This window comes from Pinus tabuliformis, chromosome 5_2 (genome assembly GCF_031772625.1).
Source record: "Pinus tabuliformis cultivar Carrire ecotype Pingquan chromosome 5_2, CPIR1, whole genome shotgun sequence".
NCBI classification, from domain to species: Eukaryota; Viridiplantae; Streptophyta; class Pinopsida; order Pinales; family Pinaceae; genus Pinus; species Pinus tabuliformis.
In genome coordinates this window covers 853,130,474-853,274,652 of record NC_142306.1, presented here as the reverse complement: position 1 = coordinate 853,274,652, position 144,179 = coordinate 853,130,474, and the positions used below count along the sequence as shown (strand labels likewise).

Below are 144,179 nucleotides of genomic sequence, written 5' to 3'. Positions count from 1 at the left end.
TTTTTTTATTGACTAGGATGTCTTAGGTCTCCATTCCAAGTGGAATCACTCAAAAAGAACCCTATTAGCCCATGCTAAAAATTAGAAAAACATTACTAATCTAAAATTTAAAAATTTGAGAACTAGTGAGCTAGTAAATCTAAAAAATGCTTGACCTAATCAAGTGAAAATGCAGTGGGGTAATTTTTGTTATGACCTAGAATTTTTTTTGTGATCTAATGCAAGTGGAACCGACTTGATTGAAGCTCGTTAGCATGCTCTAATAAATAGTAGAAATTTACTGCTCTTTGCCACAAAGGAGTTCCATAAATCTAGATTTGGGAATAAGAAGACTAATCCAAGAAGCTCAATGATTACTATGAACTTCCAAAGCTTTTCCAAGGATGAAATAATGATTGTGATCCTACAAAATAACTTAGATAAGCCATTTAACTCAATCCTACAATAAAAAATCATTAGTACTAAATCCAGAAATGGAAATAAATAAAAAGAAGAGATGCATGTGAATAAGAAGTGAAAAGAAGGAAAGAAAATGATGCAAAAGGGCTCTGAGACTCCTGGGATGGCCAAGCCCAAGGAAACTCAGAGACCTATGGAGGAGAACAAGATTTATAACCTAAACATGGCACCAATCTTCATTATTTTCATCAATAGAATTACATCTCTACAAGAAAATGCAATGGAGCTGCAAAAATACAAGTTCTCTCCACAAGAACACTAATGAAAATCTCCCTAGAGGAAAATTTGACTTGGTAGTTATACAAAATGACTAGGAATCATTCTCCATGAATGGAGGAAGCTTTACCCACCAAAATCCCTTGATTAGTGGATTTGGTCCCCAATACTAGGAATTTGCATTAAATGGTGGGGAACACATTCCTATATTTTCTCAATCAATGGAGTTTCACAATCTGTGTCATAATTCCATAATATATTTTTGATTTATTATTTATTATTGATCCTCTTGTAGTAGGGAACAAGTATCTATATTATCTCCTCCTCCAAATCTTCATAATCTGCCCAATATTCTCATAATATTCCACAAAAATAAATAATAGTAGGCACAAATATCCAATTATTCATAAACTTTCCTAATGAATATATCAAAGTTAAAAATACATTATCTAATGTAGAAAGAGAGGTTTAATGTGATGAAGGATGGTCATAGGCCTTAAATTAATGTTTAATTTAGAGGTATGGGCCTTAATTTATGTCTAATTTAGAGGCCCATCACATTTGTCAAAACCATTTTCCAACAAGTAAGCATCTATTTTGCTATACCATGCACGCGGTGCTTGCTTTAGCCCATAAAGAGATTTCCTCAACCTATACGCCTTGTCTTCTTGGCCTTCTATGTCATAACTAGGTGGTTGCGCAGCATACACTTCCTCATTCAACACTCCATTCAAGAACGCTGATTTTATGTCCATTTGATACACTTTCCATTTATGTTGCACGATAATCACCACCACTGTATGCACTATCTCCATCCTTGCGACTGGTGCAAATGTCTCTGCATAATCTCTTCCATGTTGTTGCTTGTATCCTTTGACAACTAGCCTCAGTTTATGTCTTTCAATCTTCCCCTCAATATTGCTCTTAGTCTTATAGACCCACTTCACTCCAATGACTTATTTTCCTTGCGGAAGGTCCACTAACTCCCATGTGCCATTATTTTCTATTGCTTCTATTTCTTCCTCCATTGTTGTAACCCATTTTTCTTCTTTGACTACATCCTAAAAATGGATTGGGTCATCTACATGACAAAATAATGCAAATAAGTAATTTAGACCAGTGCTAACATCAACTTCATCTTGCTCATAAATCTCATTTAAATTTTTGAATTTTGGTCTTCTTATGCTTGCAGAAGATGGACTTGACATGTCACTTGGTGTTGTGCTTTGCGGCATTCTTGGAGAAGCACTTGCTTGAATGCGTGAAATTGTCCTATTATTTGTTGACGATGTTACTTATGCTTGAATAGGAGTAGAGGGAGTCATTGTTGAGGAATTGCTTGCTGTTGTCAATTCCTCTTTGTCCTGATGTCATATACATGCTTTCACATTGATTTTCTTCTCTAAACTTCCATCCCATGCTTCCTCTTCTACGAACTGCCCATCTTTGTTGATTATGACCTTCTTGGTTGATGGATTGCAGAGCTTGTATGACTTGGATTCATCAGTATATCCAACAAATATGCATTTCTCCCTCTTGTTGTCTAACTTCCTCCTCAACTCATATGGGACATGTGCATACGCCACACATCCAAAGACTCTCATGTGAGTGACTCTATGCTTTCTTCCACTCCATGCCTCTTTAGCAACCACATTCTTGACACTTTTTATTGGACACCTATTAATGATATACGCTGCAAAAGTGACAACTTCAGCCCAATAATAATTTGGTAAATTCTTTGCCTTCAACATACTCCTTGCCATTTCCATAATGGTCCTATTCTTCCTTGTCGTGACACCATTTTGCTGAGGTGTATACCTTATTGTAAATTGCGTGTGAATTCCATGCTCCTTGAAAAATCGAAGGAATTCATTTGAGATGTATTTTCCACCTCTATCAGTCCTCAAGACTTTGATGTAGTGTCCACATTGCTTCTCAATAAGAGCCTTGTATTGGCGAAAGCTCTCAAACACTTCAATTTTCTGTTTAGGAGATAGACCCATGTCTTCCTTATGTAGTCATCTATGAAGGGCAATAAATAATGGCTACCACCAATTGACGGTGTCTACATTGGTCCACATAAATCTGAATGGACAGTCTCCAAAGGTGCCTTTGATCTTATTGACTTTCCTACGGGAAATGTTTCTCTATGTTGTTTTCCCAAGATACATCTTTCACATAGGCTGCCCTATTTTTCTATGAGTTGCAACCCCTTCACCGTGCCTTTCCTATGCAACAAATTCAAACCTCCAAAGTTGAGATGACCAAATCTCAAATTCCATGACCAATTTTCATCTTTGACCTCTGCTTGAAATTTTACTTCTGTAATAGCTACATCTTTTGTTCCATCCTCTTGTGAGTTCATTGATAGTTGTGCTTGTGCATCTTCTTCCCTTGAATCTGATTTTATCTTTAGGGGAACATTCTATTGTTTTTCATCTAAACCTTTGCAATCAGTTGTCTGCTTGGAGGCTTATCCAAAATTGTGCACTCATCATTTTTGAAAAAGACATTGTAGCCCTTTTGCATGAGCTATCCAATGCTTATGAGGTTATGCTTCAAACCAATGACAAAGTAAACATCTGAGATGTACTTCTTCTCCCCCTTCTTTGTTAGGATATTAACTCTTCCTTTTCCCATGACAGAGACTTTGCTATGAATCCCTACTGTCACTTCATATTTCACATTTTCATCTAGATTGGAAAACATTTCTATATTCCCTGACATGTGGTTGTTTCACCTTGAATCTAGATACCATACATCACTTTGTTTTTCTTGTGCTACATTACAAGCTAAAAGCATGCTATAATGGTTTTGATTTTCCTTTGTGAAATTTACACTTGGTTTGTTACTAATGTCATATTGCTACTTTCTACATTCATTTTCATAAAGATCATACATCTTACAGTAATGACATTGAACCTGAGATTTATCATAGATATGACCTTGTGCTTGATTTTGGCTTAGGCCTTGACTTGGAATTTGATTGTTGCCCCTTCCACTTGAGATTTAAGGACTCCTTCTTCCACCTCTCTGTGGGCTTCTTCCTCTTCCTCTAGCATATGATCTTCCTCTACCTCTACCTGGAGAAAATGAAACGTGTGTCTTGAAGGCATGCTCCAATGAGGAGCTTATCGCTTTATTAAGTCTATGTTCATGAGAAATCAGTGATGCGTGTAGCTCATACACTGAAAATTGTGAGAGATTCGTTGTCTCTTCTATGGCCACAACAATGGCATCAAACCTTGTTGGAAAACTTCTCAAAACTTTCTCAACTATTCTCCTTTCCTCAAGTGTCTCACCATGAGACGTGTTTTGAGTAACCAGTCCAAATACATGTGTAAATTACGAGTCTACATTCTGAGACTCTTTCATACAAATTGTTTCAAAGTATCTTCTCAACATTTGTAGTTTTGTTGTCTTGACTTTTTCTATTCCTTGGTAGGTTGTCTAGAGGGTGTCCCATGCTTACTTGGACTTCTTTGTTGCTGCAATTCTTGAGAAAATACTTTCATGAACTGCTTGAAAAATGTAGAAGATGGATTTTGCATCCTTCTTCCTGTTTTCCCTCAACTAATCCCTTTCTGCTTGAGACAAGGCATTGTATGAAGCTGCATCTGTTGGTTCTTGAAAACCATTCTCCACCAAATCCTAAATGTCTTAAGAAGAAAACAAGGCCTTCATTGTAATAGCCCAATAATCATAATTTTTCCCATTAAATTGAGGTATCTGAGGATTACTCAAGCTTGTGCTTGATGTTGTCATTTCTCAGTGTAAAAAAAAAACATCTACCTGCTCGTAAATACACTTCGAAAATATGCCCTCAAAACAAATTTAAATTGCTAGTAAAACCACTTGTTTTTACACTAAGTTTAACTTGATCTGATACCATGTTAGAAATTTTATAGGGGGTAGAGGAGAGGAGTTTTCCTCAAAAATTAGTGGAGGCAAGAAAATCGCAACTAGACAGAGGCTTAAATAAAACACAAAAATTTAATCACGTCAAAATAGAGTAAAAAGAAAATGGTTGTGGTAAAGCTAGTCGTGAAAGTTTAAACCAAGTCGCAACAAAACATACTTTGGATTATATTTCAAAACATAGAAAAATACATTTGTATGGAGGCGATTGCTCCAAGTAAAACAAAAAAATCTTACTGTGATTTATGCTTCACTAGGGGTTGCGGAGTAACTCTTTGTAAAACTTTGTAAAGATTTGTTTTCATGCGTCCACCAATATTTTATCCACGATTTTCTCCTCTCTACTTTTTACACTTAAAAAAGACTTTTACATTCATATATCCAAACATACAACTTTGACTCATTAATTTATGACAGAGCAAATATTTAAGGCACTAGATGGGTGATTATACAAAATGAGGGATTTTTTGAACTTGCAGAGGTTGTGGACTGCAAGTAAGAGTTGTGCAGTGAATGTTTGAACATACATTTTACCAACTCTCTATAACTACAAGTAAGAGTTGTGCAGTGAATGTTTGAACATACATTTTACCAACTCTCTATTAAGTGCTTTAACTATCTGATGTGTTGCGGAATGGTTAGCGTTGTACTTCTACTCAGAACTTCAGTCCTTCACTCTGCAAACAAATCCACAAACTATAAAAATTCACTGAACAAGTATGGTGGTTGTCTGTGTGTTTAAAGTGGTGATTGGGATTAATTTTCCAACATTAACCAGAGCATTCTTCTGTTTCTGAGATCCCGATTAAAAATTGAATTTAACATGTAATCTTAAATCCATGAATTGCTTAGGCTTCAAAGAGAAACACACGAAGATTCATTTTGCACCATTAGCAAGTTGGAAAGGAAAGAAATTTTATAATGATTATGTAATGTGCTTATCAAATACATTTTTGGATCCGACAAAAATTCATTTTGCACTATTAAAAAGTTAGAAAGGAAAAAAACTTTTATAATGATTATGTAATATTTCTACTAATACATTTAATTTTTCAGTCTGAAAATAAAATAAAAAAAATCAACTTAAAATCCGAAGAACCAATGTCCTCACTCACCTAACCGTCGCGAGTCAAAATCCCTGAACAACCCCTGCTCTCCACTAAAAATGACGGCTACCCTCCACTAACCTGAATCATTTTGATTTGTCAAAAGTACTAACGACTTTTAGTCGATGCTTTGACAGAGCCTTATCTTGATGTCGCTAAAGCTCTCGACTGGGAGGGTTTACAATATATGCTTTGAATGAGCCTGCATAGTCTTTGAATGCGGTGTGCAGGAGCCCGTAGGATGGCATGTTCATCAATAGTAATTTCTTAGTTTTGCAAATGCATGGGTTTTGCAACCCGCGAATGAGTGAGATGGGAATTTAATGGATTGGTCACGCGATTCCACATGGTGTATGCACTTGTAATATGATGCTTAAAAATGACAAGACAGGTGGATTCGTTTAATTACGAAGTTTATGTTGTTTCTTAATTATGGGAGTTTAAGGAAGTTTTATAATTAGGAGAAATAGAGTTAATATATTGTATGTGTTATAAGGGAAAAATGTGAAATAAGAGAATTTATAGGTATTAGATGTATAGAAAGGAGTATTGATAAAAATATGGGTTATTTTGATAAAAAAACAAATTAATACAGTGATATGGAAAATATAAATTAATACGCTGAAAAGTTAAGAATAAATTAAAAATTTAACCCTAAAATATAAAAAATAATGAAATTTCCAAAGCTTTTAATATTTTAGTAAATATATTCTTTAGTTTTTTAATATTTTATTAAATATTTATGAGTGTAAATCCAATAATATTAAATATCTAAAATATAATTGTAAACTTATTAAAATTTTAATTAATATAATTTCAGTTTATTCTCATGACTTTTAAATAATAACATATTTACATATGTCTTTTTTTGTTAAATTTAATCAATTTAAAATTATTTTGCATAATTCTTTTTAACAAGTTTATTAAATTTGAAATTGTGTTGCCTCAAAATTTATTCATACAACCATAGATATTATTATTTATGCTATGTCTAGTTATAGTATGTCTCAAAGAAAACCAAAATCGTTGACAATGGATAATAGTTTCGATTCTTCAAAATATTAACAACAGTCACTATAAAGTTCATGAAAATTGACATAAACTAAACTACAAGAAGTAAAATGCAAACACAAGTGGCTAAACATAACATCAAGAATTAGATGAAGTAACCGGGGCCAGATCTTGAGTATTAGTTCCTATTTGTGATGGAGGTTTCATATCACATTGGAGATGGCATTCTATGTGAGAAAGTCAAGCATCCAAACTAGCAAGACATGAGTGTTGGTAACATTGAACACGTCATATTTCATTCAGGAAAGATATTATATCATTGTGGTCTTCATGTTTCTCTTTCAGGACCCTACCCAAGAGAATCTTCATCTACTAGTGGAGGGTAATGGAGTTCAAGTATTGACTTTGTTTTCTCCTAGCATGTATTGGTTAAGGAACCCAATTGGCTATTCCAACTTGAAATTTTGAGTCTAAGTAGACTTTTTGGTCATTAGTCATCAATGCTTCAAGTTGATAAATTTCCTCTTGAATTTTTGGAGGAGTGTAGGAGTGAAAAATGGTTGTTGTTGGGCTCATAGTCAACTTTGAGGACCTTTGCCACATGCCCTGGATGGTAGAACATCCTCTGTTGGGGCATGTTGCACTGGGTTGTTAGGTACCAAGATAACAAGATCACTCAAAAATCTTCGAAACTAGGGGGACTGTAAATTAGAAAACCAAATATAATTAAATCCCAGGGAGACACAAATTGCCAAGGAAGTCATTAACAAATTCTAGTGAAATTGAGAGATTAAGGGGAGGAAAATAAAGGAATTTGGTCAGGGTCCAACAACCACTGAGAGGCAAAAACACCAAAACCAATGCTCACCCCCACTATGCTTTGAGCATTACATACCAACAACCACTAAACATAAGCTAACCTAGTAAATAAGTTGTCAAAGCAAAGGGAATTAAACATAGAAAGAATTACCCAATATTGGTCAGCTCATCGATCATGAATGTGGATCGTCATGAGGGCGAGTTGATGGATGCCACTTCCCTCCCCTATAATGGTTGTCATTGTGATTTCTGCCAATGTCCTAGTGAATGACTCCACTGCAGTCCTTTGTCTTCTCCCTTCATTGTTGCTTATCATCCAACACATGCATTGGATACATATACCCATAAACTAAGCCTCTAGGAATTCTTGTGGAGGTCGAGCCATGGCCATGGAGATAAGTCATCCTCGACACCAAAGTGGGAACCCACAATTTCCACACAACCCTGAATCTTTACAACCATATATGAGCCCCACACTACATATTGTAGAATGGAATTGTCTTACCTATAGCAAGGGAATATCATAGACATAATAAAAGAACATAAAACCTAAGTCTCTCAACCCATAGTGCTCAAAAGAAGAGTAGTCTACCCTGATATTAAAATATGGTAATAGTTATTTACATATATGAATGCATAAAATGAGTTAGCCACACTACCCCTTCTTAAATGCGATAAAAACCAATAAGATAACAACCTTCCCTACTCCATTGTCCCTATTTTGAATACTGATGCAGGAGCATCCAGCTCCGAGGAGACGAATGGCAGTTGACTGACTCATGGAAGGAGAACAGAAACAGGACAAATATTACATGCTTAGGTGGACAGGTCATTAGGCTTGTTGTTGTCTCTTTTTAATTATTGTTTGCTTCAATTTTTTTTTTCCAGAAGGTCGTTAGAGACCATAGCATTATAATTGTAAGTTGTTTTAGCTTAGGAGATGAATAGAAGTTAGTTAACTTTTTATGAAAAGAAACTGGATGGCAGTTATAAAAATTCTGGTTGAACAGTTCAACCAAAAAAGGGAAGCAGTTATGCTCTCCATGTATTTAAAAACAGAGAAAAAAACAAAAGAGAGGAGACCCCTCCAGCACAAGAGGAACAGACAGCGAAACAAAACCTCTGTAATACAAATAATGAGATATATTATTTTTTCCAACGAAATAACCTACTGTTGATAATTTCACATGTATGTATAAAATTCTTTCTGTATGTTCTAAGAACGAGATTGGAACGAATAGCCATTAACTGTAACAGGAATCGAGATAACAAAAGGAGTTCTACAGACGCCCATCAAATCGAGACAACAAAAGAAGTTCTACAGACACCCATTTGAATCGAGACAACAAAAGGAGTGCTACAGACATACATTTCCAGCAAGCAAAAGTACAGAACCTTTCAGCTGTTGCAAAGACAATCAGGTACCAAGAAATACGAACTACTGTTTCATTTCCTTTATAAATTAACACAAGCACTGTATGCAGAAAGGGAGAATAACTTAACATGATTCACCACATAACTGTGGCTTGTTACAAAACAACACAAATTACAAACTTTCTGAGCATTGTCAAATACCAAACGCCTTCAGAAATGCGGCCATATAAATTGTTACATTAGAACAGGGACACAAGAGTCACGAAACGCCGGAAGAGGCATGGCCGACACATTACAACCATAACAGAGCTAGCACCTAAACTACCAAACCCTCCATAGCCTACAGTTACACTAAGGTCGGAGCAAACCCTACCAGTTTACGAGATTAGCCGGGTTCGAGTGGTAACCGAAGGTTGAATGTGGACAAACCCTCGACAGCCAGCCACCAAGACAACCTGCACACAAAACAGAGCAAGGTTAGAATGGAGTTTGGGCAAACCAGAGGTAAGTTGCTACAAAAAGAAATGGAAATGTGGAACGAAGGAAGCGCACAACACTTACAGACAACTTGACAAGGAGACCGGCAGAACCAAACCTGATAACCCCAGCTGAGACAAGGAACAAAAACCGTGAGAAGTTACAATAGGAGCAGGGATAGAGTAAAACAGAGAACCATAGGTTACCTTCGGAGGCGAGGACGAACACAGCCAACCGGGAGTGCTTAAGTTGCAGTCAATCTGTTGTTGGAAATAATACTGAGAGGGGGGGTGAATCAGTATTATTAGAAAAACTTTTTCATTTTATGCTCAAAAACATATACGCTACTTCTGTTAAGTGAAACAGCGTGTACACGCAACTTTGTCTAAAGCAACCAGCGTATAATAATAAAACTTATGATTTAGTAGCTTATCTTCAGTAAATGCATCAGGACATTATTAACCATGATAGTAAAACAGGTGCAGTATAACAGAACAGATCATCACACAGAAAGCACACACATGAACACCATGATATAAGGTGGAAACCCAATGTGGGTGAAAACCACCTGCTGCAAGTCATCTCTATCTTTCTTTAATATGAAACTTCAGTTTACAATCTTTTGTACTGGTGCAGCCTTATACCAGTACGCAGGCTACAACCTGCAGAAGGCTACAACCTTCTCTCATTCTCCAAACTTCCTTGGAAGGGAGCTCCAACCCCCTTTGCTCTTGTACTAGCTAAGATACTAGTACGTAGGTGCCGGCCTACAATCTTCTCTCTTTCAGGTACCACCTTTCATACATTTTCAGACTGGATACTCCTGAAGCACAACATTACAATCTGAAGACCACAATTCATTCAACTTTCATAACAGATCATCGAAGCACAAAACAACCAATACTAGCATCATCAGCTTTGAATCATTGAACCACTGAAACCCTGTCAAACCCAGTCACCAGAACACAGAGCAGACTACAGAACTCTGCAATAACAGTCAGACCCAGCTGCAACTCAAAAAATCAAGCTTCAAAAGATACACGCTACTTCAATGAGAGAAACCCGCGTATACACGCCCTTTTACCGAAGACAATCTGCGTATAGATCTAAAAATAAATTCTCTTAACTTGCAGCTGTACCAGACATCAGTTAGACCCAGAACATAACATTGCGTCAGTATGCAGATCTAGAAATACGCATAATCAACCATATCATAATAGTGCATTTCAAACTATTAGATCCCGATCTGTCCTTAGATCTTGTCTTCCATCAACCGGTGTGACTTCTCCTTAGCATAGATCAAGCAACCCAGAACCTGCATACCAGATCTCTTTCTTTATCAGATCTTCAAGACTTTTCAGATACCCTTGCCTAATGATTTCCTTCTCCTTATATAGCCTTAGGCCTTGTTCAATACCAAGAGCCAAAACCATAGAAATCCAATACCATCAACTTCAAAACTAGGGATCAACACGTTCGCCGAGACGCCAAGGTCCAAAACCATGGGCACAACTTCCAAGGAATAACCGCCATGGACCAAAGATAAGTTTTCCACATACACGCGCTTTTACTGAAGCCAACCAGCGTGTACACGCGACATGGTACATAGCGAACCAGCATGTATAGATTTTTCTTCATATTTGTAGACTGATCATCAATTCCTTGCTGCTATCCTTTTGCACTATGATTTGTTATCAGTGTGATTTGCCATCAAGGACAATGCTTGTCTCATAATGCCAACAATCTCCCCCTTTGGACTTGATGGCAATAACACCAAATCACTCTCGCCCTTTGTCATCAAGGGCAAGGGGCTGTGCTCCCCCTGAGTACATGCTGATATCTTTGCTTGGCTGTGCTGAAACATGCTCCCCCTGTAGGCAAGATCTGCAAAAGATGTTCTTCAAAAGAACCAAGACTTATACACCATAAGGGACCTTCCTATCACCAAAAGACTCAATACATGCATCCATATTCTCAATCAAGAGGGGATACATCAGAAACAACCAATTATATTACATCATTCATCCCAGGCATAGTGGGGAAACCAACATAGGCCGTTACATGACCTTGACATCACAAAAATATCACAAAAATACATGACATAGAGACAACAAATCTAGACCAAGACTTATGAAAGTCACAAGCAGCATCTGATAAACATCTTTTAGATCAGCAACCAAGATATCCTTCTGAGCTCCTTCTCCTGAAACCAACACAGTTGTGTACTAGAACCAAAACCACCTAAATGCCAATAATGCTTTATGAAACTTTAAGCTGCTCCCCCTGAACCTGTGCCTGAAGCCTTCTGGCATACCCATCTCAGACCTTCTCCAACCAGAGTCTGCCCTTGCTGTTTAGAACTCCATATACGCAACTTCTACTGCATAAAACAGCGTATGCACGCGGATATGCTTTCTGCAACACGCGTACGCCATACACGCGACTTTCCCAGCATAGATCTGCGTATATACGCGGATATCCCTTACGTAACATGCGTATACCAATTTTTCTGTAGAACAGACAAGCTTCAACAGCAGGATGAAGCATCAACTACTCCCAGCTTATGTCTGAGATATTCAAAAGTTTCCCTGGGCAGTGGCTTTGTGAGAATATCAACAACTTGTTCCTTAGAAGGAACATACTCCAACTTGACCTTCTGCTCAAGCACTTGTTCCCGAAGAAAATGGTACTTGATTGGTATGTGCTTGGTCTTTGACTGCATGACTGGATTCTTCGAAATGCTGATTGCACTTGTATTATCACATAAGATAGAGGCTGGTGAAGTGCAAGTGATTTGAAAATCTTGCAAGGTCTGCATCATCCAAAGAAGTTGTGTGCAACAAGATGCCGCAGCCACATATTCTGCTTCAGCTGTAGATAAGGCAATCGAACTTTGTTTCTTGCTGAACCAAGATACTAATCTGCCCATAAAGAATGCACCACCACTTGTGCTTTTCCTGTCATCCACGCTTCCAGCCCAATCTGCATCTGTATAAGCATGAAGTGTGAGATCTGTATCTCTAGGATACCATAAGCCATAATTTTGTGTCCCTTGAAGATATTTAAAAATTCTCTTCACTGCCTGAAGATGAGTCTCCTTTGGATTTGCCTGAAATCTTCCAACCATTCCGACTGCATGCATGATGTCTGGTCGGGTACCTGTCAAATAAAGCAAACTCCCAACCATGGATCTATAAGTTGGTTGATGAACTGCTGCTGATTCATCATTTGCACTGAGGCTGCATCCTATAACCATGGGTGTACATACAGGTTTTGAATCTTCCATGCCATACTTCTTCAAGATCTGCTTGAGGTACTTGGTTTGAGACAAGAAGATACCTCCTTCATTTTGTTGGATTTGCAATCCAAGAAAGTATGTCAATTCTCCAAGAAGTGACATTTCAAATTCTTTCTGCATAACCAAGGCAAAGTTTTGACTCATAGTCTCTTCATTGCTGCCAAAAAAAATATCATCAACATAAACAACAAGTATTAGCAATTTGTTATTTTCAACTTTTATATAGAGATTGCTATCTGCTGATCCTTTTGAAAAGCCTTGTTGGTGAAGATATTTGTCCAACCGATAGTACCAAGCCCTTGGAGCTTGTTTGAGACCATAGAGAGCCTTTTTCAATCTGCACACAAGGTTTGGATCATTCCCAAGAATGAAACCATCTGGCTGCTCAATATAAACTTCTTCTTCTAAGTCTCCATTCAGAAAGGCTGATTTCACGTCCATTTGAAATACCTTGAAATTTTGAAAACTTGAGAGAGCAAGGAACATTCAGATGGCCTCAAGTCTTGCAACAGGAGCAAAAGTCTCTTCAAAATCTATCCCTTCTTGCTGCGCATACCCTTTACAAACAAGTCTGGCCTTGTTTCTAATTACTTCTCCATTTTCATTCAATTTATTCTTGAAGACCCATTTTGTCCCTATGACATTCTTATCTTTTGGTCTAGGAACCAGTTCCCAAGTGTTGTTCTTTTCTATCTGCTCAAGTTCTTCATCCATTGCTTTGACCCAACATTCATCTTTGCATGCTTCTTTCACATTTTGTGGTTCAGTGGAAGATAGTAACGCCAAATAGCTTGAAGCTTCTGCAATTCTTCTTCTTGTTTGTACTCCTGCTTCTTTCTGCCCCACAATCTGAGATTCTGGATGATTCTTTTGAACATATCTGGATGGAGTCTTCTCTTCTATTCTTGTCTGCTCCTCTGGTTCTTCTTGAGGTTCTTCCTCTTCTTGAGGTTCTTCTTCTTCATCATTCTGCCTTTGAGGATAGTCTTCATCTTCTTCAATGTCTTCACGATGAATTTGCCTAGGAATGTATCCCTTCTCATCAACCACTACATCAATGCTATCCACAATTCTCCCAAGTCTTTTATTGTAGCATTTGTATGCTTTGCTATATGGAGAATAACGAAGAAGAATACCTTCATCTGCTCTTGGTTCAAGTTTTCCAAGTTGCTCATCAGTATTCTTAATATAACATTTGCTCCCAAAGATTTTGAAGTGCTTCACCGAAGGAGTCTCACCACTCCAGAGCTCATGAGGTGTTTGAGTGCTGTTTACTCAGACATTTGTTTTGTTAAGAATAATAACAGCAGCATGTGCAGCTTCACCCCAGAAGGTTGCGGGAGTACCTGATTCATCAAGCATAGCACGAGCCATTTGTTGGATTGTTCTGTTCATTCTTTCCACAACCCCATTTTGCTGAGGAGTTCTAGCTGTAGAGAATTCTCTTCTTATCCCATGTTCTTCACAGAAATCAAAAAATTCGTTTGAGGTAAACTCCCCACCTCTGTCAGATCTGAGGCACTTAATTTTGTGTCCTGATTCATTTTCAACCAAGGCTTTGAAGGATTTGAATTTTTCGAATGCTTCATCTTTGTGCTTCATAAGCCCTAACCAAACAAATCTGGAGAAATCGTCAATGAATAATATCAAATATTCTTCTCCTCGTGGTGTCCTTTTTCTAAATGGACCACAAACATCTGTATGGACTAGCTCAAGAGGCATGCTAGCTCATCCTTCCTTCTCAGGAAAGTTAGTTCTGGTTTGCTTTCCAAACTGACAAGATTTGCATATGGTGTTGTCTGGAATTTTGATATCTGGAAGACCACGAACTGCCTGATATTTGCATGCTTTCCTTATTTGTGAAAAGCTTAGATGTCCCAACCTCCGATGCCATAGCCAATGTTCATCATCCTTGCTCAAGTAGCATTGTTGTCTTTCCTCAAAGATATATAGATTATTTGGAGTCCTTCTTCCCTTGAGCACTGTTTCACCTGTATCAAGATCGCGAACACAACATCCATTTGATCTAAATATTACCTCTGTTCCTTGGTCACACATCTGACTGACACTCAGAAGATTATGCTTCAATCCATCAACATATAAAACATTTCCTGCTTTGACCTTCTCTTTCAATGGAGCAACACCTTTTCCTTTTATGGCTGCAGAGATATCGTTTCCAAAAGAAACTTTCTTCCCCTTTTCTAATGCGGTATATGACTCAAGCTTTTCTTTGTCCCCTGTCATATGCTTCGAACAACCGCTGTCAATGTACCATGTACTTTCTTGACCTTCTGCATAAAAGGCTATCCCACATCTTTTTGGTTGCGGTTACTTTATTCTCCATGTTCTGACATTTGAAGTTTGTTCCTTCTGAGTTGTCTTCCGGAACCTGCTCCTGCATTCAGAGTCTTCATGACCAAAGTTATTACAAATAGAGCATTCAACTTCATTTTCAAGAACCGAAAAGTTGTTATAAGTTCTTTTCATGGTTTCAGTCATTCTCCCTTGCTTTTGAGCTTCTCTAGTCATGATTGTCTTGTAGGCAACACATTGAGCTGCTTTGTGACCGAAGTTATGGCAAGAAAAGCATTGGCCATTAAAGAAACTTCTGCGATAATCAGATCTATCATCCAACCGATTGTAGCTTCTATTCACATTCATTCTTGGAGCAAATTGGGAAGATTTTACCTGTGGCTGATTGTAGCTTCTGTTTGTCCTTAAGATGGATTGCCCCTGATAGTTTCTGTTTGCAATTCGTCCCTGCTTTACCTGATGGTCTTCATTGTGCTTTTGCTCATTTCTTCTTGCTGCATCAAGATAACTTTTAGAGGTAGAGGCTTGAGATGTTTCTCCATTATATCCCAGACCTGTCTTGATCAGAGGAGATCGCTGCACATTGATAATCTCATCCAAGGTTTCAGATCCTTTAACAAATTTGAGATTAATAGCTTTTGTTTTCTCAATCTCTTTTCTAAGACCAACAATTTCACCTTCTAATTTTTCAAGATGTCTTTCCTTTTCATCAATTTGAAATTGTAGCGTATCAATGATCATATTCTTCTCTTCTATACATCTCTTAAGTCTAGTAATTTCTTCATGAAAATAATCCACATCTATAGCATCCATATATTCATCATCTTCAAATGCCATTAACAATTTATATTCATTACCTCGTCCATCTTCATCACTGTTTGATAGACCATCACTATCTTCATGAGTGTAGTAGCTTTTCTTATTTGCACTTTGTTTCTTGTTCCATCTAGCAGATTCCTTTCCTTTATCCTTATAAGGACATTTTGCAGCATAATGACCTACTCTTCCACAAGCAAACCATTTAAAATGCAACTTACCTCTGAACCTTCAAGAACCCCTTTGAAGATTTCTGACAAAGTTTGATTCTTCTTCTTCTTCTGGGACGTGGCTTGCTTCATAATAATCTCCTTTCCCTGATGCCTTGAAAGCAGCTTCTCTTCTGTCTGATGGACCTCCCTTTCTCATTTCATAAGCAGTTAGAATTCCATGTAGCTGAGACATAGTAAGAATTCGTAGATTTTCTTTTTCTTCTATTGCAGATACTTTAGATTCAAACTTGGGGGACAATGATCTTAGAACCTTTTCAACCACAATAGCCTCTTTTATTTCTTCACCCAAATTTTTCATACAATTAACAACTTCATCTACCCGAAGAAAATAGTTAGCCACACTTTCATCATTATACATCTTGAGAGTCTCATACTGAATCCTGAGAGTTTTGAAGTTTGGCACGCCTTACCTGTTCATCTCCTTCATAGCTCGTGACAATTTTGTCCCATATCTCTTTTGCGGATTTATAGTGCATTACCTTCATGAATTCCGATTGAGATATACATCCTAATAGGGTACTGACTGCTTTTGCATTTGTTTCATACTTCTTTTTCTCGTCTGCATCTGTAGGAGTAGCTGAAGGAAAAGCATAGCCTGTCTCTACGATGTCCCAAACTTTTGTGCCAAGAGATTGAAGATAGGCAGTAACTCTTACCTTCCAATAATTGAAGTTTGTCCCATCAAAAACTGGTGGCCTGATTGATGCTTCTCTCTCGTAGTTGCTCATGATGAACGATCTACCTTCAAGCGATCAAGCTTCTCTGAAGGACCTGCTCTGATACCAATTGTTGGAAATAATACTGAGAGGGGGGGTGAATCAGTATTATCAGAAAAACTTTTTCATTTTATGCTCAGAAACATATACGCTACTTCTGTTAAGTGAAACAGCGTGTACACGCAACTTTGTCTAAAGCAACCAGCGTATAATAATAAAACTTATGATTTAGTAGCTTATCTTCAGTAAATGCATCAGGACATTATTAACCATGATAGTAAAACAGGTGCAGTATAACAGAACAGATCATCACACAGAAAGCACACACATGAACACCATGATATAAGGTGGAAACCCAATGTGGGTGAAAACCACCTGCTGCAAGTCGTCTCTATCTTTCTTTAATATGAAACTTCAGTTTACAATCTTTTGTACTGGTGCAGCCTTATACCAGTACGCAGGCTACAACCTGCAGAAGGCTACAACCTTCTCTCGTTCTCCAAACTTCCTTGGAAGGGAGCTCCAACCCCCTTTGCTCTTGTACTAGCTAAGATACTAGTACGTAGGTGCCGGCCTACAATCTTCTCTCTTTCAGGTACCACATTTCATACATTTTCAGACTGGATACTCCTGAAGCACAACATTACAATCTGAAGACCACAATTCATTCAACTTTCATAACAGATCATTGCAGCTCAAAACAACCAATACTAGCATCATCAACTTTGAATCACTGAACCACTGAAACCCTGTCAAACTCAGTCACCAGAACACAGAGCAGACTACAGAACTCTGCAATAACAGTCAGACCCAGCTGCAACTCAAAAATCAAGCTTCAAAAGATACACGCTACTTCAATGAGAGAAACCCGCGTATACACGCTCTTTTACCGAAGACAACCTGCGTATAGATCTAAAAATAAATTCTCTTAACTTGCAGCTGTACCAGACATCAGTTAGACCCAGAACATAACATTGCGTCAGTATGCAGATCTAGAAATACGCATAATCAACCATATCATAATAGTGCATTTCAAACTATTAGATCCCGATCTGTCCTTAGATCTTGTCTTCCATCAACCGGTGTGACTTCTCCTTAGCATAGATCAAGCAACCCAGAACCTGCATACCAGATCTCTTTCTTTATCAGATCCTCAAGACTTTTCAGATACCCTTGCCTAATGATTTCCTTCTCCTTATATAGCCTTAGGCCTTGTTCAATACCAAGAGCCAAAACCATAGAAATCCAATACCATCAACTTCAAAACTAGGGATCAACACGTCCGCCGAGACGCCAAGGTCCAAAACCATGGGCACAACTTCCAAGGAATAACCGCCATGGACCAAAGATAAGTTTTCCACATACACGCGCTTTTACTGAATCCAACCAGCGTGTACACGCGACATGGTACATAGCGAACCAGCGTGTATAGATTTTTCTTCATACTTGTAGACTGATCATCAATTCCTTGCTGCTATCCTTTTGCACTATGATTTGTTATCAGTGTGATTTGCCATCAAGGACAATGCTTGTCTCATAATGCCAACAATCTCCCCCTTTGGACTTGATGGCAGTAACACCAAATCACTCTCCCCCTTTGTCATCAAGGGCAAAGGGCTGTGCTCCCCCTGAGTACATGCTGATATCTTTGCTTGGCTGTGCTGAAACATGCTCCCCCTGTAGGCAAGATCTGCAAAAGATGTTCTTCAAAAGAACCAAGTCTTATACACCATAAGGGACCTTCCTATCACCAAAAGACTCAATACATGCATCCATATTCTCAATCAAGAGGGGATACATCAGAAACAACCAATTATATTACATCATTCATCCCAGGCATAGTGGGGAAACCAACATAGGCCGTTACATGACCTTGACATCACAAAAATATCACAAAAATACATGACATAGAGACAAAAAATCTAGACCAAGACTTATGAAAGTCACAAGCAGCATCTGATAAACATCTTTTAGATCAGCAACCAAGATATCCTTCTGAGCTCCTTCTCCTGAAACCAACACAGTTGTGTACTAGAACCAAAACCATCTAAATGCCAACAATGCTTTATGAAACTTTACGCTGCTCCCCCTGAACCTGTGCCTGAAGCCTTCTGGCATACCCATCTCAGACCTTCTCCAACCAGAGTCTGCCCTTGCTGTTCAGAACTCCATATACGCGACTTCTCCTGCATAAAACAGTGTATGCACGTGGATATGCTTTCTGCAACACGCGTACGCCATACACGCGACTTTCCCAGCATAGATCTGCGTATATACGCGGATATCCCTTACGTAACATGCGTATACCAATTTTTCTGTAGAACAGACAAGCTTCAACAGCAGGATGAAGCATCAACTACTCCCAGCTTATGTCTGAGATATTCAAAAGTTTCCCTGGGCAGTGGCTTTGTGAGAATATCAGCAACTTGTTCCTTAGAAGGAACATACTCCAACTTGACCTTCTGCTCAAGCACTTGTTCCCAAAGAAAATGGTACTTGATTGGTATGTGCTTGGTCTTTGAGTGCATGACTGGATTCTTCGAAATGCTGATTGCACTTGTATTATCACATAAGATAGAGACTGGTGAAGTGCAAGTGATTTGAAAATCTTGCAAGGTCTGCATCATCCAAAGAAGTTGTGTGCAACAAGATGCCGCAGCCACATATTCTGCTTCAGCTGTAGATAAGGCAATCGAACTTTGTTTCTTGCTGAACCAAGATACTAATCTGGAGCCCATAAAGAATGCACCACCACTTGTGTTTTTCCTGTCATCCACGCTTCCGGCCCAATCTGCATCTGTATAAGCATGAAGTGTGAGATCTGTATCTCTAGGATACCATAAGCCATAATTTTGTGTCCCTTGAAGATATTTAAAAATTCTCTTCACTGCCTGAAGATGAGTCTCCTTTGGATTTTCCTGAAATCTTCCAACCATTCCGACTGCATGCATGATGTCTGGTCGGGTACCTGTCAAATAAAGCAAACTCCCAACCATGGATCTATAAGTTGGTTGATGAACTGCTGCTGATTCATCATTTGCACTGAGGCTGCATCCTATAACCATGGGTGTACATACAGGTTTTGAATCTTCCATGCCATACTTCTTCAAGATCTGCTTGAGGTACTTGGTTTGAGACAAGAAGATACCTCCTTCATTTTGTTGGATTTGCAATCCAAGAAAGTATGTCAATTCTCCAAGAAGTGACATTTCAAATTCTTTCTGCATAACCAAGGCAAAGTTTTGACTCATAGTCTCTTCATTGCTGCCAAAAATAATATCATCAACATAAACAACAAGTATTAGCAATTTGTTATTTTCAACTTTTATATAGAGATTGCTATCTGCTGATCCTTTTGAAAAGCCTTGTTGGTGAAGATATTTGTCCAACCGATAGTACCAAGCCCTTGGAGCTTGTTTGAGACCATAGAGAGCCTTTTTCAATCTGCATACAAGGTTTGGATCATTCCCAAGAATGAAACCATCTAGCTGCTCAATATAAACTTCTTCTTCTAAGTCTCCATTCAGAAAGGCTGATTTCACGTCCATTTGAAATACCTTGAAATTTTGAAAACTTGAGAGAGCAAGGAACATTCAGATGGCCTCAAGTCTTGCAACAGGAGCAAAAGTCTCTTCAAAATCTATCCCTTCTTGTTGCACATACCCTTTACAAACAAGTCTGGCCTTGTTTCTAATTACTTCTCCATTTTCATTCAATTTATTCTTGAAGACCCATTTTGTCCCTATGACATTCTTATCTTTTGGTCTAGGAACCAGTTCCCAAGTGTTGTTCTTTTCTATCTGCTCAAGTTCTTCATCCATTGCTTTGACCCAACATTCATCTTTGCATGCTTCTTTCACATTTTGTGGTTCAGTGGAAGATAGTAACTCCAAATAGCTTGAAGCTTCTGCAATTCTTCTTCTTGTTTGTACTCCTGCTTCTTTCTGCCCCACAATCTAAGATTCTGGATGATTCTTTTGAACATATCTGGATGGAGTCTTCTCTTCTATTCTTGTCTGCTCCTCTGGTTCTTCTTGAGGTTCTTCTTCTTCATCATTCTGCCTTTGAGGATAGTCTTCATCTTCTTCAATGTCTTCACGATGAATTTGCCTAGGAATGTATCCCTTCTCATCAACCACTACATCAATGCTATCCACAATTCTCCCAAGTCTTTTATTGTAGCATTTGTATGCTTTGCTATATGGAGAATAACGAAGAAGAATACCTCCCTCTGCTCTTGGTTCAAGTTTTCCAAGTTGCTCATCAGTATTCTTAATATAACATTTGCTCCCAAAGATTTTGAAGTGCTTCACCGAAGGAGTCTCACCACTCCATAGCTCATGAGGTGTTTGAGTGCTGTTTACTCGGACATTTGTTTTGTTAAGACTAATAACAACAGCATGTGCAGCTTCACCCTAGAAGGTTGCGGGAGTACCTGATTCATCAAGCATAGCACGAGCCATTTGTTGGATTGTTCTGTTCATTCTTTCCACAACCCCATTTTGCTGAGGAGTTCTAGCTGTAGAGAATTCTCTTCTTATCCCATGTTCTTCACAGAAATCAAAAAATTCGTTTGAGGTAAACTCCCCACCTCTGTCAGATCTGAGGCACTTAATTTTGTGTCCTGATTCATTTTCAACCAAGGCTTTGAAGGATTTGAATTTTTCGAATGCTTCATCTTTGTGCTTCATAAGCCCTAACCAAACAAATCTGGAGAAATCGTAAATGAATAATATCAAATATTCTTCTCCTCGTGGTGTCCTTTTTCTAAATGGACCAAAAACATCTGTATGGACTAGCTCAAGAGGCATGCTAGCTCATCCTTCCTTCTCAGGAAAGTTAGTTCTGGTTTGCTTTCCAAACTGACAAGATTTGCATATGGTGTTGTCTGGAATTTTGATATCTGGAAGACCACAAAATGCCTGATATTTGCATGCTTTCCTTATTTGTGAAAAGATTAGATGTCCCAACCTCCGATGCCATAGCCAATGTTCATCATCCTTGCTCAAGTAGCATTGTTGTCTTTCCTCAAAGATATATAGATTATTTGGAGTCCTTCTTCCCTTGAGCACTGTTTCACCTGTATCAAGATCGCGAACACAACATCCATTTGATCTAAATATTACCTCTGTTCCTTGGTCGCACATCTGACTGACACTCATAAGATTATGCTTCAATCCATCAACATATAAAACATTTCCTGCTTTGACCTTCTCTTTCAATGGAGCAACACCTTTTCCTTTTATGGCTGCAGAGATATCGTTTCCAAAAGAAACTTTCTTCCCCTTTTCTAATGCGGTATATGACTCAAGCTTTTCTTTGTCCCCTGTCATATGCTTCGAACAACCGCTGTCAATGTACCATGTACTTTCTTGACCTTCTGCATAAAAGGCTATCCCACATCTTTCTGGTTGCGGTTCCTTTATTCTCCATGTTCTGACATTTGAAGTTTGTTCCTTCTGAGTTGTCTTCCGGAACCTGCTCCTGCATTCAGAGTCTTCATGACCAAAGTTATTACAAATAGAGCATTCAACTTCATTTTCAAGAACCGAAAAGTTGTTATAAGTTCTTTTCATGGTTTCAGTCATTCTCCCTTGCTTTTGAGCTTCTCTAGTCATGATTGTCTTGTAGGCAACACATTGAGCTGCTTTGTGAACGAAGTTATGGCAAGAAAAGCATTGGTCATTAAAGAAACTTCTGCGATAATCAGATCTATCATCCAACCGATTGTAGCTTCTATTCACATTCATTCTTGGAGAAAATTGGGAAGATTTTACCTGTGGCTGATTGTAGCTTCTGTTTGTCCTTAAGATGGATTGCCCCTGATAGTTTCTGTTTGCAATTCGTCCCTGCTTTACCTGATGGTCTTTAATGTGCTTTTGCTCATTTCTTCTTGCTGCATCAAGATAACTTTTAGAGGTAGAGGCTTGAGATGTTTCTCCATTATATCCCAGACCTGTCTTGATCAGAGGAGATTGCTGCACATTGATAATCTCATCCAAGGTTTCAGATCCTTTAACAAATTTGAGATTAATAGCTTTTGTTTTCTCAATCTCTTTTCTAAGACCAACAATTTCACCTTCTAATTTTTCAATATGTCTTTCCTTTTCATCAATTTGAAATTGTAGAGTATCAATGATCATATTCTTCTCTTCTATACATCTCTTAAGTCTAGTAATTTCTTCATGAAAATAATCCACATCTATAGCATCCATATATTCATCATCTTCAAATGCCATTAACAATTTATATTCATTACCTCGTCCATCTTCATCACTGTTTGATAGACCATCACTATCTTCATGAGTGTAGTAGCTTTTCTTATTTGCACTTTATTTCTTGTTCCATCTAGCAGATTCCTTTCCTTTATCCTTATAAGGACATTTTGCAGCATAATGACCTACTCTTCCACAAGCAAACCATTTAAAAGGCAACTTACCTCTGAACCTTCCAGAACCCCTTTGAAGATTTCTGACAAAGTTTGATTCTTCTTCTTCTTCTGGGATGTGGCTTGCTTCATAATAATCTCCTTTCCCTGATGCCTTGAAAGCAGCTTCTCTTCTGTCTGATGGACCTCCCTTTCTCATTTCATAAGCAGTTAGAATTCCATGTAGCTGAGACATAGTAAGAATTCGTAGATTTTCTTTTTCTTCTATTGCAGATACTTTAGATTCAAACTTGGGGGACAATGATCTTAGAACCTTTTCAACCACAATAGCCTCTTTTATTTCTTCACCCAAATTTTTCATACAATTAACAACTTCTTCTACCCGAAGAAAATAGTTAGCCACACTTTCATCATTATACATCTTGAGAGTCTCATACTGAATCCTGAGAGTTTGAAGTTTGGCACGCTTTACCTGTTCATCTCCTTCATAGCTCGTGACAATTTTGTCCCATATCTCTTTTGCGGATTTATAGTGCATTACCTTCATGAATTCCGATTGAGATATACATCTTAATAGGGTACTGACTGCTTTTGCATTTGTTTCATACTTCTTTTTCTCGTCTGCATCTGTAGGAGTAGCTGAAGGAAAAGCATAGCCTGTTTCTACGATGTCCCAAACTTTTGTGCCAAGAGATTGAAGATAGGCAGTAACTCTTACCTTCCAATAATTGAAGTTTGTCCCATCAAAAACTGGTGGCCTGATTGATGCTTCTCTCTCGTAGTTGCTCATGATGAACGATCTACCTTCAAGCAATCAAGCTTCTCTGAAGGACCTGCTCTGATACCAATTGTTGGAAATAATACTGAGAGGGGGGGTGAATCAGTATTATTAGAAAAACTTTTTCATTTTATGCTCAGAAACATATACGCTACTTCTGTTAAGTGAAACAGCGTGTACACGCAACTTTGTCTAAAGCAACCAGCGTATAATAATAAAACTTATGATTTAGTAGCTTATCTTCAGTAAATGCATCAGGACATTATTAACCATGATAGTAAAACAGGTGCAGTATAACAGAACAGATCATCACACAGAAAGCACACACATGAACACCATGATATAAGGTGGAAACCCAATGTGGGTGAAAACCACCTGCTGCAAGTCGTCTCTATCTTTCTTTAATATGAAACTTCAGTTTACAATCTTTTGTACTGGTGCAGCCTTATACCAGTACGCAGGCTACAACCTGCAGAAGGCTACAACCTTCTCTCGTTCGCCAAACTTCCTTGGAAGGGAGCTCCAACCCCCTTTGCTCTTGTACTAGCTAAGATACTAGTACGTAGGTGCCGGCCTACAATCTTCTCTCTTTCAGGTACCACCTTTCATACATTTTCAGACTGGATACTCCTGAAGCACAACATTACAATCTGAAGACCACAATTCATTCAACTTTCATAACAGATCATTGAAGCACAAAACAACCAATACTAGCATCATCAGCTTTGAATCACTGAACCACTGAAACCCTGTCAAACCCAGTCACCAGAACACAGAGCAGACTACAGAACTCTGCAATAACAGTCAGACCCAGCTGCAACTCAAAAAATCAAGCTTCAAAAGATACACGCTACTTCAATGAGAGAAACCCGTGTATACACGCCCTTTTACCGAAGACAACCTGCGTATAGATCTAAAAATAAATTCTCTTAACTTGCAGCTGTACCAGACATCAGTTAGACCCAGAACATAACATTGCGTCAGTATGCAGATCTAGAAATACGCATAATCAACCATATCATAATAGTGCATTTCAAACTATTAGATCCCGATCTGTCCTTAGATCTTGTCTTCCATCAACCGGTGTGACTTCTCCTTAGCATAGATCAAGCAACCCAGAACCTGCATACCAGATCTCTTTCTTTATCAGATCTTCAAGACTTTTCAGATACCCTTGCCTAATGATTTCCTTCTCCTTATATAGCCTTAGGCCTTGTTCAATACCAAGAGCCAAAACCATAGAAATCCAATACCATCAACTTCAAAACTAGGGATCAACACGTCCGCCGAGACGCCAAGGTCCAAAACCATGGGCACAACTTCCAAGGAATAACTGCCATGGACCAAAGATAAGTTTTCCACATACACGCGCTTTTACTGAATCCAACCAGCGTGTACACGCGACATGGTACATAGCGAACCAGCGTGTATAGATTTTTCTTCATACTTGTAGACTGATCATCAATTCCTTGCTGCTATCCTTTTGCACTATGATTTGTTATCAGTGTGATTTGCCATCAAGGAGAATGCTTGTCTCATAATGCCAACATCTGTACAGTGAAAACAACTAATTAACAGAACAAGAAGAGACCAGGTGATAGAGAGCGCCCATAAAAACAAAACTTACCATTACACATAGGTGAAGACCAGCAAGGTAACGCGTGCCCAGGAAATTCATAATCAAAGCAGAGAAAGCCCGAAGGCACAGCAAACCATCAGGAACCGCAACGGAGTAGCACTCAGGACATGGGTATAGTGTATCGCCCATAGAAACCACCGTGGAGCAGGGCCAGGATTGAGCGTCGGAGAACCGTCAACAAAACCACAGAGCAGAGCTTGAGCTGAGCACGGGAGGAAGTGAAATGACCTGAAAAACAAAGGCTAGGGTTTAACAAAAGGCGGGAGGCGGATAGACCGGGTGAACCGACAGGTGGCCACCCTCAACCGGGAAGGAGGGTCAACAATAAATACATATAGATTGCAATCAAGTCGAGCCTACGGATAGTTGACATCAAACCTTAAGAAGTGACAATTCACCTACCAAAGTTCATTACCGAAGGGTTGAGAGGCCTGTAGAGTGCTAGCGTGGGTCAAGTTATCCACGTCACATTTTCCATACGTTGGTTAACGTTGGGCTGGGCCATCAAAAGTGGTATCAGAGCCAAGTTTGTTGAGTAGGAGCAAATGGAGGTTGGCAGAAGAGGAAGAGGAAGAGGAAGAGCGATCCGGAGGGTAGCAGAAGAGGAACTCCGTGAGGAGATTCGCGCTTTGCGTGAGAGATTGGTAGTGGTGGAAGCTGGGGGAAGGAGAGACCCAGTAGATGATAGTGACGAAGATGTAGCAGAACCAGAAGATGAGTTTGAAGGGGTGACACCGGAATTTCGGTTATTAAAGTCAGTTTTGTTGTCTAGTCATAAGCCAAAGCACGAGCTACCCACTTATGACAAAAGTCTGTCTGCAGACGTGTTACTGGATTGGTTAAGTGAAGTAAACAAATATTTTGAATTTGAGGAAACTAGTGAGGACAAACAGGTGAAGTTCGCTGCCACCAAGCTGAAAGGACATGCGTCCTTATGGTGGGACAGCGTTCAGGCGGAAAGGAAGAGGCTACGCAAACAGCCTATAAAGAAGTGGGCCAGAATGGAGGCAAAACTGAAGGAAAAGTTTATGCCGAAAGATTATCAGATTATGTTGTATAGACAGGTGCAGAACCTAAAACAGAGAGGGATGACTGTTAAAGAATTTACAGAGGAATTTTATAAATTGAATTTGCGAGCAGGGTATATGGAAGATACCCGAGAAAAAATAGCCAGATATGTGAATGGTTTGAGGGGGGAAATACTGGATGAAATCGGTATCCTCTCACCCAGAACTTTGGATGAAGCATACCAGTTTGCACTGAAGGCAGAGGAGAAAATTAACCGGAAGCAAAATGCCAGGAGAGGAGGTGGAACTGGTAGAGGCAAGGGCAAGGCTTTTGGTAAAGGTAGAGGTACAGGTTCAAGTGAAGAAGGTAGCAGTTCTAAGTCTGCTGGTACATCAGAAAAGGACAATAGCACTAGAGGAGGACGACCAGCTCAGCGAGGACGAGGAAATGGTCAGGGCAGGGGAACTGTCCAGTGTTATCGTTGCCAAGAGTTGGGACACAAGTCGTATGACTGTCTTGAAGGTGAACTGGTAGGTGGAAGAGGAGCTTATGTTGGTCAGCCAGAGGATGCTGAGACAACACCTCAAGAAGTAGAGAACGCACCAGAGACAGGTGAAGCTTTGGTGTTGAATAAGGTGCTGTTAAAACCAGCAAAAGAAGTTGCAGAGCCTGATCAGCGAAAGGCTTTGTTCCGAACTGTTTGCAAGTCACAGGGCAAGTGCTGCAAACTGATCATTGACAGCGGAAGTACTGACAATTTAGTGGCTGTAGAGATGGTGGAGAAACTGGGATTGAAAAAGTTGAAGCACCCCACTCCCTACAAAGTGTCATGGCTGCAGAAAGGACATCAACTGTTAGTTGATGAACAGTGTGAGGTGGAGTTTCAGATAGGCAGGTATAAGGATAAAATTATCTGCGATGTTATGCCAATGGATGTCTGTCATATACTGCTAGGACGACCCTGGCAGTTTGACAGAAGCGCAGTTCATGACGGAAAAACTAATTGTTATAAATTTGTCAAAGATGGGATCAAGCACACGCTTATACCCATCAAAGAGGAAAGTACAGCAGAAGCCAGTGGAGTGAAGGCATTGCTGATGGGCGGAAAAGAATTTATAAAACAGATTGAGGACAGTGAAGTAAATTTTGCTGTCATACGAAGACCAAAAGCAGTGATATTGCATACACAGATTTCAGATTTGCCCGAGGAAATCCAAAAGCTGCTGCAGGAATTTGGGGACATCGTGGTGGATGACCTTCCAGATGAACTACCACCCAGGAGAGGTATTAGTCACTGTATTGACTTTATACCAGGGGCAAGTCTGCCAAATAAAGCAGCTTATCGTATGAGCCCTAAGGACCATGAAGAAATCAGGAAACAGGTCCAGGAGTTGTTAGACAAAGGGTTGATTCGAGAAAGCATGAGCCCCTCTGCAGTACCAACCGTTCTGGCTCTGAAGAAGGGAGGAGAATGGCGAATGTGCACAGATTCCAAAGCCATAAACAAAATTACTGTTAGGTATAGGTTTCCCTTACCAAGAATGGACGATATGATGGACTGTCTGAGCGGGGCGGCTTATTTCTCGAAGATTGACTTGAAGAGTGGATATCACCAGATTCGAATTCGGGAAGGAGATGAGTGGAAGGCAGATTTCAAGACGAATGAAGGCTTATATGAGTGGCTAGTAATGCCATTTGGGTTGAGCAATGCTCCCAGCACGTTCATGCGTCTGATGAATGAGGTGCTGAAGGAATTCATTGGGAAGTTCATAATAGTTTATCTGGATGATATTATGATTTTTAGTAAAACTAGGGAAGAACATTTCAAGCATGTTCGGAGTGTGTTGAGGAAGCTGCAGCAAAACAAGCTGTTGATCAATCTGAAAAAGTGTACTTTTTTTCAGCGGGAGTTAGTATACCTGGGTTTCGTAATTGCAGAAAATGAATTGAAGATGGACCCAAAAAAGGTGGCAGCTATAGTTAGCTGGCCCTCTCCAAAAAGTTTATTTGAAGTCCGAAGTTTCCACGGACTAGCAAGTTTTTACAGGAAATGCATCAGGAATTTTAGCGAGATCTGCGCACCTATGCTGGATACAATCAAGAAAGCAAATCAGCCTTTTCACTGGACTGAGGCAGCGGAAGGTGGTTTTCAGAATTTGAAAAAGAAGATCACCGAAAGACCGATATTGAGGCTACCTGACTTCAACAAACTCTTTCAAGTTCGTTGTGATGCCAGTGGAACAGCCATTGGGGCAGTACTTAGTCAGGAGGACAGACCAGTCGCGTATTTCAGTGAAAAGCTGAACGAGAGTAGGCAGAAATACTCAACCTACGACAAAGATTTTTACGCAATTATACAAGCATTGAAGCATTGGCGGCATTATCTGTTAGGTAATGAGTTTGTTTTATTTACGGATAACTCTGCATTACAGTACATTATGCAGCAACATAAATTGAACCATAAGCATGCAGCATGGGTTGAGTACCTACAGAATTTCTCATTTGTACTAAAACATATTAGTGGTCAAGCAAATAAGGTGGCAGATGCATTAAGTAGGAGGACCCTACTCCTAGAGGAGAGTACGATGCAGGTTTTGGGCTTTGAGCACCTGAGGGAACTATATCAAACATATGCAGAATTTAAGGAGGCCTATGAGGCTTGCCAAAACCCTCTGTTGAGGAACAATAGCCTGTGGTTAGACTACAATTTACAAGAAGGATTGTTGTTTAAAGGGGGAAAATTATGTATTCCCAACTGCTCTATGCGAGAGAACATTATTTAGGAAAAACACAGTGGGGGTCTGGCTAGACACTTTGGTATAGACAAGACGATTGCTCAGGTACGACATTTCTATTTTTGGCCAAAATTGCAGCGGGATGTGCAGAGGTACATGAGTAGATGCAAAGTTTTTCAACTGGCAAAGGGTCACCGTCAGAACACTGGTCTTTATTTATCATTACCTATTCCAAGCCGACCATGGGACTCCGTCAGCATGGATTTTGTTCTGGGTTTGCCTAAGACACAACGGGGCTTCGATTCGGTAATGGTTGTGGTAGATCAATTTTCAAAGATGGCACACTTTGTACCTTGCAAGAAAACCAGTGATGCCACTTATATAGCACACCTATTTTTTACTGAGATCGTTCGGTTGCATGGACTTCCAAGATCCATTATCTCTGACAGGGATGTAAAGTTCACCGGTCATTTTTGGCGAACTCTGTGGAAGAAGTTGAATACCCAGTTACAGTTCAGCTCCGCTTATCATCCGCAGACTGATGGTCAGACGGAAGTAGTAAACAGGAGTCTGGGAAACTTACTTCGGAGTTTAACAGGTGAAAATTCCTGGACGTGGGACCGTGTACTTGCTCAGGCGGAATTCGCATATAACGATTCACCTAATCGCAGCACTGGTTACAGTCCTTTTCAGATTTTGTACGGCATGCATCCACGTGGAGTGCATGAATTACGAGATTTGGGGAAGCTCGAAAAACGAAGTGCTGATGGAGAAGATTTCGCTCAAGCAATGAGTAATTTACATGAGCAGGTCAAGCTGAAATTACAAGACAACAGTCAAAGGTATAAACAGCGCGCTAATTCAAGGCGTCGGGAAGTTCAGTTCAATGTTGGGGATGAAGTCCTTGTGTATTTACGTAAGGAGCGGTTTCCAAAACGGGAGTACAACAAATTAAAATTTAAGAAGATCGGTCCCTGTAAAATCATTCGAAAATTTTCTGCGAACGCTTATGAGTTACAGTTGCCACCAGGGATTGGTATTTCTCCCATTTTTAACGTGGCAGATCTGTTCCCTTATGTCGCTGATTCGGAAGACAATACAGCAGCAAAACCACCGCAGGACACCAGTTATGAAGAAAATTCATGGATGAGACAGTTGCCAACGGCACCACCCCTTGAGATCGAAAGGATTCTGGACACACAGGTAGCTAGGCGCACACGCAAGAAGGAATATCTACAGTATTTGGTCAAGTGGAAGAACCGTCCGATAGAGGACAGTTCGTGGCTTAACGCAATGCAGATACAGAAAGCAGGCTATTCTGTCGACGACCTCATGGAACGGAGCCATGACTTTTTGCCACCCCGGGAGCCTGATGTAGGAGCATCCAGCTCCGAGGAGATGAATGGCAGTTGACTGACTCATGGAAGGAGAACAGAAACAGGACAAAGATTACATGCTTAGGTGGACAGGTCATTAGGCTTGTTGTTGTCTCTTTTTAATTATTGTTTGCTTCATTTTTTTTTTTTCCAGAAGGTCGTTAGAGACCATAGCATTATAATTATAAGTTGTTTTAGCTTAGGAGATGAATAGCAGTTAGTTAACTTTTTATGAAAAGAAATTGGATGGCAGTTATAAAAATTCTGGTTGAACAGTTCAACCGAAAAAGGGAAGCAGTTATGCTCTCCATGTATTTAAAAACAGAGAATAAAACAAAAGAGAGGAGACCCCTCCAGCACAAGAGGAACAGACAGCGAAACAAAACCTCTGTAATACAAATAATGAGATATATTATTTTTGCCAACGAAATAACCTACTGTTGATAATTTCACATGTATGTATAAAATTCTTTCTGTATGTTCTAAGAACGAGATTGGAACGAATAGCCATTAACTGTAACAAGAATCGAGATAACAAAAGGAGTTCTACAGACACCATCAAATCGAGACAACAAAAGGAGTTCTATAGACACCCATTTGAATCGAGACAACAAAAGGAGTGCTACAGACATACATTTCCAGCAAGCAAAAGTACAGAACCTTTCAGCTGTTGCAAAGACAATCAGGTACCAAGAAATACGAACTACTGTTTCATTTCCTTTATAAATTAACACAAGCACTGTATGCAGAAAGGGAGAATAACTTAACACGATTCACCACATAACTATGGGTTGTTACAAAACAACACAAATTACAAACTTTCTGAGCATTGTCAAATACCAAACTCCTTCAGAAATGCGGCCATATAAATTGTTACATTAGAACAGGGACACAAGAGTCACGAAACGCCGGAAGAGGCACAGCCGACACATTACAACCATAACAGAGCTAGCACCTAAACTACCAAACCCTCCATAGCCTACAGTTACACTAAGGTCGGAGCAAACCCTACCAGTTTGCGAGATTAGCCGGGTTCGAGTGGTAACCGAAGGTTGAATGTGGACAAACCCTCGACAGCCAGCCACCAAGACAACCTGCACACAAAACAGAGCAAGGTTAGAATGGAGTTTGGGCAAACCAGAGGTAAGTTGCTACAAAAGGAAATGGAAATGTGGAACGAAGGAAGCGCACAACACTTACAGACAAGTTGACAAGGAGACCGGCGGAACCAAACCTGATAACCCCAGCTGAGACAAGGAACAAAAACCATGAGAAGTTACAACAGGAGCAGGGATAGAGTAAAACAGAGAACCATAGGTTACCTTTGGAGGCGAGGACGAACACAACCAACCGGGAGCGCTTAAGTTGCAGTCAATTTTTACAGTGAAAACAACTAATTAACGGAACAAGAAGAGACCAGGTGACAGAGAGCGCCCATAAAAAAAAAACTTACCATTACACACAGGTGAAGACCAGCAAGGTAACGCACGCCCAGGAAACTCATAATCAAAGCAGAGAAAGCTCGAAGGCACAACAAACCATCAGGAACCGCAACGGAGTAGCACTCAGGACATGGGTATAGTGTATCGCCCATAGAAACCACCGTGGAGCAGGGCCAGGATCGAGCCCCGGAGAACCATCAACAAAACCACAGAGCAGAGCTTGAGCTGAGCACGGGAGGAAGTGAAATGACCCGAAAAACAAAGACTAGGGTTTAACAAAAGGCGGGAGGCGGATAGACCGGGTGAACCGGCAGGTGGCCACCCTCAACCGGGAAGGAGGGTCAACAATAAATACATACAGATTGAAATCAAGTCGAGCCTATGGAGAGTTGACATCAAACCTTAAGAAGTGACAGTTCACCTACCAAAGTTCATTACCGAAGGGTCGAGAGGCCTGTAGAGTGCTAGCGTGGGTCAAGTTATCCACGTCACGTTTTCCATACGTTGGTTAACGTTGGGCTGGGCCATCAAATACCCTAATTAAAAAGAATATTAAAATTTTAATTAAAACAAATTCAACTCACTTTTTTATATGGTAAACAATAAGATATTTACTTTTAAAAATTCAAGCTGTAATTTATTTTTGAAAAGCTCAGGGAATTTTCGAAACTATGAAAGAGTATATATCCACAAATTTTATTATGATTAAAGTTGTGTATTTTCTCTAATAATTGCATTCACAAAGGTGAACCCTACAATTTATAAGAGTATATATATCACAAATTTTATTATAATTATAATTTATGTTTTAAATCTCGATTATAAATTAAAATTGGTTTATAAATAATTTATAAGAAGATATTTGAATATAAAAAAATTGAAATCTATACATAATTTAAAAGACTTATGGAGAAATGGACTGTGGAGAAGTTGGGCGATTTAGGGATTGAATGGGGAGGATATGCACTAAGAGAAATAGTAAGATTAAATGTGGAGGATATGCGGTAAGAGAAATAGTAAAATTGTTAAAAAATTTAAATGTATTTTACAAATATTTAAATATATTTTATAATTTAATATTAAAGAGTGGTGGTAATATTAGATAATAATAAAATTAAATAGCAAAAAAATATTAATTAATTTAAATTAAATGTATATTTATATTTATATTTTTAATTTAAATTTAAAATAAAAAAATATTAATTTCACCATATATTAAAAATAATAATAACTAAGATTTATTTTTGTTTTGGAGTTTATTTCCGAAATAAAATAATAAAAAAAAAAGTGATTATTTAAGTAGTTTGTAATAAAAAAATATTGAATATTTATTTATTTTTATAATAATAGAAAATAATAGTAAATTTGTGGTATGTTGATCTTGCTTCTTGTTCTTGCTTTGATGATGAATCTAGAGAGAGGTGTTCGAAATGCGTCGATCTTAAGTTTTTATCTCATTTCTTCGAAAGATCTTGGCTTATATCATGAATCACATAAACATACAATCTAAGTAAAAATATTGTTTAATATTAGTTGATAATAAACAATATATATATATATATATATATATTCATTGTAAATTGCATAGTGAAGTGATTTATAACTTAATATGGGAGGATGTTATCACATAACATTAAGTGATAAAAAAAAAAAGAAATATGTATATATATATATATATATATATATATATATATATATATATATATATATATATATATATATATATATATATATATATATATATATATATATATATATATCTCAGAATACAGACTTTTGTGATCCATGATCTATAAAAATACTTTCTCGAGAAATTACATAACAAATTTTATGTCTCGAACCATTTATTGTGATTCATCATGGATGGATCGCTTGAACTAGAGAACCAATAAATAGTAGAGATGCAACAACTAATTTCCAATAGTCAAATTTTTATTTTTATTTTATTTATTTATTAATTTAATGAAATTCAAAGGGATAAACAATAAAATATAAAGCCAAAAAATGAGGACGCTGAAGAAAAAATAAAAATTAAAACAAAAAATAATAAAAGAAACTAATTAAAAATCCATTAAAAAAAATTAATTAAATATAAAAGTTCTAAAGAAAATTACTAGAAATATTATAACATGAAAAAAGTGAAAATATTAAAAAGGTGAAAACACAATAGTTATCTCAAGGGGGCATTTTCTATGTTATTTTATATATAAGAATCTCTTTTGAATTCCATTGAGAACAAAAATCCTAACTTCCCATATTTAGGGATTATTATACCTAAATGTATAAATTCACCAAAATACATTCAAAATTTTACAACACTGGAAACCATACTAACTATTAGGAGGGGGAAAGACTAAAACTCTAGCATCATATTCCTTGGATTGTGACTAGATAGATGTATTAAGATTAGGCACATCAATATTTATGTTGTTTACAACATTGCTAGAAAATGAAGGCTCCTATGTCCGTTGAATAAAAGTAAATTGTAAATCTTCAACTTGTTGAAGAAGACTATCCAATTCATCCTTGACTTTAAGCATCAAATTTTTGTGGTTAATCAACAATTCCAAAGTGGATGTCACTCTAGAAATAAGTTGATTACATTTTAATTGTAGAGTAATAATTTCCTCGTGAAGTTTTTGAATTGAACCCAAAGGGAGACCCTAAAGAATTAAGACATCAAGCCCCCCTCCAACCATCACTACCCAAATAGATAACACTATCCAATAAATCTTGTCCTGCTGGAAAGGACCTATTGAGGCCTAGAAATGTCATGGTCAACAACAAGAGAAATCACCTGATCAAGGTCCCAAGATAGACCTATACTTCTTTGGGATATTAATCCTCACCATTGCCACTAATAAATAATTTTCGTTCCTTACATTTATTCCTTAAGAATATTTTTCCTCATAATTGTAGAAAATATCCTTGATTTGGGTTCTACCATTTCATTTCATGTCAACTTATGGATCTTGAGGGATGGCACAAGTTTTTGAGGGAAAACGACATTCTTATGTGAGCATGGGGTAAAATAAGGGAATCTAACCTATGCATAAGACACAACATGAGAACAATGAGCAAGATGAGGAACCTCTAGCTAAGTAGCAAGGTGATTCATCTCCACATGGGATTCGATCTGCTCGTCAATATATTTGATAAAGAGTTTCTTTGAAAAATCATCAATTAATTTTTTTCTTCCATAGTTCCTATTTGAAACAATTTGGTATGCCAATTTGACACCCTATGGCTAGACATTATTTTTTCCTTTACTTTAGGTATATAAAACCTTAATAATTTAGATGTGGATAGTCATACATTTGGATTACCTTTAATTACTGAGGTTAGGCATGATTGGTATAGGTGTAGTACAAATAGCATCTTGTAAACATTAAAAGGATTATTCAACCTTCTGATTCCAATTGAAAGCATTCCTTTTATGGAAGGTGGTGAGGGGAGACAAAAATTTATAATAGTTGTACACAAACTTCCTATGCTATCCTATAAGCCTATAAAAACATCACAATTTTTTGAGGGTCTTAGGGTGAGGCCAATGTTTCATTGCCTCAATTTTCTCAGGATCAACATGCACAACCTCTCTAGTTGTAATGTACCCAAAATATTCCACTTGTAATACATGAAAATCACATTTAGAACGTTTATGGTACAATCAGGGATGGCAAAGTAATTGTAAGACTCAATCCACATATATCACACACCCTCCCTCTCCCTCTTTCTCTAACTTCTATCTTTATCTCTATCTCCCTTACTATCTCTTTCGCTGTCACTCTCTTTCACCCTCCCATTATTCTCTCCCCCCTCCATAACTTTCTCTATCTCTCACTCTTATTCTCTTTTCACCCTCCTCTCTATCCCTTAATCCCTGCTTTAGAATGATCCCCATCCAATTTTATCTTAGTCTCTCCCTCACTCTCCCTTCTTTCCTTATTTGTCTCATGTACCCCCTTACATCTCTCTCTCTCTCTCTCTCTCTCTCTCTCTCTCTCTCTCTCTCTCTCTCGCTCTCTCTCTCTCTTCCCTATCTTTCCCTCTTCTCACCCCCCTGCCTCTCTCCATAAAAAAAATAAAAAAAATTCTTTCTTTTTCTTTCTTTATACAAAGTATACAATTTCATGATTACAAATAGGTCATTATGAAGACCGAACCTAGCTACAATTTCCAACACTCACTCTTAATTAGGGAGGTATTCATAATCCCATCACTAAGTATAATGAATCTCATCCTTGAAGCATATAATAAGAAGATTAAGATTAATAAGCCATCTTTGTCAAGCATCTATACCATTGCCAACATTGTCCTTGAAGGATTTAACTAGAAAATCTCATCCTGATTCGAGAGAATTATGCTCAGAGGCTTTATATGAGATGCCACACTACCTCTAAGGCACATACCCCATTCGTATGTTCACTGGGTATGTAATTTAGGACTATTACTATCTTGGATTTCCAATCCTAAATACTCAAAGAATATTTATCCTCTTCAACTACTCTTATCTTGGATGCCCTACCTCATCCTCAAAGAGTATCTCTCAAAAAATCATTTTCCTGGATTCTACAATCCATAAGAAGTTCCAATCTCAGATGCTTATCTAATCCTCTAGAATCCATTATTTATTTATGGCCTTCAATAATACTTACGACTATTAGTCCTAGTTTAGTGCATGACCCATAAAGACAACTATCCAACATCACTCCCTATCAATTAGGGAGAATATGTATACCAAACCAAACTTACCTCTCATGTAATCAAGTTTATTGTTTGGTAATGCTTTAGTCAGAATATTTTCTACCTATTCATTTATAGGTAGATAGTGAAGCTCTATAACCCCATCTTGTACCAAGCTTCTAACATAGCGGTACTCATTATTTATATGCTTTTTCCTAACATGAAACACCGAGTCTTCCATAAATCTTATGCAACTTTCATTATCACAATGTATTCGTGTAGGGTTAAATGGTCCTTCAAAAGAATATGATAGTAACTTCTTGAGCCAAATTTATTCCTAACAAAATTCGCTTGCAACGACATATTCAACTTCAACACTAATCAAAGAAACTATATCCTACTTTCTTCTCATCCATGAGATCATGGAAGATTCTATGCTAAAGCATCCACCTGTTGTGCATCTTCCATTTGTCTCATGGCCACCCCAATATGAATATGTATATCCCATGAGTTATATTTCATTACCAGTATACCAGAGGCAGTGATGTATGGTTCCATGCAAATACCTTAGGATATGCTTAGCTGTAATCCAATGATCATGTTTTGGCTTCATCTAAAGTTGAGTGGGGACATTCACTACAAAACAAATACCAGGTCTTATATTTACCAGATACATCAAGGATCCAATCAATTGTTTGTAGAAAGTAGGATCCACCATAATATAATCTGAACTCCTCAACTTCTTTAGATTGGTAATCATAGGAGTCATCCTAGTCTTGTTGTCCATCATGCCAAATTTCTGAAGAATCCTGATGACATATTTGCCTTGACCAATATATATCTCACTTGGCTTCTACCAAACTTCTAGTACCAAGTAGTAATGCATAATCCCAAGATCCTTCATATCAAACTCAGTTTCTAACTTCTTCTTGCATTCCTGAATCTGATGCTCTACACTTGTGACTATCAGATCCTCCACATACAAGAGTATGATGACTCGTTTACCCTAGACCACCTTGATATATAGGTTACGATTTTCAAAACTCTTGGTAAAACAAAGCCTCAATAGATATGCACCCATTCTCCCATAGCAAGGTCTAGGTGCTTGTTTTAAGCCATATAGATCTTTCTTCAACCTACAAACATGAGTCTCCCTATGATTTGTTTCAAATACTTGAGGCTTATCAATGTAAACATCTTCATTAATAGTCCCATTTAGAAATGTTGTCTTAATATCCATTTAATGGATGTTCCATCCCATAGTAGCAACCAAATAAACAAGTGATCTTATTTTTATATATCTAGTTGTAGGAGAAAAGGTTTCTTCATAATCAATACCTTCTTTATGTGAGAAACTTCTTGCGACAAACATTGCTTTGAATTTATCCATGCTCCCATCTATAATGTGCTTTATTTTGTAAATCCATTTTGAAGAGGATATAGACTTGTCACTTGGACTAGGCACAATTTCTCATACATCGTTCTTCATGATTGATTGGTATTCTTCTTGCATCACATTCCTCCAATCTTGATGTTTAATTGCATCTTCATAGGGGGAAGGTTCTGCTTCAATGAGCCTTTTCATGTATGCAACATACCCATAATACTTCTTTGGTATTTTACTTTCTCTGAAGGTGTTTAGTCAATTTAGTATTCCTAAATTGCTAGTATTAATTGTCAACCCGGGGCTCGTAAGCTGATGAAGTGAAGGTGTACTATATGTACTTAAGCAACCTCTTAAAGCTTTTTGTCGTTTGGGGGTGTTGTTTATGGTTAACTTATTTTCCTAAGATGGAGTGATGATTATAGACAGATGAGTGAAAGTGTGTGTAAAGTGAGTTCTAGGTGAGTGAGAGTGTGTGATTAGTGATTTCTAATTACTTGCTGAATTTGTAAAGGAAAAGAACTTGAAAGAAATGAATAACTTGAAAATGACTTGAAAGTAAATGACCACATTCTAATGGCATTAGTCTCTATTCATATTGCTGCAAATAAAAGAAATAAGAAAATCACTTCAAGGACTGATGATAATGGTTATCTCTTCCTAACTCCCTGCTTCTACCACATAGTACTGCGTAAAACACGATTAGGAAGTAGCTAAAGACAAATCCAAGAATTGATAAAAACTCTAAGTGACGAATTATAACACTACTAAGCCTTTTCCATCATACTGTTTCCTACATATGTGATTATGTGTAACAAGAGGAAAAAGTATTAGTGCTACAAGCCAAAGCTACTTAAAAACAAGCTGCAATTGATTAGTGTTCTGTTCTCTGAAAGATAAACCATTCATGATAAAGAGAACATAAATTGGTTAGCATCCAACTTGTAAAACTAAGCTAAAAACTAATCTAGAAAACAGAGTAAAAAGGGCAGCATTATAAATAAGACAACTGCAACTACCATCAGATATTAAAGCAAATACAAAACACTTAATCCCGGGTCAAAAACTGCAAAGAAACAAAGATGATCAGTGAAAATAAAGGCTGCAGCAATGAAAAGAAAGTAAGCTGTACATAACTTCAAGAAAAGGAAATGCTGTAAGTAAAATAAAGAAATTGCAGAAGTATGAACATGAAATACTTATACACGGGTAGTCATGGACAGGGGCCCTCCATCCAAACAACCCACAGAAAACTCAGATGATGTAGAACTTCAAAACAACATTGTTTCCATTACTTTATATGCAGAAATACATAGTCAAAGGTGCTGGAACAACACTATAAAACAGAGTTTTCAAAGCGTGCTAAAATTCTCACAAAGTCACAAACTACAATAGTTAAAAAGTTAACATAAGCGTACACAGACGCAAGTATATATAGGCATCTGCAAGATAGCCTAATACGTACAGCTAACAACAGAAAATTAACAGAATGTCATGCGTAATTAAAGTGCAGTCAACACGTCATAAGGTTCATGGTCGAGCTGGAGGTCCTGGTCGTTAAGGGCAATGAATCTAACATTGGATCATGTCCCCCACGGCTCACAAAACACTGACAAGTCACCTTTTCCACCGACGTAACCTAACAGCTTACGTATCCACGTTGAGCTGCCTTTATTTGACCGAAACTTGACCCCCTTTGACCGGAGGTACAGGTGACGTGGCTGGCTGAACTGATGGCACAGGAACCTCGAGCACATATATTCCAACATGCCCATGTGGCTCGTTCTGCAAAATGGCACGTGTAACCTTGAAATCAACAAAATGGCTGCAGGATCATCAGATGGCTGCGGAATCGCTGAATGGCTGCGGAATCGCCAGACAGCTGCGGAATCTCTGCAAAAATGTCAAAAACTAAACACAACAGTCACCCATTAACAAAGCTCACTTGATCATGTTTAATGACAACTAATGTAATGATCTGGGTGGAAAATGAGGCAAAAGAGGAAGAAAAGTGATGAAAACAGTAGGTAATGATGGATGATAAGGTGTAAAGTAGAGGCTCTACAGAAGGTCCCCTTAGTTGTGTGTTCTTCTGCTTCTTGTATAGTACCTCTCAACCAAGCATGCCTCTTTTGATTTTCTGGAACAATTACCTGTTGCACAAGATCACTTGGACCTTCAATATATTCGTGAGCAGATGTCTGATCTTTACCATCATTGTCCCTTGAGATATCCTCAAAGATAAGTATCTCTTATTCATTAGAGTCGAATGGAACATGTTTTGATTTCCTGTAAGTTATACTTTCATCAATATGAAATCCTTGCTTACTTCAATTCACAATCCTCGTTAATATAGATCATGTATGCCTTTGATGAATCACTATACCAAAAGACGATGCCCTTTAGACTAGTAGGATCCAGATTATTTCTATTTTCCTTGGGTATATGTATATACATAGGGCACAAAAATATTCAAAGATAATCCACACTTGGATTCTTTCCTATAAATGCTTCTTTGAGAGTCATGTTGTTGAGAATCTTTTGAGGACTTCGATTCTGCCAGTAAACAAGTGTCACACATGCTTTCCCAATAGATATTAAGGGATATATTGGTCATGTAACATGGCCTTGACACATTCTTCAATTGCTCTATTCTTCCTTTCAGCCACGCCATTCTGTTTAGGATTATAAGGAATAATTAGATCCCTCTTAATCCCTACTTCCTTGCAGAATTCTATTAGTTCCTTGGAGGTGTATTATCCACCATTTTCGAACCTTAGAGTCTTGATCTTTCTCTTAGTTAGATTATCCACTTCATTCTTTAATTCTTGAAACTTCTCGAATACCTCATCCTTGTGTTTTAGGAGGTATAGCCAAGTTTTCCTTGAGAAATCACCAATGAAGGTTACATAATATTGATGCCCACCAAGAGATTTTACTACCATTGTTCCACATACATCTGAGTGTATGAGATCTAAAACTTACTTATATCTAGTATCACTTCTTGCAAATGGTTTCTTCATGTTCTTGCTAGAGCCCATCCCTTATAGGTCCCTTCATGATCTTCCTTTAATTCGAGGATGCCATTGAACATTTGACTTAGAGATGGAAAAATATTATAGTGAAGGCTTCCATACCTTCTTTTCCATAGTTCGTAAGGGCTTACATCCAAGGGGACTAAGGCTTGAGATAGAGGTGTAAAAATTCTATATAATGTTCCCTCACAAATCCCAATCACACTAGCATTATTGAACCAATAGGATAATTCTACAATCTAGTATGAGGGTAATGTATAATTCCGCCCATGCTCAACTTGGCATTGAGACATGTCTATTAAAAAAACAATTTAAATGAAAAAACATTGTTAGAGAAAGAGAGAGAGACTCAAATGGGGAATATATATATATATATATATATATATATATATATATAGATATATATATATATATATATATATATATATATATATATATATATATATATATATATATATATATATATATATGTATATATATATATATATATATATATATATATATAGAGAGAGAGAGAGAGAGAGAGAGAGAGAGAGACCTTCACTCTATGAAAAAAAATATTAAAGTCCATGATACTAGCCAAATCAAACCTTTCTAAGGCTTTTGATAAAGTTAGTTCACTTTAATTTTGGCTCATAGTCATTCATTTGTGTAGAATTTTCTCTACAAATAAGCTAGCTCACTGATATCATGTAGAAATTTCACCTGTAGATCAAACTGATATATGCAATGTACTAAAGCATAATACTAGATCTACATCTACCATAAACTTTGCGGAAGCTTAATTGAACATGAGCAACATCAAGCATGAATAGATATAACTGAGAATGAGAAGTAATCAACCATAACATAGAAGATATAACTTGGAGAAAGCACTAGCCTAAAACCCCATCTCTGTATTATCAATCAAGTGGAAATCCTCAACAACATACACAAAGAATTAGCTCAAAAGCTATCCTGATCTCTTTGTGCTCTCATGATGTAGCTCATGGACTATCTAGGCCTCTATATATAGGCTCTACAAGTCCTCCAAGCCCCTATTTCCTTGCACAGTTTTTATTGGGGTCCAATTACATAACATGTGTGAATTGGCCCAAATCATACCTGTTGTCACCTCAGGTCCAACTACACAGTACTAGAAGGAATAATATTCCTTCCTCATGCAAGGAATATTCACTAGGAATATCCTAGCAACTGATAGTACACTATCCCTCATCTGATCTCAACTGGGTCTCTGTCTGAACTGCCATGCATCAGTTATCCATGAGTGAATACTCAGTTATCTGAAAATACCAGTTGTCACATCCATGCAAGCATCACAAACTGAATCTCATTAATTTAAAAACTTGTTAAATTAATCTAACTGGACTTGACTAAGTTAAACTAAGTCAACCGATCCTCTCAATATAGAACACATCCTTAATTCCTCAATCAGTGGAGTAAATCAAGGACACATTCCCTAATTAGTGGAGAAATTATTGCATGTTCTCACAAAGACTTCAAGTTTGATTTTCCTTAACTAATTAATTCAAACTGAATTAATTAATTAATATTCAAACTGTTGGTAAGACCAAATTTAAATTTTACTTCCTATTTCTAGTCCAGGGACTGACTAAAATAGGAATCCACACTGCATTGCTAAAAGTAGAACTTCTATTTTTAGCACTTCCATTTTTCATTCCCTGTTGCCCAATCCAACACTGATGCCCAAACTGCTATTTCTAGCAGTGCTATTTTTAGCACTTCTATTTTTAGAAATTTCTTGTTGCTAATTTTCAACACTCCCCTCAACAAGAGAGGCTTCCTCTCGAACCCGATCCTGTACCTTCGGAATGTTCTGCATGCAACACTTCTACCAAGTGTGGTTGCTCCAACAACTCTCGGAACAAAAAAAACTTCCAACTGACCTCTCTATTGGGCTAGAAACATACTCTAATGCTGAAGCTCTACCTGTTGTTGACAAGTGCTCCCTCTCTGACCTCTACGCTACTGCAACATCTCCATGCATCTCACACCATTGCACACCTCTCTGTGCTACCCTGCACTGGTGCAACACACTTGTGCCTCTCGCATTGCTGCAGCCTGCTAGCTCTGCATTGTCCTGGGATTCCCTGCACTGTAGCTCTCTCTGCCACTCCATCTACATCTGTCTCTACCCAATCAGTTAGTTCTGCTACTCCTCATCGGGGCTCCTGTAGCAAAGTCGAATCAAAGAGGTTGGGTACCTCAAGGATCCTGCCCCTCCTCCTTGGGACGATCACTCCACATCACCCCACCTCCTACCTAGAGGTATGGCTTCATGTGATCCCTCTGCCCACCTAGCTCGAAGTTTCCCCCTACTGGAGGTCTCTACATCAGTAGATGTCTCTACTCAATCTCCGATCATCTTCCCCTATTGTGGCTGCTCCATAACCTCCTAAAGTTGCTCCACCAATCGTGGCTCCTCCACAATTGTCTGCGACTTCTTCTGGTGTTGCATGTTGAGAGGTAATATACTCTCCCTCTCAACCACCAAGTCTCCATCAGTTGCCTTGCTGCTCAAGGCTTTGCATGCATCTTGAACCTCAAGAGCATACAGGTTCTTGACCCGTCAACCGATTTGCTTCACCTGACTAGTGCTGATGTGTCTAAGGAAAACCTCTCCCTTACTGAAGACTACATCATAGCCTCTGTCTTCTAGCATCACGATTGACACCATGTTTCTCTTCAGTCCTGGTACATACTTGACATTGGTCAAGGTAAGGTGAGCTCCATTCTCCCTCTGAAAAATAACCGTGCCTACACCTGAGACACTATACTTTTCATCATTACCCATCGCTATGAGTATCTGGAGATCTTTCTCCTCCAAAGTACTGAACAACCTCTTGTCTCCGGACATGTGGAAAGAAGCTCCACTGTCAAGAAACCAATCACTTCCCACCATGGATGAAACCATACATGCAAAGAGTGTGAAATCCAACTTGAACTATGAAGCAAGTGCCTCACCTTCAGATCCTTCCCTAGATCCCTTCTTGGATTTCCTCAGTGGAAAATTTGTAACAAAATGGACCACCTCATGACAACGAAAGCATCGCACTTTCGATTTGTCAAACTTCTTCCCATGGTTGACTTGGAAAGAGAAACCTTCTCCTTCCCCTTCTTCGCCTTACTCACTAAGGCACAGTTTTCTTCATTGTCCATGGATGAAGAACCATCTCTGGTGCTTCTTCTTATCTCGTCCTGGATCAAATCCGACCAAAGTTGTTCCCAATCTAACAATTTCTCTCTTCCATTAACCGAGTCCTGGTAGCTATGCCAGCTCTTACGAAGACCGAGGAGTGCAAGACTCACCATGTAATCAACAGCTGTCACAATCCCTACACTTCCAAGCTCATCCTTGCATGAGGTGAGCTTGTTCAGATACATAGAGATCATGTCATCCTTTTCAAACTTGATCTTTTGAAGTTTGTCCTTTAGTGCCAGCTTCCTCTAATCACTGGTATTCTGATAAATATCTTTCAATGTTTTCCACATCGAAAATGGAGTCTCCTTCCCATGGAGGCTCGAGACAATGTGATCTCGAATTCCCCCCAGAAGGATTCTCCTTGCTCTAGCCACACACTTCTTCCATTTCACCAGTTGAGTAGCATCAGTCAGCTTCTGGACTTCTTGATCAATGAAGTCCTTTAGACCATTATCTTCTAATACTGCCTCCATGCGATCCTTCCAAGCTATATAATTCGAACTACCATCAAGGGCATATTCCAGTCTCAAACCATAGAACGCCATCGGTGAAATAGATGTGATAAGAACTCAATTCAATATTCAGAAGCCACAAACTTCAACTTCTCCCTTCTTGTATATTGTTCTTCCTTGATCACCTGTGCTATGATACCATGTAGAATTTTCTCTACAAATCAGCTAGCTCACTAATATCATGTAGAAATTTCACCTGTAGATCAAACTGATATATGCAATGTAATAAAGGATAATACTAGATCTACATCTACCAAAAACTTTGCGGAAGCTTAATTGAACATGAGAAACATCAAACATGAACAGATATAACTGAGAATGAGAAGTAATCAACCATAACACAGAAGATATAACCTGGGGAAAGCACCAACCTAAAACCCCATCTTTGTATTATCAATCAAGTGGAAATCCTCAGCAACATACAAAAAGAATCAGCTCAAAAGCTATCTTGCTCTCTCTGTACTTCGATGATGTAGCTCATGGACTATATAGGCATGTATATATAGGCTCCACAAGTCCTCCAAACCCATATTTCCTTGTGCAGTTTTGATTGGGGTTCAATTACATAACATGTGTGAATTGTCCCAAATCATACCTACTGTCACCTCAGGTCCAACTACATAGTACTAGAAGTAATAATATTTCTTCCTCATGCAAGGAATATTCACTAGGAATATCCTAGCAACTAATAGTACACTGTCCCTCATATGATCTCAACTGGGTCTCTGTCTGAACTACCATGCATCAGTTATCCATGAGTGAATACTCAGTTATCTGAAAATAGCAGTTTTCACATGCATGCAAGCATCAACAAACTGAATTTCATTAATTTAATACTTGTCAAATTAATCTAACTGGACTTGACTAAGTTAAATTAAGTCAACTGATCGTCTCAATATAGAACTCATCCTTAATTCCTCAATTAGTGGAGAAAATCAAGGACACATTCCCCAATTAGTGGAGAAATTATTGCATATTCTCACAAAGACTTCAAGTTTGATTTTCCTTAACTAATTAACTCAAACTTAATTAATTAATTAATATTCAAACTGCTGGTAAGATCAAATTCAAATTTTACTTCCTATTTCTAGTTTAGAGACTAACTAAAATAGGAATCCACACTGCACTGCTAAAAATAGAACTTCTATTTTTAGCACTTCCATTTTTCATTCCATGTTGCCCAATCCAGCACTCTTGCCCAAACTGCTATTTTTAGCACTTCTATTTTTAGCAATTTCTTGTTGCCAATTTTCAACAATTAGGGTTTCAACTTACAACTTGTGGCTTGGGAAATGGCTTGCACTAGCATTTATGACTTTTTTTAGTTTTAATAAATAAGTTGGCTTCTATCTTCTTCAAATATAAAAGACGCTTTCAATATGGATGTCCACTACCTCACTTTATCTTCCTCCTAGAAGTAGAAGGCTTAAGCAAGGCTTTCAGTTGAACATCAAACCAATATTTCAAAGGTATGTTAATTGGAAACTCATATTATGTTTCTCATTTAACTTTTGTATATGACATCACAATTTTTTGTGATGGATATTAGCATGTGGTAGATAAAATCAAGGAAAATTTAGAATTAGATCTATTTTTAGCTTCGGAGGCGATGCCCCTAATCCCCCACTTGGGGGGGATCTAAATAATCATTTTGGCCCCCCTTGGACCCACTGCCATTAAATAATCGTTGCCCCCCCCCCCCCCGGACCCCCTTGGTGGCATAGATAAATGGGTGGCGTTGCCACCCTATTACGAACAGGGGTCTAATGTAGCGATACCTTTGAATAAAGAAGATAATCAGGCTCCACACCTGTTGTGGGGAAAAGTATCCGACTCGGAATGACCCTATCCCTACTCTAAGGGTGATAGTACCTCAGCAACAACAGAAAGCAAAGATATCTAAGATTTCTTCTTTATGAAAGTAAAGAGAGGAGAAAGAGATCCACCAACCGATGTCTTTCGCTATTGTTGATCCAGTCTTCTCTCCTTGCTGCTTGCTCCCAACTCCTTGCTCTTTTACTGGCCCAGCTACACAAAGATCCTGCAAAAAGGCAAGAGAGGGAAACTACAAGAAGCATACATTCATAACTGATTCAAGGATTAGAATAAATCAAATACACAAGTACAACAATACATCATTGAAACACATGTATATAGAAGAACCTCAAATGCTTTATTAATGGAAGAAGTAAAGTTCTGAGAGTGTTACAACCATAGAGGCCCAATCCAGCAACACCTCCCAGCAGCAAGAAATCTCCTCTTCACCTCCTTCAAAGCAATCACCCAATAGTTCTAAACTCAAACCAACAGCACTTCCTTGCTTTGCACAAAATTCCAGCCTCCATAGACCTCATGAGAGAGCTCTATATATAGGATAAATGGAGAAAGGATGAGTCAGCTTGAGACTGACATGAAGCTGACTTGTGTCCTCTCCCTCTTCAGTTAAACTTCGGTTCTTGAGTCCACTTGGAGATCCTTGCTTCCACATGGAGTTCAGGGACCTCTTACTCATCATAGGGTGAATTTGCTGATCCAAGTGTCTTTTGGAAGCTTCCTGGGCATCTGACACCTTGCAGAATGACTGTGCCACTTGGCCAATCTCGGCCAGCGCAGGTAGCCTTCAGCTCTTTTGACATTCAGCGCAGGTACAGAGTGGAGCAGTTGACATTCAGCACAGATGCTCAATGGGGCAGCTGACATGATCTTGAAATTGCCTATTTTTAAGTGTTTTTAGGTGGAGAACTGATCTGAAGTGCTGTGGTTTGCTGACCTTGTTCCTCTAGGGGTAAGAACAACATGTTTAGGGACTTTGGATCCCTGTAATTATCGACATTTCATGCTCCATGCTGCGAGGCACAAAAATGTCTATAACAGTTGCCCCCTAAAGTATGAGGTCGTTTATCGGGTGAAATGCTTTATCCAGAGGATCCGAAGTTCATTCAAGCGCTGAGAGGAGTCCTATAATAAAATACAATACAATACATTATTTTTCATTCTGTTTTCATGATCTAGCTGAGGCGGGCATTCCCATGCTCAGCTTTATAAATACATTTTGGTACATAGAACAGACGATCGTCTGATGGTAGACTGATAATTCTCTGCTGAAATTATCATCCTTTGAATAGGATGATCATCTGCTGCAATGATGTACATGGCAAATGTTTTTACATTTCCTGAATATATATCGCAGCCCAGATGGATGAAACTAGATCCGGGGTCTTCAAACTCGTTCGATCTTCACTCTAAGTACAAGTCGATCCATGTGAGAATTGCGCTGAAGTCGAACATGGAAAGACATCACTTGATTACCGGTCAATGATGAAAACCGTTAACAAGCGCGAGAGGAATCACCGATAATGATAATGACCCTCAAGGTACTGCAGTACAATTCACGTGGCGTGAATAAAGGACTTGGCGTCGAACGCCACGCAAAATCTTCTGGTCGAAGGTCATTGATGTATACCTGTCACCGGAAGTGAGAAACTTGCCATTGAGGCATGCAAGTTTCAAAGTACTGAAGGGGGTTGTTCCTAGATCAACTTCTTGGATAATGAGCTGAAGTCGACAAGAAGCGATCCGTCAAAGGAGGGCCTTAATGAATCCCACATCAATGACACGGAACGAAGCTAATGATTTTAGTGGAGGTGAAAACAAACTGTGACATATGATTCAGGGTGGCGATCATGGACGGATGAAGGATAATGTATGGTAGTGGATGGGACACGGTTGATACTTTCTGAATAACCTCTCTTGAACATATAACGACACTGATGCGATGGATCGGTAGCATTACCCCAAATGTGGATGGTTTGGCGAGGACCATGGTGATGAGACCGGTGAATGAAACAACCCAACCCGATGTGGTACGGAGGAAAAGTGTCATGTTCAAGAGCGACTTGCTACCATTAAAGCTTTGAGGTTCTCCCAATTTTTCCCCAGTCATTTCTGACCAGTACCTCTTTATTTTTGTCAAGCTTGAGGAGGATAACATATGCTTGTTCTATAACCTGCCCTTCGGGCAAGCCTATCGCTATGATTTAACGAGCTTAGCAATAGGGAAACTCGTTCTCGTCTAAAGACAAGTTTGTCGCTATTTAATCATTTTAACGAGTCTAATGACAAGGAAAACTCGGTCCTTTTCATTTTTAGAGAGTCTGAAAAGGTACAGAAAGTTAACTCCAAAATTCCTTTTTCGTCATCTAATCCCTTAAGTCCGAAAAAGTATAAAACAATACAGAAGGGATGTATGTTCGGTACTTTTAACGAGCCGAACAAAACAAGCGCTCGACCTTTTTGTGCAATAATCCCTCAGGTCCAAAAAGATTAAAATCTAGAGGAGGGATAGCTCTTCCGGTCCTTTTAACGAGCTGGAAGGCCAAAACTCAGCAAACTTTTCATATTTTACGAGTCAGAAAAGAGCTCAAAGATGACTCGTCTTTTGAGGAACGAGTGATAAACAGGGATAGCAACTAATTCCAGGTACAAGTTGGAACTTTCCAATCACGGCAGTGTCACAAGGATGGCTAGGTGAAATCACTCTTCGCAGCTGTTCCTCAAAATGGGTAAACAATCATATGGGGGTGAACGATCGGCCAAATGACGGTGGAAGTGGTGGATGAAAACACGACCAAGGTTTTTCATGGCTAACAAATTTATGATCGCAATGGTTATTTACCAGGAAAGGTTCATTTTTTAATGAGCTTGAACTCTGGAGAAAACCCTTGCTCACGCTTTTCTAGTTTTTAACGAGCATAAATTCTGCGGTAAAATTGCTCGATTACATGGTCAAATTTGATTTTTTTTTTACTATTACTAGCTTTTCTCTTTTCAAATATAGTACTGCACTTTTAATTGCTGCAACAAACCTTGTTAGAAATGGATAATATTTGCATGAAAATGAGATTATAACCCTAATATTCAACTTTGAACTATGTAAAAAGTCATAAAAAGGTGTTTTTACCTCTCATTTACCACTTCATTTGCATTTGGTTTATTGGAGCTCTGGAGGTGCCTCTTCTTCCTTGATTTTCACCAGCTGATTCTGGGAGATTCTGCGGACGATTTTTGGCGCCATTCGGACCAGGTAGGAGCTAAACCCTAGCCCTTCACTTTCATGGTTTCCTTTTCCAGTTTGATGCCTGTTTTTCAGGGTTTCTGAGCCTCAGGGGTTTTACCAAAACGCCCTAGCATCAACGCAGGTTCCCCTTTCGAAACCTGCGCTGAATGTCAAGCTGCCTTAAGGCAGCCTGACCTTCAGCGCAGGGGAGAGACTCTCTGCCTGCGCTGGGCCCAGAAACTGATCTTTGCAGGTCATTTTTTGATGATTTTTTCGCCAGTTTTACATCAAAATCAGGAACTTACTCCTTCTCTTGTTTGCTTGCAGGGAACCTTGAACAAAATGTCCCTTACATGGCGAGAAAGAGAACATGAGGAGGAGGACATGATTGCCCTCCATGACCCGGTCACGGTGAACGCGCTGCGGAACTGCGGCCTGCTGAAGTTCTTCCGTATCTCTAGCATGAGAGTACAGATTTCTTTACTGCAGTATATGATTGATGCTTGGGATCCTGTTAACCAAGTATTCCAGATTAGGGGGAAGTCCATCCCCTTGACCATAGAGGACATGTACTTCTTGGCTGGGTTGTCAAGGCGGGGTGCCCCCATTTCCTTGTCAGGTACGGCTCGAGGGACTGATTCCACCAGAGATTATGTCTGTCAGTATTGCAGGGAAGGTTCTCAGCCGAGCAGAGACGGCAAGATTATTATCCGTGATATTACTGACAGGTCTCTCAGGTCCATTCTATTTACCATTGGTAGGATGGCCGGTAGCGCAGCTTTACATGTTGCCAACAGATCTTACATGCAGCATGCCTTGGAGTGTCTCCAACCGAAAGTGTTTAACTGGTGTGATGCAGTACTTGTTCAAATGAAAAGTCAATTGACCAAGGTAAAGGACGGGAAGCTGAAGAACTTTGGATTTGGTTCTATTCTGACTGCCTTTGCCTCGGAGAAAATCCCATTGATGCAGCCTCAGTACATCATACTTGACTTGCCTTCTCTGACCGAGCCACGCATGCAGAGGTGGGTTGACCACATGTCTAGGCATGCTGGTCAACCTCAGATTACTTTTACTGAGGCCTTATTTAGGTGGTTCGAGCGTCAGGAGATGGCGTTTGCTGAGTATCCATATGTGGGTATGGATTTCCGAGGTGATCCAGATCTGGTGCTACCGGATGGCGAGCAATGGGGTGCTATTGGTAAAATCTCTGACCATATCACTGTTTATTGTTTTTATTCATAATGTTGTTGTGCTTTATTCTATCAAGACTTTTAATCGAACTCTTGGGTGCATGCAGATGTTGGTCCTGTTCGTCCAGCAGCTCGTCCGCGATCGCCTGTTGCTGCCCCAGCAGCAGAGCCTGCTAGGAGAGTTGTTATTCGCGACCTCGACGATACTGAGACCCTTACAGCTGTGCAGGAGCAGGTTGAGAGCCTTACTCGTGGTCTTTCGGATGTACAGATTGACGAGTTACCTTTACAGTTGCAGCGTCATACTATTGGCGTACCTAGACGATGGACTCATCTCTTGCGCATGATTGCACAGGTCGTGACATACTATCATGAGCACCACTAGGCTAGGGTGCCCCCTAGCATCTTTTTGAGTTTTAGGTCATATGACCCATTTTGTCTTGGTTACAGAACATTATGTACAAACTATAAACAGCTTTATATATTTTGATTTTCGGGGTTTATTCTGGTTGATTTGTGATCCACTTGCATAGCACCGATGCATCTCCTTCTTATACATGTCGTAAATGTCTATCTAATACATAGTTTGCTAATGAATCTGTTAATGTGTTTAAGTTTCTGGAAATATGCTGGTATTGAATTGAATCAAATTGTCTTTCCAAAATCTTAACCCTTAGAAACATTCGATAAATAGTTGGATTGCGGACCGAATATATACCATTGAGTTGTAGAATTACAAGCTGTGAGTCTAGCCTGACGATTAGTCGGCGTATACCATGGGCGATGGTATCAGAGAGGAGTTCAATCAACGCGCTATACTCAGCGATGTTATTCGTTGATTGCCCAATACACACACCTCTGAAACTCACTAACTCGCCGCTTGGATCAAAAATGGCCCAGGCTGCGGAGGATAAATTCCGCGAACTACGACTCGCTCCGTCGGCATATCCCGCATATGTTTTAGAAAAATTCGACATCTGCAACAAACGAGAAAGGTGGATTACTCAACCGAAACAAACACTTTAGCGAAAACAAAATACAACAAAAGCACTCAGGTTACTATTCAGGCATAGTAACGCTTGAGGTACAACCCGTTGCGGGGTTGCGCCAGTGGTATTCCGTCATAATCCATTAACTCGTAGGCTCCTTTTGCTAGCACCCTTTTAACAATATAGGGACCCATCCATAAGGACTTAAATTTTCCTGCTCCTAACTTGTCGGATTCTTGGTCGTAAAGCAAAACCAAGTCACCCTCAGAGAAGATACGAGGTTTGACATTCTTGTCGAACTGCGCCTTGACTCGTTTCTTATGGGCTTCGTTCGCCAGAGCGGCGTCACGACGGGTTTCATCCAATTGGATTAACTCCAAGAAACGGGCCTCTTCTTCTGAGGTTCCGGGGAGGAGGTCAATTGCGAGTTTAAGAGACGAAATTTCGCACTGGATCGGTAAGACTGCCTCCAGGCCATACACCAATTGAAACGGTGTGAACCCAGTGGCGTTTTTTACCAATGTTCGGTAAGCCCACAAGGCTGAGTACAGGATTAGATGCCACCTTCTTTTGTGAACCCCGATCATCCTCTGCAACATACGCTTCAGGACCTTGTTGATTGCCTCAACTTGTCCGCTGGCTTGTGGATAATATGGGGTAGAGCTGTCGTGAGATAGCCCCAGCTTGGCAGCTAATTCAACCATCATGTGATTGCGAAAATGCGATCCATGATCTGTAACTATAGCCTGCGGTACGCCGAACCTGGCGACTACATGATTGAAAAAGAAAAGGGCAGCTGTTTCACCAGTGTTATCCAATGTAGGCATCGCCTCGGCCCATTTGGTAAAATAGTCAACAGCGACTATAATATACCCATGCCCCCGGTCGAGGTGGGGTTACATTGCATGAAATCGATGCCCCACTTGGCGAAAGGCCCAACAGCAACTATTGGCTGTAAAGGTGCGGGTGGTCTCCTGGTTTTGCTATCAAAGATCTGACACGCATGGCAACTTCTGACTGCGATTATGCAATCTTTGAACATGGTTGGCCAGAAGTATCCTGCTCGTAAGATTTTTTGTGCTGTTGCATATCCAGATTGATGCCCCCCACACGCGCCTGAATGACAATCATTCAGGGCTTTCTCGGCCTCCTCATGGGTAAGGCACCTCCTCAGAACTGTATCGATACCACGACGGTAAAGCGAATCACCGACGATCATGTAGTCTTTAGATTGGTATCGTATACGTTTCTGTTCTGAGTGTGAGGTATTAGGCCTAAACTTTTGGGTTTGGAGATAAACTATGATATCTCCATACCACTCATCGCTTGTAGATATCAGAAACAAATTTTCATCCACGATTGACTCTTCCGATGTTTCATCGTTGGACGACGATGGGAGATCGCACAATAATTCCGCGAAAACTAGAGCTTTCTTTGATTTGGATTTTACAAATTCCAGATCAAACTCTTGAAGGATCGCTATCCATTTTGAATATTTGCCCCCCAGCAACTGTCGCGACAGTATATAAGTCATGGGGTTGCAATATGATAAAATGGTAGTTTTCCGAAAGAGGACATAATGTCGAAATCTTTGAATCGCTTGAACAGCAGCAAGCGCTAGTTTTTCAACATAGGAATATTTACTTTCTGTGTCATTTAAGTTTTTACTTAAATAATAGATAGGGTGTTCGACTCCATCGACTTCTTGCACTAAAATCATCGCAATGGTCGTATCTGCTGCAGCTAGATACAGGTTAAAATATCTTTGATAGTCTGGGGCGTACATTAATGATGCTCTTATTAGAGAATCTTTCAGAGTTTCAAAGGAAGCTTGCGCGACCTGGTCCCAGACAAAAGGTACATCTTTTTTCAAAAGACGAGTGTAACCTTTGGCAAGTTCTGCGTAATTTGGAATGAACCTCCTCAGAAAGTTTGCTTTCCCTTGGAGTTTCTGAATCTGAAGCAAATTGGAAGGTGGAGGCAAATTAATGATTGCCTGAACCTTGCAGGGGTCGAGATGAATCCCATCCTTAGAGACTACAAAGCCAAGTAAACAACCAGAACCGACGCAAAACACACACTTGTGCGGATTGAGTCTTATCTTGTAGTGTCGGCAACGTAGAAATATTGCTCTCAAATGCCGCGGATGATCAGTCCGCTTTCGCGAATGAGCCGGAAGATCGTCGAGGTATGGTTGAACGATGTTCTTGATGTCATGGAAGGCATAATTCATTGCCCTCTGAAACGTCGCCCCTGCGTTCTTTAAACCAAAGGGTAACTTTCGATAAGCGAATGTGCCCCACGGACAAATAAATGCAGTCTTAGACTGGTCCTGTGGGCAGATATTTATTTGATTATACCCGGAAAATCCATCCATAAAGGAAAAGATTTCACATCCGGCGCATTCATCAATTATCTGGTCGATGAAGGGTGTAGGATAGTTGTCCTTTGGAAAAGCTTGGTTTACATCCCTATAGTCGACGCACACTCTTATCGTCCCTTGTTTTTTCATAACAGGGACAATATTCGATACCCAATTGGTTAGAGGAACCGGGTAGATGAATCTAGCATGGAGAAGTTTCTCAACTTCTGCCTTAATGGCAGCGGCTTTCTTAGGATGTACCTGTCGAAGCCGTTGTCTTACTGGTTTGACATCAGGATACATTTTAATTTCATGTTCAACTATGCTCGAGTCAATGCCTGGCATTTCATCATATGACCATGCAAAGACATCTCTAAATTCGCGAAAGAGAGCACCATATATTTCCAGTTCTGAAGGGGAACAACTTTTGCCGACATGAATATTCTCTACAACATCAGGTTTTGTCGAGATATTTATGGCCACAGTCTCTTCAATATTGGATAGGTTTCACTCTGAATCCACTGTATTTACAGTATTTGTTAGGAATTCAAACACTGAAGGGTGGTATAGGTCGTGTTGAGTATCTTCTTCATATTCCGGAAGAAGGGAACGATGGTGGTGATCACTCCATGGTGCCCCCTCAATCATCATTGATTGTAAGATTCCTTCGTCAGTCCCATGAACTTTTGACCAGGGATCTAATGGGGTACCATATTCTCCAGACCTATCTACCCAAACGCTCGACGAGCGTTGACTCGGGCTCGCCTCCCATGCCTGAAACATTGATTGCTACAATATTTCTATGGGGCTTGGTGGCAAAACCATTTGGTGATCCATGACGACCTTGTCTTCTGCGACCTTCGAGGAAGATACCATGTTGCATGTTGCTACAAACGGGATGTTCCCTACATGGATAGGAGGCGGCAACGCGAAAGCTCCCATCATTGTGGGGTCTCTCAATAGGCCTACTCCGATATCTTGAATTGAATGGTCACTCCCATGGATCATGGGAATGCTTCCTGTAACTTGTGAACCATTAGGGAGGAAGTTCTGTTGGTCGACAATCGTAATCCCTCCTTCAAACGGGAATGAGATCTTCCTAAAATAAGTCGACACTACAGCTGCCATGGCATATATCCATGGTCTACCCAGTAGGATGTTATAGTCAAGATTGCCATCAATGACTTCAACATCAATTTCCACTGTTTTTCCTCCTAGTTCAACCTTAAAGTTATTTAGGATGCCGTACGGAGTGTACGTCCTATCGTCGAATGCTTTTAATGTCGTCGAAGATCGCGACAAGGTTGGAGATCCAAGAGTTTTCCAGCAACTCATCGACATAATACACGTCGATGCCCCCTCATCAATAATTGTTCTGTGAACAGTTTTGTTGAGTGCTTTCACTTGAATAAGGAAAGCTAATTGAGCTGGTAACTGAGGATCATATCCTTTGTGATCAAAGGATACAAGATTGGAATCTTTAGGATCCACTCCACCAATTGCTGATAACAACGCTTGCCTTTGGGATGGGCAATTTTGCAGTACCTCAAGAGTCGACATGGCAGATGGCGATTGGGCCAAATCTTCCACTATGTTATAATGCTGCACCGCCCTGGCGCGAGGATTAAACGTCGACTTGTGTACTACTCCCTTAGGCGGTTTTATTGTTAATTCATGCGTGATGGGGGGTACAACTTCTGCCGAAGTTGTTGTCGAACTACTAGGTTGATCTTTACCTTTGTCGTTCGACACCGGCGGATTCCCATAATCTTTACTCCTTGTCGAGATCAAAGCATCATTTTGCTTAGAGACCGACAACATAAGCACTTGCGACGGGGAAGCATTTCCACTATCAACCATATTTTGACCTGGGTTGGGAAATGGATCAGTTAACACAGCTGAAGTTTGGGAACTTTTAAAGAACTTCTTTAACTCAGCTTTGAACGGACAGTTCCTTGTGAAATGATCCTCTTCATCACATATCTGACATGGATAAATCTGTTTCCCTTGCCCAGGAGGGTTTGAAGAAGTTTTTTGAGGGGATGACTCTCCCTGTTTCTTCTTCTTCCCTTTGTTTTGCTTCTTCTTGCTTCCTGGTTGATTGGAATTTTTGCCTTTATCCGTAGATACGGCATTTACTTCCGAAGCAAGAATTTCTTGATTTGCTTTTTGATTCGAAGTCTTATGGGGTTTCTTATTCGAATCCCTTGTCGACTTTGTGTTTGCAGTGCCAATCACACCATCACCGGCATGAGAGTCACTATTCGATCCAGGAGGAGGAGGGATTGAAAATTCCGGTCTGGGGGCGTCAGGTATCTTATCATAGAGCGTGCCAGACTGAGTATATACTAAGTCTAAATACTCGGCACGAGCAATAACCTGCTCCTCTTTTACGACCCCTCCCTTGGCCACATCTTTTGTTATAGCAGGAAGAAGCGACTTTATAAACCACTCAGCTAACAGCTGATCTGGAACATAAGTCTTTACCATTCTGCGACGACGACGCCACTCATGTATATGATCTGATATATGTGTGGCCGTTGTCTGCTTGAAATTGGTTAAGATCTCTGTTCCAGTTTCGTACCTTATAGGTAACTGAAAGTGTGTTAAGAAAGTCGTGGCTAGGGAACTGAAATTGTCGAAAGAGGCTCTAGGTAATTCAATATACCATTTAGCCGCCGGACCAGTCAATGTCCTCTGGAAAAGGCGAAGCCTTATCGAATCATCGTTCAAGGTATTCGATGAACACCACAGATGAAAAGTCATCACATGATTCGATGGGTCTTCGCTAGGATTTCCATTGAATTTAGGAATGTCCGAAGGAAGCTTGTGAGGAATCGCTGGCCACCAATGGGCATAGGCGATTGGATCGTTCGTCAATCGATGTAAATCTGGTAATTATAGAGTTGCCACGAATGGCAACTGCTGATTCAGGTTCGGCGAGGCGTACCCAGGATACGATGGGATCGCTTGAGCAGTAGGCCTTTGCATACCAGCATAATGCAATTGATGCTGATATGACTGATATGGCTGGTGGACTTGGCCACTGTAAAGTGGTTGATTTAACCCGTTCTGAATATAGGGTTGTCCACTATTCGCAAAGATCTGTTGCTCAGATCCTTGGTACACCTGCTGAAACTGAGGTTGTTGGTACTGCACCATCCATGGTTGTGAAGCCATGTTTTGTTGTGCTATACTAACTGACGGACCAAGATGCGGGGTTATTATACCCATTTGTACTTGTGTCGTCCCGGCAGTTGGCGATTGTGGTTGTGTTGCAGGGTCAAGGGGTTGTTTCATTACAACCTGGGGTTGACATACAACAGGCATCGATTGAACTTGCGACACAGTTACAATAGCTGGCGTCGTCGGGATGCTAGACATAGTTACACATTGTTGCATAGAATATACAACTCTTGGCTGTTGGGGTAACATAGGTACCCAACCACTCATCGTAACTTCAGTCAAACCTGAATGCTGTTGAAAACTGCCGTATGGGTATCCTCCCGGAGGGGGTAGTGGAAGGGCATATTGCCCCCCATACGGTAACAATCCGGAGCTCAAGGGTATGGATTGCCTTTGAGGACTGGATGGCCCAAATTGACCTCCATAGGGATCAACTTGTCTAGTTTCAACATAAGAATTACCGGGTATTATACCGGAAGAACAAACTGGAACAGACCAAGCTGTCGTAATAGTCCTTGGGTGGACTCCTTCTAGCTGTTGAGAGCTAGTTGGGACAGCTAGTATGCCGGCAAACATCGTTGGAGTGACAGCGGGAGCTTCTGCCGTCGCTGTGTCATTTGGCACAGTCCTAGATGTCGACGGTTGCTCAGACATTTTAAGTCTATCCAATAAACTGCCCAGCGATTCTACAGGAACTTCCGCTGGTGATGGACAAACTTCTGATGCAGAAGGAAAAAGAGTGACGCCTACTCCAAAATGAGTTGGAGTATTTGCTTGCGGGTCCTCTACGATTTCCTCTATTGCAATCAGACCCGGAGGAAGAGGAAGACCGTCAGGTCCGTAAAAGATTTCTGGTGCCGAAGAAGGGGTTGTTTCGACAGCGACAGTTGTTTGAGCAACAAGACTCTGTGGACCGGTTACAGATGGAACTGGTTCAGTTATGCGAGTACTTGTTCTCAGACCAGGATCAGTGCAACTGTCCCTCTGTGGCTGTCGAACTTCTTCAATAGAGGCAGGGATTCCAGAAATACTAGGAGTGACCGGGATCTCAGATGTTGTTGGAACTGTTGTTCTAACTTTAATGGGAGATTTTGACCCGGTCAAGCGAGTTCGCTTCGTCCGTACTACTTTCAATTCCGGAGACAAAGACGGTTGACTCGCAAGCCTCCGCGAACGACGGAGTTTCAATTTACTTTCCTCCATGGTTGCGGATTACTCGATCAACTAAAATACAAAAGGGGAATTATGTTTCCGTATTGAATGAATTTTATTAGACGCTTTTAGACAAAACTTGCTTTTTCAGTTTTTAAGAGTCGAGAAAAAGCTAAAGATGACTCTAGTCTCCTTCGATGTTTTAACGAGCCCGAAGTGACAAATGCTCGGTTGGACTTTTTCAGTTATAGAGTTTGAAAAAGGCCAAAAGAAACTACTCTGGAGATCTAGGCAGAGGGTGTGCCAAACCTTTCGCGAAACCACAGAATACGTTTTACGGTACGGGTGGTCGATCTTCGTGAATGCTGTGTTCACTGCATCGCGATCAGTAGGGCGGTCGACACGGCTTCCTAAGGATAAAGGATAAATGCCTATAGAGGTCTCCCAATATACGCGACGGTACGCGGGAGCACAAGTCCGTATTAGTGCTATCGTCCCTCAGGAGGAATCACCCACCTTCGTAGAGATCGACAGTCACTACGTTTAACGACGCCAGAACACGTCTCTACCTAGACCTCTACTGTGAGCATTATGTTACAAAGCGTTGTTAGGTTCATTCAATATATTTTAAGTTGATCTTGTTTAGCAGTTTGTCTTTCAGGATCACCACGAGATGTATTGGTACAAATTCCTAAATGCAGTTTAAGATGATAAGCAAGCTTTACAATCTTTTAACTTTGAAAATCATAACTACTGAGGGAAAAGAAAGACATCATCTTTTCACACAGATCACAAAGCACACACTAATGCACTTTCTCCTAGATCAATCATGCAAACTTATCAAAAATGCAAATGCAAAATGCAGGTATTTCTTTTCTCTTTCTTAATGTTGATGTATTACAAAAAGAAAGCCGTTGTATAACTTTGAATCTAATTTCAAGTGAAAGAAAACAAGATTGTCCAAAATCAAAAGACACCTTAAGATCAACTTGTTTCGACACTAGAAATGCATAAATTCAAACCATATGACGAAAGCAAAACAACTCAATCAGCTATGAACAGTAATCAAACTAACTCTTAAGATCACTACGACACTTATCACAGTTCTGGATCTAAGAGGCCACAGCAAGACTAGTTCGCTTTTCGCTATGGGAAACTGTAAATGACACAAGAAATACATAAAGAAAAATCACAGTTTCTTTACACAACCGAGGCGGAATAGTGGCAAGGACAGTTGGTTTCAGCTAGGTACAATGACAAGCAACAGGCAGCAAAAACACAAGTGAAAACAGGGCAAGACACAGTGGGAAACCCCAGTAGGACACAACCAAACTGGTTCAGCGCAGGCTCTGGACTGTCAGATTGACATTCAGCGCAGTTCCCAAAGGGGCTACCTACGCTGAAATGTAGACTGCCTTTGGACAGCCTGCACTGAAGAACGAGAGTTGCGTTTTTCACAGTTTCCGGGTCACAATTTGCTCAAAAATTCACAGTTTTTGGCCAAATCAGAAGCTATCAGTCAAGTACACACTAAGGAATGATTAGGAGGATGAAAAGCTATCACTAAGAGCTTAAGAGTCCTTGTGGATCAGCTCTTCAAATCATAAACATGCCCAGAAACTAAGCTAGAGTAGTTGCCCTCTACTTTGCAATTGAAAGATTCAAGTGCAGTTCGATTCGGTACTCCCTTTGTTTATGAAATGAATAGCAAGAAACACAACCAACCAACAAGATACGCTCCCTAGTGGAGTCACCAATTTGTTGTGGGGAAAAGTATCCGACTCGGAATGACCCTATCCCTACTCTAAGGGTGATAGTACCTCAACAACAACAGAAAGCAAAGCTATCTAAGATTTCTTCTTTATGAAAGTAAAGAGAGGAGAAAGAGATCCACCAACCGATGTCTTTCGCTATTGTTGATCCAGTCTTCTCTCCTTGCTACTTGCTCCCAGCTCCTTGCTCTTTTACTGGCCCAGCTACACAAAGATCCTGCAAAAAGGCAAGAGAGGGAAACTACAAGACGCATACATTCATAACTGATTCAAGGATTAGAATAAATCAAATACACAAGTACAAAAGTACATCATTGAAACACATGTATATAGAAGAACCTCAAATGCTTTATTAATGGAAGAAGTAAAGTTATGAGAGTGTTACAACCATAGAGGCCCAATCCAGCAACACCTCCCAGCAGCAAGAAATCTCCTCTTCACCTCCTTCAAAGCAATCACCCAATAGTTCTAAACTCAAACCAACAGCACTTCCTTGCTTTGCACAAAATTCCAGCCTCCTTAGACCTCATGAGAGAGCTCTATATATAGGATAAATGGAGAAAGGATGAGTCAGCTTGAGACTGACATGAAGCTGACTTGTGTCCTCTCCCTCTTCAGTTAAACTTCAGTTCTTGAGTCCACTTGGAGATCCTTGCTTCCACATGGAGTTTAGGGACCTCTTACTCATCATAGGGCGAATTTGCTGATCCAAGTGTCTTTTGGAAGCTTCCTGGGCATCTGACACCTTGCAGAATGACTGTGCCACTTGGCCAATCTCGCCCAGCGCAGGTAGCCTTCAGCTCTTTTGACATTCAGCGCAGGTACAGAGTGGAGCAGTTGACATTCAGCGCAGATGCTCAATGGGGCAGCTGACATGATCTTGAAATTGCCTGTTTTTAAGTGTTTTCAGGTGGAGAACTGATCTGAAGTGCTGTGGTTTGCTGACCTTGTTCCTCTAGGGGTAAGAACAACATGTTTAGGGACTTTGGATCCCTGTAATTATCGACATTTCATGCTCCATGCTGCGAGGCACAAAAATGTCTATAACAACACCCAATAATCTACCACTTGGAGACTGATTCCAATAACTCCACCGTTGCGTCATTTGGTAGACAATGACTCCACTTTGGACCTGGTTGTTTCTCATCTTCATCATCATACTTGAAGACTAATTGAAACCAAGCAAAATCTTAGTTTCTCCCTATATACAAGTTTTGTTAACATATCTGTGGGATTTTGGCTAGTGTGTATCTTTTCCAGCTTCAATTGTCCATCTTCCAACACTGACCGTATGAAATGGTACTTGAGTTGTATATGTTTAGTCTTTGAATGAAATGAAGAGTTATTTGCAAGATGTATGGCACTCTGGCTGTCATTGTATAACCTGCCCAACTCCTGCTTCTTACCTAATTCATCGAGAAACCTTTATAACCAAATCATTTCTTTACTAGCCTCTGTAGCAGCAACATACTATGCTTTTGTCGTTGAGAGTGCAACAACACTTTTCAGTTTTCAAACCCAACTAGTAGTTGTTCCACCTATAGTAAACACATACCCTATGGTGCTCCTCCTTTTATCTTTATCACCCACCATATCTTCATCAACATATCCATGTAGAGCAATTTTTTAACCACCAAAGAATAATGATTGATTTGTGGTACCTCTCAAATACTTGAGAATCCACTTGACTGCCATCCAATGTTCTTTTCCTAGATTGTTCATGTACTTTCTTACAAGTCCCACTGCATGTGTGATATCAGGCCTTGTGCAGACCATTCATACATTAAACTTCCAATTACTGATGCATATCGAACATTAGACATACAAGCCATTTCTTTATGAGTCTTGGGACACATCTCCTTACTTAGTTTGAAATGGCTAGCCAAAGGCATACTAACTAGTTTTGCATTCTTCATACTAAATTTTTTAAACACCTTTTCTATGTACTTACTATGAGACAATGTTAATTTTTGATTCTTCCTGTCTCTAGTTATTCTCATACCAAGGATTTGTTTTGTAGCACCCAAATCCTTCATTGCAAATGAGTTTGCCAATTTTCTTTCAGCACATTTATTTCCTACATGTTAAAACCTGCAACAAGCATGTCATTTACATACAATAACAATATAATATAGTTGCCATCATTTTTCCTTTTGAGATAAACACAATTATTAGAGTGACATCTAGTATAACATTGTTCAAACATAAACCTGTCAAATTTTAGATACTAGTGCCTTGGAGCCTATTTTAATCCATACAAGCTCTTCTCCAACCTGCACACTAGTTTCTCCTTCCCTTTTACCTCATATCCTTGTAGCTGTTGCATATATATCTCTTCCTCCAAATCCCCATGGATAAATCTTGTCTTTACATCTATTTTCTCAAGATGCAAATCGTCAGCTACTACTAGATGTAAAATAGTTCCAATTGAAGTCATTTCAACAACAGGGGAAAATATATCATCAAAGTCTATACCCTTTTTTTGTGCAAACCCCTTCACGACAAGTCTAGCTTTATACCTTTTTTTGCCTCCATCTTCTCCCTTCAACCTGTAAACCCATTTATTCTGCAATGTTGTTTTACCTGCAGGCAACCTGACTGAGTCCCAAGTCTAGTTATGTAATAAGGAGTCTGTCTCTTCTTTCATGGCTTTCTCCCAATTCTTCCTGGTTTCTACCTGCACTTCTTCTTCATAACATTCTGGTTCACTAGAATCAATCAACAATACATAACATAATGAAGGAGAGTATCATTAAGGGTGTCTACTTATCCTAGTAGATCTTCTAACACCACTTTCAGGGGTTTGAGGTGCTTTTTTTTGTTGTGGTTGCAACGTTTGTTGTTCTGGATGTTGATCATTATGATTTTCAGTCACCTTCACTTTTTTTGTGATCTGATCAAACACTGTGTATTCTTTGTTTTCTTTTTCCTGCATTTGATCCTTATACAAAACCTTTTCATTGAATATGACATCTCTGCTCCTAATGATTTTGTGTTTTTCATAATCATAAAAGAAATAACCAAAATCGTTAACACCATATCCAATAACGGTACATTTCTTTGATTTTGCCTCAATCTTTGTTTTATTTTCTTTATTAATGTGGACAAAGGATTCACAGCCAAAAGTCTTTAAAAAGGCTTAGTTTATGTTTTTACCTGTCCATGCCTCCTTTGGAATACCACCATCCAAGGAACTTGAAGGCCCTTTGTTTATTAGATAAACAACAATATATACAAGATTTGCCCAAAATTGTAAAGGAAATCCTACATTCAATCTCATGCACCTAGCACACTCCATGATTGTCCTGTTCATCCTTTTTGACACACCATTTTCTTGTGGTGTTCGTGGAACTATCTTTTCTCTGCGAATTCCATTCTCTGAACAGAACCTATCAAAATATTTGCTACAATATTCACCTCCATTTTCTAATGTGAGACACTTCAACCTTTTTCCTGTCTCATTTTCAACCAAAGATTTCCATTTCTTGAAAGTACCAAATACATCAAATTTATTTCGAATACAATAAATCTAGCTTTTTCTGGTTGCATCATCAATAAAAGTACAAGTAGGTCCCTATACATATCTATGCACAAGCTCTAATTTTTCTCTCTTCTTTTCTTTCCCAACTCTGATGAATCTAACTCTCTTCTATTTTCCATAAACACAATTCTCACAGAATTCCAAATCCACATAATTCAAACCTCGCAACAAATTTCATGAGTGAAGAATCTGCATCCCCTTCTCACTCATGTGCCCAAGCCTATGATGCCACAATGTCGTATCTACTCTTGTAGATGTTAAAGAATTAATAGAATTAGAAATACCATTGCATAAATACAATGTACCAACTTTTTCTCCTTTTTCTATTACCAGAGCTCCTTTAGTGACCTTCCAAGTTTTATCTGTAAAAGTTGTTACACAACCTGCACCTCCCAACTTTCCTGTTGAAATCATATTTTTTCTTCAAATTTGGAACATTCCTTACCTCTTTCAATAACCATTTATTTCCATTCTGCTGTTTTATGAAAACTGTACCCATTCCAATGATTTTACAGGGTTTATCATCACCCAATCAAACCTGTCCAAAATATCCTTAAACATAATCAAGAAAATGTTTCCTATAAGGTGTGGCATGGAATGAGGCCCCTGAATCTACCACCCAGGCATCAATAATATTTTCTAATGAAAGAATCAAAGCATCTTGCAACACATCACCTATCACATTCGCTTCATGATTGTTTTCTTGCTATGCGTCTCCTTCTTTTCCCTTTCAAGACTTGCAGTCTTTCTTTAGGTGTAATTTCTTCCCGCATTTCCAGCACACTATCCCCAATATGGACTTGGATTTTCCTTTCCTTGACTTACTGCAATATCCTGGGCTCTTTCCTCTTTCCATTTTTCTTCCCCTAGTCTCTACAGTCAAAGCATTACCTAATGTCTCACCAGAGATTTTCCATCGCATTTCCTCGTTAAGGATTGCATTGACAACATCATCAAACTTTAAATTACTAGATCCAGAGATAGAGTTACTAATTTCCATAACTAAACCATTCCAACTTTCTATAAATGAGCACAGAAATAACATAGCCCTAACTTCATCATCAAAAGTTACCCCTAAAAAACTTAATTGACTGGTAACTGTATTAAATTCATTTAAATGATCAACAACAGATCCACCTTCTAACATCTTCATATTAAATAAACACTTCATAAGAAATACCTTATTTGAGGCTGAGGGTTTTTCATATAGTTTGACCAATGTCAACATTAAACCCTCTGTTTTCGTTTCCTTTGAAAAGCTATCGACGCTGCTAGGCACAACCGTATTGTTCCAAGTTCCTTTCTGTCAATAATATCCCATTATGTATCTCTCATACTCATCGACTTCTTTGTATTTCTGCTCAATGGTAGGTACAGATATTTCTGGTACAGATAATATTCCATCTGCATCTTCCATAGCTGGTAGTTTTGGTTGTTAAAATTTTCGACCCTAAACCTACCATCTTCCTCCATTGCTCCCACTCAAACCAGGAACCCTTCTCTCTTGCGAGTTTGTCATCCAAATAGACCTTCAACTCTGATACTAGTTGTTAAAAAATAATATATTACAGAGCAATGGAACACATAAAATATTCTAGAAATATAAACATAGAAAATGCATAAAACAAGAAAGACACATATATACATGTTTCATCCAATTTGGGCTACGTCCACGGAGACACAGCCAGTTCTTCGTTTTATATTATCCAGCAAAATAAAGAGATACTACCTACAACAAATTTGATGTAATTGTGTCTACTCTCTCACAAAATCTCCTCTCTCTTTCTCGCTAAGAATACAGATCTACATAGCCACAATACAATTCCTGCATATATAGTGAGGGTTTTCCTTCTAGGGAAAAACCCTAAATTAAACATAGCTTCTAGCGTCAAATTTCTGCCTAATAAATGGCTCAGATAGATTACGAAATTACAACATTTTACACGTTAGTTTTAAATCTACTTTTAGCTTCGGGGGCACTGCCCCCGATCCCCCGCTAGGGGGGGGGGGTGCTCCAAATAATCATTGTTTCCTCACCCCTGGACCTCCCTGGTAGCACACATAAACGGGCGACGTTGCCACCCCATTACGAACTAGGGTCCAATGCAATGAAACCTTTGAATAAAGAAGATAATTAGGTTCCACACCCAACACTAAACCTAAGAAGCACAATATCAATCATATTTTTCCTTTCATGAACTCAAAAGGATTATTCTATATATCTATGTCTATGGTTAATTGGAGCCTCTCTAAACCTAAGAAGCACAATATCGTCATATTTTTCCTTTCATGACCTATTTTGAGGTTAGGTTGAAGTACTTTGATTTCCACCTTACAACTAACTAGAGAGACAAAGAGAGTAGTTTCATATAGCCCAGTTAAAACTAATATAGAGCCCAGTATGGGGGAGATGTTGTAGTGTCAACGAGTGTTAACATTTAAATCTTATCTCAAATAATAATAAAAGGTTAAAAGTTAAAAAATAATAAAATTCAATTTGTTACATTATAATTTTGTTTTTCATGGCACTTAGCCGCTCTAGAAAGTATGCTATGGGAAAAATTTTAAAAATAATTTTAAGTTAGATTGACCAATGATAAATTAATAATGTTTGACAGACGAATCATCCTATATTCTCTCTGGTTGGAACTAATAAATTGAGATGTGAAATGGATAAGTCAATTGCTTTTTCAAGCAGAAGAACTTGCATAAATTTTTGGTTGGCAGTAACCACTAGTAAGTCTATACATTTACTACTCCTCCAAAAGTGCTGAAGAGAACATAAATAATAGTGGGAAGTAACTCCTATAAGTATATTTTTTACATCTTATACCTATCCATTTTTTATGCAAAGACTTGCTTAAATTATGGTGTGAAGTAATTGAAGGTAAATATGTTACTTACTTGAGTATAAGTTATTTTCAAATAATTTATTTTTGAAAGGTTGTCTTGCAAAGCTTAGGAATTAAAAATCACTACACAAATATATAAAAATTATGCATGAATATTGCAAGCATATATATAAATTATGGATAAAAATATGTAAGGCACATATCACATGGAATTATATTGTGGATGAAATAAGACCTTCAAGTTATTGTCCAATCAAAGTTTGAAAATTACTTTTTTAATAATATTTAAAAATAAATATTTATTTTTCAAAGTTAAGCATTATAATTTGCATAAGCCAATTCTAATCTAATAGTGATAAATAGACAAATAGATTGTTATAGTTCCCATAACATATTTATATTTAGTTAACAAGCACATAAGAACTTAATACTTACAATAAAATCAAAATATAACAAGTTTCTTAACCATGGATATCCACCCCCACTTTACCAATGATATTATTAACTTGTAAATAGGTTTTGTTACAATACTAGGACTTATCACCACCAGATGCCCAAAAACCATAATTCATTTCACAATAAAAAATTAAAATGTAAGATATATTAAACATTACACATATCATTGATAACATAGAGTGACAATTTTGAATCATATAGATGGAGGCGAGAGAGAGAGGGAAGAACAAATTACATAGATATATAGAGGTAGAAAGAAAGGGGGTGACAAGGGAGAGATGCAGAGAGAGTGAGGAAGAGGGGAGAGGAAGGAAGATAGAGAGAAGGAGAAGAGAGAGACAAGGAGAGAAAGGGAAGAGAGCGGGGGAGAAAGATGAAGAGAGAGGGAGTAAGATAGTGACAGAATTGGAGAGAGAGAGAGAAAGAGCCGGGGGGAGGTGGGAGAGAAAGGGAGAGAGAGGCTAGGGGAGGTGGGAGAGCAAGGGAGAGAGAGGAAGGAGAAAGGGAGAGATAGAGAGATGGATTTGGAGGGGGGAGAGAGAGAGAGGGAAGAACAAAGACATGGAGAGATGGAGGTGGAGAGAGAGAGGGATTGACAAGGGAGAGAGGGAGAGAGAGCATGTGAGAGAGGAGATGAGGGAAGAGAGAGAGAAGGAGGAGAGAGAGAGGGAGAGAAGGGAAAGATAAAGAGAGAGAGAGGGAGACACAGAAAAGGAGAGGGGAGAGAAGGGAGGAGATAAAGCGAGGTTAGAGAGAGGGAGAGAGAGGAAGGAAAAAAGAGAGGAATTGAGATATAGAAGGATAGAGGAAGGGAGAGAGAGAGAGGGTGAAAAGGGAGAGATGACAAGAGAGTGAGGGAGAGAGTAGAGTGGGAGAGGAAAGAGAGAGAGAGATGGATCTAGTCTAGATATGGTATGTGTGTATATAAAAGTTAGCCTAGATCCATCTTAATCTTGTATCTTTGAAGCACTGAGAGGGATCAAATCTCTTGAGGTGAAAACCTCTTTTTTTAGTAAAAAACTTGGGGAAATGCTTGCAGCTTGAAAGATTTGATCCCTCTTGGTGCTTAATAGATCTAAGGTTAAGATGGATTTGGGTTGGTGATACAACATTTGTTCTAAGACAACATGTAATTGCAATCTTCGTTTAATCACATCACTTTTTCTTAGGTATACAAGGAAAGGAAAACATGGAAGCTAATAAACTATTCAAGGATGGCTTGGAGATGCAATAAGGAACTTAGGAGATCAAAGAGTCCCTTCATGAACAAATTTATTCTTATTTTCATGAATCGTAGTTTTAGAACTCTCATTGTATGAAAGTTGAGTCATTGAAAGAATTTCATACCATTTAAATGCTACAAGAAGTAAAGCATGAGGAAAAGACCAAATTGTGTTCATGTTAAGTAGTACTATGATATTTTTTTATTATGGCCCTTAGTTCTATAATAGTCTATTTTGATTTTATGGTTGTAATTCTATTTATTAATTTATTTTTGTAAAAAAATAAATTTAATAAAATGTTTTACTTTTAATCTAAAAAAATACTGGTAAATAAATAAAAATAAATTTACATTTCTTTGTTTTTTCCATATAAAATTACAAGTCAAAATGAGATGATGCCTAAGTTATATAAAAAAAAACAAAAAAATCTCTTAATTTGAATATGGTATTATTATCACTTTCCCATTATAAAGAAATATAAAATTTTCAATTTTCAATTATTTATAAACTTATTTTTTTTATTACTAAATTTGTATTAAGTTAGAATGATCTCTCACCAATAAAATATGCTGGATTTTAGGCATCTGTGGTTCATTTCTTTTGAGCTTAGTTTCGGAGTATCCACAGTATAAACCATATTTGTCAACGTTTCAAATCCCAACAGGGATCCATCATCAGGATCAATTTGAGTGATGATAGAAGAGCTTTGTGATAGCATAAATAGTTAAAGAAATATTTTGATTGAAGGTCGGCTAACAATTATATTTTTATTATTAATAGTAATAAAAGTTTTATCATAATTTTAGCCCATTGGGCTTTGGATTCATGGTGAATGGGTGAACTGTTAAGGCACTCCTTGTGATAGGTCACTGGTTCAAATCCCCATGGGTGCTTACCTACAAAAAAAAATAGGTTTTATCATAATTTTTATTTAAATGGTTTATTATTATTGTTTTTAGATTTTTATATTAATTGAATATTGTAATAACTCATTAATTAAATGGATTTTTTTTAATTAATATATTTAAATTATTATTTTATTTAAACTTTTATAATATATTTTATGTTAGGTGATGAGATTAGTACATTAATTCTACTAAAAAACTAATTTTTATTCTAAATAATAAATAATAATAGCCGTTATTATTATTATTATTATTATCATTATCATAAATAAATTATTATTATTAATAATTTTAATTGTTTAATAATTGATAATAGTAGTTAATTAATATAGTTTAAATTTTTAAATTATGTTTTCAATTCTAAAAGAAATTCTTATTATAATTAATTAATTATTATTATTATTATTATTATTATTATTATAAAATTCTTTATTTTTATGATAAGTATTATTACAAGTATTCAATAATAATAATTATTTATTAAGAATAATAATTTTATTTTAATTATTTATATAATATTAGATAGTTTTTATTATATTATTAATACTTAATAATATAATAATATAAATAGATGTTATTAATAGTTAAGAATGGATTACTATTATAATTAATTTGTTATTATTGTTATTATAAATAAAATAATCTTATATTTAAATGATAATAATTATTATAAAACCTAATAATAATATCTATTTTAATTTTATTCTTATGTATTAATAATATCATTATATAGTTATAAGATAGTTATAAGGACAGGAGAGGAAAAACAACTACCTGATTACCTCAGATGTTTTTGGTGGTTCTAACCTTCTAATTAAGGGAAGCCAACTTCCACTGATCTCAATACCATTGTCTCGATTGAGATTCTGTGGGTGTTTTATAATCTCAAGAGCCTCCCTGATCTTCCTTCTTTGATGTTGCTCTTCCCTTGCAATAATTGAGGCTCTTTCCAAACAAACTTGATGTTTTGTTTCTGAGGAATTCTCCACAAGGGCTGAAGTAGGAGATCTTCCATTCTTGATATCAGCTCCATGTTGTCGCTCACACCTATTGGTCAGTCACACTGAGCATGTTGTCTTGTTGATTTGAGGTGTCTTGTCGTCGAGTCATTTTGATTGTGTGTTCGCAACGTCATGCATGCACAAGTTCACTCACTCACACACTTAGTCATTTTGCTAAAACTCTATCGACTGGACCACCCTCCATCAGTCAGACCTCTGCTGAGCTACACTATGCAGTTTCAGCCCTCAGTGATCAAGCACTGATGTCGAGAATTATGTAGAGCTTGAGGGTGCCTCCCAAGTAGTTAGCACTACATAATCCTAGAATCAACCTAACTGACTGTCCCCCAGAATGATGCAGAATTTGCTCAACAAGTTGTCTCAATCTATGTTGTTTGTAAGAAAATCTATCAAGCTTCCCACTGGTCAATAGGAGAGTTTGACCAGGAAGTGACCCCGGGCTTCACTCCTCCAAAACATTGCGCAAAAGATGCCATCCTTCTCGCCTCTACTGAGTGAACAAATTACGCATACATGAAGGACAAGCACCTGGTGCCTGTCACTGCATTGTCCCCAAAATTTGTGAAGTTATGTCAGTCAGTCCCCTTGTCAGCTTGCCTGTTGCTCCTCCTAAAAACTGTGCAAATTTCTTGGACTGTCGTCCAGCTTCTTGTCACCCTGCTCAGCCCATAAACTGCGCAAACATGTCCTGCAGGCCAGCCTCCCAGTTCTACGCAGTTTTGGCTAACAAACTTCCACAGTGTGCTGCCAGCCTCTCTGGAGAATCTGTGTAATTTTCACTGCCAGTGTCCTCCCTGTTCCCTGCACTACCTCTTTGAAAATTTGCACAGTTCTGCCTCCCAGCTGACCCAAATCGCGCAGAAGGTGGCTGTCCTTCCAGGATGCTCATCCTCAGCCTCCCAGTGACCTTTGTGTAATTTTCCTTGACAATGCCCTAGAATCCGCATCCTGGCCTGAAATGTGCTCTGCGTAGTTTCAAAGCCTTGTCCTCTCTCCTGGTCACGTGCACCCGAAAATGGAAGATGATGCATCATGGTAGACTATGAAATTTTTGGATTTGATGTCATCTCATCATGAGTGATTGCAGATACAGGTACATGGATGAGACATGGCGCGACAACAAACAGGATGAACAAGGAGCGCATGCTAGGAGACTTGTTTACGAATGGATGAACACATGAAGCATGCCAAGTACAAGTGAAGGGGATACATGCACCTGAAACATCAAGTTAACACCAAGACAATCAAAGACTCCACATTCCTTGCCATGTGGAGGTGAAGCTATGATACACCAAGAGCACACTCATCATTCAGAAGCACTACATCTCAACATGGACACCACCATCAACATGAACATACCAACACTGCCATATTGAGTCATGTCATGAGTCATCTCGGCCACATCACTACTGTGGGCCATACTGTTGTAATCAATGTAATGTAATGTGGACATCCAAGAGGCACACATGTAAATTTGAAGAGTCATGTAAGTCAAACATCCATGAGGGAAGTCGAACAGTCACAAGGGTTAGTTTCACCCTTGGATATTGTTATAGACATTTTTGTGCCTTACAGCATTGAGCATGAAATGTCCATAATCTAAGGGATCCAAAGTCCCTAAACATGTTGTTCCTACCCCTAGAGGAACAAGGCTAACAAAACACAACAATGCACAGAAGTTCTCCACCAGAAACGGCTCAAAAACAAGTCAATTCAGGATCATGTCAATGGCTCCATTGGCTGTCTGCGCTGAATGTCAAAGCCAACACTGGCTACCTGTGCTGAGCGAGAGTGGACATGTGGCAAGCTCATTTCTCAAGGTGTCAAAACCCAGGAAGCTTCCAAAATGACACTTGCCTCAGGGAATTCGACTATGATGAGTAAGAGGTTCCAAATCTCCAAGTGGAAGCAAGAACCTCCAAGTGGAATCAAGAACTGACAGAGGGAGAGGACACTAGTCAGATCTCAAGCTGACTCATCCTCTCTCCAAACATCTATATATGGATCTATCCTCCATGAGATCTAGAGGCTGGAATTTTGTTATTGCAAAGAATTGTTGTTGGTTTGAGATTGAAATCATTGGGTGCTTAATGCTTTGAAGGGAGGTGAAGATAGGAATTCCATTTTGCTGGGAAGGAGATGCTGGATTGGAGCCCTCTGGGTTATATCTCTTCCTGAACCTTGTTATTCATCAATAAAGCTATCTTGGTTTCTCCTATATACTGATGTATCTTTGATGTATGATTGCATTAGTATGTTTAGTTTACTTCTAATCATGAACTAGTTATGATTATGAATCTATGTCTTTGTGTAGTGTTCTTCTCTTGTAATCTTGCAGAGACCTGTTGAAGCTGGGCGAGCGAGAAGACAAGTAGCTGTGAACTCCCAAAGAGAAGAGAAACTGGATCGAGGGACAAATGAAAGACACTGGTTAGTCCATCCATCTCTCTTCATTCTAATTCATAAAGGAAGAATATTAGAATAGCTGTCTCTATTTGTTGCTAAGGCACTGTCACACCTTAGGTGGATAGGATCGTCCTGCATAGGCATTTTTCCCCACAACAAATTGGTGACTCCGCTGGGGAGATTTGTTTTAGTCATTTTATTTGTGTCTCTATCATTTTTTGTTTCATAGACTCAACAGCAACAATCAAACTGCTTCTGCTCTTCTCAGATGCAAAGTAGACAGTTGCTGCTTTTATCCAATCACTGGATTTGTCTATGATCTGAACAATGGACTCACAAATGATTTGATGATCCTTTGTGATAGATATTAGTACTCCCTCAAAGCATCCCTTTGATTGTACCTTGCTTGTTGCTTTTATTTGGCCTGAAACAGTAGATTAATTAGCAATCTGTGACCCAGAACCCAGTGAGAAACTCTCGTTTCTCATTCAGCGCGAACCCTGTGAAGGGATTCTGCATTTCAACGTAGGTCCCGTGAAGGCCACCTGCACTGAATGTCAAAGCCCCAGTGTTGAGGTTGCGCTGATCCAGTTTTGCCTTGTGCAGCTGGGGTTCTTTGCTCTCTGTTGCCCTGTTTTGATCTTTGTTTTTTGCAGCCTGTAACCAGCATAGGTACCAGTCTGATAACTCCTTTTCTCTGCTTAAATTCCGCCTCCTTTTTTACAAAAAGACTGTGAGTGTTTTTATGTGTTTGTGGCGTCATTTACAGTTTTCCTTTGCATGAGTGAAATAATCATCCTGTAGCCCTTGATTCAGATCTGTTGATTGTGATCTTAGGAGAGAGTTCATTGGCTGTTTACAATTGATTATACATTTGCTTTTGCTTATTAGTTTGAGTTTGTCTCTTTTAAGTGTCGAAACAAGTGTTCATTTCGAAAGTCATAAAGTGTTGTAATCTCTTCTACCCTTTCTGATTTCGAAAAAGTAAACTTGTTTGTACTTGTCATTTAAAAGCAAATTCAAAGTTGTACAAAAAGCTTTCTTTGTAGGCATCAATACTAAGAAAGCGGAAAACAAACACCTGCATTGTGAATTTGCATTTTGATAGTTTGCATGCTTGATTTAGGAAAAGTGCATTAGAGTGTGCTGATTGCTCTTTGAGAAAAGATGGTGTCTTTCTTTTCCCTTAGTAGCTAGGATTTTCAAAGTTGAAAAGATATAAAGCTTGCTTATCATCTTTAGACTGCATTTAGGAATTGTATCATACATCTCGTGGTGATCCAGAAAAGGCAAACTTCTAAAAAGATCAACTTAAAATAAACTGAATGAACTTAACAACGCTTTGCAACATAACGCACAACATAGAGGTCTAGGCTAGAGACGTGTTCCGGCGTCGTAAAGCCTGGTGACTGTCGATCTCGTTGAAGGTGGGTGATTCCTCCTGAGGGACGATAGCGCCAGTACGGATTGTGCTCCCACGTACCGTCGCGTATATATTGGGAGACCCCTATAGGAATATAACCTTTATCCTTAGGAAGCCGTGTCGGCCGCCCTACTGATCGCAATGCACTGAACACAGCATTCAGGAAGATCGACCGCCCGTACCTTAAAAAGTATTCTGCGGTTTTGCGAAAGGTTTGGCACACCCTCTGCCTAGAACTCCAGAGCAGTTTCTTTTGGCCTTTTTCAGACTCTATAACAAAAAAAGTCCATCCAAGCATTTGTCACTTCGGGCTCATTAAAACATCGAAGGAGACTAGAGTCATCTTTAGCTTTTTCTCGACTCTTTAAAAGTGAAAAAGCAAGTTGTGTCTAAAGCGTCTAAAAAATTCATTCAATTCAGAAACACACTTTCCCCTTTTGTATTTTATTTGATCGAGTAATCCGAAATCGTGGAAGAAAGTCAATTGAAACCCCGTCATTCGCAGAGGCTTATGAGTCAACCGTCTTTGTCTCCGGAATCGAAAACAGTACGGACAAAGCGAACTCGTTTAACCAGTTCGAAATCTCCTATTAAAGTTAGAACAAGTGTTCCGACAACATCTGAGATTCCGGTTACTCCAAACATTTCTGGAAACCCTGCCTCTATTGAAGAAGTTCAACAGCCACAGAGGGACAGTGACACTGATCCTAGTCTGAGTACAAATACTTGTGTTACTGAACCAGTTCCATCTATAACCGGTCCAGAGAGTCTTGTTCCTCAAAAAACTGTCGCTGTCGATTCAACCCCTTCTTCGGCACCATAAATATTTTACGGACCTGACGGTCTTCCTCTTCCACCTGGTTTGATTGTGATAGAGGAAATTGTAGAATATCCGCAAGCAAGTACTCCAACCCATTTTGGAGTAGGGGTCACTCTATTTCCTTCTACATCAGAAGTTAGTCTATCACCAGTGGAAGTTCCTGTAGAATCGCTAGGCAATCTATTGGATAGAATCAAAATGTTTGAACAACCGTCGACATCTAGGACTGTGTCGAATGACACAGTGACAACAAAACTCCCTGCCGTCACTCCGACGATGTTTTCCGGCGTACCATCTATCCCAACTAGCTCACAACCGCTAGAAGGAGTCCACCCAGGGACTATTTCGACAGTGTGGTCCGTTCCAGTTTGTTCCTCCGGAATAATATCCGGCAACTCTTATGTTGAGACTCGACAAATTGATCCCTATGGAGGTCAATTTGGGCCATCCAGTCCCCAAGGGCAAACAATCCCCTCGAGTTCCGGATTGCTACCGTATGGGGGGCAGTATGCCCTTTCATTACCCCCTCCGGTAGGATATCCATACGGGAGTTCTCAACAGTATTCAGGTTATACTGGAATTACGACAAGTGGTTGGGTACCTATGCTACCCCAACAACCAAGAGTTGTGTATTCTATGCAACAGTGTGTACCTATGTCGAACATCCCGACAACACCAGCTATTGTAACAGTGTCACAAGTTCAAACGATGCCTATTGTATGTCAACCTCAGATATCTCAGGTTGCAATGCAACAGCCCCTTGACCCTGTGACACAACCACAATCGCCAACTTGTGGGACGACACAGGTCCAAACAGGTACAATTACCCCACATCTTGGTCCTACGGTTACTATAGCGCAACAGAACACGGCTTCACAACCGTGGCTGGTGCAGTACCAACAACCACAATTCCAGCAAGTGTACCAAGGTTCTGAGCAGCAGATCTTTGCGAAAAGTGGACAACCGTAATTCAAAACGGTCAAAACCAACCACTTTACAGTGGTCAAGTCCACCAGCCATATCAGTCATACCAACATCAATTACATTATGCTGGTATGCAAAGGCCTACTGCTCAGGCGATTCCATCGTATCCTAGGTATGCTTCACCTAACCTGAATCAACAGTTACCATTCGTGGCAACTTTAGAGTTACCCGATTTACACCGGTTAACAAACGATCCAATTGCTTACGCCCCTTGGTGGCCAGCGATCCCTCACAAACTTCCATCGGACATTCCTAAATTTAATGGAAATCCAGGTGAAGACCCATCGAATCACGTGATGACTTTTCATCTGTGGTGTTCATCAAACACCCTGAACGATGATTCGATAAGGCTTCACCTTTTTCAGAGGACGTTAACGGGTCCAGCGGCAAAATGGTATATTGAATTACCTAGAGCCTCTTTCGACAATTTCAGCTCCCTAGGGAGCCACGACTTTCTTAACCCATTTTCAATTACCAATAAGGTATGAAACGGGAACAGAAATCTTAACCAACTTCAAGCAAACAACGGCCACTCATATATCCGATCATATACATGAGTGGCGTCGTCGTCGTAGGATGGTGAAAACATAAGTTCCCGATCAGCTATTAGCTGAGTGGTTTATCAAGTCATTACTTCCTACCATAACGGAAGATGTGACTAAGGGGGGAGTCGTAATAGAGGAGCAAGTTATTGCTCGTGCACAATATCTAGACTTAGTATACACTCAGTCTGGCACGCTCTACGACAAAATACCTGACGCCCCTAGACCGGAATTCTCAATTCCTCCTCCTCCTAAATCAAATAGTGACTCTCATGTCGGCGATGGTGTGATTGGCACGGCAAACACGAAATCGACAAAGGCTTCGTCTAAGAAAGCCCGTAAGACTTCAGATCAAAATGCAAAAGAAGAAATTCTTGCTTCGGAAGTAAATGTCGTATCAGCAGATAAAGGCAAAGAAACCAATCAACCAGGAATAAAGAAGAAGCAAAACAAAGGGAAGAAGAAGAAACAGGGTGAGTCATCCCCTGAAAAAACTTCTTCAGACCCTCCTAGGAAAGGGGAACCAAAAAATACATGTTTTATATGTGATGAGGATCATTGGACACAAGATTTTCCATACAGGGCTGAGCTTAAGAGGTTCTTCAAAAGTTCACAAACCTCAGCTGTGTTAACTGATTAGTTTCCCAATCCAGGTCAAAATCTGGTTGATAGTGGAAATGCTTCCCTGTCGCAAGTGCTAATGTTGTCGATCTCCAAGCAACAAAATGATGCTTTGATTTCGACAAGAAACAAAGATTACGGGAATCCACAGCTATCGAACGACAAAGGTAAATATCAACCAAGTAGTTCGACAACAACTTCGACCGAAGTTGTACTGCCCATCATTCCTGAATTAACAATAAAACCGCCAAAGGGAGTAGTACACAAGTCGACATTTAATCCTCGCGCCAGAGCGGCGCAGCATTATAACATAGTGGAAGATTTGGCCCAATCGCCATCCGCTATGTCGACTCTTGAAGTACTACAAAATTGTCCATCCCAAAGGCAGGCATTGTTATCGGCTATTGGTGGGGTTGATCCTAAGGATTCCAATCTTGTATCTATCGACCACAAAGGATACGATCCTCAGTTACCAGCTCAACTAGCTTTCCTTATTCAAGTGAAAGCCCTCAACAAAACTGTTCACCGAACAATTATTGATGAGGGGGCATCTACATGTATCATGTCAATGAGTTGCTAGAAAACTTTAGGATCTCCAACCTTGTCGCGATCTTCGACGACATTAAAAGCATTCGACGGAAGGACGTACACCCCGTACGGTATCCTAAATAACTTGAAGGTTGAACTAGGTGGAAAAACAGTAGAAATAGATGTTGAAGTCATCAATGGGAATCTTGACTACAACATCCTACTGGAAAGACCATGGATATATGCCATGGCAGCTGTAGTGTCGACTTATTTTAGGAAGATCGCATTCCCTTTTCAAGGAGGGATTACTATCGTCGACCAACAAAAATTCCTCCCTAATGGTTCACAAGTTACAGGAAGCATTCCCATGATCCATGGAAGCAACCATTCGCTTCAAGATATCGGAGTAGGCCTATTGAAAGACCCCACATTAATGGGATCTTTCGCACTTCCACCTCCCATCTATGTAGGAGAAATAGCATTAGTAGCAGCCTGCAACATGATATCTTCCACGAAGATCTCAAAAGACGATATCAACACGGATCATGCAATGGTTTTGCCCCCAAGCCCAATAGAAATATTGTAGCAATCAATGTTTCGGGCATGGGAGGCGAACCCAAGTCAACGCTCGTCAAGCATTTTGGATAGATAGGTCTAGAGAATATGGTACTCCATTAGATCCTTGGTCGAAAGTACATGGGACTGACGAAGGAATCCTACAATCAATGTTGATTGAGGGGGCACCGTGGAATGATTGCCACCATCGTTCCCTTCTTCCAGAATATGAAGAAGATACTCAACATGACCTTTATCACCCTTCAGTTTTTGAATTCCTATCAAATACTGTAAATACGGTGGATTCCGAGCGAAACTTATCCAATATTGAAGAGACTATAGCCATAAATATCTCAACTAAAACAAATGTTGTAGAGAATATTTATGTCGGCAAAGGTTGTTCTCCTTCAGAACTGGAAATATATAACGCTCTTTTTCGCGAGTTCAGAGATGTCTTTGCTTGGTCATATGATGAAATGCCAGGCATTGACTCGAGTATCGTTGAACATGAAATTAAGATGTATTCTGATGTCAAACCAGTAAGACAACGGCTTCGGCAGGTGCACCCCAAGAAAGCCGTTGCCATCAAAGCAGAAGTTGAGAAGCTTCTCCATGCTGGTTTCATCTACCCGGTTCCTCTAACCGATTGGGTATCGAATATTGTCCCTGTTATGAAAAAACAAGGGACAATTAGAGTGTGTGTCGACTATAGGGATGTAAACCAAGCTTGTCCGAAAGACAACTACCCTACACCCTTCATCGACCAGATAATTGATGAATGCGCCGGATGTGAAATCTTTTCATTCATGGATGGATTTTCTGGGTATAATCAAATAAATATCCGCCCACAGGACCAGTCAAAGACTGCATTTATTTGTCCGTGGGGCACATTCGCTTATCGAAAATTACCCTTTGGTTTAAAGAACGCAGGGGTGACGTTTCAGAGGGCAATGAATTATGCCTTCCATGACATCAAGAACATCGTTCAACCATATCTCGACGACCTTCCGGCTCATTCGCGAAAGCGGACTGATCATCCGCAGCATTTAAGAGCGATATTTCTACGTTGCTGACACTACAAGATAAGACTCAATCCACACAAATGTGTGTTTTGCATCGGTTCTGGTCGTTTACTTGGCTTTGTAGTCTCTAAGGATGGGATTCGTCTCGACCCTTGCAAGGTTCAGGCAATCATTAATTTGCCTCCACCTTCGAATTTACTTCAGATTCAGAAACTCCAAGGGAAAGCAAGCTTTCTGAGGAGGTTCATTCCAAATTACGCAGAACTTGCTAAAGGTTATACTCGTCTTTTGAAAAAGGATGTACCTTTTGTCTGGGATCAGGTGGCGCAAGCTTCCTTTGACGCTCTGAAAGATTCTCTAGTAAAAGCATCATTAATGTATGCCCCGGACTATCAAAAAGATTTTAACCTGTATCTCGCTGCAGCGGATACGACCATTGCGATGGTTTTAGTTCAAGAAGTCCATGGAATTGAACATCCAATATATTATTTAAGTAAGAACTTAAATGATATAGAAAGCAAATATTCTTATGTTGAAAAACTAGCGCTTGCGGCTGTTCAAGCAATTCAAAGATTTCGACATTATGTCCTCTTTCAGAAAACTACCATTTTATCAGATTGCAACCCCATGACTTATATACTGTCGCGACAGTTGCTGGGGGGCAAATATTCAAAATGGATAGCGATCCTTCAAGAGTTTGATCTGGAATTTGTAAAATCCAAATCAAAGAAAGCTCTAGTTTTCGCAGAATGATTGTGCGATCTCCCATCGTCGTCCAACGATGAAACATCCGAAGAATCAATCGTGGACGAGAATTTGTTTCTGATATCTACAAGCAATGAGTGGTATGGAGATATAATAATTTATCTCCAAACCCAAAAGTTCAGGCCTAATACCTCTCACTCTGAACAGAAATATATACGATACCAAGCAAAAGACTACATGATCGTCGGTGATACACTTTACCGTCGTGGTATCGATACAGTTCTGAGGAGGTGCCTCACCCATGAGGAGGCCGAAAAAGCCCTGAATGAGTGTCATTCAGGCGCGTGTGGGGGGCATCAATCTAGATATGCAATAGCACAAAAAATCTTACGAGCAGGATACTTCTGGCCAACCATGTTCAAAGATTGCATAATCGCAGTCAGAAGTTGCCATGCTTGTCAAATTTTTGATAGCAAAACCAGAAGACCACCCGCACCTTTACAGCCAATAGTTGTTGTTGGGCCTTTTGCCAAATGGGGCATCGATTTCATGCAATGTAAACCCACCTCGATCGGGGGGCATGGGTATATTATAGTCGCCGTTGACTATTTTACCAAATGGGCCGAGGCGATGCCTACATTAGATAACACTGGTGAAACAGCTGCCCTTTTCTTTTTCAATCATGTAGTCGCCAGGTTCGGCGTACCACAGGCTATAGTTAGAGATCATGGATCGCATTTTCGCAATCACATGATGGTTGAATTAGCTGCAAGCCAACGGACAAGTTGAAGCGATCAACAAGGTCCTGAAGCGTATGTTGCAAAGGATGATCGGAGTTCACAAAAGAAGGTGGCACCTAATCATGTACTCAGCCTTGTGGGCTTACCGAACATCGGTGAGGAATGCGACCGGGTTCACACCTTTCCAACTGGTGTATGGCCTGGAGGCAGTCTTACCAGTCCAGTGCGAAATTTCGTCCCTTAAACTCGCAATCGACCTCCTCCCAAGAACTTCAGAAGAAGAGGCCCGTTTCTTGGAATTAATCCAATTGGATGAAACCCGTAGTGACGCTGCTTTGGCTAACGAAGCCCATAAGAAATGAGTCAAGGCGCAGTTCGACAAAAATGTCAAACCCCGTGTCTTCTCAAAAGGTGACTTGGTCTTGCTTTACGACCAAGAATCCGAAAAATAGGGAGCAGGTAAATTTAATTCTTTATGGATGGGCCCCTATATTGTTAAACGAGTGTTAGCAAAAGGAGCCTACGAGTTAATGGATTATGACGGAATTCCACTGGCGCAGCCCCGTAATGGGTTGTACCTCAAGCGTTACTATGCTTAAATAGTAACCTGTGTGCTTTTGTTGTATTTTGTTTTCGCTAAAGTGTTTGTTTTGGTCGAATAATCCACCTTTTTACATTTATTGCAGATGTCGAACCTTTCTGAGACATGTGTGGGATATGCTGACGGAGCGAGTCATAGTTCGCGGAACCTGTCCTCCGCGGCCTGGGCCATTTTCGATCCAAGCGGCGAGTTAGTAAGTTTCAGAGGTGTGTGTATTCGGCAATCAACGAATAACATCGCTGAGTATAGCGCGTTGATAGAACTACACTCTGATGCCATCACCCATGGTATACGCCGACTAATCGTCAGGCTAGACTCACAACTCGTGATACTACAACTCAATGGTATATATTCCGTCCGCAATCCAGCCATTTATCGTATGTTTCTAAGGGTTAAGATTTTGGAAAGACAGTTTGATTTAATTCAATACCAACATATTTCCAGGAACTTAAACACATTAACTGACTCATTAGAAAACTATGTGTTAGATAGACATTTGCGACATTTATAAAAAGAAATGCATCATCAATGTTGTACAAGTGGATCATATAACTCAACCAGAATAAACCCCGAAAATCAAAATATATATATAAAAGCTGTTTATCGTTTACACATAATGTTCTGTAACCAAGACAAAATTGGTCGCATGACCCAAAAACTCAAAAATGCTAGGGGGCACCCTAGCCTAGTGATGCTCATGATAGCACGTCACGGCCTGTGCAATCATGCGCAAGAGACGAGTCCATCGTCTAGGCACACCAGTAGTATGTCACTGCAACTGTAAAGGTAACTCGTCGATCCGTACATCCGGAATACCGAGAGTAAGGCTCTCAACTTGCTCCTGCACAGCTGTAAGGGTCTCGGCCACGTCAAGGTCGTGAAGAATAACCCTCCCAGCAGCCTCCCCTGCTGGGGCAACGACTGGCGCTCTCGGGCGAACTGCTGGACGAACAGGACCAACATCTGCATGCACACATGAGTTTGATTAAAGTATTGATAGAATAAAGCACAAGGACATTATAAATGAAAGCAGTAAACAGTGATATGGTCGAAGATTTTACCAATAGCGCCCCACTGTTCGCCATCCGGTAGTACCAAATCTGGATCACCTCGGAAATCCATGCCAACATATGGATACTCGGAATAGACCATCTCCTGACGCTCGAACCACCTGAAGAAGATATCAGTGAAAGAAATCTCAGATTGACCAGCATGCCTAGACATGTGATCAACCCATCTCTGCATGCGTGGCTCGGTAGGAGAAGGCAAGTCGAGTGCAATATACTGAGGCTGCATCAGTGGTATCTTCTCCAAGGCAAAGGCAGTCAAAATAGAACCAAATCCAAAGTTCTTCAGCTTCCCGTCCTTTACCTTGGTCAACTGACTTTTCATCTGAAGAAGTACTGCATCACACCAGTTGAATACTTTCGGTTGGAGACACTCCAAGGCGTGCTGCACATAAGATCTGTTGGCAACATGAAGAGATGCACTACTGGCCATCCTACCAATAGTATACAGAATGGACCTGAGAGACCTGTCAGTAATCTCACGGATAACGACCTTGCCGTCTCTGCTCGGCTGAGATCCTTCCCTACAATACTGGCGGACATAATCTCTCACGGAGTCATTCCCTCGGGCCGAACCTGACAAAGAAATGGGGGCACCCCGCCTTGACAACCTAGTCAAGAAGTAAATGTCTACTATGGTCAAGGGGATGGATTTGCCCCTAATCTGGAATAATTGGTTGATAGGATCCCAAGCATCAAGCATATACTGCAGTAAGGAGATCTGTGCTCTCATACTAGAGATACGGAAGAACTTCAGCAGGCCACAGTTCCGCAGCGCGTTTACAGTGATAGGATCATGGAGGGCAATCATGTCCTCTTCTTCATGTTCTCATTCTCGCCATGTAAGGGTCATTTTGCTCAAAGGTCCCTGCAAAACAAACAAGAGAAAGAGTAAGATCCTGGATTTGATGAGAAACTGGCAAAATTTTCATCAAAAACTGTGCAACAAAACCAATTTTTTGTGCCCAACGCAACTAGCCAGTGTTCCACCTGCATTGAAGGTCAAACTGCCTTAAGGCAGCTTGACATTCAGCGCAAGTTTCGAGTGAACCAGCTGCGCTGATGGCAGAGCGCCCTAACAAAACCCCAGGTGCTCAGGGAGACAGGAAAACAGGCACAGAATGGAAAAATAAAACCATGAAAAGAAAGAGCTAGGGTTTAGCTCCTACCTGGTCCAGACGACGCTGAGAATCGTCCACAGAATCTCCCGAAATCAGCTGGTGAAAATCAAGGGGGAAGAGGCACCTCCAAAGCTCCAACAAACCAAGTTCAAATGAAATGGTAAAATGAGAGGTAAAAACACTTTTTAATTGCTTTTTACATAGTTCAAAGCGAAATATTAGGGTTTTAATCTCATTTTCAAATAAATGTTATTCATTTCTAACTAAGTTTGATGCAGCAATTGAGAATGCAGTATTATCTTTGAAAAGGGCAAAGCTAGTTATGGTAAAAAATCAAAGTTTGACCATATAATCGAGCAGTTTTAGCACATAGTTCATGCTCGTTAAAAAATAAACGCAAGATTCAAGCAGTTTTAGCACACAGTTCATGCTTGTTAAAAAATAAACGCAAGATCTGAGAAGTTTTAGTGCATAGTTCATGCTCGTTAAAAAATAAACATAAGATTGAGCAGTGTTTTTCCGCGTTCAAGATCGTTAAAAAATGAACTATCTTCCGGTAAATAACCACTGTGAATGTAACCTTATCTGCCATTAAAGCCTTAGTCGTGTTTGCACCATCACCTCCACTTTTCATTTGGCCGATCGTTCACCTCCATATGATTGTTTACCCATTTTGAGGAACAGCTGTGAAGAGTGATTTCACCTAGCCATCCTTGTGACACTGCCGTGATTGGAAAATTCCAACCTGTACCTGGAATCAGCTGCTAACCCTGTTTATCACTCGTTCCTCAAAAGACGAGTCTTCTTTAAGCTCTTTTCAACTGACTCGTAAAATATGAAAAGATTGCTGAGTCCTTGGCCTTCCAGCTCGTTAAAGGGACAGGAAGAGCTATCCCTCCTCTAGATTTTAATCTTTTTAGACTTGAGGGATTATTGCACAAAAATATCGAGCGCTTGTTTTGTTCGGCTCGTTAAAACTATCAAAAACTCATCCCTTCTGTATTGTTTTATACTTTTTCGGACTAAAGGGATTAGATGACGAAAAGGGACTTTTGGAGTTAACTTTATGTACCTTTTCAGACTCTCTAAAAATGAAAAGGACCGAGTTATCTTTATCGTTAGACTCGTTAAAATCACTAAATAGCGACAAACTTGTCTTTAGACGAGAACGAGTTTCACTATCGCTAGGCTCGTTAAAACATAGCGATGGGCTTGCCCGAAGGGCAGGTTATAGAACAAGGATATGTTATCCTCCTCAAGCTTGACAAAAATAAAGAGGTACTGGTCAGCAATGACTGGGGAAAAATTGGGAGAAACTAAAGAAAACTTTGCTGGTAGCAAGTCGCTATTGAACATGACACTTTTCCTTCGTACCACAATCGGGTTGGGTTGTTTCATTCACCGGTGACATCACCATGGTCTCGCCATACCATCCATATTTGGGGTAATGCTACCAATCCATCGCATCAGTGTCGCCATATGTTCAAGAGAAGTCGTTCAGAAAAGTCAACCGTGTCCCATCCACTGCCATACATTATCCTTCATCCTTTCATGACCGCCACCCTAAATCATATGTCACAGATCGTTTTCACCTCCATCAAAATCATTAGCTCCGTTCTGTGTCACTGATGTGGGATTCATTAAGGCCCTCCTTTGACGGATCGCTTCTTGTCGACATCAGCTCATTATCCAAGAAGTGGATCTAGGAACAACCCCTTCAGTACTTTGAAGCTTGCATGCCTCAATGGAAATTTTCTCACTTTCGGCGACAGGTATACATCAATGACCTTCGACCGAAAGATTTTGCGTGGTGTTCGACGCCAAGTCCTTTATTCACACCACGTGAATTGTACTGCAGTACCTTGAGGGTCATTATCATTATCGGTGATTCCTCTCGCGCTTGTTAACGGTTTACCTCATTGACCGGTAATCAAGTGATGTCTTTCCATGTTCGACTTCAGAACATTTCTCACATGGATCAACTTGTACTTAGAGTGAAGATCGAACGAGTTTGAAGACCCCGGATCTAGTTTCATCCATCCGGGCTGCGATATATATTCAGGAAAGATAAAGACATTGACATGTACATCATTGCAGCAGATAATCATCCTACTCAAAGGATGATAATTTCATCAAAATTATCAGTCTACCATCAGACGATTGTCTATTCTATGTACAGAAAAATGAATTTATAAAGCTGAGCATGGGAATGCCCGCCTCAGCTAGATCATGAAAGCAGTATGAAAAATAATGTATTGTATTGTATCGTATTACAGGTCTCCTCCCAGCATTGGATGAACTTCGGATCCTCTTGGATAAACCATTTCACCCGATAAACGGCCTCATACTTTAGGGGTCAACTGTTATAGACATTTTTGTGCCTTACAACATTGAGCATGAAATGTCCATAATCTAAGGGATCCAAAGTCCCTAAACATGTTGTTCCTACCCCTAGAGGAACAAGGCTAAAAAACCACAGCAATTCACAGAAGTTCTCCACCAGAAACTGCTCAAAAACAAGTCAATTCAGGATCATGTCAATGGCTCCATTGGTTGTATGCACTGAATGTCAAAGCCAACACTGGCTACCTGCGCTGAGCGAGAGTGGACATGTGGCAAGCTCATTTCTCAAGGTGTCAAAACCCAGGAAGCTTCCAAAATGACACTTGCCTCAGGGAATTCGACTATGATGAGTAAGAGGTTCCAAATCTCCAAGTGGAAGCAAGAACCTCCAAGTGGAATCAAGAACTGACAGAGGGAGAGGACACTAGTCAGATCTCAAGCTGACTCATCCTCTCTCCAAACATCTATATATGGATCTATCCTCCATGAGATCTAGAGGCTGGAATTTTGTTATTGCAAAGAATTGCTGTTGGTTTGAGATTGAAATCATTGGGTGCTTAATGCTTTGAAGGGAGGTGAAGATAGGAATTCCATTTTGCTGGGAAGGAGATGCTGGATTGGAGCCCTCTGGGTTGTATCTCTTCCTGAACCTTGTTATTCATCAATAAAGCTATCTTGGTTTCTCCTATATACTGATGTATCTTTGATGTCTGATTGCATTAGTATGTTTAGTTTACTTCTAATCCTGAACTAGTTATGATTATGAATCTATGTCTTTGTGTAGTGTTCTTCTCTTGTAATATTGCAGAGACCTGTTGAAGCTGGGCGAGCGAGAAGACAAGTAGCTGTGAACTCCCAAAGAGAAGAGAAACTGGATCGAGGGACAAACGGAAGACACCGGTTAGTCCATCCATCTCTCTTCATTCTAATTCATAAAGAAAGAATACTAGAATAGTTGTCTCTGTTTGTTGCTAAGGCACTGTCACACCTTAGGTGGATAGGATCGTCCTGCATAGGCATTTTTCCCCACAATAGATATATATACCCCTCATTTGTAGATGCAAAAGACTTTTCACCTTGTCTCCTCCCACATCGCCTTGAGATTCTGTAGTCTTTTCTTTGAGGAGTGAGTAGTGGCTTTGATGCCCTACTAATGGGGTTAGTGATGTAATGGTGTATAGATGTGTCTTGGAACTTTCTCTTAATTCAGAAGTGTTGGGTTGTGTTATATTCTTTCCATGACTACCCTTCCTAGTTAACCGAGGGGGTTAGAGGGGCGGTGGAGCCCCCCCTTTGTTGCACAATGGGGGGGTCACAGGGGCGGTGGCAAACCCCCTTGTCTAGTGGGTTTGAGGGGGGCGGGTAGGTCCCCTCTACGGGGTCTGGGGCAGCACCCTGGGTAAAAAAAATTTGGACCCTATATTGGGTGGGGTGAACCTACCTATGGTTTTGTGCATGGTTTTCGCACATGGTTTTGGGCACAATGGTTTTCGGTCCATGGTATTGGATGCTTCGACATGTATATATATGTATTGCAACATTGAAAGGAGCATAATGAAAAATCAATTCGATAGTCCTGGTTTTGGGATCTAGGGGAAAATATTTGTGTATAGGTGTTTTATGTGTTATGCTCTCGCATTGTTTATCTTATGTGTTTTAGAATTCATATGTAGGTAATTTTTGTACGGGCTTAAAACCTACAAGAAAAATGTTAACATGGCAACACGTTTTCACACATGTATTGTATTCGTTTGTAAGACTATTCTTTGGATGCTTGTAATGCATGTTTCTTTAACCTGTATTAAGAAAGTTGAACTATTTCAGTTGTTTTAGTACATATGTTGTTGGAAATGTGTTGTATCGGTTACTAATATTGTCTCGTCTGTGTGGACTATTCTGCCAGACACTCGACAGGTTCATCCTCGTAAACTTGTGATAACGACCGTCGTGCTTGTGTGGATAAATTCGTTGGGTGTTGTACGTGCTATCTCTTCACTTTGTGTTGTGACTTCTGCATCTGTGTGGACTACTCCGCCGGAAGCTGTGCATGTCCTACTGTGTTGTGTGTCTCTAATAGAGTTGGGACTATTCCCTTTCGACTTGAGACTCACTCTCACCCTCTCCCTCTACAGTGAAAGAAATTTGACATAAGCGACACTAAGCACTCACCAAGCACACAGACCTCGTTGTTTGAAGACCAAGTATACCACTCTCATGTTCTAACAAGTAAGAGCTAAGACATATCTTTAAGATAGTGGCAACTAGGCCATCATACCGGATGGGACTTATACAACAAATAGTGTGAGGTCTAGTTGGGACTTCATATCGAGGAAATCCTTTGAATGTTGGTAGGTCCAACACCGTCAACTTTTTCAGCACTAGAAGGAGGGCTAGATGACAAGCTAAGCCCATTAAATCTGGTTTGAATCTCCTACCAAATTGATCATACACAATTCGTGCTCCTGGGGTGTTTCTCTCATTTCTCCCTTAATAAAATATCAATCCCTGATGAGCTTCTCAATCACTTGTCCTTGTTAAAGTTTGATGATGAGGAAAGAACATCTGTAACCAAGCACATTTTTGATTTTCTTCATTTCTGTAAATATCATGAAAATGATAGTGAAGATATTGTTTGTGTAGTTTTATTCCTCGCACTTGAAGCTCATGCTAATCGGTGGTGTCATACCCTGCCACCTTCTTCTGTCCATTCCCTTCTCACTCTCCTCAAGGAGCTCCATCAAGCCTTCGATAAATGTAACCACCAAGATGTCTATGAAAGAATCTATCATTTAAGAATGAAGCATGGTGAATCAATTTAGTACTTTTATACCCACACCCTTAACCTCTGTAATGAAATTCCTAAATGGTTTGTGGACCTTGACTTCATGAGACAAGAGTTGAAACTCTTGGTTCATGTTTTTCGAGACGGTGAACCCCTTGATTGCCCTTCTACCTCGACTCTTGAGGATCATAAGGCCCCTTAGTTTGTAGAGGAGGAGCCCAACACCCTATTTGTTCCTTGTCCTCCTCCCTTTCCAGTCTCAAAGTAGGTGCCCCTTTGTAGTGGTCACAAATCTAAGAAATCTGCACGACGAATATCCCCTTGCAGCAGTCGTAAAGCTCAGGAATCCACGTAGAGTGTTCCCAACTCATCTTTTGATTCATCTCCTGCTGCAATGGAGGAAATTCCAGAATGGCTCGGAAACTCTATGGTGAAGACTCATTCCTCTATTCCATAAGAGGACATCACCGTTCATAACCTAAGTTTCGAGTTTGATTTGCATCTCTACCATCCTCCACCGTCTACAAGCCATGACTCCTTATACCATGAGTCACTTGATCAATCCACTTCACAAGCTAGCTGTGTGCATTCTCTTGATTCTCAAGTTGTTGGCTCAAATTGCATTCATGTGCAAGGCAGTCTCATTACATAGGCGAAGGAGCAAGAAGGTGAAGACACAATCAATTCTTTTTCTATGTTTCAAAATGGTTCACATCAAGACAATGAGCTTCCATTCTTGACTGATTAACAATCTGCTAATCTTGGTGAAACATCTTGCATAAATAATTCTTTCGATCAACCTCCTGTATTGGGCTATCATCACTCCCATGCTTCCGTATGTGGTGATGAATGCCCAAACACATCATTTGATCTATTGTTCTCTCATGTACACTCTAACTCAGATTTGGAATGTGCACTGGTCAAAGTAGACAACCATATTGAAACTTCCTCTTCACCCCACTTTCTGTTGTGTCCTACCATCCATAGCACATTAACATGTGGCGAAGATACACCACGTTCTCTTGTTTCCTCATTTGATGAGTTATCTCCTCGATCGACACAACGCAGTGACATTGTCCATGATGAAAACAATCCCAACGCACAGGACTCTTTCTGCTCGTCATCCTCTTCTGTGTTGCATGAAGAAAACGTGTAAAGTCAACCTGATGAAATTGAAAAATTTGTTGAAGAATATGATAGAGATGGTTTCCATCCTAAGAGTAGTTTTGAAATAAGCAACAACAACCATCCTCAAGCCATGGATGATCTGGTTAACATCTCAAAATGGAAATTTTTAATTTTTGAAAGTCCGGGACATCCTAAGGAATAAAGGCACTTCAACGTTCATTGATGGTTATGTCAAGACCTCGCGACTCTAGTAAGCCCCTCGAACCAAAATAGATCTCGTTTCTCATGCACAATCTGTCTATCTTCATGGTTGCACTCAATGTGGATCCCCATGTAAAAAATATTTACTATTCCGGGTGTGATATTTCAAAATTTCAAATTTTCACTAATGACCAAATCCACGAGTCTTTTGTAGCATGTCCCTCTTCATGCACTTATCTTACATCTAATTCAGGCTGGGAGTGTCTGTCTATTATTCAATCATGGAACTGTGAAGTTGATCATCTCAAAGACTATATTTGTCTGGAATCATAGTTATTGGATGTTTTCTCTTGTGATCAATGCCTTGGACTTCTTGTGAATCTTGCACTTCAAATCTCCCCATGTGATGACGAGTGCATAAGCTATCACGCGAATCAAGTTCTCCTCATTTCACCCCACCCCAATTGTCTTCACACGTTCACAGTGCTGACATCCTTTCTACATTCCTGTGATGACCATGATGCCTACGCAATTTTTCACCATTTGTAGGCAGGTGTTCTATCAAACCTAGCGCACAACAAACTTGGTTCCATCATTCAGAGTGTTTGCAAGATTGTTCAAAGATATTCTTTGATCATGTCCAACTTGGAATCTGGCATGTTGACCAACACATATGATATTTATTCTATCTCGAGTGATTGTCATGCAGTTTATCATTTTCCCAATAGTAAATCCAATGAAATTGGCTTCGTTCACTATGATCTTCGCTGTGTAACATCTTTCTCCTCATAATTCTGTCAAGCAGGTTAGGCTCTTTGGCCTGTGATGATGACTATGGCAAGTCCTCAATGTCTTGACATGATTGACGAGAATGATCAGATCTGTCTCATTGTACTAGATTCCCATCGTGATCCCCTCTCTCGAATCAAGAATCCATATTCTCAAAGATCACAAGTCTTTCAAAACAACCATCACAAATTTTATGATTCGATCGCTGAATGACTGACAATATTACTTGGCGAGTCCTTCCTTGCCCTCGCTAATAAACTTGGTGCATATGAACACACACTTGCAAGAGGCTTATGAGGTTTGTTGAAAACAAATAGTCATCATAGAGGTAAGCATGTGTGTTGGGTGGTTGTGACACATCTTTCTTCCCACAGACAAGACCTTCTCTCTCGTGTGCAAGATTGTCAATTGTTTGTATTTTCTGTCGAAAACTATTTTGTATTTGTTTTAATCGCTTGTACCTTTGTGATTGCAGGTTGGGTATGTGATGGGCCTCTAAATTAGACATAAATTAACGCCCATGACTCTAAATTAAATATAAATTAAGGCCTATGACCATCCTTCAACACATTAAACCTCTCTTCTTGCATTAGATAATGTATTTTTAACTTTAATATATTCATTAGGAAGGTTTATGAATAATTGCATATTTGTGCCTAATATTATTTATTTTTGTGGAATATTATGAGAATATTGGGAAGATTATGGAGATTTCGAGGAGGAGATAGTTTAGGGACTTTCTCCCTACTACAAGAAGATCAATAATAAATAATAAATCAACAAGATATTATGGAATTATGGCACATATTTTGGAACTCCAATGACTAAGAAAATCTAGGAATGTGTTCCTTGCCATTTAATGTAGATTTCTAGTATTGGGGACCAGATCCACTAATCAAGGGATTTTGGTGGGAAAGCTTCCTCCATTCATGAGGAATAATTCCTAATAATTTTGTATAAGTACCAAGTCGAATTTGCCTCTAGGGATAAATTTTCATTAATGTTCTTGTGGAGAGAACTCATATTTTTGCAAATCCATTGTATTTTCTTGCAGGGATGTAATTGTATTGATGAAATAATGATTATTGGTGTCATGTTAAGCTTCTAAATCTTGTTCTCCTCCATAGGTATCTAATTTTCCTTGGGCTTGGCCATCCCAGGAGCCTCAAAGCCCTTTTGTATCATTTTCTGTCCTTCTTTTCACTTCTTTTTTTTTCCCTTGGAAAAAGTAATAATTTCTATTAATGGTGAGAAATTACATTCTATATATGCCATAGCATATGCATATTGAGGCTAGTTGCCTCCCAAAAAAAAACCATACAACAAGCATATAAGTTTTGCAACAATCTTTGCACAGGGAGGTTGTGAAAGTATCAAAACTATTGTAACCGACAAGGTAAGTAACTGTACCAAAATATCCTGTGTTCTTCACGTAGGGAGAGCATGAAGGTCTGAAAAAGTAAAGTCACTAAAATATTCTTTGCTATATGATTGTCAAAAAAATTTCTAAGAGAGTTTTTAACACCATATATACTGAACTATAAACAACATTGACAAAACTAGTAAAGGAGCCAAAAAAGATAACCAGAAGTGTATAAAGAAAGACAGTGTGATTATGTCTCCTGATGTAAATGTAGATCTATGAATGGTCTGTGGTAGTATTGATGGAAGGTTCCATCAACTTCTTCCTGAATCAACCAGTCCTCTTCCTGCCTACGCGCTGCCTCCTTTGATAGGTAGTCTGCCCCTGTGTTGCGCTCCCTGTAAATGTGATGACAGACAAAGTTATCAAAAGATGCCATAAGTTTGTGAGCCTCATCCAATATATGTCTCAATGTAAAAGCAGTGCAATGAGAAGTTATGTTGAGCCAATTGTAAACAAGTTTGGAATCCCCAAACAATTGGAGATGTGAGCAGTCTTTCTCTAGAGCAAAGTGGATGAGATGTTTGGCAGTGGTTAGCTTAGCAAAGTTGTTTGTGCCTCTTCCCAGGTTCATTTGGATCTTGAAACAGTGGGATTCCCTTAGGTAGAGTATGGTGCTCCCCCCCCCCACAGCCCTCTTCTTGGGCTGAGCCATCAAAATAGGCCCAAGGATATGCTTTATCTATGAGCTCAGGTTGAATGTTTCTAGAGGGAGTCTGAGAGGTGTCTTCAGGCAGTGAGTCAAAGTCTGCGAGGATACGAGATCTAATGGAGAGCCAAAGGGGATCCTTATGGTAAAAAATGGCCTGGTTCCTTGTCGTCCAAAAATCCCAGCACATCAGAAGGGGAAGATTTCTGCCTCTACCCCTGTGCCTCTCTAGCTAATCCAGCCAGGCCTCCATGATAGATCTTCCTTGCCAACGCTAAAGGGAAGTGGAGGGGCCTATAATAAGGTTCCATTGCTCAGAGATAATAGGGCAGTGCAGGAATAAGTGTTCAGTGCTTTCCTCATTGTTCCTGCATAGGTGACACCAAAAAGGACCATGGAAGGATCACTTCATTAAGTTTGAGCCGGTGGGGATTTTGTTGAAAAGGATGGTCCACATGAGCAATCGCGTTCTAGGGGATGCTTTAAGCTTCCAAAGGGCTTTCCACCAGGGCTGTACATTCTCTGGTTTAACGATCTCCATGAGTTTCAGATACCCTTCCTTGGGCGAGTATCTCCCATTTTTTGCATATGCCCACACAATTTCATCCTCTCCTTCCATTATCCTGATGTGAGCTTGAGTAAGAGCCTCGGTGAATCCCTCCCAAGCCTGATGCCAATGGGCTGGAAGGTGGAGGTCTTGTGCTGACTTCCAGGCCTGCTGAAAAAGAGTGGTATTTGCCAGATCAGCAATATGGCATAGATGAGTATGTCCTTGTTTCGCTAGGAGTTCTATCACCTCTGCTGGGAGCCTGTGAGCATTCCCACATCCGATCCAGGGGTCCACACCTATACAGACTGCATTCCCCTCATGAATCCTCCAAGTTAATCCTTCCCGTATAAGGGGGAGGGAGTTTAGCACCACTTTCCAGATAATGGACAGGTTACTGCTAGCCCTATGATCCCTCTGAATCCAGTCCATAGTGTTTTCAGGGGAGATGTACTTAGCATAAGCTACTTTTGTCCATAGGCTTTGCATGGTGATAAGTTGCCAACCCAATTTTGCAGCCAAAGCTTTGGCGAAGAGGTCCAACGTTTTTATGCCCCAACCCCCCCATCTCTTGGGCTTAGCAATTGTGTCCCATTTTACCCAGGCGAAGAGATTTCCCTGCTTATTGCCTTTCCATAGAAACCTACTGCATATTTTTTGTAGCTTGGCTAGAATTCCCCTTGGGATCTAGGCCAGAGTCATCCAGTATACCGGTGTCACTTCTAGCACAACTTTTATGAGAATGAGCCTACCTGCTCGAGAGAGATATCTGTTGTACCAAGTGTTCAATCTCTTTTTTACCTTGGAGATGAGCCAAGTCTAGTCTGCAATTTTGTAGCCCAATGGTTTCAACTGGAATCCTAAATAAGCCAGTCCCCCAGAGGTTGTAAGGTAAAAGGGAAACGACGGAGAGCGAATTGTACTTCGAGATGGGAGCAACCTACTGCAGTCAGAGTGGACTTGTGAACATTAATAATCATGCCTGTTGCCTTCTGGAAGAGATCAAAAACATACTGTAATGTTGTGGTGTCACCAATACTGCCATTCAAGAAGATGAGCACATCATCCACAAACAGTAAGTGGGTAAGGAAGCAGTTGTCCATGATTTTTATCCCCACTATTCTACCCCTTCTGTGTTCGGCCCCTATAGAACTGCTGAGTCCCTCCATGATAAGAAGGAATAACAGGGGCGAGAGGGGGCATCCCAGCCTAAGACCACTCTCCGCCGAGAACAATGGAGTGGGAGCTCCATTGAGAAAAACACTGTATGAAACATCAGTGATGCAGCTCATGATCCATTTGATATACATGTGAGGGAAGCCCAGATGTGTAAGCAGCAGGTAGATATAGAGCTAGTTTGCTCTATCAAAAGCCTTGGATAGATCCACCTTTAAGATCATCCCTTTCAGGTTCTTACAGTGCACCGAGTGGAGGAGTTCTTGGGCTGTTTCGACAACTTCATGTATCTAGTGGTGTTGAAAGAAGGAAAATTGTTCAGGGGAGATATGAGCCGAGAGGATGGGCTTGAGCCTGTTAGCTAGGATTTTAGCTATTATCTTATAAAGGTAGTTGCACAGCGAGATGGGCCAAAAGTCATTAAAAGAGGTAGGCTTGTCGGATTTGGGGATGAGAGCAATGAAAGTGGAACTGATAGCGAGGGACATTCTTATGGAGAGGCGGCAATGCTCCACCACCTTAAGTAGATCCAGACCCAAGATGTCAAAGAAAGCTAGGTAGAATTCTATGGACCAGCCATCAGGTCTCGGGCTCCTGTCTCTTTGGAAGCCTTCGATGGTAGCCTCTAGCTCCCCCAATGTTACTTCCTTAATTAGTTGCTCCCCTTCCTCTGCATCCACAAACCTGGGGAATAGCTCAGCTACACACATGATTTCTAGCATATTGGCTTCCCTTGGGGCCGCGTATATATTCTTGAAGTGTAAGGTGGCTAAAGAAGCGAGCTCTCTGGAGGTACTGACCTGATGTCCCTGATCATTTTGAAGCTCCCAGATGGTGTTGATAGCTTTCCGCCCATTGGCAAAGCGGTGATAGAACTTTGTGTTTTCATCTCCCTCCTTAAGCCAGATCGCTTGGCTTCTTAGGCACCAGATTTCTTCTCTATCCTTGAGGATTTGGATCCTCAGCTTGGTTAAGTGTGAATATTGTTCTTTTTGTTCCATAGAGGTGAATGTACCCTCCAATTGATCTTCAAGATCTGCGATGGCCTGCTCTGCTTGGATTAAGATTAAGTCTTCCTGTTCCCTTTTCTTGTGCGCCCATTCTCTGGATAAGCCCTTAATTTCCTTGAGATTACTGACAAAGCCTTTTGTTGGGTCCTCCTCCTCTGAGATTGGATGGGATTTCCAGAAGTCCGAGACGAGCTTGATGTAGGAGGGGTCCCGAAGCCAGGTAGAATTGAATTTGAAAGGAGCTGAGATCTTGTGGGATCGATCACCAACTTCCAGGTAGATAGGCCGATGGTCCGAGATTCCCCTGTTGCCTACCCATTTCCTAGACCGGGAGTGACTGATGTGGAATGCCTCCTTAATAATGAATCGGTCCAATCTCCTGGCCAGGCTTTGGCTTCCAGTACAGTTGTTTCTCCAAGTGTGCTGGATCTTGGCAGAAGGGATATCAATCCAGTGGTGATCCTCTAACAACTGCTTGAAGAAATCAGATAGTGGGTCTATCTATGCCATGTGGCCCTATGATTCCATGTAGCCCAGAGAGAAATTCAGGTCCCCGCTTAGCATCACATTGTCAGCTTGGAGGAGAGAGGAGCTAAGGAGCCTTCGCCAGAAGGACTCCCTATTGTGGCAGGGACCATAGACATTGATGATCCTCATCTCATCCTCCAGGTCCTTGGAGTAGATATCCGCTCCCAAGAAACCCCCACCACCCCAGATGTTCTTCAGTACAATGGATCTGTTCTTAAACCCAACTGCAACCCCCCCAGAATGACCCGAGACGTCTAGAGCATGGAAAGTCCAGCCCGACAGCCATGAGTTCAGAAGGGGGATGACTGATTCCGCCTTGCTTAGGGTTTCTTGTAGAAGGATCACATCAACCAATTCAGATAAGAATAGTCGCTTCATGGCTAAATTTTTCTCAGGGCTAGCCAACCCTCTGCAGTTGAAGGACAAAAGCTTCATGGAGGAGGGGGGGGGGTAGGGTGTCCTTTGCTCTAAGAACCCTTTCTATGGTTTGCTGCTTACCTTGAACCACCTCATCGCCCGCTTTTTCTTTTGCCTTGTTAAGGCTGGATGGTCTACCTCTTCCTGGTCTGGGGGAGAGAAGGGAAGGAACTACATCTAGCCCTATGGCATCCGACTCTCTCTGCTTAGCTATGGATCGGGTAGTATACCTCGGAGTCGAATTTACCGAGGGGGAAGGAGGCGGGAGGGAGGAGATCGGGGTGGAAGAGAGAGAGCATGAGGTGTATATGGGCGACGGTGTTGGGAGGGAGCAGGACATGTAGGAATGTCTTGTCCGATGGGGGAGGGGAGGGAGCCAGGATTCAGGAGCAGGGTCGGGGGAGAGCAGGGAGGGGGGGGGGAATCAAAACCGGAGGAGGCAACTGGGAGGAGAGCGATAACAAAGATGCAGTAAGATGTGAAACAGAGGCATCAGAAGATAGAGACATACCTGAAGAGAAGACGTCGCCTTTTGTTGCCTTGGAATGCGTCAATGGTGGAGAGGGAGGCCTGATAGGTTCTTGCCTATTTTCTTCACAGCAGGTGCAAGCAGCGCCTCCAATGTGTCCAAAGTTTTGTTCTGCTCCGCCATCTGAGTCACAGCTGCCTGTGGAGGGGGTTGATCATTCACTGGGTCTTTTTCCTGCTCTTGGAGGTCCTACTTGTGGTTCTTGAGGAGGGAACAGGCTTTGTAGAGATGACCCACCTGATGACACCTCCTGCATCGATAGGGGATGCCTTTGTAATCCAGCAACTATTTCCTCGAGAAAGATCTCCATTGGATGATGATGTTTTCCTGAAGACCACCTCTGGTGTCTAAGTGCACAAGTATCCTTGCATAGGCCATCATTCCCGTGGTCTGGTAAGACTTATCAAACTCCATGAAGGTGCCCAGAGAGTTCCCAATTTTCTGGAATATGTCCTCAGACCAGTACTGAAGAGGTAGCCCCGGGAGCCTGATCCACACCAGCCCGACCCCAATTTGTTTAGTCTCTGGGTCAAAGAGTGGCGTCCACCTCTTGAGGAGTACTGGCGCTTTTTCAAAATGCCAAAATGAAGAGAGAACCCAACTCGTATGGTCGGCCCTAGCAAAACGCAGGGCAAACCATCCGCGAACGAAGGTTTGGACGAAAGGGATGTCCGCCAAATGTTGTCCCCAGATCTCCGTGGCCCAAGATTTCAGTCTGTCTGCGGAATAATTCCTGCCTCTGATACGTCCCACCAAGACTCTGTCTGCGTAATCCATCGCATCCCCCCACTGAATGTCTTCTTCGAGCTGGAGGATAATGTTTGCAGGCCTGGATTTAAAATGCCTTTGTTTCTTCATGGGTCGAGAGGACATGTGCCTAGGGTTTTCTGAGACCCTCGCCTCTTCCGGAGCTGCGGATGGTGGAAGGGGGTTAGGGCTTGGGGGGAGATCGGGGACTGCTTCAGGAAGGGGGGGACCAAGGAAAAGCTTCCCGAGGGGATGGAGGGAGCTGAGGTCGGGAGGGGAGCTGCCAGTGGGGGGACTTCAGGTAAGGCGTCAGATAGCAATGCAAATGGGGGACCCATTGGCTCCGAAGGACCCGCGTGATTCAGAGAAGAGTGAAGATAGTCTGAGAGAAACCCTAGGGTAGCCGGGGAAGGCACAACGAAGGGCGTCCAGGAGGAGCATTCATCTGGCTGAGCAGAAATAGAGTGAATAGGGCCCGATGACTGAGGGAAATCATCGAAATTACCAGATAGACTTTCACTATACAAACCTCCGGAAGCTGCAAACGTGGAGCGCCAGAGCAACAGAGAGTCTGAATAATCCACCTCATCTATGTCCATCGTGACAACTACGTTAAGAATGGTAAACCACCTCGGAACCAGCTAGCCGTCAGAAATTGGCACTGATAGCGATGGAGAACGGGACCAACCTTGAGCGAGGAATCCGGACGCAAAAACCTATACGGGGCTAACAGATGGGTAACCGATGGGGTGGGTGTGAGAGCAAGCCTATGCATAGCTCTCCTCTTTGTAAACAAAACCCTTGCGGTTAAAACGATAGAGTGAAAATAATAGAGTTTAGGCTTCTGTGATCCATATTAAGTTAGAGAAAGATTTCGGCGTAAATCACATGGAAAATCATTTGTCGACGCGTTTCGAACCAACCAGTGTGGTTCATCGTCAGGACAAGATGAAGAAAACAGATCTAGCTTAGCATGTTATATAGACCGAGCAGAGCCTCCAACGGCTAGTTTGACCCAACCGCTAATATTGACCAAAGGACCAGGATCGAAATAAAAGATAATCAATAAAAATCAAAAAATTAAAGGTCAAATTACTAATAAAAGAAAATTAGTTGCAAAGGACCGCTTCTAAGAAAAAATTAGGTGAGAATAAAAAAAAATAATAAAAATAACAATTTAATATATAAAAACCCGAAATAAAAATAGTAAAAATAAAACAAATACACAAACAAAAATAAAAATAAATAAAATAAAAGAGAAATCAAATAAAAATAAACCGCTAGATATGAATAAGAGTTAAACGTGAATAAACATGAATAAAAATAAAAACAAAATAAAATAAAAATAAGTAAATAAAATAAAAAACAAAACAATAGTAAAATTAAATAAAATAATAAACTTAAAAATAAATCAAGTGATAATAAATTAACTAAATTAATTAAATTAATAAAAATTAAAAATTAATAATAAAAATAATAAAAATAACTAGCTAGATAAACGAATAATAATAATAAAACACGAAAGAATGAAATAAAATAATAATAAATAAATAAAATTGAATAACCAAGAGGGAATAAATTAAATAATAAGCTTAAAAATAATAAATTAATTAAATTAATTAATTAAACCCCCCCCCCCCCCCCGGCGTGAGGGTGTAAAATTAAATGGCATATGTTGGCCTGAGGCTCAGGTACCGAGGAGTGTCAGGGGCAGCTGCAGGACCGATGCGGTCTGTAGGACCCCATACCCGCGACCACCGTTCTTCTCAAGCCATGCCATTCCGTTGCAGGGTCGCCATGCCGTTCCTCTAAAAACCTCTAATAATTACACATCATAATCAAACATTACAATAACATTAAAAACTACAACGTTCATAATTTTACTTCTCTCCTTCTTTTCACTTCTTATTCACATGCATCTCTTGTTTTTATTTCTTTCTACTTCTGCATTTAGTATTAATGATTTCTTGTTGTAGGGTTGGATTAAATGGTTAATGTAAGTTATTTTGCAGGATCACAAGCATTATTTCATCCTTGTAAAATATTTGGAAGGTCATAGTAGTCATTGATCTACTTGGTTTAGCTTTCTTATTCGCAAATCTAGATTTTTGGAACTCCTTTGTGGCAAAGAAAAATAAATTTATGCTATTTTTTAGAGCATGATAACGATCTTCAATCGATTTGGTTCCACTTGAATTAGATCAAAAAATCATTCTAGTTCATTAAAAAAACTACCCCACTACATTTGGACTTGATTAGCTTAGGCATTTTATAGATTTATTAGCTCACTAGTTATTGAATTTCTAGATTTTCGACTAGTAATTTTGTGCTATTTTTTAACATGGATTAACAGAGGTCTTTTTGAGTGATTCCACTTGGAATGAGGACCTAAGACATCCTAGTCAATAAAAAAATTTGGCGCATACAATTTGGATTTGATTTGTTTAGTCATTCGATGAATTATAATTTCGTATAGTAAATCTGTAACATCCTGTAGTAAATTAGGGGATCCTGTAGGAAATCCTATAGCATCCTGTAGCATCTTGTAGGAAAGCCTATTTTGAGCAAGAATTGAGAAAAATCATCATTGAAGCTCGGATGAGGCCTCTACTTGCCCTCCATGCTATCAAGAGTATTTTAACCCTCTTGCTCCACACTTGTCTCCCTCGCCAAAGATCAAGGAAATATTAGCATTTGCATTTATAAAGTAAAGAGATTTTGAAAAATGAGTCCTTTTATATTTACACATGCATGCAACAGTTAGTACTCTCTAGATCATATTTCATGCTCAGTTAGTTTAAATCATCACATGTGATAAATATGGTTAAGTTATGTTTCTTTTACATTTAGTTCATGATCTTTATGTAATTAGAGTAAGTCTATTTCCTTGTACTATTTTTCTTGCAATAGGTTAAGGTTCCATTTCAAACATTCCATTTTCTAAAATTAGTTTATGATTTTACTTAAGTACATGCACTCGATTACATCATGACAAAAAATGAAGGACACATTGTATGCTACACATATAGTGTCGATACCTCTTAAGTTTGTATGAACCCCAGTTTGATAACTAAAGTTGGTAGCCTTGGGAGTTGCAACATTCTTGTTGCAATACTGAGGCTCATCACTTTTTGGTGCCGTTGTCGGGGAGGTGTCAAAGTATGCATTGTTTTCTTCCCTAGTTGATTCATTTCTCTCTACTTTTTGCAAAAACAAAAAAATAATTGCATTATGCATATTTTATTTCAAAAATTGGAAAGTGCATTGCATTAGTATTTTCATTAAATCATGAAAACAAAAAAATCTCCAACACCTACCCACCCCCCCATTTGATAACGTAGTGTAGTAAGAGCCACATCACCATCCATGTTTGCAGATACAAGAAGAAGATATGGCAAAGAATGTAGAAGAAATGGATGGAGACGATGATAATGAGGAATATCCTCTCGGATTTCCCATTCAAGATACCAATGGTAGCGTGCACATGAAGAACATCCCTCCATCTTTTCTTCCAATATTTCATGGTCTAAGGTTAGAGGATCTGGAAACCTTTCTCTTTGAATTTGAAATTGCTTGTAGATCTTATGGTACTTATTAAAAACTCAAAGACTGAGATTGTTTTCAACAACATTTAAGGATAGGGCTCTTAAATGGTTCATGCATTTAGAGACTAATTCAACAAGATCATGGAATGATATACAAAAGATATTTCTAGAAAAATACAGAGATCGTGATCTTAAGGAAGAAATATTTAGAATGAATCAAAGAGAAGATGAGAGCCTTGAGGATCTAATAGACAAGTTCATGTATAACGTTCATAGGACAAAACTACAACATTTAGGATCCAACACACTACAAACCCTCTTGTTTAGAACAATTAGGGATGAGTGGACTGATCTACTTGATCTCATGAGTAGAGGTGATGTACACCAATTATCATTTGAAGAAATTTGTGAAACATGCAAACACATAGCAAGAGGAAGGGCAAGAGTAAGTAAATCAACAACAAGATTGGTAAGTCAAGCTAAACTTGGAAATTTGTTTGATGAATTTAAAACATAAATTCTTAGCAATCTAACTGAACAAGTAGAAATGTTAAGAATGAAAGATGAAGAAAAAGAAGATGTTGATATTCGTGTTGTCCATGTAGAATCACATGATTTTGAATGTTGCTCCTCATTACCAAGGTTGAAGGAATTTCACCAAGAGGAAAATGGAGCAAGTCAATTGCCTATGCGACTATGTTATGTAGCTCCAAGAGGACCATGGTAGCCTAATCAACCTAGTATGGTGTAAGAACATAATTCACAATTTCATGGTTATGCATATCGACCTCAAATTAATTGGAACACGCCCTTTCCTTGGCAACCTTGGCCATCTCAACCCCAAAACCAATCTTGGCAACAAGGTTGGCAATGAACTTATGAGAGCCATCCACAATATCCTCCCTACCATTCATCTCCACTACAACCACAACCGAAACAAAATCCATCTCAAATATCCACTCCCACTCAACTACCTATACCACCATTTCCAAACACACTCATTGAAGTAGCTCAACCCACTTACGATGTTGAGGTACAACACTTTCAAGCATGTCCTCTTGAGATCAATGGTATTCACCATAGCTCAGGAAGAGTATTTCAAAAAAGAGATTATCTTGATATTTTTGAAGTACCACATCCAGAATAAGAAGAAGATTAAGATGAGAAGACCACCGAACCATGGGCTGCACTTGATGAAGAGCAGACATCAAAATTAGAGATCGAGAGAGCTCCCTCATGGCTACCGTCAAATGCTCCATGTATTCAAGCAAACAATCAACAAAAGGAGGAATATTTGAAGGCCATGGTAGAAGAAGAAATGAAGAATGATCCATATCAGCAAAAGGACTAGGGACATCACAACTATATTGAAAGATTGTTTGATACAGTCATTAAGTTGCAAAAATACTCTCTTCTTCAATTCTGCTAGTATTCATCAAAGTCAAAGCATTTGATCACTCAAATTCAGGTACCTATCAAAACATACATTTAAAGCCTACACATGAGTTTTTCTGTCATCTTGATTCGCACATGGCTCCATTAGAAGTATTCTTATACTTGAAAGTGATTTTGTTTTTCTGGTAGAGTAGGGTAGAAAAAAAAAATAAAAAAAATTGAAGAATAAGAGATAAAAAAGTAAAATCTTAGGTGCAAACCTCCTTTGAGGTGCCTGAGATTGGCTCATTGATTTAAAACCTCCATGCGGAGGTCAATGGGTTTGGAAAAAAAAAAGAGAAAAAAAAAAGAAGAAAAAAAATCGTAGGTGAAAACCTCATTTGAGGTGCCTAGGCAGACCTACTAGTCGAAAACCTCATTGAGGTGGCTAGTAGGCCTAGAAAAAAAAGAAAAAAAATATTTGTTCCATCTATATCTCTGATGCATTCATGTACTCTCCAACATCTACAACCAAAAAAGAAAAAGAAAAAAACAAGTTGCCACCAAAGAAAGAAATAAATTGGTCAAACCTAGTCAAAAGAAATCAAATTTTGACTTTCTCCTCCTTAGCTCAAATGCTCCAACAAGGCCAAGGCCATGCCAATCCATAACCCTCACCTATTTCCATCATCCACCCATCTCTATCAAGCTTTTCCCATTTAGTTTGTTTGCTGTCCTAAAAAACTACAGGAAGGCTTTGTTTTACTATAGGAAACAAAAGTACATAGAGCAGAAATTTGTTTTTGCCATAACTTGAAAACCATGCATCCATTTGCCAAGATTGTTCAGGGGGAGATGCATATGGATGATGGTAACATGCTCAAGCAATTTCAGCAAATTCTAGTGCATAGTTTTTGAGAAATCGCCTCCATCACCTACAACCATTTTTTCATTTTCTTGATATTTTTGCATCCATTTAAAACATTGTTTCATGGGGAGATGCATATTGATGATGGTAACATTCCCAAGAAATTTCAAAAAATTACAGTGTGCGGTTTCCAATAAATCGACCTCCATCACCTTAAGCCATGTTTACTTTTTCTCGAGAACTGTGCATCCATTGACCAAAATTGTTTTATGGGGAGGTGCATAATGGTGATGGAAACGTATCAGAAAGTGTTAGGTCAATCCATTCTACCGTTTGGGAGATATGGACAAACCAAGTATGCTACAAGAAACTGAATTTTGAAAATATTGTTTGAAGGTCAGCGGGAGGAGGATTAGAGCAACAAGTGAGGATGAAACGGGACCTATACAATTCATGTTTTCATTTCTCCATTCCACATCCTTCATCATTCCATCATTCCCTCCATTTTCCTACTCATTTAGCTCAGTTTGCAAGGGTTCTATGTTTTCTACAAGATTCCTTGTAAACCTACAAGATCCCCTGAAAACCTACAAGATGATGTTGTAGGAATTACAGTGGCTTGGGAATCATAGAAAAAGGTAACCCTAGAGAAAGGGGATGACCTGCTTATGTCAAAAAAATAAATTTCTACCTCACCAACTCATCACCACCATGATCACCCCTGCATTCATCCAATAAAGTCAGTTTAAAAAACTTATAGCTAAAAAAAAAAAAAAAAAAAACAGACAAAAGAGGATGAAGATAGAGAACAAGGGGACAACACATGAAAGCTATACCTCTCATTCACCAATCCCTAGACCCCTTCTCTACCCATGCCAACCATCCTCATGCTCCAGAAGTGAAGAAATGATTAAAATATTTGAGGGAGAGGCAGTTACAGGACATCCCGTAGGAAATCCTGTAGCAACCCCGTCCCACAAAACAAGAAATCACAAGTTTTACTCAGATTCAGAATGGAGATCTAGAGGTCAAAATAAGCTCCTCCAGAGCTTAGCAGCAACATCGAGATCATCAACATCACCATCCAGTACCTTCACATCAAGGAAAAACATCAGAGGAAAAGAAAAAACACATGCAGGAAATACAAGCAAGGACTTCACTCTGCAACAAACAACATCTACAGGAAGGTCGAGAAGAAGCTAAAAGAGGAAATATGATGGAGAAATAAGTCAGATATTCTTTAGAAAGGTTGATATAGGTCCCCCAACACCTGCACATCAACATCAACTCAGCAGCAACATGCATGTCTCTCTGATAACCATTAGGTAGGTACATGTATGCAATATTCTTGACCTCTTCTCTTGAGCATATTATAGTTAAAAATTTGTTGTCATGCATGAGAGATGAGGTTTTATAAGCTAAGGATGGGTCAGTAGTATCATCCACCTTCAACTAGTTAATTATAGCTCATTCCTTCACTCATGCAATGTTGAAAAGTCAAATTATGAAGGGTGATGATTTCAAGGAATGAGGACAACAATTAAAAGAAGAAATTTTTGCAAAGGCCAAGTCACCACAACACTCCAAGCTCTCCATCCACTTCATATTCACTATCTATTTATCATTCATCCATCCCATTTCATTCTTGAAAAAAAAAAATAGAGCATCATCTCCATTTTCACAAACCTACACTACTCCCTTTGAGCCCTAGCATCATCATCCAATCCCTCTTCATCATTTCTCATCACTCCCATACAATTAAAAGACCTTGAAATAGGAGGAATGACTACTACAGGAAGGCATAATGTTACTACAAAAAGGAAGAAATGAACAAATTATGTTAGACCCCAAGATGGCAGAGCTTAATAGAGATCTAATCAAAACAGAGAACTCCAAGGCCATTAGGTAGTGATCTAGGCCACAAGAGAGAAGAAGAAGGCAACAAAAGGAAATTGAGGCTTTCACCATCAAAACAAAACTCATACTGTAGTGATGAAAATATGTTTTCCAAGAGGTCTCCAACCTTTTTCTAGTTTTTGTTCAAGGCCTAAAAATGGGAAAAAGGCATGGGAGTCAAGTTGAGGTCTTGTCCTAGGATCAGAATATCATTTGTGCTAAAAAAGGGTTTCCTGTAGTTTTAACAATGTTTCCTATAGTCTTCCTTTAGTTTTGACATGAATTACTACAAGATGTCCTAGTTCTCATCTAAATTCATTTTGAAGGTGTTAGAGGTGTCCAAATGGTGGAACAAGGTAGCAGAATGTTGATAATGATGTGGAAAACCTTGCCAAACTGAAAAATATTCAAGAACCCATCTAGAATAAGGGGAAGAAAGCAAGCTAATGGTCTCAAGAAATAATGATTTTTCTTTGCACAAATATGTTTTTGGGCTTGTCCTTGTAAAACTTACAACCAATATTCTTAATGCACAAGAGAGAGGCCACCAGGGCCATGAATGAGGCACAATGAGGTCACTAAGTTGCTCAGAAGATGAGCAACACTTTCAATAGGGGGTATGATGGGCCTCTAAACTAGACATAAATTAAGGCCCATGCCTCTAAATTAAACATAAATTAATGCCTATGACCATCCTTCAGCACATTAAACATCTCCTCTTGAATTAGATAATGTATTTTTAACTTTAATATATTCATTAGGAAGGTTTATGAATAATTACATGTTTGTGCCTAATATTATTTATTTTTGTGGAATATTATGAGAGTATTGGGCAGATTATGAAGATTTTGAGGAGGAGATAATTTAGGGACTTGCTCCCTACTACAGGAGGATCAATAATAAATAATAAATCAACAAGATATTATGGAATTATGACACAGATTGTGGAACTCCAATGATTGAGAAAATCTAGGAATGTGTTCCCTGCCATTTAATGCAAATTCCTAGTATTGGGGACCAGATCCACTAATCAAGGTATTTCGTGGGGAAAGCTTCCTCCATTCATGGGGAATGATTTCTAATCATTTTGTATAAGTACCAAGTAAATTTTTCCTCTAGGGATAGATTTTCATTAGTGTTCTTATGGAGAGAACTCATATTTTTGTAGCTCCATTGTATTTTCTTGCGGGGATGTAATTGCAATGTTGAAATAATGAAGATTGGTGTCATGTTCAGCTTCTAAATCTTGTTCTCCTCCATAGGTCTCTGATTTTCCTTGGGCTTGGCCATCCCTGGAGCCTCAAAGCCCTTTTGTATCATTTTCTTTCCTTGTTTTCACTTCTTATTCACATGTCTCTCTTGTTTTTATTTCTTTTTACTTCTACATTTAGTATTAATGATTTCTTGTTGTAGGATTGAGTTAAATGGTTAACGTAAGTTCTTTTGTAGGATCACAAGCAACATTTCATTCTTGGAAAATAGTAATCATTGAGCTACTTGGATTAGCTTTCTTATTCCCAAATCTAGATTTTTGGAACTCCTTTGTGAGAAAGAACAATAAATTTATGTTATTTTTTAGAGCATGATGATGAGTTTCAATCGAGTTGGTTCCACTTGAATTAGGTCAAAAAAAAATTCTAGTTCATAACAAAAATCACCCCACTACATTTTCGCTTGATTAGGTTAGTCATTTTATAGATTTACTAGCTCACTAGTTCTCGAATTTATAGATTTTCAACTAGTAATTTTGTGCTATTTTTTAACATGGGTTAATAGAGGTCTCTTTGAGTGATTCCACTTGGAATGAGGATCTAAGACATTCTAGTCATTAAAAAAAAATTTCCCATCCAACTTGGATTTGATTTTCTTGGTCATTCAATGAATTATAATTTCATATAGTAAATCTGTAACATCCTATAGTAAATCAGGGGATCTTGTAGGAAATCGTGTAGCATCCTGTAGGAGAGCCTATTTTGATCCTGAATTGAGAAAAATCAACATTGAAGCTGGGATTAGGCCTCTACTTGACCTCCATTCCATCAAGATAATTTTAACCCTCTTGCTCCATACTTGTCTCCCTTGCCAAAGGTCAAGGAAATATTAGCATTTGCATTTATAAAGCAAAAAGATTTTAAAAAATGAGTTATTTTATATTTACACATGCACATAGAAGTTAGTACTCTCTAGATCAACATGCTCAATTAGTTTAAATCTTCACATGTGATAAATAGGATTAAGTTAGGTTTCTTTTACATTTAGTTTATGATCTTTATGCAATTAGAATAGGTCTCTTTCCTTGTACTTTCTTTCTTGCAATAGGTTAAGGTTCTATTTTCAACATTTCATTTTCTGCAATTAGTTTAGGATTTGACTGAAGGACACATTGTATGTTACACATATAGTGCTGATACCTCTTAAGTTTGTACAAACCCTAGGTTGATAATTAAAGTCGGTAGCCTTGGGAGTTGCAGCATTCTTGTTGCAATATTTGAGGTTCATTAGTATGCCAGTGGTGGCTTCACTTGAGATTTCATTTCACGTAACCTCAACTGTTTAGCATAGTAGTAGGAGTAGTTTTTTCTTTCTTTACTTTCTTTGCTTTTTGGTTTGCATGTTTGTTTGCTTGCTGACTTCGTTTGTTTTATTTTCTTGCTTGCTTGTTGTCTCTTCGCTTTGCCTTACTATTTTTGTTCTATTTTGTTTGGTTTTCTTAGTATCATGATATTTTTGGTTTTTCCAATAACTGTTGCCCTGTACTGAGTTTTTTCTTTTGAATGAGTATGTGGCTGAGATCCAAGGAGTCTTGTCACATTGTAGCACTTGGTTAGTCCTGGGCCTATCTTCTCTGAGCTTGGTTATAACCTTCGGATGATGAAGTCTCGATGAAAAATATGATCTGTCTATAAGAGAATATTGGGTCTAACCATGAACCTGTGTCCACACTGGGAAACCCCATGCATGTACTCAACTTTCTGCTCTGTGTGTTCAAGCTCATTGAACTAGTAGAAATGGAGAAGGGGAAAATATAAATGAGCAAACCTATTTCAGAGGTCTTACATGCTTATTTGAAGGAACAACCTCTTTTTCTTTCAATAAGTTAGGATCCCTCTTCCACCCCAAAATATAAATAAGTTCCTATGCACAGTCCTCTTTAAAAAAGTACAAAGGTGAAATAAGAGAAAGGCTTCCTACATAGAGAGGTGAAGCATGCAAGTCCACCAGGGTACTCAACAAGATCGCTGGCAATGGAGCAATGCATGTGTTCCTTCGTGACTCAGTCGGGGTACTGTCCAGGCTTGCTGGTAGCAGAGAAACACCAGAGATGAAAACTTATACTCTGAAATTTTTTAATTCGTGATCCAAACTACCTTATTGATTTTGAAACACTGTGATAAAGTTGAAACTTGTTGTTGTGTTTGATTGAGTTGGAAAAATGTGAACCATGTCTGTCCATGGGGTAAGTGGGGAAGCCAAAGTAACTCGTACAATGATTCAATACTCCCTGATAGACCAATGACCTGTGTTGTCAATGGACCAAAATAGAGAAGTTGATATTCAACCAGTGTGTTTCCAAGTGTTGTAGTGGCTGCAACACCCTCCAAAATTTTGGCATGCATCCAATTTCAGAGCCTTCCTTGGTTTTTTCCTTGATGTTTGTAAACAATCAGGCTCATCCCATGAGATCATTTAGAGTCTTTGAAACCTCCTCGCTTGAACGTTCACCAGAAATATTTTAGCATGTTGGTCACAATGTCATGCTTGTGGTCATGTTCTGGCTATGTTGAAGGTTTTCCTTTGTGTGTACAAGTTGTGTTCGGTATGCAAGCATCTTTCGTACTCACACACGAAGTTGCATGCAGTGTCACACAAGTGTCGTTGCGATTGTTCAATGATCTATCTCAAGTGTCGTAGTTGTCACTTGAACCTGTTGGTAAGTCAGATTGGGCATGTTGTCTTGTTGATTTGATGTGTCTTGTCGTCGAGTCGTGTTGAGTGTGTGTTCGCAAGGTCATGCATGCACAAGTTCACTTGCTCACATAGTTAGTAATTTTGCTAAAACTCTGTCAACGAGACCACCCTCCAACATCGAGACCTCCACTGAGTTGCACTGTGTAGTCTCAACCCTCAGTGATCAAGCACTGCTATCCAGAATTGTGTAAAGATTGAGGCTGCCTGCCAGGTAGCCCGCACTACGCAATCTTGGAATCAACCTGACTGACTGTCACCCAGAACAATGCAGAAGTTTCTCAACAAGCAGTCTCAATCTGTGTTGCCTGCAAGCAAATCTATCAAGCTTACCACTGGTCAACCGGAGAGTTTGACCGAGCAGTGACCCGGAGATTCAGTCCTCCAAAAAATTGCACAGAAGATACCATCATGCCTGCCTCTACTGACTGAGGAAATTGTGTAGACAAGAAGGACAGGCACCCAGTGCCTATCACTGCAATGTTCCCGAAAATTTTGCAATTCTGTTAGCCAGTCCCCTTGTCAGCTGACCTGTTGCTCCTCCTGAAAACTATGTAGTTTTTATGGAATATCCTCCAACTACCGACACCCCGCTCAGCCCAGAAACTACATAGACATGTCCTACAGGCCAACCTCCCATTACTCCGCAGTTTTCGTGAGCGAGCTTCCACAACCCACTGCCAGTCTCCCTCGAGAATCTGCGTAGTTTTCATTGCTAGTGTCCTCCCTGCTACCCTGATTACCTTGTTGAAAAAATTGGGCAGTTCTACCTCCCAACTGAGCTAGATCTCACAGAAGGTCGCTATTATTCCAAACTTCTCATCCCCACCCTCCTAGTGACCTGTACGTGATTTTCCTTGAAAGTGCCTTGGAGCCCACATCTCAGCCTGAAATGTGCTCTGCGTAGTTTCAGAGCCTTGTCCTCTCTCCCGGTCACCTGCACCCTAAAATGAAAGATGATGCATCATGGTAGACTAAGATATTTTTGGATTTGATGTCATCTCATCATGAGTGAGTGCACATACAGGTACATGGATGAGACATGGCGCGATGACGAACATGATGAACAAGGAGTGATGCTAGGAGACTTGTTTGCGAACAGATGAACACATGAAGCATTCCAAGTACCAGTGAAGGGGATATATGCACGTGCAACATAAAGCAAACACCAAGACCATCGAAGAATTTGCACACCTTGCCATGCAAAGGTGAAGCTATCATACACCAAGGGAACACTCATCACTCACTAGCACTACAGCTCGACATGGACACCATCATCAACATGAACATACCAACACTATCTTGTCGTGTCATGTTATGAGTCATCTTAGCCACATCACTACTATGGGCCATACTATTGTAATCAATGTAATGTAATGTGGAAGTCCAAGAGACCCACATGTAAAGTTAAAGAGTCATGTAAGTCAAACAGTCATGAGGGAAGTCGAACAGTCACAAGGTTCAGTTTCACCCTTGGCTATATATATCCCTCATTTGTACGTGCAAAAGACTTTTCAGATTGGCTCCTCCCACATAGCCTTGAGCGCCTGTAGTCTTTTATTTGAGGAGCAAGCAATGGTTCCAATGCCCCGCTATCAGGGTTAGTGATCTAATGGTGTATGGAGGTGTCTTGGAACTTTTTCTTAATTCAGAATCATGTTAACAAGCCAACACATTTTCACACATGTATTGTATTCACTTGTAAGACTATTCTTTAGATGCTTGTAATGCATGTTGCTTTAACTTGTATTAAGACAGTTGAACTTTTTCGGTTGTTTTAGTACATATGTTGTTGGAAATGTGTTGTATCAGTTGTTAATGATGTCTCTCTTGTGTGGACTACTCCGTCAGACACTCGACAGATTCATCCTCATAAACTTGTTATAATGACTGTCGCACTCATGTGGACTATTCCGCTGGGTGTTGTACGTGCTATATGTACACTTTGTGTTGTGACTTCCTCATTCGTGTGGACTACTTTGCCAGAAGTTGCGAATGCCCTGCTACATTGTGTATCTCTAACAGAGTTGGGATTACTCCCTTTCGACTTGAGGCTCACTCTCCCCTTCTCCCTCTACAGTGAAAGAACTTTGACACAAGCGACACTAAGCACTCACTAGGCACATGAACCTCACTATTTGAAGACTAAGTATACCACTCTCATGTACTGATAAGCAAGATAAGGCATATCTTGAAAATAATAGAAACCAAGCCATCATACCGGATCGGATTCCTACACCAAACGGTGTAAGATCTAGTTTGGACTTCATATCAAGGAGATCCCCTGCATGTTAGCAGGTCCAGCACTATTGACACACCTTTGTTATATTGTAAAACCCAATAAAAATATATATCTCTATCTTTGAAGGAGCCGATGATATTAACTATTTCTAGTTTAATTTTATTTTTAATGTTATCATTTGATCTCCCAAATAAAACTCAATAACAATGAATTTTCATGCGGAGGTTAAAACCAACTGTTGACATAGTCTAAATGAGAAACTCCAATAAATTTTAATGGGGGAAAAATATATATAAAGAAAATGTAGGACTTCATACACCAGAGTTTATTTTTTTCATGCTTGCATTTCTCTTCACACTCTAGAGTAAAATTTTAAACATATAAAATAAAATGAATAAGATACAAAATATTCTCGAAAAATCTAATCTTTGAAGGTTATGTAACAAAGTGAGCAAGATTTTTTTTCCCAAGTCTTACCTAGAATACATATATCCACAAGCTATAAATTATTTTTGTAGTGTGCCTTTATTGAGTGGTTTTCTTTGCCAAACTGGATTTGAAAAATGTTCAGGTTCTGATATTTATGGTGGAAATTTAGGATTTTCTTTCATCTAGTTAAATTCTCTTGTTACAATGAATAAGCTACATTAGAGAAGAAAACCATGGAAAATACCATGGGTTGTGAAAACCTAGAGCCCAAAAACCTCCATCCGTAATGTTACTATTTTATCTCAATTTTAGTTTAAGTATTAATTATTAATATTTTATTTTATTTTATTTTGTGATTTTTTAAAATGTTATGTTTTTATGTAATTTGACCATTAGAGAAGAATACATGCATAAAACCATGGATTGTGGAAACCTGAGCCCAAAAACCTCCATCTGTAAATTTACTATTTATCTTAATTTTTTTTTAATTACTAATTATTTATTTTAGTTTAATTTATTTTAATTTGAGACTTTTGTGATCCATATTGATTGTTTGAAATTTACTTTTGGAATAATTACATAGAATTATTATTTGGTCGATGTTTCGAACCTTCTAATGTGGTTCATCCTTAGGACCAAGATGAAAAAACCAATCTATCCTTAGGAATAAATAGGAGAGATGCATTATGTTCCTGAACTAACTGTTATAAATATAATATATTTTAATCAACATAAGAGCTAACCGTTAAAAATATAATATATTTTAATCAACATAAGAATGTTAAGAATATCAAAAATATAAAAAATAATCATGTCAATGTAAAATGATTTAAATGAAAATAAAAATGTTAAAGAGAAAGTCAGGTTAAAATTTAATAAAAATCTCAAAATAATTTGGTCAAAAAAGGAACAAATATCTTTGACAATTAAATTAGTATATTTCAATTAAAATGAGGGAAAAAAGGGGCTAAAAAGTAGGTTAATGTAAAATTATTTAAATAAAAAATAAAAATGTTAAAGAGAAAGTTAAGGTTAAAATTTAATAAAATCTCAAAATAATTTGGTTAAAAAAGGAACAAATACCTTTGACCAAATTAGATTAGTATATTTCAATTAAAATGAGGAAAAAAAGGGGCTAAAAAGTATAAAATTATGGAATAAGTTATTAAATTTTTAATTTTGAATAAAAGGTTAAATTTTTTTTACTAATGGTCAAAGAAAACTACAAAGGTTAGTTTGGAGAAAATTAAGTAAATAATAATAATAAATAAATAAATTTTGGAACCATTAAAAGAAAAAGAAAATTATAAAAGATCAAAAATATAAAAGCTTGAAAAACTTTGAAGAAATAATAATAAAAATCATTTAAGGACAAATTTTATTTTAATAGGATATATATATAACAAACAATAAGAATTGTGTTACAAAACGAAAGTAAATATAAATCATATTTATATCTATCTATATATATATATATATATATATATATATATATATATTCAAGAGGAGAGGGCATGAATCAATCTTTTACTCAATTTCCAATCATCATCCGTCTTGAAATTTTTTGTATGTTTCAATTTCAATGGCCTCTCTCAACTTCCTACAGTGGAAATGTTCAATCCTAGCAATGAACTTGGATTCCTTAGTGCATACATGCTGCTTAATTCTCTCCACATGTTCTACAATAGTTGAGGAACGAGAATGATTGTGCTCAATATTTGTTGCATGCTACTTAATTCTCAAATTAATGGCATGACCCGTTTCAAGAATGTATGGAATCCCACAAGAGCAAGGGATTGAGTAAACCCCTTTGATGTCCTTAGGGTTCACTGGATCCTTAACAAATTGAAGTGATGCACGTGGATGTTGGTGGCCACCCGTTTATCCCACTTAGACCCCAACAACTGTCTCTTTCAATTTTCAATCCTTTAATTGTAGCACAATTTACTATTTTTAGCAGTTTTGGGGGTCCTAAACTTTCGGAGTTGTTTTGAGGCCCTAAACGACATTTTTTTGGCAATCTACCACTAGCATCTTTTGATAATTCATTTTTTTTCGTATTCCTCAGAGAGATATTTCCAATGGGGTATCATGCATGTCAAAATGGAGATAATATACCAAGTCATGACCCCGGGAAGTTGGCTGCCCAACTAATCCAAATGGGGCCCATAAACTCTTGGTGTTACATCTCCTTAGGTTAGGATTTTGGTTGTTTAGGGTTTTATTTTATTGCTAAATAATAAAAAAGCCCTTGAGCCTCCTTGTAACACAGTTTAGAGGCATGTAACCGCCACATATCTCCTCAAAGATAAGCTACTATCCTCCGAGATAGTTTATTTCCATTTCTGTTTGTAAGCATATTTCAGTATTTTACATTAAAGAAATGAAGTATTATTTCTGCTGCATTTCTATATTTATGGTTATCTCTGCAATTTATTTCTTTCCTATTTAAATTTGGATCAGTGGTATCAACGGGGTCTGCTCTTTCTCTATTTTTCTTTGCATGTCCCCAATGAGGTCGAGATCTAAGGAGTTAGGGCTTATATTGGTCGAACCTTTGCAAGACGAGCCTCACAAATCTCGACGGCCTCCCATAGCGGATGAAAAAAAGATGAGGGGGTAGGGGATCCTATCAAAATCTTTCTCGAATAAGCCCTCGAGCGACAAAGGAATGCGATGATGGACAACTTTGCCCAGATCCTTCAGCAGATACCCAGGGGTGACACATCTAATAGCTACTCTGGAAACGCCACACCCTTTGAGGTACAAGTTAACTTTTAAATCCCTATATTTGAGGGTCAAATAGATGCAGACGCCATAGATAAATGGTTGAATCTACTAGAAGGATATTTCTCTGTTCATGGTTTTTCCAGCCGAGAAAAGATTATTTTTTCTCTTTTCAAAGCCACTCCCCACGTTAAGGACTAGTGGGAAACCTATTGTGAACAGAAGGTTGAAAGTACGAACACACTATTTTTAGCCACTCCCACTTGGAATTCATTCTGGGATGCTATCAAGGAGCAGCACTTCCCTGTCGGGAGCTATGAAGAAAAATACATAAAGTGGAGCACGCTGCGGCAGGGAAGGGACCAAGATGTGCTATAGTTTACCAATGTTTTTCATACCCTTAAAATATTGCGGCTACCTACATAGGTAAATCCAAGACAAGATGGAGTTCTTGGACATCTCCTCACTCGGCACGACATACCAATACCCTGTCAAGATTGAGCAAAAGTTTAAACAAAAGAATCGAGACTTTGGATCTGCAAATCCAAAGAACAAAGGACAAAGCCAAGGCGGGGTGACCCAAGACAACTCGTCGAAGCCGCAAGAAGATAACAACACCACGAAGTCAAAGAAGGACATAGGAAAGTGTTGTGAGTTCCAAAAGAGCCCCACTCACCGCACAAGTGAGTGTCTGGCCAAGCAGTCGTTGGTGGCCAAGTTGAAGGCTTCGAAATCAAATGCATATTTTGACCCTAAGTCAGAACCCGACAAGAGGAATGACAAAGAGAAGCATATCATTGATGTGGATCCTAGTGCCATTGTTTCCTTCGCTAAGTTCCAAAAGAATGAGCCCAAATATCTAGAGGAAGGGGAGCATCTTTTACACTCACAAATGTGGGTGAAGCATTCTCCGCTACAATTCAGTGTTGACAATGGGAGCCAAAAGAACCTCATTTCAACATAGGTCATGAAGCGGCTGGGACTACCGACCATACCACACCCGCAAACGTACAACATCGAGTGGCTTCACCAAGGACGAGATCTCCGAGTCCGCCAGTAGTTCTGCCTTCCATACAACATCAAGTGCTTCACAAATGAGGTATTGTGCAATGTTGCACTTCTTGACATTTGTGATGTATTATTAGGCCAACCATAATTATGGAAGCGACATGCTGTGTATGAGTCAAGGCCTCACGCTGTTATTATTTCTTTGAGTAATTCATTATACAATATACTAGAGGTAGCCCCACCTACCACCATCTCTTTGATCTCTGCTAAGAAATGCAGTAAGATCATCTCTAAGACTAGGAAATTTATTTTCTTTCTGCTTCGCTCTCAAAGTAAGAGGAAGATCGTAGCCACATTCATGGCCCTCAGGATGGGTTCCTCCACATAGCAGAAGTAGGTGGATACGGTCATGAAAGGACACAAGGACATCTCCTCAACCACAGGGGTACTGTTGCACTGTTAGGTCAAGCATTCATTCGATCTGACTCCTAGAGAACCTCTACCCAATGGGCCAATATATCACCGCTCCATTATGGAAAATACGAAGTACAAGAAGTGACATGATCAACATCGGTTGCCACACAAGTTTCAAGTGGGCGACAAAGTCTAGTTCCATCTGTAGAAAGAACACCTTACAAGAGCCCATCGGAAGCTCAGAGCAATCCGATATGGTCCTTACACTATTACCAAGGTTGTGGGAAACAATGATTTAGATCACAACATTCCCCCATTCCTTGGCTTGCACCGAGTGTTTAATGTGGACCACCCTCGACCATGCTTCCCACCATTACTAGACAAATCAGAGATTGCAAAACAGCTCACCAGGGACCGTGTTCAACAGAAGTTTCCCCATCTCATGGAGGCACTCAATGCAATGGGGACCATTACTTCCTAAGGGGGGAGGAATGATCCAGGTGGATTTTGGTGGCCACCCTCCTATCCAACTTGGACCCCCACAACTGTCTCTTTCATTTTTTCAGTTTTCTTAATTGTAGCACAATTTACTATTTTTAGCAGTTTTTTGGGTCCTAAACTTCTGGAGCCGTTTTGAGGCCCTAAATGACATTTTTTTGGCAATCTATCGCTAGCAACTTATGCTAAGTCATTTTTTCGTAGTCCTCAGACAGATTTTTCCAACGGGGTATCATGCACGTCAAATGGAGATAATATGACCAAGTCACGACCCCAAGAATTTGGTTGCCCAACTAATTCCAACGGGGCCCATAAACTCTTGGTGTTACATTTCCTCGGGTTAGGGTTTTGGTTGTTTAGGGTTTTCTCTTATTGTTCAATAATAAAAAGGCCCTTGAGCCTCATTGTAACACAGTTTAGAGGCATGTAGCTACCACATCTCTCCTCAAAGATAAGTTACCATCACCTGAGCTAGTTTATTTCCATTTCTATTTGTAAGCATATTTCAATACTTTACATTAATGAAATGAAGTATTATTTTTGTTACATCTCTGTATTTATGATTATCTTTGTAATTTTTTACATTCTTGTTTAAATTTGGATCATGAAGAGAGATTCTAATGGTATAAAGGGACTTGAAGGTAGCAAAAACATTATTCTTTTTAAGAATGTGAGCAATCTTATCAGAGGTTCCATGGATGAATGAAAGTTGTACATTGGAGAATTGTTCATCCTGTGTTTTTTTAATCTTAGGACTTTTACAAGCTTTTTGAAAAGCTACAATACCTTTATGCTTGCTATAGTCATTGTTTTCAAAAACTTCTAGAAGATGGGATCTCTCATCTTCTAGCTGATTAATATAAAAAATCCTTAGAGCACTGGTAGCAAGAGTGTTAAGAACTACTAATTTTTGAGCTGGAAAATCATGAGAATTAGCATGAAGATATTGTTCCGCAACAATACTCACACGGAGAAATATCTTCATTCCCATTCTCTCCATTTTCCAGCTCACAAATTAGTAGTTCTTAACACTCTTGCTACCCATGCTCTGAGGATCTTTGATATTAATCACCTGGAAGATGCGAGATCCCATATTTTCAAAGTTAATAAAAAATTTGGCTATAGAAGGCATCCAAGTTTTGTAGATTTTCAAAATTCCTATAAAAGTCCTAATATTAAAAAAACATGGGATGAACAATTCTCCAATGTTCAACTTTCATTCATCCATGGGACCATTGATAAGAATGCTCATATTCTTAAAAGGAATAATGTTTCTACTACCTTCAAGCCCCTTTATACCATTATAAGCTCTCTTCGATCTGTTAAGGACCCAATGAACCCTAAAGACATGAAAGGTGTTTACTCAATCCCTTACTCCTGTGGGATTCCATACATTGGTGAAATGAGTGATGCCATTAATTTTAGAATTAAGGAGCATGCAATAGACATTAAGCACAATTATTCCCATTCTTTAGCTATTGCTGAACATGCAGAGAAAACTAAGCACCATTGAGGAGTCGAAGGTCATCATTAGGATTGATAGTTTCCACCATATGAAGTTGAGAGAGGCCATTGAAATTGAGAAACTTGCAAAAAATCTCAATAATGATGATGGTTGGAAATTAAGTAAAAGTTGAATTTCTTCCCTCTCCTTTTCGTTATATATGTATGTGTGTGTGTGTTTACTTTCATTTAGTAACATGTTATTGTTTGTTATATATAATACCTTTTGTCCTTAAAATGATTTATATTATTATTTCTTCAAAGTTATTCTATCTCTTATATTTTTAATCTTTTATGTTTTTATTTTTCTTTTGATGGTTTTGATATTTATTTATTATTATTATTTATTATTTATCTTTTCATTTTTTAAAAATATTTTTTCATTTATTATTATTATTATTTTAACCTATTTTTCTCCAAATTAACCTTTGTATTTTTCTTTGACCTTTAGTCAAAATTAAAAAATTAATAACTTATTCCACAATTTTATACTTTTTAGTCCCTTTCTTTTCCTTATTTTAATTGTAATATAATAATTTGACTTGGCCAAAGGTATTTATTCCTTTTTTTTTGACCAAATTATTTTGAGATTCTATTAAATTTTTACCTTAACTTGCTCTTTAACATTTTTATTTTTATTTAAATAATTTTACATTGACATAATTATTTTTATATTTTTATTATTCTTAACATTCCTATGTTGATTAAAATATATTATATTTTTAACAACGAGTTCGGGAACACGATGCATCTCTACTATCTTTCCCTAAGTGTTATAGACATTTTTGTGCCTCGCAGCATGGAGCATGAAATGTCAATAATTACAGGGATCCAAAGTCCCTAAACATGTTGTTCTTACCCCTAGAAGAACAAGGTCAGCAAACCACAACACTTCCTATCAGTTCTCCACCTGAAAACACTCAAAAACAGGCTTTTTCTGGATCATGTCAGCTGCTCCACTGAGCATCTGCGCTGAATGTCAACTGCTCCTCCTTGTACCTGCGCTGAAAGTCAAAACTAATGAAGGCTACCTGCGCTGGGCGAGATTGGCCAAGTGGCACAGTCATTCTGCAAGGTGTCAACTGCCCAGGAAGCTTCCAAACTGACACTTGGTTCAAGGAATTCGCCCTATGATGAGTAAGAGGTACTTGATCTCCATGTGGAAGCAAGGATCTCCAAGTGGACTTAAGAACTGAAGTTTAACTGAAGAGAGAGAGGACACAAGGCAGCTTCATGTCAGTCTCAAGCTGACTCATCCTTTCTCCTTTTACCCTATATATAGAGCTCTCTCATGAGGTCTAAGGAGGCTGGAATTTTGTGCAAAGTAAGGAAGTGCTGTTGGTTTGAGTTTTGAACTATTGGGTGATTGCTTTGAAGGAGGAGAAGAGGAGATTTCTTGCTGCTGGGGAGGTGCTGCTGGATTGGAGCCATTTATGGTTGTAACCTTCTCAAAACCTTTTTCTTCTATCAATAAAGCTTTTGATGTTCTCCTATATACTTGTATTGCAATGATGTATTGTTTTCATCTGTATATTTGATTCATTCTAATCCATGCATCAGTTATGAGTACATGTTTCTTGTAGTTTCCCTCTCTTGTTTTTGCAGGATCTTTGTGTAGCTGGGCCGGCAAGGGAGCAAGGAGCTGGGAACAAGAGGCAAAGAGAGAAGACGGGATCGAAAAAAGCGAAAGACATCGGTTGGTCAATCTTTTCTTCCTTCTCTGTACTTTCATAAAGGAGAAATATCAAAGTTTTACTTTCAGTTGTTGCTAAGGAACTATCACCCTTAGAGTCGGGATAGGGTCATTCCGAGTCGGATACTTTTCCCCACAACAAACTGGCGACTCCGCTGGGGAACTGATATCTTGTTGGTTAGTTGTGTTTCTTGCTATTCATGTCATAAACAAGGAGAGCACCAAATCGAACTGCAATTGAATCCTTCAATTGCAAAGTAGAAGGCAGCTGCTCTGGCTCAGTTTCTGAGCAAGTTTATGATTTGAAGAGTTAATCCACAAGGACTCTTGAGCTCTTAGTGATAGCTTTTCATCCTCCTAATCACCCCTTAGTGTGTACTTGACCTATAGCTTCTGATTTGAGCAGAAACTGTGAATTTTTGAGCTTTTTATGACCCGGAAACCCTTGTAAACGCAACTCTCGTTCATCAGTGCAGGCTGCCCCAAAGGCAGTCTACATTTCAGCGCAGGTACTCCCTTCGGGAACTGTGCTGAATGTCAGTTTGACAGACTAGAGCCTGCGCTGAACCAGTTAGGCAGTCCCCTACTGAGGTTTCCCACTGAGTCTTGGCCCTGTTTTCACTGTTATTTTTGCTGTTGTTGCTTGTCATTGTACCTTGCTGTAAACCAACTGTCCTTGACATTATTCCTCCTCAGTTGTGTGATGAAACTGTGATTGTTCTTTCAGTATTTCTTGTTTCATTTACAGTTTCCCATTGTGAAAAGCGAACCAGTCTAGCTGTGGCCTCTTAGATCCAGAACTGTAAAAGTGTCTTAGTGATCTTAAGAGCTAGTTTGATTACTGTTCATAGCTGTTTGAGTTTGTTTGCTTTCATCTTATGGTTTGAATCTATACATTTCCAGTGTCGAAACAAGTCGATCTGAAGGTGTCTTTTGATTTTGGACAAGCTTGTTTACTTTCGCTTGAAATTAGATTCAAAGTTATGCAACAGCTTTCTTTGTGTAATACATCAACATTAAGAAAGAAGAAAAGAAATACCTGCATTGTGCATGTGCATTATTGACAGCTTGCATGTTGATTTAGGAAAAAGTGCATTTAGTGTGTGTTCTATGATCTATGTGAAAAGTCGATGTCTTTCTTTTCCCTCAGTAGATTAAGGTTTGTTGTGGGGAAAAGTATCCGACTCGGAATGACCCTATCCCGACTCTAAGGGTGATAGTTCCTTAGCAACAACTGAAAGTAAAACTTTGATATTTCTCCTTTATGAAAGTACAGAGAAGGAAGAAAAGATTGACCAACCGATGTCTTTCGCTTTTGTCGATCCCGTCTTCTCTCTTTGCCTCTTGTTCCCAGCTCCTTGCTCCCTTGCCAGCCCAGCTACACAAAGATCCTGCAAAAACAAGAGAGGGAAACTACAAGAAACATGTACTCATAACTGATGCATGGATTAGAATGAATCAAATATACAGATGAAAACAATACATCATCGCAATACAAGTATATAGGAGAACATCAAAAGCTTTATTGATAGAAGAAAAAGGTTCTGAGAAGGTTACAACCATAAATGGCTCCAATCCAGCAGCACCTCCCCAGCAGCAAGAAATCTCCTCTTCTCCTCCTTCAAAGCAATCACCCAATAGTTCAAAACTCAAACCAACAGCACTTCCTTACTTTGCACAAAATTCCAGCCTCAGTTGTGTGATGAAACTGTGATTGTTCTTTCAGTATTTCTTGTTTCATTTACAGTTTCCCATTGTGAAAAGCGAACCAGTCTAGCTGTGGCCTCTTAGATCCAGAACTGTAAAAGTGTCTTAGTGATCTTAAGAGCTAGTTTGATTACTGTTCATAGCTGTTTGAGTTTGTTTGCTTTCATCTTATGGTTTGAATCTACATATTTCCAGTGTTGAAACCAGTCGATCTGAAGGTGTCTTTTGATTTTGGACAAGCTTGTTTACTTTCGCTTGAAATTAGATTCAAAGTTATGCAACAGCTTTCTTTGTGTAATACATCAACATTAAGAAAGAAGAAAAGAAATACCTGCATTGTGCATGTGCATTATTGACAGCTTGCATGTTGATTTAGGAAAAAGTGCATTTAGTGTGTGTTCTATGATCTGTGTGAAAAGTCGATGTCTTTCTTTTCCCTCAATAGATTAAGGTTTTCAAAGTTGAAAGATTGAAAAGTTTGCTTCTCATCTTAGATTGCATCTAGGAAGTTGTATATACATCTCGTGGTGATCCTTAAATGCAAACTGCTAAGCAAGATCAACATTAAAATGAATTGAATTTATATAACAACACATTGAAACATAACGCAAACACATAGAGGTCTAAGCTGGAGACGTGTTCCGGCGTCGTTAAACGTGATATCTTAGCGTTGAGTGGTTGGGTGATTCCTCCACGGTGAAGCGATAAGTATCAATACGGACTTGTGCTCCCGCATACCGTCGAGTATATTGGGAGACCCCTATAGGAACAAAGCCTTTATCCTTAGGAAGCCGTGTCGGCCACCCTACTAATCGCGATGCAGTGAACACAGCATTCACGAAGATCGACCACCCGTACCGTAAAACGTATTCTGTGGTTTCGCGAAAGGTTTGGCACACCCTCTGCCTAGATCTCCAGAGCAGTTTCTTTTGGCCTTTTTCAAACTCTATAACTGAAAAAGTCCAACCGAGCATTTGTCACTTCGGGCTCGTTAATACATCGAAGGCGACTAGAGTCATCTTTAGCTTTTTCTCGACTCTTAAAACATGAAAAAGCAAAGTTGTGTCTAAAAAGTGTCGTTATAAAATTCATTTTAAACGGAACATAATCACCTCCTATTCCCGTGTTGATCTGTAGGTTGAGAAGATGGAACGCCCCAACCAAGGAAGTCCACAGGATGGAAGTCCTAGTCCTTTCTCCTCTTGGGGAGAAGTTGGTGTGCCCCATATGGCCACATTGTCGCTTCCAGGATTGACAATTGGCCTGCCAATTTGGCTTTTCTCAACCAATGTAGTTCAGGCCACCATGGTTCCTGATCAATCGAGTCAACAGTTAGATCAGTCTAGAGTTGCCCACCAGCCTTCTACTTCCAATAACTCTTCCTCCAATCCTTCGTCTTCGCAAGGTAGAGCCGGCAAAAGTCAGCCTCCCAAGGAGAAGAAGGAGAAGAAGAAGAGAGAGAAGAAGAAGAAGGAGCCTAAGGCGACTGGGGGCAAGCAAAATACATCTGACAAAAATCCACACACAGCACAGACCGGGCCTAAATCGCCATGTGTCATATGTAGAGGAGACCATTTCCATAGAGATTGTCCCTGTATTCCCCGGATACTAAGGGACTGGTCCCCTCGTCTGTACAATTCGGGAGCATCAACCTCTGACAGTCAGGTTGAGTGCTTACCATCAACCAGCGAAAGTGAAGGGTCAAGACAAAAGGGAGGAGTAAGATCCCCCTGTAGATTGTGTGAAGGCAGTCATGCCATCCACCGTTGTCCCTTCTTAGACGAAGCGAAAAGAGTTTTGGAAGATCGTTCGGTTTCACCGGTAAAACTTCCTCCTGGATACAAAAAACTCGTGCCAAGTCCTTCGTTGGTTGAAAACACAGCTGGCCCACTCAAGTGGTCGGCTGAAGCGTCAGTCACTGAAAATGAACCTACTGAATCCAGACCGGACGAAAGTCCAAAGGTCGATATGGCAGTTGACCCGGTTCTCCCTTCAGAAGTTTCATCTTCAAATGACACCGTCGCTGAAGAGTCATCTTCAAGCGACACCCTCACTGAAGAGAATAAGGATGACACCATCCAGGTTCTCTTCATCAGCACCGACTCTGATGAGCGTCAGGGCAATGCACCCATTCCTTTATCGCAGGAAGGAACATCATCAGGGTCATATCCGGCCGTATATTCGGTCCCACCACCAAGCAACCTGGTTGTATCCTTTGATTGGAATCAACTAGGCAGACCCCGGTTACCAGCCAGTATACCATTCAGAATCATTGTCCAGATCTATAGAATGATTATGGCTGGTACTATCATTGATGAAGGGGCGTCTGTGAGTATCCTTTCCTCTGTTGCTTGGAAAGCACTAGGTTCCCCGGCGCTTTTACCTGAGTTAAGAAATCTCTCAGGTTTTGATAAAGGAACCAATCGACCATTAGGGATCCTCCCCAATGTGCCTGTTACATTGAAAGGGAAGACCGTTAATATGAACGTGATGGTCGTCCAAGGACCCTTGGATTATAACCTACTCCTTGGACGTGACTATATTTATTGCATGGGAGCAATAGTCTCCTCACTCTTTAGAGTAATGTGTTTTCCACACGAAGGAAGGGTGGTCAAGCTCGTAGACCAACTTTCATTTCCGGGATCACGCATCACAAATAGTCAAATACCAACCCTGAATGGTCTATTCACTCAAGAAATGTCTCCACCCCCAGTCCTCCTTCCCGATGAGTGCGAGTGATTCGGAAAGATGGACTGGAACCCAGGGGGCATGCATCCTGGTCTGCTTCGGGCAGAAGAAACCCTGGGTATAAGGTAGAATTTCCGCGGAAGAATATGACTAGTCCGTACCCCGTCCGTGGATGGAAGAGGGGTTGTTCTAGAACAAGATTCTTTTGTCAAAGTTAAGTGTTTGACGATTTTTAGTCATTCACCTTTGTCTAAATAGGTAGGCAATACCAAAGAAGGCCATTCCCTTATTGCAACAAATTGTAACCATCTTTGGGGAAAAGCAAGCCTCACCCATTAAAACAAATGTTTTAAAGGATAAGTAGGGGCAGCCTCCAAAGAAAGAGATTCCTTTGTTGTGACAGAGGGTAACCATCTTTTGGCAACCTAATGATAGACATCGCCGAAGAAAGAGATTGATTTGCGGCAGCAAATAGAACCGTCTTTGGATAATAAGAAAGAGGTAAGCCTCTCTCGGATAAAACAAATGTTTTGACGGAGGGTAAGTAGAGGTAACCTTGAAATTCTATCCTATACCTGGGGGCATGCAAACCTTTTGGAGTGCAAGCTAGGGGCGGTTATTTATCTGGTTTTAAGATTAGCCGTTATCCGAACTTGCATAAAGGAAGGATGAGTTGGAGCATAGCTTTGGTAAGGCGCAAGCTCTATAAAAAATGGAATCTTACAGGAGACATTCTTATTTCATGACTGGTATATCGAGCAGTTTTAGCACATAGTTCATGCTCGTTAAAAAATAAATGCAAGATCCGAGCAGTTTTAGCACATAGTTCATGCTCGTTAAAAAATAAACATAAGATTGTGAGCAGGCTTTCCTTTAGAGTTCAAGCTCATTCAGAAAAAATGAACCGGTAAATACCCTCTTGAGATCGTAAATTCATCAGCCATAAAAGCCTTGGTCGTGTTTGTGCACCGTCACCTCCACTTTTCATTTGGCCGATCATTCACTTCCATTTGTGTGTTTGCCTCTTTTGAGAAACAACTGCGAAGAGTGATTTCACCTAGCCATCCTTGTGACACTGCCGTGATTGGAAAATTCCAACTTGTACCTGGAATCAGTTGCTATCCCTGTTTATCACTCGTTCCTCAAAAGACGAGTCATCTTTGAGCTCTTTTCTGACTCGTAAAATATGAAAAGTTTGCCGAGTTTTGGCCTTCCAACTCGTTAAAGGGACCGGAAGAGCTATCCCTCATTTAGACTTTAATCTTTTTGGACCTGAGGGATTATTACACAAAAAGATCGAGCGCTTGTCTTGTTCGGCTCGTTAAAAGTACCGAACATCCATCCCTTCTGTATTGTTTTATACTTTTTCGGACTTAAGGGATTAGATGACGAAAAAGGAAGTTTGGAGTTAACTTTTTGTACCTTTTCAGACTCTCTAAAAATGAAAAGGACCGAGTTTTCCTTGTCGTTAGACTCGTTAAAATGATTAAATAGCGACAAACTTGTCTTTAGACGAGAACGAGTTTCCCTATCGCTAAGCTCGTTAAAACATAGCGATAGGCTTGCCCGAAGGGCAGGTTATAGAACAAGCATATGTTATCCTCCTCAAGCTTGACAAAAATAAAGAGGTACTGGTCAGAAATGACTGGGGAAAAATTGGGAGAACATCAAAGCTTAAATGGTAGCAAGTCGCTCTTGAACATGACACTTTTCTTCCGTACCACATCGGGTTGGGTTGTTTCATTCACCGGTCTCATCACCATGGTCCTCGCCAAACCATCCACATTTGGGGTAATTCTACCGATCCATCGCATCAGTGTCGTTATATGTTCAAGAGAAGTCATTCTGAAAGTGTCAACCGTGTCCCATCCACTGCCATACATTATCCTTCATCCGTTCATGATCGCCACCCTGAATCATATATCACAGTTTGTTTTCACCTCCACTAAAATCCTTAGCTTCGTTCCGTGTCATTGATGTGGGATTCATTAAGGCCCTCCTTTGACGGATCGCTTCTTGTCGACTTCAGCTCATTATCCAAGAAGTTGATCTAGGAACACCCCCATCAATACTTTGAAGCTTGCATGCCTCAATGGCAAGTTTCTCACTTCCGGCGACAGGTATACATCAATGACCTTCGACCAGAAGATTTTGCGTGGCGTTCGATGCCAAGTCCTTTATTCACGCCACGTGAATTGTACTGCAGTACCTTGAGGGTCATTATCATTATCGGTGATTCCTCTCGCTTGTTAACGGTTTTCATCATTGACCGGTAATCAAGCGATGTCTTTCCATGTTCGACTTCAGCGCAATTCTCACATGGATCGACTTGTACTAAGAGTGAAGATCGAACGAGTTTTGAAGACCCCGGATCTAGTTTCATCCATCCGGGCTGCGATATATATTTAGGAAATATAAAAGCATTTGTCATGTACATCATTGCAGCAGATGATCATCCTATTCAAAGGATGATAATTTCAGCAGAGAATTATCAGTCTACCATCAGACGATCGTCTGTTCTATGTACCAAAATGTATTTATAAAGTTGAGCATGGGAATGCCCGCCTCAGCTAGATCATGAAAACAGAATGAAAAATAATGTATTGTATTGTATTGTATTACAGGGCACCTCTCAGCACTTGAATGAACTTCGGATCCTCTGGATAAAGCATTTCACCCGATGAACGACCTCATACTTTAGGGGGCAACTGTTATAGACATTTTTGTGCCTCGCAACATGGAGTATGAAATGTCAATAATTACAGGGATCCAAAGTCCCTAAACATGTTGTTCTTACCCCTAGAAGAACAAGGTCAGCAAACCACAGCACTTCCTATCAGTTCTCCACCTGAAAACACTCAAAAACAGGCTTTTTCTGGATCATGTCAGCTGCTCCACTGAGCATCTGCGCTGAATGTCAACTGCTCCTCCTTGTACCTGCGCTGAAAGTCAAAACTAATGAAGGCTACCTGCGCTGGGCGAGATTGGCCAAGTGGCACAGTCATTCTACAAGGTGTCAACTGCCCAGGAAGCTTCCAAACTGACACTTGGTTCAAGGAATTCGCCCTATGATAAGTAAGAGGTACTTGATCTCCATGTGGAAGCAAGGATCTCCAAGTGGACTTAAGAACTGAAGTTTAACTGAAGAGAGAGAGGACACAAGGCAGCTTCATGTCAGTCTCAAGCTGACTCATCCTTTCTCCTTTTACCCTATATATAGAGCTCTCTCATGAGGTCTAAGGAGGCTGGAATTTTGTGCAAAGTAAGGAAGTGTTGTTGGTTTGAGTTTTGAACTATTGGGTGATTGCTTTGAAGGAGGAGAAGAGGAAATTTCTTGCTGCTGGGGAGGTGCTGCTGGATTGGAGCCATTTATGGTTGTAACCTTCTCAGAACCTTTTTCTTCTATCAATAAAGCTTTTGATGTTCTCCTATATACTTTTATTGCAATGATGTATTGTTTTCATCTGTATATTTGATTCATTCTAATCCATGCATCAGTTATGAGTACATGTTTCTTGTAGTTTCCCTCTCTTGTTTTTGCAGGATCTTTGTGTAGCTGGGCCGGCAAGGGAGCAAGGAGCTGGGAACAAGAGGCAAAGAGAGAAGACGGGATCGACAAAAGCGAAAGACATCGGTTGGTCAATCTTTTCTTCCTTCTCTGTACTTTCATAAAGGAGAAATATCAAAGTTTTACTTTCAGTTGTTGCTAAGGAACTATCACCCTTAGAGTCGGGATAGGGTCATTCCGAGTCGGATACTTTTCCCCACAACACTAAGGATAGATTGGTCTTTTCATCTTGGTCCTAAGGATGAACCACATTAGAGGGTTTGAAACATCAACCTACTAATAATTCTATGTGATTAATCCGAAAGTAAATTTCAAACAATTTATTATTATTATTATTATTTTTATGTAATTTCACAATTAGAGAAGAATACCATGGCCAAAACCATGGGTTGTGAAAACATGGAGCCTAAACCCTCCATCGGTAAATATACTATTTTATCTCAAATTTATTTTAATTATTAATTATTAATATCTTTTATAATGTAATTTGACCAAATTAAAATGTTTACATAACATCACATATATATAATTATGAGTTGACATTTAAAAATATTGACATATTTAACCCCTACACATTTAACATCTAATGCCTACAAACCCCCACATACTGGGTTGAAGAGTGCCTCTCGACGCAATAATTACGATATTTTTCTTAAGGAAATATAGAAAATATGTAAATGGCCATCCTCCATGATTATGGTTGAGGAATGCAATTGAAATACATTCTAATGAAATCTTGAACAATATTTTCAGCCACTACAAAAATCTTCACTTTCGAATTATGTTTGATATGAAAAATCATTGTAAAAGTAAAAAACCTTAAAAAATCAAATGAAAAGTTCTAGGAATTCATTATAACATTGAGTTTTCATTTCATAGAAAGATCATATAAGACATCACACGGAGTTCAAAAGAAACATCAAATTTGACCATGTAACTAATTATATCAATTGCTTGTAAATGTAAGTCACGTTGAATTAATGCACCAACATAAAGCACCATCCTAAAGAACATCTAACATTGTATCCCTATTGAGCATTAAAGGCTTCAAGTAGATTGGTCGAGTTTTTGCATTGATTGGGTCTTTGCTTGGGCTTGGGATTTCTTCAACATCTTATGATTATTTTTCTTTTGGATGGTAGTTGGAGAAAACAATGGAGGATTTTCCTTGTCTACTACCTCCTTCATGGGTATGATCAAGGCAAGCTTTAATGGATCGAAAAACACAGACCAAAAAATCCTCATTTCTCTTTGTTGACCAACCCTCCATGAAAGCCACTCTTGTATTTTACAGTTCTTAATATCTTATTATTGGAAAATAATAAAAACCCAGCAACAATGACTTATGTAAAAGTGGCATCATTTCACATCTTTCAAAAACTAATGGCATAGATCGATGTATATCAACCAATTTTATTTAAGTGGTTGTTGGTAGTTGATGGTTGATGGAGATGGAGGGGAATAGTATGGTTAACCATGGTTGGCTTGAGTTGATCCCATTAACCATGGTTGAATATGGTTGACGAAGGTTGATTAAGGTTGACTATGATTGACTATGTTAGATGATGGTCAACATACACTTAACTATGTGTGATTGTGGTGTCTATGTGTGACCATGGTTGAATATGGTTGACCATGGGTGTCCACATATATTTATATAATTGATTAATATAGACTAAGTATGACCATGGCTGACCATATTGACTTAAGTTTACCATGGTTGAGGATAATTGACTATGAAAGACTATAATTGACAATGTTTGGCTATAGTTGCCTTTGGTTGACCATTGTTGATGGTGGTCCACCATGGTTTCTTATAGCTAACTATGTTGACCCTTTTGACTATGGTTAACCATGGTGAATATGGTCCATTCTGGTTAAATTTTGTTAAATATGGCCATCTTATAGTTGACTTGGATTTATTACAGATGACATACGAATAACTATGGGTTAATATAGTTAAAATATTTAACTTTGTTGACTAGGTTGAATGCATTTAACCATGTAGACTATGTATGACCATGCTCGACCACATTTGACCATGGTTGACTACAGTTGCCTCTAGTTATCCATTAAAGACTTTAGTTAATGGTACTAGTTGATAACATTTGATAACAGTGACCATCTTTCCTATGTTTAGAATAATTTGATTATGGATGACAATCTTGCCCATATTAACCATGATTGACCATGGTTGACTATGGTTACCCAAGGTAGCCTATGGTTGATCATGGTTGACTATGGTTCTTTATTGTAACACGCTCCTCCCACATCTACCCAAGTAATCGGCCAACTGGGGTAAACATGTGATGAGAAGTTACTATTATATGATTTGACCTCCTAAGTCACCTTAAGGAAGTGGAACCAAGAAAGCACACGATACAAACCTTCCACATCAAAAACAAGAATCTCATGAACCATCCCAACCTCTCAGGTAACCATCCCTTGAGTCCAACTAAGTTTTTAGACCAATTAACACTTGGATGCTCCCATGACATGGGAATTCCTGCGTCTAGAAGGCTCTGGACGCTCCCACAACATGGTATGCTAGTGTTCAGAGACTATTTTTCTTAGTGTTGTGCTAGGATTCCCAGGATTTGAGCCACCTTTTCAAGCCCATAGCCCAGGTAACTGCTCAGAACTCAATGATATCTTCAAAACAAAAATATAACAATGAAATGATGATACAAATGCAATTACTTGAACAAGGGCTTTACTGGACCCCTACTAGCCATGACAAGGATTTCGTCAAACATATCACAATTATGTAATCTACATGTTTAAGCAACAGATATGAGCATAGGGGTCTCATACTTATCTGAGAATCACTAAGAAGAATTGATGCCTCAACATATTGGCTGCAGTTTCATCCATTATGCCATAGTTACATTTTTCATTCATATATAAGTAAAAACATGATGGGAGCCATACATATCCACTATCATAATACATATTCATAAGCAGCATAATAACAATAGAAATACCAAGGAAACAACAACCATATAATCCACATATAAAAAATTATAATACTCATGAGATAACAAGGAGAAATAACCTTATATTAATTATGAAAAAGCCAACTTGGTTTGGGACTACCACATTCCACCCAACCATAGACATGGTTGAGCCAAATCTCTCTTCAGCCAGTCACCCCAGTGCCATATTCCAAGCATGGATGTGGGATCTCATAAAACACATCAATAAAAACCATCCAGGGCTTCCAGAGGCTAAACCACCTCAACCCATCAAATAGTGATTCCACCTCATGGCCATACATCACAAAGGCATCATTAGATTGATCTCTACCCAAGCCTTCCAAGGCTCTAGAGCATTTGTTCCAACCTATCTTCCAGGACTAGTAACTCAACCCACGATTTTTGTCGGGTTCTAAAGTGTTTTTCCAACCAAGGCTCCAGGACTTGTAACTCAACCCACAAATTTTCTCGACTTCAAGAGCATTTGTCCAACCAGGGCTTCCAGAGAATTTGTCCAACCAAGACTTCCAGGACTAGTAACTCAACCAAAGATATTATAGGGCTTGCATAATGTTTTTCCAACCAAGGCTTTAGGACTAATAGCTCAACCTAATACATTACAATGATTCCAGATTGTTTTTCCAACTAAGGCTCCAAGAACTAATAACTCAACCCAAGCTAAAGGAAACATGATAGCCAACTAGAAAAATAAAGAAACGAACCCACAACACCATGATTATTTAGGAAATGGAAACATTGGGCAAATCCACTATCAATCTAAGAAATCCTCCATGCCGGTGACAAATCATGACTAATAAACCACATGCATATTCAATGCATGCCAAAACTAGTGAGGAAAACATACATTCAACTCGGTGGCCATAAGAAAAACTCATTGTAGCTGGTGACCCCAACGTCCTCATTACACTTTCCTGCTCTTCCTTTTCCTTCTTGCTCCAAAATTACAAGTATTCCACACTCTCCAAGAGTGCTCCAATAAAAATTGAAGTGTCCAAGAGTATGAGAGAGAGAGAGTGAATAGAAGAGAGCTCCACCAAAACCTGTCAGAAGCTTGCGAATTGATCCTCATAAGCCTTTTTATCAATGAGGCCTCTATTTTCTTCATTTTCCATTATTTTACTTCAATTTCCTTCTCACATGTAACCTGTGACCTTTCACCTTCCTTTTATCCTAATTTCCTTTATTTTAAAAAATAAGATGCCAATAATTGCCTCATGCCTTTCCAAAGCCTTTTCCATTTCCTTTGCCAGTTTCCTTAGCCATAATAAACTGAATGAACACCCACTAGGATGTTTTTCCCACCATTCAAGTTGGAATACATGTCCCATTATCATGGTCTTATATAATTTTACATAGATTTTTAACCAAGGTTGTTACAGAACCCTCCCCCTTGGGGAAAAACCATCCTCGGTGTTCAATGACACCGATAACCACCAAGACAACTAAAACAAAACATACTTCCCATGGAGATTTATAACATAGCTCGTTGCAGTATTTATAATGAACATATGAAAAAACATGACAAACATATCGTTAGCTGGAGCTTTATAACACAACTCTTACGGTAATTACAAAATAAACACACATACACATTTTGTTATGAAACCAGCTCAAGAAAAGATAGAAAAGATAGATCAACGCCTTAGAATTCAGCCTCTTCGAGGGGGCAACCTCCTTTACATTACATAAATGAACAATTCTTGGATGATACAAATGACAAAACCTCCTTTCTATTTATAGGAGTCTAAGGAGTCACAATATAATCCAGCCGACCTAACAATAATAATATAAAGCCACAAAAATAACAATAGAGGGATTCTATGGGCACATTAATAACAATATGGGGGCAATGGGGGCACAACAATATAAATAAGGGGTATAACTACAATAGTAATGGGGTAATCACTAGTATTATAGGGACCCAACATGCCCCTCTCCTTCAAAAAAGTGTTGTCCTCAACGCTTGAGTAGTTCTGGATACTTCTGCATAAAATTCTCATCCTCCCATGTGGAATCTTCAGCGGATAAGTTCTTCCACTTGATAAGATACTCTGAAATTGATCGATTTCGTAGCTGTCGAGTTCTTGTTTCTATGACTGCTTCCGGTTCCAATATAATTTTTCCTTCCTCGTCAAGTTCTGGCAATATTGTTTGAACTGGGAGCTTGTCGCCTATAACCTTCTTTAAACATGAAACATGGAAAACTGGGTGCAATCGAGAAGCTGCAGGAAGCTCCAATTTGTATGCCATAGTACCAATCTTTTGCAACACCTTGTACGGACCATAATACTTTGGTGATAATTTATTATCCTTCTTAGCTTGCTTGAGGGACATTTGCTTATATGGTTGTAGCCGTAGGAATACCCAATCACCTACATCAAAACTTCTTTCACTGCGATGTTGATCTGCCTGTTGTTTCATTCTATTCTGTGCCAACACGAGGTTATCCTTTAAGAGTTGGAGGACTTGTTGTTGATGTTCGATGTGATGTTCCACTGCCTGAACCTTAGAATTTTCTCTTAAATATGATGTGATGGATGGTGGTTGATACCCATAAAGTGCCATAAATGGGGTCATTTTTGTTGCTGTATGGAAGGAAGTGTTATACCACCATTCAGCCAGAGGCAACCATTTGACCCATTGTGTCTGTTTATCAGATACAAAGCAACGAAGATATCCTTCCAAACATTTGTTTACTATCTCAGTTTTCCCATCAGATTGAGGATGATAAGATGAGCTATGAGCTAACTGAGTACCAAGACAAGAAAATAATTCTGTCAAAAAATTTCCAGTGAAAATGGGATCTCTGTCACTTACAATAATCTTTGGGTTTCCATGTAGCTTTTGAATTGTTTCCATAAATGCAGTAGAAACTGTACTGGCTTTAAATGGATGTGATAATGCACAAAAGTGTGCATACTTGGTAAGTCTGTCAACTACCACCATGATGACACTCTTTCCCTCAGACTTGGGTAAACCTGTGATAAAATCCATTGAAACCTCCTCCCAACGTTGGCTTGGAATGGATAAAGGTTGTAATAGACCCGGTGTCTTAATTGTTTCAACTTTATTTTGTTGGCAAACCAAACATTCTGCCACAAACTTTTGAATATCTGATTTAAGGCCATCCCAAAAAAATTCCTTCTTAACCCTGTGGTAAGTTTTTAAAAATCCTGAGTGCCCTCCTAAGGAGAAGTGTGCAATTCCATAAGAATCTTTTGTTTTAGCTGGGAATTCTTACAGAGGTATAAGCGATCTTTGTACCATAACGAATCATTTTTCCAGCTAAATGTATCAGACGTACTGGAATCTTGTTGTAGCTTTCGAATAAGTGCCCACACTTCTTCGTCATTCTTCCATTCCTCCCTTGCTTCATTTATCCAATCTGGTTGGATAATAGAAATGGCGCACAACAATGCTTCCACATCCTCATCCTTTCTTGAGAGTGCATCTGCCACCACATTTTGCTTCCCTTTTTTGTAGATGATTTCAAAGTCATAACCCAACATCTTTGTGACCCACTTTTGTTGCTCTTCAGAGGATAATCTTTGTTCTAAAAAGTATTTAAGGCTATCATGATCCGTTTTTACCTTGAAGTGTCTTCCCATTAGGTAGGGTCGCCATTTCTTAAGTGCATGGAGTATTGCCAACATTTCCTTCTCATAAATAGCTTTTCTTAAAACTTTCCCTTGATTGGACGACTTTCAAAAGCAATGGGTCTTTCATCTTGCATTAGAACAACACCAATTCCATTTCCTGAAGCATCACATTCCACAATAAAGGTTTTTGTGAAGTCCGGTGTAGCTAAGACCGGTGCTTGGCACATTGCCTCTTTAAGATGTTCAAAGGCCTTTGTTGCTTCCGGAGTCCATGAAAATGCATCTTTCTTCAATAATGTTGTTAGAGGTGCTGCTATTCTCCCATAATTCTTAACAAACTTGCGATAATACCCTGTCAACCCAAGAAATCCTCGCAGATGCTTTATGGATGTGGGGATTTTCCATTCCTTAATGGCTTTAATTTTGCTAGGGTCTACCTTAACTCCTTCATGAGATACAATATGACCCAAATATTCCACCTCCTGGACTCCAAAGAAACATTTGGATCTTTTTGCATATAATTGTTTCTCCTCCAATAGTTGTAGCACCCTGTCAACATGTTCAACATGATCCTTCCAAGACTTGCTGTAGATTAGTATATCATCAAAAAATACTAACACAAATTTTCTAAGGAATGGTTTGAAAATTGAATTCATCAAACCTTGAAATGTTGAAGGTGCATTGGTAAGGCCAAAAGGCATGACCAAAAATTCATAATGACCCTCATGAGTTCTAAATGCCGTTTTTGGAATGTCTTCAATCTTCATTCTGATTTGATGATATCCTGAACGAAGATCCAACTTGGTGAAGTAAATTGATCCATGCAATTCATCCAGTAATTCATCAATGACAGGAATGGGGAACTTATCTTTAATAGTGAGCTTGTTGAGCTCCCTATAATCCGGACACATGCGCCATGATCCATCCTTCTTGTGCACCAATACTACTGGAGCAGAGAAAGAACTTTGACTCGGTTGAATTATACCAGCCTCTAGCATTTCTGCAACCATACGTTCAATTTCACTTTTTTGGACATAGGGATATCTGTACGGCCTGATGTTTGGAGGAACACTTCCTGGAATCAGATGAATAGCATGATCATGATCACACATAGGTGGGAGACCTTTGGGAGTCTCAAATACCTTGGAATGATTGTCCAGGACTTTTTGGAGATCTGGAGAAATAGATGATTCCAATGTGGAAACATCTAGCGAACATAATTGTGCAATTACACCTCTTTGTTCCTTTTTTAGAAGCTTTGTCATACCATTAGAGCTGATTATCTTTCCTGGTTTCCCTGCAATACCCCTTAATTCAACTTCCTTTCCTTCCGTAGAAAATTTGATGAAAAGTTCTTGAAAATTAAAAGCTATTGTACCCAAGGATTGTAGCCATTGGACTCCTAGTACAACATCAGCACCTCCCATTGGAATGGAAAGCATTGGGCTAGTCAATACATATTCTCCCATGGATAGCTTGATATTATGGCACTTTCCAGAGCAATTTATTGTTCCTCCATTTGCAATCATCACTTGACACTCTGGTGCTGGATATAGGAAGCAATTCAATTCTTTTGCTACCCTACAATGAATAAAATTGTGGGTGCTTCCTGAATCAATCAACACTATTACCTTTTTCTTCTTGATTTGTCCTTCTATCTTGATGGTTTGAGGAGTGGTAATTCCCGCCAATGCATTACAAGATATGGTCGGATTTATTTGTTCTTCATCTAGGCTTTGTTCCTGGAGTATATCCTCTTCTTTTGACCTTTCTTGCTCCTTTTCTTCTTCCTCTTCACAATCTATGTAGAATAATTTCTTCTCAGCACACTTATGACCTTTAGTGTATTTGCTATCACAACTATAACAAAGCCCTTTTGCTCTTTTTTCTTCCAATTGTTGTGGTGTCAACCTTATAGGTTGTGGAAGACTAGGGGCAACAACACTTCCGTCTTTATAGTTGTGAGTGGTATGCTTCCTGGTTGCCATAATTTTGCTTTCCATTTTTCTTGCTAACCTGAATGCCTTCTCTAATGAATCAGGTTCCCAAAGGCGAACATCATGTTGGATATTATCCTTTAAAGACCCTATGAACACATCAATCCTATGCTCCTCTGGAATATCTTTTACCCTTATGTTCAATTTTTGGAACTCCTCAATGTGCTCCATTATTGAACCCTTTTGTTTGAGACTTATCAATTGGCTAAAAAAAGTGTTGCTTTTTGTATCCTCATAATGTGCTATCAATTCTTCCATAAAAATTGCCCAAGTGATAAATTTTTTACGAGATCAAAGCCATTGATACCATACAAACTGATTTGGTTCCAAATATAAAGTTGCCATACGTACCTTTTGTGTGTTTTGCACATTATTGAGATCGAAGAACTGCTCCATCTGTAATATCCATGTGGCGGGATCCTTGCCATCAAACTTCCTCATATCGATTTTTGGAATATGGTGGGTCTTCGATCCAACATTAGAGTCTATGGAATCATGATTAACATTTCTTTTGTTCACATCATGAGTTTCCTTTACAACCTTTTCACCATTAGTAAGTATTTCTTGTAGAAAATTTGTCAAATCTGTCTTCAAATCTGCCATGTCTGTCTTCAAATCTGTCCTCAAATCCGTCTTCAGATCATCCATCTTAGCTTCCGTGCCCTTTATCTTAGATTCCACGCCATTTATCTTAGCATCTGTTAGCTTTTGTGAGCGTGACATTTGTTGCACTTGTTCTTGTAATTTATGATATATCATGTAGCATTTCTTCCTCTTCTTCATGAGTCATGCTAGAGCTTATGTTCCTTACTAAGTGTTTGCATTTTATTTCCTCGGGGCATCAGTTACTGATAATAATGCTTTACTATGCCCTTTGAATTACTTCAAACCAAGCTTATGCAAAAAATAAAAAATAAAAACTACACACCTTTTTTTACTTTGTAGAAGCCTGATATTGAATCTGATGTATCTTTGTAATTTCGAATCATCCAGTTCTGAATTCTGACCTGTAGTAACCTTCTATGTCCTCTTTCCAATGCCACTAGTCTGATCCAAATTGGATTCTCCAAGAAAGAGTTATGCACAATCTCCCGCGGTGACCTGATTATAGACTAGTTCAGTAGAGCGAACTTGTATGAAGTGCCACGTGTCCCTGTTTCAACCTTTGACTCTGAAAAATATATAAAACTAAACTACAGTCCGTCCTCTTTCTGTACCTTCTTACGAAATTTCAATCCGATGCTCAGAAAGAAAGTTATGAAGATTTTCCTCAGGTCACCTATTTTGAGTGTAATTCAGGAGTCTGCAAAATGACCAACTTCCTCAGATCATATCTCCGAAAATATTGCGCGAAAAGCTCTGAAATTTGGACCCAAGGTTCAGCGTGATTTCTTCTCAAATGGGTTTTTTTTGTGACTTTTGAAAATTCACAGAAAAAATTTATAGTGAAAATGCCACGATGACCTGTTTGGAGCAGCGAAACCCTAGAATCCAAAGCTCTGATACCAAATGTTATGAAACCAGCTCAAGAAAAGATAGAAAAGATAGATCAATGCCTTAGAATTCAGCCTCTTCGAGGGGGCAACCTCCTTTACATTACATAAATGAACAATTCTTGGATGATACAAATGACAAAACCTCCTTTCTATATATAGGAGTCTAAGGAGTCACAATATAATTCAGCCGACCTAACAATAATAATATAAAGCCACAAAAATAACGATAGAGGGATTCTATGGGCACATTAATAACAATATGGGGGCAATGGGGGCACAAAAATATAAATAAGGGGTATAACTACAATAGTAATGGGGTAATCACTAGTATTATAGGGACCCAACACATTTGCTTCACCTAGGAAATAATCATACTGTTTGTGGAGCTTTATAAATCTATCTTGGTACAATATTTACAGTAATTCACACATATGCACATATGCACATTTTCTCAACCAACAAATAAAAGGATATGACTCCTTCATCCATAATAGAATCGAGAGGCTCACACCACCACCCTTAAAGTAATACCAGGATTCACCTCCTTCCTAGGAAGTCCAGAATCCACTGTAAGGCCAAATCTGCATCCAATGTCCACTGCCACAATATTTCGCCACTTGTCCTCTTAGTGAACAACTATCAACTCATTGTTATAGGGAACACTCTCAATGTGCATTTGATTCCATCTGGAAATGCTAATGACCAAAACAAATATATCCCCGACCTTCCCTTATCTGCTATTCAGTTCCTCAAGAAATCCGATCACCCCCTTTTGTGCAGTCACACACCTTCCAAGTTCGGTTGGCACCCCCATCTCAGGCAATCCATTTCTTGTAATGGATTCCTCTCATCGGAAGATACAAAAACCAAGGCACATCCCTACCTCAAACCATCATACCGATCATAACACGCTCATGGAAATCAATGGACACTATTGGCTACCAGTGTCCTACAATGACCCTACTCCTCAATACTTTGCCAGCATATTGTTGCATTTTCCAATTCTTTTTGTTGTTTCAAATTATTGTACTCAATTTCAACAACCCAACTGGGCATGTTCATGCATTCCTGTACCAAGTACATAATTTTCATTAGATTTAAAATAAATTGAAATAAATTCACATCATACCTGATTGGTAGCTTGTCAATAAGGTACACTTGCAATCTTGTTTAGTTCTTGTCACAACAAGTCAAACTAACATCTTTGGCCAAATGAACATGCATAAAAATATCACATCAGGTTAGCTCAAAACATAACCATCATAGATCAAAATCATGAATCACATGCCATCATCATAAACCAAAATCATAAATTACATGTAATCAGCATAAACCATTCTCATAAATCACATCCATAATAAAAATGAAAAATAAAATTGATACTTATCCTTTAATTAGTCCTTAGCTTCTACCTTTGTCTTTATTCTATATGTACTTTGGATCAGTTTCCACACCCGAAAAACACCCAATGCCTTCTCCTCAATCATGTGCACATACACATAGTGTGCATCACACACATGCAACCACAAACATCATACAACACCACACAATACATGCATCTGCACGTGACATAAAACACATATACCTACACCCACAATACAATGAAACACAATACATATGCCTACATTCGGTGTACACCACCACACAATACATTCACTTACACCCGATGAACAACACAATATATATACATACATAATGAATACACATATAATGATGCCATGAATACACAATGCACATACATAGTACCACATGTACACAACACAACATGTATGCCATGTAAACCAATACCACATGTACAACATGAACACAGTACCACCTATACACAACACCACCTACACAATGTGTACACAACATCACTTGTACAGGAAACCACAAGCACAACATGTACACAATGCCACATGTGCATCATACCACTTGTACAACATGCACACAATGCCATACGCACACGAAAACAAATGCACGACATGTACATGTACACATCACCATGTGCACACAACACCATATGTACAACATGTACATGGGATCACATGCCCACAACACCACTTTTATAATCAAGCACACAACACCATATGTACATAGCACCATATTTATAACATGCACACAACATCATATGTACATAGCACTGCATATACAACATGTACATAGCACCCTTTGTAGACAGCATTGCATATGCAACATGCGCACAACGCCATATGCACACAACACCATATGTACATAGCACCGTATGTACAACATGCACATGATGCCATATGTACGTAACACTACATATACAGCATGTACATAGCACCCTATGTACACAACACTATATATCCAACATGCACACAACACCACATATCCAACATTCACACAAAACTATCTATACCACCCTCAGACATAACATTGTATAAACAACATGTACACACACTATATATACACAACACCGCACGTGCACAACATCACAGATGCAACATGTACAACATATACAACATATTCACAACAGTTTTACCACACATCCAAAACCACACTGTCTCTACCAAGTAACCTTTCTTTGAGTGTCTTATCCATTCTTGTGTGAGCATGCTGGAGATCACATTCCTTTGAGTTTGCTGATGTACCCCTTGGTATATCCTTTCCATAACATATACATAATATAATCACATAATATATACTCACAACCACATGATACTAACCTCTTTGTCAAGACTACTCTCCCACTTGATTCCCCATAAGATTAGGAATCTTGTCATGCCATTCACATGCATACAAAATCAATCCTCCACAAGAATTATCCTTGACAACCCTATCAGACAGTGACATAGATACATGGACACATACATACATATACATAAACATTGGCATAAAACAATCATGATATTGTCAGATAATGAAATATATATACATATAAACATTAGCATTAAACAACCATAATCCATGACGACCCTTTTAGACATGATATACATACATACATACATGTATACATATGTAAACATCAACATAATCATGATCCTAACATAATTACTAGATAACATAAGGTCAAGGTTAGGAGAACTCCCTTTGTCTATGCACACCACACACAACATTGAAAACAATCATTCCCAACATAGCCAAGGAATCTCATGCCTCAAATCCATTCACCTTACCTTTATTGATTACCTTTCCCATGACTTTCCTACCATCATTCAGTTACACCAATGCACCCAACTAGTCCAACTAGTTGTCATACTCTCGCCTTCAACTTCCCTTATACATGCAACGAGCTTCATCCGGGTCTTATCTTACCTGTCGGGTATCACACAAATCTCTCCAAGCTCCATTAACTTCCTCCTTCCCCAAACAATTCCCAAGAATCTCTAAATAATAAAGGAAAGACCAAGAAGAAAACCATGGAAAACCAACAACAATACGACACCACAAACAAAGTGGCATGACCATGCACAAAATGAAAACAAAACTGGAATCAATCACAACAGAACACCAAAATACCAAAAGCACAAGACTAACAACAGATTCCATGACTCAATACCCATGGTTCCCAGGGCTTCCAAAGGAAAGCTTAACCTTATCATTCTTTAGAATTTCATGGCAGTCTCTTCTCCATGTGATCCCCTGCATCATATTATCATAAACAAATAACTATGAGTGCATAAATAAACATAACAACATAATAGTTACCTTGTTGTGCTAAGCACATTGCCTTGTAACTAAACATGTCTGCACCATCTCTCAAGGGACTCCAATTCCCTTGATGAATCCATCCATAACTAGAAACTATTTGATATACCTGCAAATACATATTCATGGCTAAAACACATCCACGTAATGTCAAACAAAATAAATGTTAAGAGGACTTCCTATATGCAAAGCACTCATTTGTTTGGAATTAGGGTTTCCAAACATAACAAAATTAATTCTTTCACAATTCCTTTATTTTACCTTTTACCCTGTTGCAATAGAGTCTTACTTTGTATTATCAAATCAACAAACTGTTAGTTATATAAACACATCAATTGTTACCTTTTCATGCTAATACCAAGCATGTTTCTTGCAACTATTTACACACATCAACTACATGTTCAAAATATCAAGACAATCATATCTATCAATTTGAAATCAACCTTTACCAAGACTAACAATTGTGTACAATCAAATCACATTCATAAATCATAATACATAATGCTACAACTATCACCTACTTACACTCAAGTACATATTAGTTGCCTCAACACATATGTATTAGTACAACCATCTTAAAACAAGATCATTTTAACAATAAATCTTATATAGACATACTCATATCATTAAAGTAATCAAACATTCAAACAACAGATAGATGACATAGGCAAGGTCGTACCTTAATGTATCTCAGGGGAGATTATCCTGCCTGCAAAATCAAGCTAGCACTAGTTGAAAATGAGAAATTAGTGACTAGGTGACTAAAAACGTTAGTCACAACAGATTTTCCAAGTAAAATACTACCAAAAATGAGAAATATTAAGTGACCCAACTAAAAACAACTAACATAAATGACTAATTTAGTCTCGGATTGAAATATACAACTAACTAATAAGTAATACAACTAAAAATGACTAACATGAATGACTAATTTAGTCTAGGAACAAAAATATGCCTACCTAACAAGTACTACAATAATATGAATCAGTTGTTTATGCTATTAATTTTAATACGAATCAATAGCCTTATTTTACTTCCCCTCAAATTGTTACATAAGGAATAAGGTATGAAAAGGCAAGCTATTTTAACTATTATCCCATATTTGAATTCCCTTCTTTCTCTCTAACCTTACCTCTATAATGAGGAGCCTACCCTCTCTCTGGCTTTTCACAATTTTGTGGGTGCAATTCCTGCCATTGTCTGAAACATTTCAAGATTAGGAATTCTTGGGGTATTCAAACTATGACCTATGTATATATATTAGGAATTCTTGGGGTATTCAAACAATGACCTATGTATAAATATTATGAATTCTTGGGGTATTCAAACAATGGCCTAGGTACCTTTGGGGCCTTTCATGGATTTAAATTTTATGTTGGATTTAGCAAAATTCACTAGTACATATGGGTGGAAAATTCGACGTTGTACTGTGATAGTTCAATTGTGCTATTGGATTTTACATGCAATTTTTTTTGAAAGCCACAAATTTCATGAAATATCTGATGGACACAATTATCATCAGATATTGTATAATATGTTAGTCAAATATCTGACACTAATTATACGCTGAGGACAATTGAATGTTTACCTAACATCCCACAAACATTCTCTTTTTGTTCAAAATACAACATTTGAACATATCAATAATCAAATAAACTTAACATAATACATATAACACTTTATAAATCACTATTTTAAACATGAATTTAATTCATTTACATTTACACCACTACCTATTTTTTCTTTATCCTCATGTAATTTGTGAGCTTAATGATCTAAATCTTTGAAGTCCCTCACAAAACTCTAACAATTAAAGAGAAAGCACTAGCTGGAAAAATCATTGTGAACCATCAGTCATGGGAACCATCGGCTCAATGCTGGAAAAGGCACTACAAAATTAGTTTCCATAGGGTGAATGCTACTTTCCCTTGAAATTTTCGGCAAAATCTGCTACTCCAAAAGTGGTCTTCAAGTATGTGTGAAGTCGGAGGTTTTCACATTGAATCCTTTAAATTATTGAATATCTGGAAGCCCAGCTGTGAATTTCGGTGGGGTTTCAATTTTTTGTGTGTTCAATCTCAGGAAAAATCAAACCAATTAAATTTCATACACCCAATGGAGAAACTGGCTATCCTATTTATTCTTGGATATTGAGGGTGGGGCACTTTTCTGTTGGAAGTGCAAGTATCTAACCCCCAGTGCTTTGGACATTGTTTGCATGTGGACATATATGAAGAATACA

The 144,179-nt window shown here is 39.2% G+C and overlaps 2 protein-coding genes across 2 annotated transcripts; one reads left to right on the top strand and one right to left on the bottom strand.

Moving 5' to 3' along the window:
* Positions 1-26,106: 26,106 nt before the first annotated feature.
* On the top strand, positions 26,107-95,368 carry LOC149161988 (uncharacterized). Its single transcript, XM_089435064.1, has 6 exons — positions 26,107-27,345; positions 27,457-28,088; positions 28,617-28,960; positions 29,042-29,160; positions 29,443-30,507; positions 95,231-95,368. The coding sequence occupies exons 1-6, from the start codon at positions 26,107-26,109 to the stop codon at positions 95,366-95,368; spliced, it is 3,537 nt and encodes a 1,178-aa protein (XP_089291190.1).
* Positions 95,369-97,610: 2,242 nt separating this feature from the next.
* Positions 97,611-98,183, bottom strand: LOC149161987 (uncharacterized). The gene has a single exon (XM_089435063.1). The coding sequence runs from the start codon at positions 98,181-98,183 to the stop codon at positions 97,611-97,613; it is 573 nt and encodes a 190-aa protein (XP_089291189.1).
* Between the last annotated feature and the right edge of the window lie 45,996 nt (positions 98,184-144,179).

What these genes read in the sequence shown, in the direction of transcription:
- LOC149161988 (XM_089435064.1), top strand. Translation starts at nt 26,107, where the DNA reads ATGGAGGTTGGCAGAAGAGGAAGAGGAAGAGGAAGAGCGATCCGGAGG. An exon ending in TTGGCGGCATTATCTGTTAG is followed by an intron (nt 28,961 to 29,041) that starts GTAATGAGTTTG and finishes ATAAGCATGCAG; the next exon opens with CATGGGTTGAGTACCTACAG. An exon ending in TAGAGGAGAGTACGATGCAG is followed by an intron (nt 29,161 to 29,442) that starts GTTTTGGGCTTT and finishes CCAAAATTGCAG; the next exon opens with CGGGATGTGCAGAGGTACAT.
- LOC149161987 (XM_089435063.1), bottom strand. Translation starts at nt 98,183, where the DNA reads ATGAAGAAACAAAGGCATTTTAAATCCAGGCCTGCAAACATTATCCTC.